Source organism: Neltuma alba, unplaced genomic scaffold, assembly GCF_004799145.2.
Source record: "Neltuma alba isolate B1F8T4 unplaced genomic scaffold, ASM479914v2 tig00002446_pilon, whole genome shotgun sequence".
Taxonomy (NCBI): domain Eukaryota; kingdom Viridiplantae; phylum Streptophyta; class Magnoliopsida; order Fabales; family Fabaceae; genus Neltuma; species Neltuma alba.
In genome coordinates, this window is record NW_021632864.1 from 490173 (window position 1) to 634351 (window position 144179).

A 144179-nucleotide genomic window follows, 5' to 3' on the forward strand; every position below is an offset into this window, starting at 1 on the left:
ACTACTTTAAAAAAATATAAAAAATAAATTAAAATTTTATATTTAAAACTAAATAAAAAGTTACACTAATATTTATATTAAAATCGCAGTTAATATTATGAAACTGTCCTGTCATATTTGTCGTCTATGAAAAGACATCCGCAATTTCGCACGTCGTTTTTGCTTCCTCCGAATATAACACTTCTATCGTCTTTATCTTAGTTCTCGACACAAATAATTAAAATGTATTTTGAAAAATTAATATGTATTTTTATAAATAATTAATTCAAGTAATATCTTTAATATCTATAAATTTTTTGGCGAACATTATTTTTTTACGCCAACCATCCAACTCTCATATCTATAATACAAGGACTACATTTTCAAAAGTTCAAAATTGTTCTCCAAAACTTCAAAGTTGGCACTTGGCATAGGCAGTGCTCCTAGCTGCATCATTGGCACCCACACGTCTATTGGCAGTCCAACTCTAAGGGCCTGTTTGGAGGAGGGGAGGGAGGGGAGGGAGGGAAAGGTTCATCCTCACCTTGTTTGGTTTGATAAAAAGGAGGGGGAGGGGAGGGTATTTACTGATCCCTGTTTGGTTCAAGGAGGGGAGGGGAGGGATAGTAATAATCAATTACATTTTACCCTTATATATTAGTTTATGTTTTTTATTGATATATTATATAAATAATTTCATCTTAATTTAAATTATATAATTTAATCAAAATCAGTCTTATCATGTTAATGGTGTATTAAAAAAAATGGTTATAGTAATTTTTCATTCTAATTAATATAATAATATATTTTAAAAGAATCACTAAATTACCAAATTTTATATGCTCTAAGAAAAATGGAAATTTATTTTCTTTAGGCTATCTTTTTGCCAACGAAAATATATTGAATAAAAATACATTTATAAAAAACAATTAAGGGTATAATATTAGAATTTTTTATTTAAGAATTTTTAAATAGATTTTTATTATAATAATGTATATATTTTTTATTTTTTTACTTAGGATAATATATTTTTATTTGAAATAAATATTATAATAATATATTTTATGGGTAGAAGTGAAATTTAAAAAAATCATAAAGGCATAATGGTCCAAAATTTTGGCTCCCCTCCAAAAACCCTAATTTGGAGGAGCCAAAATGGAGGGAGGGAGGGGAGGGGAGGGACATTTAGCTCCCTCCCCTCTAAAATTTTAACCAAATGAGGGGAGGGGCTCCCCTCCCCTCCCCTCCAACCAAACACACCCAAACAGGAAGCTTAATCATAGCTTTTTAAGCTTTAGTTACCACGCACAACACCGATTTTAAAAACTAAGCAAAATCACATTATCCACAAGTTTGCTATGTTGAGCATTTATAAATTACATTACTTATTATATTTCATAAAAATAATTAATAAGGTATTATCATATCTTTAATACAAAATTTATTTAACTAATTTACCGAGATTAAAGAAGTAGGTAAATTAGTTAATTATAAGAAATATGGCATTTTTTTTCTAAAACACCAAATCATTTTCTTTAATATCTTCTCTCCTTATTTATTGATTATGATTGAAATAGTATCTATAAGAGTAATTTAGGAAAAAATAATAATATGAAAAATTGATATTATATTTAGGACCAAAATCAACTTAATAATTAGGTTCTATATTAAGGACCGGAAGAGTATTTTGAAGTATTTTTATTACCATCTCAAACAACATGAATACAAATATCAAATATAGCCGCAGGGGATTCTCATTCTCAGTTTTTAAACTGGGCCCCACTCGCCCAATATATTTCTAGCCCTTTCTCAAGGAAGGGGAATATGGACCTTCAATATGCAGCCCGAGAAAAAAATATGCCTTTGGAACTACCATTCGGCCCAGTCTTGTCTGTGAATCCCAGCCCCCTATTTTTTTTTTCCCGATAGAGCCACCTCTCAAAATTAAAATATAAGGACTAACCAATAAGAGTTGGTCTAGTTGTAAAGAGTCAGCTCATAACTCATAAGGTCATGAGGTTGAATTCTACTGCCAATGTGAGGATCTTGTTGGTGGGCAATCTGAAGTACATTTGTAAGTGCTCTTGAACCTGGAGGCATACATTGGCCCTGATGAGTTGTCGGGATCCAACTCATCTAACTTTTCTGTAACAAAAAAAAATTATGGACTAAATTAAAATTATAGTAAAATTAAAAAAACTCAATACTCTTCCAGTCCTAAATATAAGACCTTTATACACATTAGTCTAAGGATCTTATATTTATAAGTGCATATATATATAGCTTTTTTTTATGCAATGTATTAGCTTTTTCATTAGCGAGTTATGGATGAGTCCTCATATAGCACGGCCCCTGGATTATCATGTGATGAGGGATGGGAGAAAGAAAAATGTCAGGAGGGAAATTAGGGAAATCAATTTTTGCATCACTTACAAGTAAAGCCTTTGAAGACAATCAAACATTCGATCGCCACTCATTTGATCATATCAAAAAGTATTCCATATTGTTGAAACTCTGTCTTCTGTTTTTTTTTTTTTGGCCAGTAGTCTTCTGTTATTAAAACTAGTCTAAATCTAATACTACTATATTAACAATCTTTTATTCCTCTTCCCATTAATTTTTTACATTGTCTGTTTATTTTGAACTTTTACTTATCTATAGTACTCGTCTGGTTCTTAACATAGAATCTAATTGTTGAGTTGATCTTAATCATAAATGTAAGACTTATTCTCATGTTATCAATTTTCTTTTCTAAATTACCCATGTTATACTCCTTAACCATAATAAAATAGGATAGGGATGAAGGACATCAATGAAGATGATTATAGTATTTTTAAAAAATATATTATATTTATTAAAATTAACTAACTTACCTAACTTTTTAATCTAATCAAATTAGTTAAATATGTTTTATGTTAAGGACTAGAGGAGTGTTTGTCCAGCTATGAGATTATATTTAATTATTCAAGCATTATTGTGAACTTACAACCTTATTTAAAAAAGTGACCAGCCAATAAGAGTTAATCAATTGGTAAGAATTGGTTTATAACTTACAATGTTATAACTTCAAATTACACTGTTGATATAAAGACTTGTTGGTGAGCAATATATAAATATCTTTGTGCTATTTGAGTCCAAAAATATGGCCTGATCCTGGTAAGCTTTTGAGATTTAACTTGCTTAAACTTTTTTTACCCAGGAAAAAAGTCATAAGTCCATTTTATTTGACTTAACTACCATTTTATGCTACTAATTTAATACTTTCTTTGTAAATATACGCTCAGAGGAAGCTGCATTTTTTGGCTGCATGAAGGGTTTGATAACTCTGCCTTTTGTCCCTTGTTTAAACGCAAAAGGAAAGTGTAGTACATAAGGTCTCCATATGCTTTCAAGCATATCAACAGATCAAGGGAAAAAAAAATTATTATTATTATTATTATTGTTGTTTATCATCGTCGTCGTCAATGTTAAGACTGGTAAGAGATAACGTAAAATAATAAATAGTCATTACTCTTGAATATTTTAAAAGGCCAGCCCAGGGCTTTTTTTTAAATGAATTGTGTTGAGTGTGGCATGATGGATAACGGATTCAATTCACTCATAAATATAAGATTTTAATTCATTTTATTAATTATATTTCTTATTTTTTATTAAACTAATTTACCTAATTTATAAAGTAGAGTATTTTAGGAAGATCATATTATATTAGCTATAAAGTACTACGCTTATACTCCTCCGGTCCTTTATATAGTATCCAATTATTGAGTTAGTTTTGGTCATAAATATAAGACTCATTTTTATATTTATCAATTTTCTCTAAATTATCCCTATAGATACTCCCTCAACCATAATTAAATAGAAGAGAGAGGGGTATTAAAAAAGATGATTATGGAGTTTTAGGAAAAACATGTCACATTTCTTATAATTAACTAACTTACCTATCTTTTTTAATATGATCAAATTAATTAAATAGGTATTATATTAAGGACCGGAAGAGTAGTAAGTATCCGATCCGGTATAATTTAAAGTTATTAGATGTGGCATTTTAATTAAATTCAATAAAATAATTTAACCTGCGTTCACATGTGGTATTGTATTTTTTTTACCCAAGTTTTTGTTTTTGCCCAGACATGTGGTATTATTGTAAAGTGTAATGGCAAAAAATTTGTAAATAAGATATTTTCATTAATAATCCATTTATTCCTTGAAATGGAGTGCGGTATAAAAGTGACAAAAAAAGAAAAGAAAAGAAGAGAGAAGTGGTTATATATGTAATTTAAGAATACACTCATTATTCACTGTTTTCTTCCGATCTCCTCCAAATATTCACTTTTATAATTACATGCAAAGGATTCCTACCGAGTTTAATTTTGCTGACGTGCAAATTTTTTTCCTAGGTTATGTTCCACCCTTCAATCATTTTTGTAAGGAATAATAAATAACAAGATCACTAAAATTAAAAATATACTCCTCCTGTTCTCAATATAGGATCTAATTATTAAGTTAATTTTGATCTTAAATATAAGATCTATTTCTCATATTTATCAATTTTTCTAAATTATCCCTATGAATACTTGTTCAACTATAATCAAGTAAGCGAAGGAGAGAGAATATTAAAAAAAATGATTATGGTGTTTTGAGAAAAACATGTCATATTTCTTATAATTAACTAACTTACTTAATTTCTTTAATCTAATTAAAGTAGTTAAATAGGTTTATATTACGGACCAGATGAGTAACTAAAAACAATTAAACCTGTCAAAAATTTATGTAACACATTTAGATTTCTTTTTTTTAAATGACCATATTAAATGTTTGACGTATGGCTTATTAATTTGATAGCAATTTAATTGTTCTATATATAATCAATGGGCTTATAATGAGAATAATTTAATAAACACACAAGACAAAGGTGAAATATTTCTTATATTTATAAATTAAAAAAACACTTACCTTTCCTTCTATCATATAAAAAGAACATGGTCAGCGGGTATACTACCTCCGATCCTAAATATAAGAGATAATTAACTAATTTGAGTAAATTAAATAAGTAAGTTTAGTTAGTTATATGTAATAAATAGGTGTTGTCTTTCCCAAAATATCCTTACTAATCAAGTTTGTTGGTTAAAATTATCATTATTAGAAGGACTATCTTGGGAAAAAATAAATAAATATGAGAAACAAAATAGATTGAGTTTTTATATTTAGAATCAAAATAAAAATAAAATAAAATATTATATTAAGGACCGGACATAGTATTATCATGGGATATTGCACAAACATCATTAATTATTTGCGGAAATCACTGAGTGAACTTCCAAACGATCACAAAAAAGTTTTATGACGATTACGTGATGGATATATTATCATTTTCTGTAATAGAACTTGTCATTATTTAAGATTCCCAAAAAAGAATGTAATTATTGGATAGTCTACAACAAGCGAGCAGTATAATATTGGCGACAACATCTAAATTCTCAAACAATTCAGCTGACCTTCCAACTCCTTTATAATGGTATGCAAATCTTGTTTATAACAGCATCTGGAGAAAAACAGTTAATCCGAGTCATGTCTAACAGATACTGTTTTTTTAGAGTTATTTCACAATTACCAGCAACGTAAGACACAACAATTTTTAGGATTAAATGGATTCTTTCTTCAAAAATAGGATGAGTAGAATAACAAAAAATAATAATAAATTCAGCAGGCATAAAAACACACAAGAGGAAGAAGAGATGAGTTCGAAAACTCTAGAGTTGGGTATCTAACCAATGACTAGAAGCATCCTTATATAAACCTCATAGACTTGAATGTTGGCAGCTTGTGAACAATATTATAGCATCATTTTCAAATGTTGAATACAATCAAAATAGTTTAATTGCATTATTTAAAACATTGCAAGTAAATACTTCAGCTTTGATCCTCCAAGACATTCAAAGATCCGTTTATGAATTTAAATGATCCAACATTCGGTTTCGGTGTCAGTTATAATAATAAGAGATTTATTCTAATACTCTTCTGATCCTAAATATAAGACCGTTATATACACTAGTATAAGGGTTTTATATTTAGGCCCAGAAGAGTAGGTTTTTTTAATTCCAAAATGATATTTGAATTTCCACAAAAACCCTATATAAAATGGTCTTAGTTCGTGTTTGATTCATGCACAAGGGATGAGGAAAATTTGCGAGATTTGTCTCCTGTGACCCGTTATTCATGCAAGCTCACTTTTCCTCTTGGTTCATTTAGTAGCTTAATAACACAAATTAATATTTATACTCATACGATTTCACTCTCTTGAGCAACGTTGAACTAGTTTATTTTGACACATGCACACTATAACTCCAACACATGGATTTGTTGTCATTTTTTGTAGAAGAACTTGCCATAATGTTCCATTTTGAGAAATGAATATAACCACTAAAAAACTCCATAACGAATGAGTAGCATCTACTGCTTCCGGTTTTTAATATACGGTCTTGTTTGACTTTTATTTTGATTTTAAATATAAGATCTCAATCCACTTTTTCTTTTATATTTATGCATTTTTCTCCAAGATTGTTCTTCTAATAATGGTAGTTCTAGCCAATATAGTTGATTAGCAAGGATATTTTAGGAAAAACAACATATATTTATTATAAATAACTAACTTAACTTATTTCCAATCTCCTCGAATTGGTCAACTAGGTCTTATAATTAGGACCGAAGATAATATTATCATATTTTGTAATGAAACTTATCAATACTTTTTGGCGATTTTATTATTTTTAGATTTTACAGTGATTTTGTCTATTTATTTTAGCATACACCCCCCCTGGTTTTGTGTGTCTTTGTGCTTATTAGCCAACGACAGTTGCACACTTTGAAATTGCATAATCGTTCGTCAGCAACCCATAATACCAATAAAATGATATTCCTTCAACAATAACTAAATAGGAGAGTGAGCTAGAGAGAAAATTAAAAAAGATAATTAAGGTATTTTAAACAAATATATTATACTTCTCTAGCTTTTGAGATAAGACCTAATTGTTGAATTGGTTTTGATCCTAAATATAAAACCTATTTCTCATATTTATCAAGTTTTTTTAAATTACCCCTATGGATACTCCCTCAATTATAATCAAGTAGAAGAGGGAATGAGGATATTAATAAAGATCATTATGGTGTTTTAGGAAAAACATGTCATATTTTTTTCTAATTAACTAACTTACCTAGCTTTCTTAATCTAATCAAATTAGTTAAATATGTCTTATATTAAGGACCGGAAGAGTATTAACTAATTTAAGTAACATTTTTAATTTATTCATATTAGTTAATCAAATCATAATAAGATGCTGCAATTAAAAAATCAATAACAAAAATTACTAATGCATGATTGAAGCTTGACTGTTAATATCGTGACATGATTGATGAAAACTAAAAGGATATTTGAATGAAAACTAAACCATGGTTTCAGAAGTGTTTTTACGATTTACAAAGTAAATATGTGAAGGAATTTGTCTCGTTTTGCGAAAAAGTGTTTGTGATAAGCACTTTTGAGGGTTGCCTTAAGGGGTGTTTGGATGAGGCCAAACCATGGTTTGTAGAATAACTTCTGGTGAATAGATTCTGGAGAAAATAGATTTTGAAAGAATAAATTTTCTGAAAAAGTGATTTTGAGTGAGAGTGTTTAGAAGCACTTTTCCGCAAAACGAGACAAACTCCTCTACATATTTATCTTGTATACCGTAAAAGCACTTTTAAAACCATGATTTGGTTTCCATCCAAACACCCCCTAGATAATTGTTGTCAGAAATGTTTTTTATATGTAGAAATTACTAAAAAAGACATAAGTTTAAATGATAATTACATATAAGATATATTTCATAATATATGTTTATTTGAAGTAATAAATTTGTTAATAATATATATTTTGGCAACATAATAAATAAGACATAAATAATATAAATAATAAAAAGTTAATGTGTATTTTTAGGAAAATGATTTATTTTGCCAAAAAAATATTATTATTTCTTAAAGATTTTAAAAATGAAATCCCATAATTTTTTTTTCACAAAATTAAATAACCACACAAAAAAATTTCATATTAATTGTCTTGATAATAGAGGTTGCAAAGAAATATATTTGTCCAAATAGTTTTTTTTTTAAAAACACATTACATTATCTGAAAAGAAAAAAAGAAATAAAAAGGACATGACTATTCTTGTATATAGTGAACAATTTGACTTTTACCTTAACTAAATTTTACAAAAGCCAGATAGAATAAAAGTTAGTTTTGTTACCGCTAATCTAAATACACCTTACAAAATTTGGCTTTTGCTCCAACCTAACTTTTTCTCAAAAGCCCATTTGCTCAAAAGTTAATCCAAACAATATTTCACCCTTAAATAAGCCACCAACTGAAGTTTCACTCTCCCAATGCTCATTTTCCCTTTCTAACAGCATTCCAAACATGCCTCAAACCAGTTTTTAAGAATGGATGAAATATCGAACCTATTCTTTTACATATTTATCAAAATATTTTTTAAGATAGTCCACATATAGATAGCAAAGATATAGATATTAAATAAAAGAATCTATTGGCCTATGATTCATTAGGCTTCTCCATCCCTTTTTCTCCCCGGTGGCTTGCTTAAATATTCGATCATGTTTTGTGGTTTCAATATTTTTAATTAAAAAAAAAACTCATGGTTGAAATAAACCAGCTGCAAGCCGCGCAATGATTCGAGTGGCATCAAAGGCGTTCTTGTGATATTAAAAAATGCAATGCAATCTACGCTTTATAAAATTATATCTATAACTTATTAATTTTTTTATCTAATTTATTAGTTATACTACGGCTTATTGTTCTACCAAAACAAATACTATAATTACAATTATAATCGTCACTTCTTTTTACCAATAAAACTATAAGCATGCTTTATATTTTATAAATTATAATTAAAAATTACTCTTCTGATCTTAAATATAAGATTTTTATACATATAAAATTTTTATACCTACTAATATAAAAATTTTATATTTAAAAGTGGAGGAGGATTATTGTAAATAGAATCATAACATGCTTTGCTTTTGTGTGTGGCCAAAAGTAGCACTCCCACTTCGTAAAATATTGATGTGACTTTGTTACTTTATGGCCATATAAAAATAAAATATTGATATGATTCCCATGCCGCCAATCAAAATGTCCACACGAAACGCAAAGAGCAGGAGTGGGAAAAAATGTCTTAAAAATATATGATCAAATTTAACTTTTCATCCTGACCGAAGAAGAGAGAGAGCGGGTTTGAATTGGTGAAGGGGGCCACAGCTTCGTCCACAGCCACAGCTGGTCGCGGAGAGGGAAGAACCCTAATCTCTCCCTTTCTCTCCGGCTCGCTGATCAGACTCAGAGCAGAAGATTCAGTCTGTGGGAAGATGAGTAGTCAAATTCCTCATCCTGGTTCCAGAAGGAGCAGTTCGAGCCAGAAGCGTCCACCATCTACGGCTTCTAGGAAGTCTGTGCCGCTTGAAAATGGAAGCAATGGAAATGGCACTGCCACCAAACCCTCTTCTCCGCCTCCGCAACCGTAGGTTTCTGAGCTTCTATTATCAATTCTTCATTAATGTTCTTGTTCTGTTACAATCTTTATAATTCTTCAGTATGGTGGATGTATATGTTGTGAGGCTTGGGCTGGTCTTTTTTTTGGAACAATATACTCATTGATCACGCGGGACTGATGAACTTCTCTATTAACTGATGCAATTCAAGAGCGATGCCATTGCCCTGCTCCGGTTTGCCCGCAGAAGGGACTGACTTCATATACTGCTGATAGGGCTATTGTTGTACTGGTTTTCTTGTATAATTTGGGTTTATTGATGAAATTTTTTAGGGCTACTGGGGGCGAAAGGACTGTGAAGAAGCTTCGGTTGTCAAAAGCACTAACAATTCCTGAAGGGACGACAGTCTCTGAAGCATGTAGAAGAATGGCAGCTCGCCGAGTTGATGCTGTTTTGTTAACTGACTCCAATGCGTTGCTTTCAGGAATTATTACTGATAAGGTTTAGAGGACCTACTGTCTGCCTCTTGCTCTGTCCATTGAGATTAGTGCTCGTAAGCATTTTCCTTATGAAATATGTCAAGTTTGTGGTTCTTTTGGCCAGGATATTGCTGCTAGAGTCATTGCTGAGGGGTTACGACCAGAGCAGACAATAGTGTCAAAGATAATGACCCGGAATCCCATATTTGTCACTTCGGATTCACTAGCTCTTGAAGCCCTTCAGAAGATGGTTCAGGGTTAGCTTCATTTTACTGTTACCTTTTGTTGTTATGTATATGGTTAATTGCATGAAAATCGTGCATAAATAAAGGGATTGTGGCAGTAGTGATGATAATTGGAAATAAAGACTTTGCTGGCAAATTCCTAGGTCTGTCATGGCCCAAGTTTGGCAGTAAAGTATCTTTAATTGTTTCTCACATTAGGCGTTGGCATTGCGATGAGAAATTTACTTAACAAGGACTTTGTAGGTGATTTTATTGTCGCATTTTTTGACTCAAAATTGTTCAGTCCTGTTCCTTTACTTTTAGACTTTCCTATTTGTTCATGAAGTCCATGGCCTGTTGTCCTCTCTGCTTCGTGTTATTTTTCATCCTCTCAATGGGCCCAAGATGATCTCAATTGAAGTTATGGCATTTATTCTTCTCAGAGGACAATATAATATTTAATGACCATGTTACTGCACAGTTAGGGCTCATTTCTTTCTGTAAAAGGATTCTTTCTTTGCTCTATTATTTCTTTTTCTTTACTTGGTTTATGTTGCAAGAATTGAGTCAATGTTTATGTCTTGTTGATTCTCTTGATGTTTAAATTTTAAATCAATAAAGATATGAACGATAAAGTGATTCTTTACTTGAGATACAATTAACTTTTTTGCCCCAACTAATAGGTAGATTCAGGCATCTACCTGTTGTGGAAAATGGTGAAGTCATTGCCTTGCTGGATATTACCAAATGCCTATATGATGCCATATCTAGGATGGAGAAGGCTGCTGAGCAGGGTAGTGCCATTGCTGCTGCAGTTGAAGGGGTGGAAAGGCAGAAAGGAGGAGGTTTATCTGGTTGGTTAATGGTTGTTTTATTTATATACACATCTTACGGGACTGATTGTATGTAATCTGTGAACTTCCTTTATCTGTATATGGGGTCTATGAAAGCATTAAATGTTTATAACTGCCACTGTTGAATTGAGGGGCTGATGTCGGAGTTTTGCGTGGGAAAGGTTTTTCTTAATCTTTCTGGCAACAAAGTTAGACATAGGAGCCAGTAGTAAATAAATACTTGAATTAGCCTGTAAAGAGGGGTGGAAATCTCTTTTTTTTGCTTGCATTTTTTTCTGTGCAATTGATTCTAGTCAAATTTCAAATAAATTAAAGATATGGGTTAATGGGTTATGTATTCTTGATATATGATAGTCAAGATGAATGTGAAATTCCAATGCTTTTCCTGAACTCCTGTGTACTTAAAGAAATTTTCTTATTGCTTTTTGCGACTAAAATTCACTTTTTATATTGTAAATGGGTTTCTGTTGATTTTAGGTGCGTGGTTTTTGGGTGTTCATTTTGCTCGTCTGCATCCTATTTCAACCATTTTCTAGTATTTGTTTTACCGGCATGTTTACTTCCTTAAAAGTTAGAACTGAAAAAGGAATATTTTGACTGCTCCATTATATGCTTTAACTTGAGGGGTTGTTAGAATATAGCGTTAGGTTGCCTTTTAGTTTGTTTGCTTAGAGTTGTATCTCATACTATATTGCCTTTCCTCTACTCTAAATGTTTTTAACAGAAGCATCTCTTACTATCAAAGCTTTCCACAACATCGTCTCTCTAGTCTTTATGGTTGTTGCCTCACATTCTACCAATTTTTTGTGTATTTAGAAGTGTTGAAAATTTGCCAACATTGTTTTATTGGTTCAAAAATGATGAGATCAGAATGAAGTTTACATCTGTTGGTATCATCTCTTATGTTGGAATGATGCTAATGCTCTGTTTTGATTTTAATCTTAACCAGCTTCAAATGCTTTCATAGAAACATTGAGGGAGCGCATGTTCAAGCCTTCACTGTCAACTATTATTGGTGACCATACAAAGTAATTTCCACATCGTATTTATCCTTTCTTTTATGTGTTTTGCCAAGCTATGCCTTACCAAGTTTTATAGCTTTATGTATTTTCAGGGTTGCTATTTCATCAGCATCAGATCCTGTCTATGTAGCTGCTAAAAAGATGCGGGATTTGCGTGTTAATTCAACTGTTATTGTTGCAGGAAACAAGATTCATGGGATACTAACGTAATCATGAACATTTTCCTTCTGAATTTCTTAATTCTGAATAACATTCCTGACCGCATGTTTTTAAGGCTAGAAATCTCCTTGTAAGATAAGCGATTGTGAACTGGAGTTTGGGCTTCTTGTATAATATATTTTTACGTAAATCCTTCATGCAGTTCAAAGGATATCCTTATGCGGGTTGTGGCTCAAAATCTATCTCCTGAGTTGACTCTAGTGGAAAAGGTCTTTTCTCAATTTTTATCCTTCTATGAAGCAACTTTAGTTGATAAAAGATTTATTCTGAGATAATTTCTATCATACTGGCTCTGATTTCTGCAGTTTTCTTCTTTCTTTTTCCTTTCCCTTACTCTATATCTCATTCTATCAGGTAATGACTCCAAACCCAGAATGTGCATCATTGGAGACAACAATTCTCGATGCACTGCATACGATGCATGATGGAAAGTTCTTACATCTTCCTGTGGTGGACAGAGGTGAGCTTTGCTTTATTCGTGTCATAGGCTGTTTTTCATGTTGTAGGTATTACTTATCATTTGTGATATCATTTGCGGTGCAGATGGATATGTCGCAGCTTGTGTGGATGTTTTGCATATAACTCATGCTGCAATTTCAATGGTAACTTTTGTTTAAAGTATCTGTAAATAATAACGGAGAGAGTACGGGAAATGAATTTGTTTTACAGTCAATATAAAAGATAGCATCTGGCATGAGTTGCTCGAGAGTTTGTATGCCTGCCTCTTACTGGGGGCTGCGCATTGCTGAAGGAGGAACTCTCTTCATCTGGCGTCGATGTGCCTTTCAAAGTGTTTTTAGGAACTCTTTTAATGGGCATTCTTGCAATATCCTATATTACTGCCTGGCCAGAGAATATTTGGTGTATTCTGTTGCAATTAGATGTAGGCCCTGTGTAACACAGTCTGAGAAATGAGTTGTATCATGTGGCAAGCTATAGATTTTGTGTTTAATATTGAATATTGAATATTGATGCTTGATACAATTATACACGTGAAGTTATCTTATCACCTATTCTGTATGGCTTTATAGGTGGAAAGTAGCTCTGGAGCTGTCAATGATGTGGCAAACACAATAATGCAAACATTTTGGGACTCTGCGCTCGCTTTAGACCCACCGGATGATTATGACACTCATAGGTACCCTGTGGTACTGTAAATGCTGTTCTGATATGAGATATGGTTTGTTCTTTAAAGCAACATGTCATATGTTTCAATGCAGTGATGTCTCTGGGTTCATGGCTTCAGAAGCAGCAGAGACTGCAAAGTCAACATATCCATCTGTTGGCTTTGGGAATTCCTTTGTCTTTAAATTTGAGGACCCGAAGGGCCGTGTACATCGATTAAGCTGTGGTGAGTGACTATTTTGCTTGAAGAAAGCATAACAATAGCTTGGGGACTAAGAAGTTTTGTTTTCTTCAATGAATATTTCCAGTCAACGTCCTCTTGGATTGATATGTGGATCCTGTTCATGTAATTCTGTAACTTTATTCCCGCTCCCTTTGATTTGTGTGTTCATCTGTTTTCAGGGGCTGAACACCTAGAGGAACTTGTGTCTGTTATCATGCAAAGACTTGGTAATGTTAACGATGGAGAACGTCCTCTGATTATGGTGTGTAATGCATATTTAATTTCCTCTTCTTTTTTTTTTGGTTGGTATATGCATTGGTTATGGTATCCTTTTATTTTCTGGGTGTCTAGTATGAGGATGATGAAGGTGATAAAATTCTTCTTGAAACTGATGGTGATTTCATTGCTGCCGTTAACTATGCTAGATCTATTGGAGTGAAGGTAATGATGTGGCTGCTTTTGTTAGCTCTTTCATTTGGTGATTAGCCTTCTGTGAATTGATTATTGAGGTAATCTTGTAACAGGCACTAAGGTTGCATCTGGAGTTTGCCGATTCCAATAAATCAAAAACACCGGAATCTGCTACTGCTACATTACAAAAGAGCAATGGATTGTCTATAAGCTCGGGTATTCTCGCGGGTGCTGTTGTTCTAACAGGCATTGGCGTGTTGGTCTACTTGAAGCGCTCCAAGCAATGATCAGTTGCTAGTTTCAGAAGCGATACATGCCATGGGTATGAATTCAAGAGCACTGTGGGATTCAATTTAATTAAAATGATATACACCGAAATAGTAGGCTTTTTTCTTTTTTGGGCTATATTAAATTAAACACCATGGTTAAAGCTGTGGGAGAAACCGAGGTAGTGAAGAGATGTACTCTTCTCTCGTCTTTTTATCTTTTTGGATGTAGTTGCAATCAGTAACCCTATCTCAATGTAAAGATAAAATCTTGGCATTTAATTTAATACTTGCAAATGTCAAGCCTTTATGCATGACTGACATGATTTTGTGTCCTGAAATATCCATTGCCATGTTATGCCGCTGGTTCCTGTTTGGGAAAATTAATCATTCAAGTTAGACTCAATCTACATTTACATGTTCAAAATTTTAGTTCCTAATGTCAACGAGTAATTTGATGTGGCACAAAAGGTCCTTAACAGAGTCAAATTGCTCCATCTCAGGCCTATGTCAAGCTCCCCATCATGTATTACTCCTCCGGTCCTAATTATAAGACCCAATTGACTTATTTGAGGAGATTAAGGAAGTAAGTTAAGTTGGTTATTTATAATAAATAAGTGTTGTCATTCCTAAAATATCCTTGCTAATTAAGTATATTGACTAAAACTATCATTATTAGAAGGATTATCTTGGAAAAAAATGTATAAATATAAGAGAGAAAATGGATTGGGTCTTATAATTAGGACCAAATAAAAAGTCAAATTGAGTCTTATAATAAGGACCGGAGGAGTATTTAAAAAGAAACAAATAGAACACTGAAGGTCACGGACAAGGAGGGAAAAAAACTAGATTAGGGCCCTCTGCTCTGTTGTTCATTCGGTTTTGGGTTTAATCGTTGTTTTTGTCCGCTACAGCAGGCATGAAGGAAGGCGAGTCTGCAGATTGTGTTGCTAGGGCATCAATTTTGTAATCAGGTGTTCTTGTCATGATTGCTAGGGCATTAATTTTGTAATCAGGTATATTTGTCATGACTAACTTATTTTGCTTCTAGTTTAAAAAATTGATGTATTTATTTTTAATACTAATGAATTTGTAAAAGTGTGTTGATTTATTTTTGAAAGAAAAAAAAATCTTCTCTTAATCACTTGCTTGTCTTAGAACTACTTAATAAAAATTTCTTTTAATATGTAAAATCACGAAGTATAGTTTAAGAAAAATATTACAAATTTAAATAATAAGATACATTAATATTTTAGATTTATAATTAAAATAAATCTCTTTACTCTCTCCTATGTCACGGGCACAAGTTCTTAAATTTTTTCCCTGGCCAAATACAAATTTAAGTTTCTTTCTGGGTTAATATAATTTGTCTCCTTAAATTTGTTTTTATTTTGGTTTTGGTTCTTTAACTTTTAAACCATAAGTTTTGGTCTCTTAAATTTCTTGTCATTAAAAAATTTGTCCTTATAATTTAATAAAAATTTTGACTATTTTGTCCTTTAAGAGCCAAAACTTAGTTTGAAATTTAAGGGATTCAAACCAAAATTAGGACAAATTTAAATGATTAAAAATTATATTAACCCTTTCTTTGTTAACTAAGCTATGGAAAAGGTTCACAATAAAGAGATAAGACTGGTGTTATTCATTAAGCAAGTTATTGAACAAAAGATTGGCAAAAAAAAAAGAGTTATTGAACAAAAAGAAAATTAAAAGAACTTAGATTAAATGATATTTATTGAAGAAGATCTAAAAAAAAATTCAAATATTAAAGTATAAATTTGAAAATATTAACTTGTTCTCAAACAAATATACTACATTCAATTTTTATTTTTATTTTTTTTTATAAAAAGGCTAAATGAAAATTAAAACCGTCCGTCTTTGCATGACCATGTTCTGCGCGTTTTAGAACCAAAATCTATATGCATATAATCAATATATCACCGTTTAATTATTAGTTTTGGTATTTATCTATTTATATCATTATTCATTGAGTTTTTTTTGCCTGATTTATCCATCATCAACATTGATATTAATTAAACACTTTTTAATCAATTTAAAAAATTAAACTCATTTCATATTTCATCATGCTAGTTACCTAAACTCAAATGAAAAAAATAAATAAATATTACCTGTCAAAAAGTTTCAACAGGATATTGCTACCAGCTTGGTTTTGAAGGGGTAGGAATGAGCTTGGCGAGTTGCTGTTTTGAAACGAGATTGGCAACTTGGCATAATTGAAATAAAAAAAGTAGAAAATATCTCCACTTCCTTCCCTCTTTTCTCTAATCGAATAGTAGATTCGGCAATTTCATGTATCATTCTATTCCTCTATACACTACACTTTGTCTTCACCCCCCAAACCAGCGCCATGCATGACAGCTTCATTATTTGCATTTGACAACCATAGAATTAATATCCCAATTCATCTGTATAGTTTTTTCTCCTTCATTCCCAAGTCATAGGCACCGCCATTATCTGAAGTAGTAGAATGACACTCTGTTCAAGTCTAAAATTAGACATAACATAGAGAAATAAGAAAAATTTAGACCAATTGTAAAGTCTGTATCACCAATTGATTAGTGTTGTTATTGGAGATTGTGTAGTCAAGAGGAAAATGCTAGTTTTACAAATTCAGGAGAAGTTAAATATCATTATGGTATCAGAACCTGATATTATACTTTCTTACATGTTTAAAATTTTTTTTTGCCTTTGCCAAACACAGCTTTCTCCTTTAGAATCTTTATAACCACCGCTGCTTGCCTCCATTAAGATGTAGTCATATTTATTTAATATTTTAATAGTTTTCATTTTTAGAATTATTTAGTTTTTTATCTTTTATTTATTATTTTTAGGATATTAGCTATTATTATTACTATTTATTAGTTCCTAGGATTTACAATTAGGGACTTAGTGTAGATTTTGGTTTAACTGAATTACTCATATAACAGTTTTCCACAATTCTCCTTCCCATCTATTTGTTTTTTTTTTTTTTATCGATCTCTTCTCCTTTCTCTTATTGAAGGAGAAAGGCGTGTTTATCAAACACATAAAGAATTTTTAGCAGGTAAGAAAGCATAATATCATGCTTTGATACCACAATGATAATAAACTTCATGAATTCGTAAAACTAGCATGTTCTCCTTAACTACACAGTCTCCATCAACATCACTAATCAACTAGCGACACTCAAAGTACTAAAAACTGGACTGGTAATTGAATCGGTCAAGACAATAGATGAAGGATCAGTGGGTTAGACCAGAGTCAAACCAGGAGTCAAACCAGTGAGAAATAAAAAATAAAAAATAATTTAAAATTTCACTAAGAACTAGATATCAATTTAATATCTTGAATCACTAGTAAAATAATCACATCCTTACAATTTCTTATAATATCATACTACTAAAATCACTAAATATTCAACCCATCAAAATAGATATATGATAACAAAATATTCCTCCCTATAATTATTTAATCACTAAGTCCTAATTATCAACAGCTGTTTAAAAAAATCATCAAAAAAATTTTTTTTTAAAAGGGGGACTTGGGTTAACCCACCAAACCGAGCGGGTTACCCGAGTCGTTACCAGGTCGCACCGAGTCAAAGTGACCCTAATTCATAGGCTCAATCAGACCAATTTTCTGGCCGGTTTGTCGATTTTCGGATCGGTTTTCCATACCATGGCAACGTCATAATTGGACTAAAGTTTTCTTATTCCTTTATGTTGTGTCTAATTTTAGACTTAATAGAGTATTATTTTGCTGTAGTTTTCATTTTTAGGATTATTTAGTTTTATCTTTTATTTATTATTTTCAGGATATTAGTTATTATTATTACTATTTATTAGTTCCTAGGATTTACAGTTAGGGACTTGGGATACATTTTGGATATTGATTGAATTACTCAGATTGCGGTTTCTCTTAATTCTCCCTCCCCATCTATCTGCCTTCTTTAATTACTTAGATTGCGGTTTCTCTTAATTCTCCTTCCCCATCTATCTGCCTTCTTTAATCGATCTCCTCTCCTTTGTCTCTTCTGATATTTATCTCATCCCGTTTGTTATTTTTGTTTTACATCAATATGGTGGAATATGAATAACAATGCAATAATATTTATTTAATATTTTAATAGTTTTCATTTTTAGGATTATTTAATTTTATGTTTAATTTATTATTTTCAGAATATTAGTTATTATTATTACTAATGATTAGTTTATGGAATTTATTGTTAGGATAGGTTTTGGATGCCCATTAAATTGTTCAGAATACGGTTTTTGTTCTCCTTCTTTTCGCGCTTGCCAAACACGCCTTTTTCCTTCAAAACCTTCATAGGGTATGTTTGGATGAAACCAAACCGTGGTTTGGAAAAGTGATTCTGGAGAATAGATTCTGGAAAAAATAGATTCTGTGAAGAATAGATTTTGTAAAAAAGTGATTCTGAGAAGTGAGAGTGTTTGGATAGTTGTTATCAGAAGCGCTTTTTATATATATAAATTACTAAAAAAAAGACATAAGTTAATATGATAATTACAGAAAAAATAGATTTTATGATATATTTTAATTTGAAGGAATAAAATTGTTAATAATATGTTTTTTACCAACATAATTAATAATACATAAGATAATATAATTAATAAATAATTAATGTGTATATATATTTATAAAACATAAGATTAAATATATTTATAAAAAAATATGTTTATAAAAAAATAACAAGATACATATCATATAGGGCCTCACACTCTCCCTTTTTTCTCCAAAAGCAAAAAAAATTTGCTTTTTCCAAAACCATGGTTTTGACCCAAAACCATGGTTATGGTTTTTGGAGGGGGTGTTTGGGTGATCTATTTCCCAAACCATGGTTTTGGTCTCCAAACCATGGTTTGGGGTGTTACCCAAACACACCCATAGTCATGAGGAATTCTTACATTCACTGGTAGTGCCATGTAACTTATGCTCTGACAAATAGAAATCTTCCAAATCACATGGCGGGACCCATACTTATTGTAGCTTTTCTATTAGTATATCCCTTTTTTCTTCTGCACGCGCTCTCTCTTTTGACTCTCAACTCTCCCTCTTTTTTTTTTTTATTTAATTGTCTCTCTCTCCCTAATAAAAGTTTTATCTGTCTATTTTATTTTCGCATGCCCTCACACGTTCTCCCTCCGTCCCTCTCTTTATCTCTTTATTTTTAATTTTATTTAATCTCTCATTTAAATAATAGTGTTGCTTTTGCGAATCAAAAGTTCTAGAATACTTATATAAAAATTTAAATTTTAAAATATTTTGGATACATAATTCATACTACCTCTGGTATTGTTTGTTTGATTTTTATTTTGTTCGTAAATATAAAACCCTAATTCACTTTATTTTTTATATTTATTCATTTTTCTAAGGTAGTTATTATAATAATGATAATTCTAGTCGATATAATTGATTAGTAATGATATTTTAAGAAAGACAATACATATTTATTACAAATAATAACTTAACTAGTTTTTTTAATCTACTCAAATTAGTTAACTAATTCTTATATTAAGGATTGGGGTAATGTTTTACAACCAACCTTTAAATTCTTTCTCAACTTTTTAAAATTCCCTTCTTTTTGATGGGTTAATTCATGTTGACATGTGAAATTATGGGCAGACTTTGATAAAGAGAATCAAACTAAATAAAATATCTAGTTAGGTCTTTCTTTATCTTCAATGACATACAATTGCTTATAATAAGTTGTGTTTATACAAGTATTTTTGCTTTTCTTCATTTTTTTATGAGATTGCTGGTGCATTGATGTTTTAATAATAATAAAAAAAGTAATCCTTCTTGTAGTAAAAAAGTGAATTTTCAAACCTTGTCTTGCAGCTTCATTGATATTTACGAATGATAGCTTATGTTTATAAAAGTATTTTATTTTTTCTTATTTTTTGATTAAATTGCTGAAACAGTTATATTTTTGATGAAAATGGAAACCTTCTTCATTTCAATGTTTTAGTAATGCTACTTTATAATTCCAGTTGAAGCTTAAAACGTAGTGCTGTTACTTAAATTATAGAGTAAATAAAATTAAAAATGAAGAGAGAATGTGAGTGTATGCAAAAATAAGATGTAGAGATAAAACTTAAAGTGAGTAGAAGAAGTTTTATTAGAAAAAGAGAGAAAATTAAATATGAAAAAAAGACGGAAAGTTGAGAGACAGAAAAAAGAGAGCACGTGCAAGAAAAAAAATATATATATGTGTGTGTGTGTGTAAGCCGGCAACAAGTATGGGTCCCACCGTATGATTTGGAGAATTTTTATTTGTCAGAGCAAGTTATGTGGTACTCCAAGTACATGTAAGAATTCCTCCCATAACCATAACCACCCCGTTAACCGCCATCTCTGCATCTAACGGCCACCCGGCCTCCACACGCGCTCTTCATTTATCACAATACACATATTCAGTCTAGCCACCATCGTCCTCCATTCACCCTCCTCCCTGTGTCTCTTGTCTCACCGCCACACCCATCAGAACCGCCGCAAGGAAGGCGGCTAATCCCACTGTTCGGAAAGCCACGCGCCGTTGAAAGCACCTGCGTGTGGATTCACGTACCCCTCCATCACTGTTGTACAGAAGGCCTTTTTTGAAGACTTGGATATTGAATTTACAGGCGGTATTTCCCTTTTCTCTAATCTCATCCCTTCCCCTTTCTCTTGTTCGTTTCATATCACGTTGCTTTTAACTAATGATAAAGAAAAACGAGGGCACTGTCATGGGTAATTTGCTTAGCGTTGTGTCTTTGCTTAAATAACAGGAAGAGAGGGTCACAGTCAATGTAAGATAAGGTTTTTGATGTAGTGTTACTGTTTGTATGATTTATTGCATATAAGTAAACCTGTTATTCCCCATAATTCTGTGTCATACTAGACTTTAAAGAGTGTTCTACGTACGACAGTATCAGGGTCTTAATGAAGAAAGATGGAACTTGAGGAAGCAGAAAATAATCTCCGTGCTATGAGACTGTTGTATAGGCTCTTAGAACATAATAGCCTTGGCCTTCAGAATACAACTTCAGAGGATGTAAGTGTTCTCTTCCTTTACTGAGCTTTTCCCGGAGATTTTTAATTATGCCTCCTTTCAAAGTACATTTCCTCGCGCTTGCTAACTCCTCCATTTACACATACTAGATAGAATGCCAATTGATTATAAATTCTTATTTTCACAATGTGCTTCATTTTATGGGAGAGATTTGATAGGAAAACTCGATCAAAGTGATGTGTTTCCTAACTTTGTTTTCCTCTATGAATCTCTTGGGGCTCATTTATCTGGTTTGTTTGGCCATTACGTCACTACTGTCTGCGCATGATAATTTCTTGGGGTTGATTTCTTTCTATCTTTTACAATAGTGTTTGAGTGCTCTAAAACTAAATTCTGCGTGACAGTTTATGAGAGCTTAAAGTATGCTATGCTATTCTTCTATTAAAGCACAGCTGGATTCTGTATTAAAATTTATTGCTTATTAAAGCACTTTAAGGACCAGCTCCTTCAATATTCTATTCTTTTGTCTTTGGGCAGTTGGTAGAGAGAGCTCAAGAATTACTGAAAAATATGCTGGAAGTAGCATCTGAAAGGGTTTTCGAGACTATTTTAAAGGTTCAGACGGATCATCATCTTTTATTTGCAGAAAAGATCTTTCGCTACTCTTTTCATGTTTTATTTTATTATCCCTTCAAAAAAGGAGGCACATTTTCTTTTTGGTGATAAGGAAACAACTTGCTCTATAGTAATTTCACTTGCACGAACCTGAACATAAAGGCAGGATGCGGGAATACGAATAGCAGTTCTATTGTTTGATTTATTTTTCTCTGTGCTCACTTGACAGATCATAGCAACAGAAACTGGTATCTCCAAGACACCCTTCACTTCTCAACCTGTGGCTGATCTCCAGTTAAGGCCTTTGTTGGCAGCCAACAGTTCTCACTGCTCTCTAAAATATCCAACACGCGGTAGATTTCCTTCGCAAAAGGATGAACAACCCCAATCAAAGTCACCAGCAAAGAAAGCAGGTCCAAGACTATGTAAGCGTAGCATCTCTGATAAAGGAAAAGCAATGAGAAAAGCACTCTTTAATGATGGTGAAGAAAGCAGTATAATGCAGCAGAACTTAGTAAAGGCAGCAAATCTATTTAACAAGAAGCCCATTAATCCTATTAAAGAGAGCAGTCATCATGAACAGAAGTACAGTGTGAGCACTTTTCGCGAGGGTGAACACTCAAAATCTGGTGAGCTTAGAGAAGTCAGTGAAACATCATTACCATGTAGAGTTTCTGAAATTGAAAGCAATCCAAGTACTTCTAGCAGGCTTGAAGCTCAGGATGAGGAGGGAGACATCTCTAGTGACTTGTTTAATGCAATAAAAAGAATTGAATCTCGTATATTGGCTTTGCAGCTTTACTCAAGTTTAGTATATTCCAAAAAGAATGGTGCAGCTGACAAGATTATGCATAAAATAACAAATTCAGAGAGCCATAAAAGACAGAAAAATGAAGGAATACCAGGAAACCGGCCTTGTTATCGAAGGTTGCTGTTAGAAGGAAATGGATTAATGAGTCAGCAGGCGCATAAACTAGCTAGTAAGTGTGAAGATTCAACCACAGCAAATGTCGAGCCCATCTTCTCCAGAAACAAGTCACTGAGTAAGGTAGAAAATCAGATTTTTGACCCAGAAAAGGAGAACAGCATCTCAGCATGGAGAAGCCGCCAAAAAGGTGAGGCATGCAGAGCTACACTGTTGGCTTCAAGAGGAGAGAAGTTGCTAAGCCAGAATGGACGTCGACCTCCAGTGCAGAGCATGGACATAGTAGACAGATTTCAGTCATTAAATTGGTCAGTGAGTGGGAATGACCACTTGGTGAATCATGCTAATGAGTGTATACAGGGGATTAGGATTCCTCTGAATTCCATAACAGCAGGTTCACCAAATAAAGACAAGCCAACGAGAAGAAACCCAGTGGCTCAGTCAGAGACTCACAGGAGAGAGAAACAGCCCCTTCATCCTATGGTACCAAGACGAGCTCTACCTCACTGGAGATCCAGTGAGTCTAAAATGCCCGCTCATGGTTACAGAGACAGAAAAGTTTCAGAGAATAGAGGGGCTCACAAGATGAGGGCTTCATCACCACATCATCCGGAATCATCAGAAGAGTTCAGTTCAAGCTCCTGCTCTCGTGCTCGCTTGACATCTAATCAAAGCAGTGCCATATATAGTAGTGAATCTGAGGACATTGGTGATTCGCCAGGAGATATGGTCAGCAAGACATATGAGGATAGCTCAAGAGAGAATAGTGATTCAGATTATCAAAATGATGCTGGCTCTTCACATAGAACGGAAAGTTCCAGTTCTGGCAGATCTTGGCATAGGAGAGGACCTGAGAAAACAATTGGACGCTTGAGGAGGCTGAAAAATAAGCTTAGACTTATCTTTCACCATCACCACCATCTTCACCATCATCACCATCACGATGAAGATGATAATAAAACAAGTAAGGCGGATCACAATCATTCTATATGGCAGAGGATCTTCCATGGCAAAAACAAGCACAAGTTGCTAGCAAGAGGAAAATCTGAGAAGACAAGGGGAGGCACCATTGTTAAAGTGTCACGTGGAAAACAGGTTGGGCAGTTTCATGGACTTGTGGAGGGGATTCTGAGACACGTCAGACATTCTAAGAAACGAAAGCCTTCTAAGTTTGTTAGGATCAAAGGGTCAAGGAATCCCAAACTTGGCAATAGGAAGAAGTTGCATTGGTGGCAGATGCTTCGACATCACCGGGGGGTGAGGGTGAACAAGGGAGGCCGTCTCAGAGTGGGGTTCAAAAGCCAAAAATGGCTCAAGAACTAAGCAAAAGCTAGTGAAAAGCATGCAGCACGATTTCCATGGTTAATCCAGAAAATTTGACGAGATGGCATGCAAAAAGTTCCACTTCTGGTGTAATAGAATGTTTCTGCTTGCCTAATCTTAATTATTATTCTTCATTGCTTCATTATCTCTTGCCCATTTTTGCAATCAAACTCGGCTTTTTAGTTCACCTGATCATTCTATGCGAAGAATATGATTCAGAAAGAGACAGCAAATATCAATAATAGTCATTTCTCTTTATTTGTGAACAGGGGCCGAATTCTGACTTCCCCATCTTTAAGCAGGGGAAGCAGCAACCCTCAAAATGTACTCCACAATCCACAATAGGAAACTAATTTTCGACAAACTTTTCCTGTGTTAAATTTGTCTATATTGGCAGCAAGCATTCGCTTTCTGTTCATGCTTACAATTATAACCCCAGTATTAGACCTACTCATCGTATGAGATCGATTACAAAACATCTAAAATGCTTTCTTTTTAGTGTAGCTGTTAAGTAAACTGGTACTACAGTAAAGAATTTGATTTTTCTATTTGATAAATTTTCCCTGGTTAAATTTATGTTAAAAATTCTTATTAGAGTTTGTAATAAAATACTAAAACGATCAATCAAAGATTAATAAGTTGTTTGTTAGCTAATGAAATGAAACAAAAAAAAAATTTCGTCTTCTTTTGTTAAAGTAAGAAATATCGCCTTTTTCATAAGAAATATCATCTTTCTTTTACTTAAAAAGTAAAAAAAAGTGACATAAATTAAAAACAACGACAACAAAATGATAACTATTGTAAAAAATTACGGTCATAGATTTGTTCTCCGTCACTCGACCAAAAGAGACATGAATTTTTCCTTCAAATTTGATAACAAAACCTTACAATACCTAACAATGACAAACTTCTCTCTTTTGCTTTTTGTTAAAATTTTCTTTCGATCTACTTGGGCCAAGACCGGCCCACAGTGAGCACGCTCTGCTGGTGCCTTCGTTTTGTTACCGTTATCGACGGATGGCTTCTTGTTCCCTTGCGAAGTTTCCATTATAAAATGGAAGCGTCTCGGGACTGAACTAACCAACTCACATACACAAACGATGATCGCTTTCGGCGATATGCTCGAGGGATGTCAAGGACTTCACTGTCTTCCTACATCAGACCCTGTTTGATTTTTATTTTGATCCTAAATATAAGACCTCAATCCACTTTGTCTCTCATATTTACTCAATTTTTTCCAAGACAATTTACTAATAATTATAGTTCTAGTTAATACACTTGATTAGTAGGATATTTTAGAAAGACAACACCTATTTAGGACAAATAACTAACTCAACTTACTTCCTTAATCTCCTCAAATTAGTCAACTGGCTCTTATAATTAGGAGCGAAGGTAGTAGTTTGTTAAATATCTTTGTTTTCGGCCCACTCTTTTGAGAATCATTAGATTTTCTACTCGCTCTCGATCCCTCTGTGTTACGGTGAACCAACTGGATTTATACAATCGTAACGTTGTATACAAATACAAGAGATTAAAATCAACTGGACTATCACCATTGAAAGGCTTTTGATTCACCTATGAACTCCTCCAGAGTCCTCCATATAGTTGTATGAAAATAAATCAAATGAATTTGGCGTCCCTCAAATAGCATTATCATCCAAAAAGATATTTGCCCAATAAGAAATTTTGGTCGCATAGGTGAGATTTGTGCCTGCAGACATTATCGAAATAGCCTTAGATTAAAAATAAAATTAAAAAAAAACCCAAAATTTTGTGCCCATGTTATAAAAGGTTGACACGCGAATGGATGGCAAGCAAAAAAGTAACTACCTCTTATCCTATAATATATGAGTTAAACAAAAAGTTCACTTTCATTTCAAGTTACTTTGCTTTCCAAATTTATAATATTTTGTCAAGACTAAAGCATATATTTGATCCTTTAACTTTGAATAAAGTTTCAATTTCGTCTCTTAACTTTAAAAAGTATACTTTTAGTTCTTTAACCCTAAAATTTTTTTTAAAAATGATAACATTAAGATATTAAATATTGATAAAATATTCTCAAATACTAACAAATTTAGTTTAATTTTTACAACATTCATGATTGTTATGAAAAATCATCATTAAAGCCTAATACTTTTATGGTTAAAGAACCTAGTGTATGCTTTTTAAAGTTAAGGGACAAAATAAACTTTGTATAAAGTTAAAGGACCAAATGTATACTTTAGTCTTTTGTCAAAATATTTTTATTGATTACAGATATTAAAAGCTTATAATTAAGAGAGAGTTTTAATGTACATGATTAAAGAGGGTGACTGACAATGCCTCTGTTGCTATTACTCAATTAAACTAGGACCAACTACAAATGCAATATAGTGGCAACCTAAGCTACTCTCCCAAGCGTAATTTATGGGTTTTCAATATGAATTTAAGTGACAAAAAGCAATGCAAAAATCCTAAAATCTATATGAAAGTGAAATTAAACTAAATGTACATGCAAACGTAATTTTGGGGGGTATTTTTAGAAGGAAAATTAAAACGCTAAATAATAAATTAAGGAAAACGCAAAGAAAATTAAGAACACACAAAATGAGAGGTTTCTTCAAGTATAGTCAAGGGACACTCAAATTTACATCGAGTTAACTTTCATAGGCCAAATCAATAAATTGGACCAAAGAGAGGTGACGAGAGAATGGAAATAATAAGTTTAATTACTTATTTGAAATATGAAAAGCCAACAAGTTCAAAATACTTAAACCATTAGAAAACTCAAAATGGTATAAGGGCAGTTGATTAAACTTGTCAAAACAGGTAAAATTAATTCAAATAATTCTAAAAATTATGTTCATAATTATCTAATTAAACAATTAAATAAATTACCAACTCAATCAAACAATCAAGAGGTAAAGAACCCAAATTTGCAAGTCAAATCATATTGACAATTAAATCCATAATGAGAACTCAATTATAAATTTAATTAACAATGTAAATGTTCATAAACATGAATTCCAGCAAAATTAAGCAAAAACAAACCCAAATATCAATCTAATTCAAAGACAATCTATAACTAAATTGTCTCATAAAAATACAACTCAAAATTATTTAAAACTAAATAATCTCAAGCTTTTGAGCTAAAACGACAAATGGAATCACTCTCTTATGATCTTCAAGCATTAGCCCAAGACTTTAACTTTCTCCATGCTTCTCTCAAATTGTCTCCCAAGCAAGCTCAAGCTCCCATGAATGGTGTGAAATTGATGGAATAATGAAGGATGAGTGATAAGTGAATAAATAGAATTAAGATTAATATGTAGAGATGAAGGTGATGTCTCTTCTCATGAGATAATGCTTCTTTTATAGTAGGAGCAAGAATGGACTTTTAGGTGTAAAGGTTAAATCCATTTAAACTTAATCATTAGATTGTACTTGAACTCCAAAAAATAATTCTACACCATTGGATGTTCTCTTTTGCTTTTTCTTGACCTACAAGAATTTAAGTACATCTATTAATATAGATTATATTCAAATATAATATAATCTATATCAAAATTAAAGACTAGATATGGATTGAAAATAAGGTAAGAAGTTGAAAAACTTTTTAAAAATCAACTTTTCAAAAATATGAGAATTGACTTCAAAAAAATAGAAAATATTAAATTCAAGTCAAGAATAAAACATCACACAATATTCATATTTTCAATCTAAAATTCTAATTTTTATGAAAAATCCTAAAATCAATCAATTAATGCAATAACACATAAAAAAAACCACTTAAGGACAAATTTATCATTTAAACCTTGAACAAGAGTAGAAAGTTCTTTTTTCACTAGCTTTATAGATATTGATAAAATGCATATAAATGTATGGGCGAAAGGACAAAAATACCCATGAACAATTACCATATGTGCAGCTAGCACCATAAACAAACTGTGAGTCCAAATATGCTCATGATGATTTAAAAGGGTTTTGTTTTACCACAGCCATTAGACTCAGAAAACGTCCGTGGATTTTGAGTTGTGGGTCCTATTTTCCTATCCATATGTCATCTAGGCTGGCTTGTAACATTGTGTGGTTGAAAGGTTTGACCAAAATGAAAGGGTAATGTGGCAAAGCTGAGTGTACCCATGGCAGGAAGTCATATTATTTTTATTTGACCAGAAGGCATCCACGGGAGGGTTTAGCTTTACCTGCAATGTGTCCCTCCAGCTCGCGGCTTGTGAACTGCACAAATCTATGTTTGATATGAAGTTCACATCGGTCGTCGGCACCTTATGGTACAGTTGCGCCTTGATCTCTGTCGGTTGTTCGTGGAACGCCTTGATGGAGGAGATTGTGCGGTCGAGGACTTCCAAGGGGATGCCGTGGTTGATGATCTGAAAGAAGCCGACTGTGGAGGCGATGGAGAGTATTTGGTCCACAACAGTAGAGCGGTGATCAGGGGAGTCGTTGTTGACAATGTCGCTGAGGTTGATGGTTGGGATTTAGGACTCGCTTCCAGGATTCGTCGAACTCCTTGACCACTTTGGCTCGATCATAAGGCTGAGAAGAATGGCCGCCAGTGGCAGTGATCGGAGATGATGCCGTTGCCATGGAAATTGAAGAAGGTGAAGATACAAGCTTCGCAAAAATTGAAGGTAGGTTGACAATGTCAATGCGGTTTTGGACCGTTGAAGTGATGAACTTGAACAGTGAATTTGTGTATTCAATTAAGAAAAGACAATGAGTTGATTGTATTTTTTTAATAATTAAGAGTATTTTAAGAGTAATTTTTATTGAGTTGGGAGCATAAAAATAATACGACTTCCGTGCCACGCGTACACTCAACTTTGCCACCTTACCCTTTCATTTTGGTCAAACCTTTCAACCACACAGTGTTACAAGCCGGCTTGGATGACACATAGATGGGAAAATGGGACCCACAGCTCAAAATCGACAGACGTTTTCTAGGTCTAATGACTGTGATAAAACAAGGCCCTTTTGAAATCATCATGAGCATATTTAGACCCACGGTTTGTTTATGGTGCCATCTATACATATGGTAATTGTTCATGGGTATTTATGCCCTTTCGCCCTAAATGTATTACCTCAATCATCAATCATCATCATATCAATATATCAATAAGCTGTCTGTTCATTCCAAACGGCTTATTTTACTGTTCATGGCTACATGTAGATGTATTGCCTTAATCAACACTAGTTGGCCTTTTTTTTGGGGGGGGGGGGTTGGTTTACTCTGTCCATGGTTAATGGGTAGAATTTTTTGTATGCGTTACAATTTTTTGTTTGGATGCACCTCACTCATATAACAAGTCAAGATATGTGTAAAGCATCACTTGCAACCACGTCTACTCAATTTGATCATAGTAATGAATGAATAACTGGCTTCCATTATTGTTGTGAAACATTGTTCTAATTTGTTTAAGCAAATGCTTTTGGTTTCGCGCATAATTCTCAGAGTGAATTGAATGATGGAGTTTGAATTCAAAGTGTTAATTCATACGTAGAGAGAAATCCACGGTTTCTCCTCAGTGATTATCCTGATAATCACTCTAACGGGGAGTTTGGCAGTCTTTCAGAATCACTCAAAAAGAAAAAAATTTTATGCTACTTTCACATGTTTATCTCATACATTATAAAATCACTTCTTCAGAGTTAATCCAAAGCCTTTACCGTTAAACGAGTCAGATACTGGGAGGACAGGGCGAATTCAAATGAAATATAAAGGAAATCATCATTTTAATGTTATTAATCTTACTTCTTACACATTGAAAAAACTAAAGATTTGACCTCTCTATACAAGTGACTTGATGGGGAGATAAGATTGGTGAGATAGCTTTGCAGCTTTTTGGTATGATGAAGATAAAGGATTGCATGCATAGCAAATTTACGAGTGCGCTACTTACAATACCATAATCTTTTGTACTTAATAAACACAAAAAATAAAATAAAAGTTGCATTACTTTAATTCTTCAGCACCTAAGGGTTCAAAATTCTAATTAAGATATCCTTATATCAGGTTTAAAAAAAAAAAGCTATTAATTTGTCATTGTAGTACATTTTCTGTCATTGCTACTTTACAATTTATTAATAAATAACTTATCATTACCAATATATTTTTTGTCATTTGTTATTCAACACTTATCATTACTAGTTTACAACGTGTTAATAATTTTTTTGATACAAGGACATTTTTGTTATTTAACTATATTTGCAAAATACCTAATCAGACATCATTTTCTTTCTTGAAATTTTGAAGTTTTAGGTATTTAAATTAGAATATTGTAATTTTCAACTTCTTTTTATGTTATTTTCCTTTGATTAAAGAGATTAATACAACAGAATTAAGCAGAGGTGCAATCAAGGATGGTGAATTCTCATTCTTTTCACTAAACGTACTATAGAGGAGATCCTAATATTTGGCTACCATTTTATTTTCAGATGTGTGCTCTCGCTAGGAGATCCTAATATTTCGCTACCATTTTATCTTCAGATGTGGATGGCCCATTAGTAGCTTTGATGCCTAGGCTATTCATTTATGTTGCAACTCAAAAAAAAAGTTATTAGATGCATAAAAATAGATATTAATTTTTTTTTCTAAATAACTTTGACAGCATTATTTAGTTAAGTGGGTGAAAGACTTAAGCTACATTATTATGCTTAAAAAAAGTGCAGATCACCGGTTTTGTGGGAGTAGTCTTTATTAAAACCAAGGATTCTGACGGTGACAAATTCGGGTGAATAATACTTGCCTTGAGCCGTGTAATGAATGATGAGACTTTTAGAACTTCTTATATGAAGCTACCGTCTTTCTGGTAGCTCAGTTTCTAACTCTGGTCCATAGTTCAAATAGACATATGATTATCCAAAATTTGTCAGAATATATGTCGAAGAGATTATAATTTGATATGCATGCTCCTTGATGGTTTGAAGTAAACTTCGCTTAGTATTTTCTCCATCATTTTGGCATACCAACTCAGTTCCATGACAGCAATCGTGCACGAGGAAGCAGCTTATCCAATGGATGGGAAATCTGTGAAGTTTGTAGCAGAAAATGGCTGCTGCAGAAGTTCAATATCCTCAACTGTAGCAAGTTAATCATTTAGTTCATCAGTTCCTTGTTCATCTGTAACTCCAACTCGAGAGAGAAGTATGCTTCATTTCCATTTAACTTTAGTTGTGCAGTTTATCGAGAAGCGATTTAGATAACCCATATGAAGGAAAATAATTCGACATTGTGGTTATAATTTTTTTTTTTTTTGGGGATAATATGATGTAGCTCAAGATACAAACAGTATATTAAGCAATGTTTATGTTGAAGATAACCACAATCAGTACCAGCCTCTAAAAGCAGGTGAGACTCAAAGAAGTTGGTCAAATTTACCATCTGGTGACAAGGGTTGCATGATGAATACACAAGCAGAATCAGTACTGGGTGACAAAAAAGTGTGGGATTTAAACGTTGAGCAAGAGCGAGTGCATTAGAGAACACTACTAATGTGGCAACTAACCTGGACACCAAGTTTGGGACCTATCTACCAGATGGTATTATATTCAGTAGCCCCTTACAGTAGAAGTTTTAAATCACATGATTGTCTTCATTTGGGCGGTTTATTGGATTTACTGAATGTTTTTTTTAGGAGAATGGCCTTCAAAATAGTGTTTTTAGGCGCAGAAGTAGAAGATTCTGTGCCTTTGAGAATTATAATCCAGAAGTACAGCCACGGAGGGGAATATCAGCAACCAGAGGCAAGAAGCTTATGCATTAAGAGGATTCTGTAGCAATGACTGGTACCCAAGGCGTGATATCTCCAGTTGGTACTGACCTAAATGACAAAGAAGATGTGTTAAGTGTTACAGAATAGTTCATTAGTTTTTCATCGAAAGTTAATTTGCTTCTTTTATAGTTGTCGAAGTTGAAGGCATAAAGTCAGATTTAGGATTACTCAATCCTAATGGTAAGATGAAGGGGCAATCCGACAAACATAGAAGGGAAGGTCATTTCCAAGTTGGTGAACAGGTTTATGCCAAACTCAGACCTTATAGACTGCGAACTTTGGCTCGAAGAATCAATGAAAAATTGAGCCCTCGCTTTTATGGTCCCTTTAAGATCTCAGAAAAGGTTGGGGCTGTAGCATCCGGGCTCGAACTCCCTCCCACAGCCCGAATTCATCCGGTTTTCATGTCTCAAATCTGAAAAAGTCAGTACACTCAGCAATTGTGACACCTACATTTCCCTCTACACTATCTGAGGAGTTGGAATTACAAGTACAGCCCCAAGACATTGGCAAAGTCCGAAAGCTTCTCAATGGTGAATTAGAAGTTCTTGTGAAATGGAAAGATCTGCCTGAATTTGAAAATTCATGGGAAAATGCTGCAACTATAATTAAACAATTTCCGAATTTTCCTTTGAGGACAAGGTGAAACTTGTAGGAGTGGGAAATGATACAGCAGCTGATATAGCTGTTGGTTTTAAGAAGACATATAAGAGGAAATTGAGGAAGCAACCAAGGGTAGATGAAGGGAAGCCCACTGGTCAAAGCAATTGTCCTAGAGCTCCAGAAAATGAGGAGCAACTCTAATTTACAGCCAGCTACCACCTTTTGGGTCTGACACCTTGTAGGGGTTGTAGGACTGCTTTTGGGGACGTATAAGGCTTGTAATGAAATGGTAATGCCCTTGGGACAGATTTGAGAAGAGAGTTGGTGAGGGGGAGATCTGGCCTCTCGAATCCTGTGTTGTAGAAGTTGTTATCGTTGTTGTGATTTTCTTTTGTTTAGAGGGAAATATGGCTTTGGCTTGAATCATTGAAGCTTGTTGTATCTTTGATTCAGTTCTTGAATATTAATATCAAAGCCTCAGGATTTTTTCCATTTATTGTTTGCACTGTTACATTCTTGGCTGGTTATTTCTGGTTTACTAAGTAATTGCAGCAGGGACACAATAGAGACGTCAACCATATTACATGCAGGGAGATTATTACAACAATTCATAGTTGATGGCTATACAATGATTGAGTCTCAAGAGCTACTTGGGTGAGAAAACATCAAAAAGAGCTTAGAGTTGATTTATACCAAGGGTTGTCCGATGTGTAACACCTCACATAATTATATCAATATACGCAATAAAATATTAATTTAAAAGTCTATACATATTTTTAATACTGCAATTAAGTTAAAATTTCAAAACATTTCTAACATAACTTAACAACATAAACTATTAAAGTCTTATAGTCATGGCAAATAAAAATATAACATAGCATGTGCTTGAGGAGCACAAAAGCTTTCACGGCTCACTCCATTGGTGCCTTCCCTTGATTCCTACTAGATCCTTCGCCTGAAAAAATTGTTAATATAGGGGGTGAGATCTAACGTCTCAGTAACTACTGAAATTCTAACCTATACAAGCAAATCATATATGATAAACCAAAAATCCGTTTATATGTGTGTATAAATATATTAAAAATCACGGATTTGAGACATCCAATTCAATTTCATTTTTCCCAACAATATACCAATATCATTTTTCTAATATATCCAAAAATAATGCAATATGATGCCTCCCTTATATCACCGTCCACCCTTATACCGCTGACTGGAGCCATAGGCTAACACATAGTCCGATAGGAACTAATCCATTTTACTGAATTATTCCAAGCTCACCGATACAAGAGATATATCCGGCCAAAGATATAGAGCTCAAGCTCGGACTATGGCTCCCCTCCTTTGTGAATAGGGAGGTGTCACATGTCCCACAGCTCCAATGAATTCCCGGCCAAAGGAAAACATGGAAGAAGGGGCCCTGACAAGTGCCACACTGTGCACCGAGTGATGGCATACCACGTGGTAATTTTATATCCATGCAATCTCCTTCTATCCTTAGCCCAACAATGCATGTCAGATGCCAATAATAGTACATCATGAATACGTCCTCAAATATTAAAAATAAGATAGCAATAAACTTATATACCATTTAATAACCACTCATAACAATTCCATATCCATCAATATATTTAATTATTCATCATAATTAATAGCAATAAATCTTAACAAAATCAAATAACATACCAAAACATTCATTTGAAAAATCACAATATTGTATTTCAATATATAAAAATATAGTAAATTCATAATATAATCATACACAATTCACATGTACAAGAAAGAATTTTCAGAGTTACCTGGTACTCTTTAGCTTACAAAAATTCACACAAAGATTACTCCAAAATTCTCAAGTCTACAAAATTGCACACAAATATTTATTAATATAAACTCAAAACTACTCCAAAGCTACTCTAAAATTCTAAGACTACTCTCTAAACCAAAATTACATAAATATATTAACTCTCCCAAATCTAGGCATTTATAATAGATATTATTTTGAAACATAATTTACATATAAGGCTATTTAAATTTAACAAAAGTATATATATATTTTTAATTATAAACAAACTGTAGCTTTATTTAATTTTACAAAATTCTCAATTTATAATTTTTCAAGCCTTCAAAAATTATTTCAAAAATATATATTTGACTTATTCAATATTTACACCGATTAAAACCTCCATAATATATTAAATAACTCAAATAAATTATTTAACTCAAATTTAATCGGTAAAAACATATTACAAGTCTAAATAATAAACTTTTCAACTAAAATCTTAGTTTAAAATTCTCAAAATAATCATTCAACAAAAATAAACCGATTAAAATTCCTTAATAATGTATCTTTAAATTTCTACGGTCATATATTGTCAAAACTCTATATTTACTCTATACCCACAGTAAAATTTTCTCTAAACATTATAATGATACTAATAATATAAAGCTATAAATATATAGGAAATATTTATAAAGGAAATTTGATAAAGAGAAGTATATTTGTGTACCTAAATGATCCCCAAAACTTGTCCCGACTATCAGATCACGTATTTCAGCTCAACTTCTCGCTCTCTTCTTCTCTTCTCTTCTCTCTCTCTCTCTTTTTCTTGTCTTTCGCTCTCTCTCTCTCTATCTCTTTTCTTCTGGCTTGAAAATATAACTGGTGAGAACGTTTAACACCCCCCTCATTTATATCCCTCCATCGCTCCCTTCTCATTTTTCCACTTCCATCCGCTTCTTCCTCCCTTTTCCTTCTTCATTTAATACCCTTCCATTGTTTTTCAACCTTACCCCATGTTTTTCTTTGTTCATTAAATCTTCTTCCAAAATTCTTTCCTCATTAATGCAACCACTCCCCCTCCCTATCTTTTCCACCGAATTCGGTGGAAAAGATGACTTTTATTTTTTTATTTTTTAATAATAATATATTATTATATAGATTTAATTACAGTTTTTTTTTTTTTGAAAAAAAAATCGTATGTACACGATGCATTGCTGAGTGGAGAGAGAAGTGCATCTTCAACTAGGAAATGTATAATTTTGCCCTCTTCTTTTATAGGAGGTGCATGTTATATGATTCAAAATTACAAGGATGCTACGGCCATATGTAGATTTGTAGGATATCCAGATATATTTATCACTTTCACATGTAATCCAGCTTGGCTTGAGATAACAAGATATTGTGAAAGATATTCAGTGTCTTCACCACATAGACCAGAAATCTTGAGTAGGGCATTCCAAATAAAACTCAAATCATTGATGTCAACCATTAAAAAGAAGAAGATATTTGGTGTTATGTGCAGGTATGAATGAATTTTTCTTTCATTACAATTAATTTCTTGTAATCAGTGTAACATATGAATATAGAGGTGTATACTATAGAGTTTCAAAAAAGAGGTCTTCTTCATGCTTATATACTATTGTGGCTTGAAGAGTGTGATAAATTAAAAGATCAAAACAATATGGACAATATCATATCTGCAGCAATCCCTGATAGGCACTCAAGTCCCAAACTAATGAATTGGTGAAGAGATATATGGTACATGGGCCTTGTGGTCGAATGAATCCTAAATCACCTTGCATGAAGGATAACAAGTGTAGAAAATATTTTTCTAAGAAGTTTGTTAATGAGACAATTATTGATGAGGATGGATATCCCACATATATAAGAAGATATGATGGTAGAACAATAGAAGTGAGAGGCCATCATTTGGACAATCGATTTGTTGTTCCTTACAACCCTGCATTGTTGTTGAATATTGAAGCTCATATTAATATTGAGAAGTGCAATCAATCTACTGCTATCAAGTACTTATTTAAGCATATTACTAAAGTGACTAATCGGGTGGTTGCCTTAATGTATGATAGCAAACAAGATGAAATTGCTAAGCAACTAATTGATGAGATTCAACAATATTACAACTTCATGTGTGTGTGTGTGTGTGAAGCAGCTTGGCGAATCTTTGCTTTTGATATACACTATCGGTATCTTGCTATTAAAAGGTTGAGTTTTCATCTCTCCAATCAGCAAAATGTTATTTATTCAAATACTGATGATGTTGCTGAACTCTTGGATAAGCCCAAAGTGTGTGAATCAATGTTCCTTGCTTGGATGAAGAAAATGAGGAGGATGATTTTGCCAAACACGTTCTGAGTTTCCACTTCATTATGTTTATCAAGGAGTAAGCGATTATGGAAACATAGAAAAAAAAAGATTTGCAGTTGGCAGAATTATCCATGCACCATCATCATCTGGAGAACTTTACTACCTTCCTATTCTTTTGACAAAAGTTAAAGGTCCTTCTTCATTTGAAGATATTGGAACTGTTGATGGTATTATTTATCCCACTTTTAGATATGCATGTTTTGCACTTGGATTACTTGATAATGACAATGAATACATATCTGCTATAAAAGAGGCTTCCATTGGACACTTGGTAGGCTATTAAGGAAGATGTTTGTAAGCATGCTTCTTTGTTCTTACTTAAGTCGACTTGACTTTGTTTGGAAAGAGATTTCAGGAATACTTTTAGAAGATTTATTGTACACATCACAAATTGATCATTTGTCCTCAAGTAAGTTTGCATTTTATATTTTCTTACACAAGTTCTAATATTATATATGTTGAATGGATTTATACTTATTCATTAGTTTTACTGTTATGCTTATAAAATGAATCTTTTTTGCTACAATGTTGTAGGTGTTGAAACTTTAGATTTTAAGAGAAAGCAAGATGCCCTTAAAGAGATTGAATTATCTCTGCAAGAAAATGGAAAGAGTTTTCAAGATTTTCCTTCCCTCCCACTCCTTGTCATGTCCAATAATTGATGTTTCAAACTATCTCATATTGCAAGAACTAAGTTATGAGACCGTTTTGCCTTCACTGACTTCTTCAACTGGAGCTTTTTTCTTTGTAAACGGGTATGGAGGCACAGGGAGACATTTTTGTGGAATGGGTTAACATCAACTCTTCATGCCAAAGGAAATAGTGTTCTTACAGTTGCTTCAAGCGGAATTGCTGCCACACTATTACCCTCTGGTAGCACATCACATTCAAAGTTTGCAATTCCCATTTATGTGAATGAAGAGTCTGTGCAATATCAAGAAAAATTCTCCATTAGCAAATTTAATTCAATGCACAAAGTTAATTATATAGGATGAAGCTCCCATGGTTCAGCGTTACTGCATTGAAGCATTTGATCGATCATTAAGGGATATTATGCATGTTAATTATCCATTTGGTGGCAAGTGCATTTTGATGGGTGGTGATTTTCATCATATACTTCCAATAATCCCAAATGGTACAAGAGCAGATATTGTTAATGCATGTATTAATTCATCTTACCTTTGGGATCATTGCCTCATCTTCCAACTGACTAAGAATATGCGACTATCTTCAACTTCATCTGACAATGACTATAGTCAATTGCAAAAATTCTCACAGTGGCTTTTAGATGTGGGGGATGGTAAGTTAGGAACGCCACATGATGGTATAGTAGAGATTGAAATACCTCATGAATTGCTAATAGGTGATTGTACAGATCCAGTGGCTACAATTGTGTCATCGACGTATCCAAATCTACTAAATAATTTAACAAATACCATTTATTTCAATGATAGGGCAATTTTAGCATCAACGATTGAATTTGTTAATCAAGTGAATGATTACATGTGTTCCTTGTCGCCAAGGGAATCAATCGAGTATCTTAGTTGTGATACAATTTGCAGATCATCTCAAGACAGTGATGGTTTTGATGATCTCCATACAACTGAATTTTTTAATACAATCAGTAGATCTGGGATGCCTTTGCATGAGTTGACTTTAAAGGTAGGAGCAACTGTGATGTTTTTAAGAAATATTGACCAAGCTGCAGGATTATGTAATGGAACCAGATTGTGTATTAGTCATCTTAGTAAATTTGTGATTGAAGCCATAACATTAAATGGTTCAAAACCTAATCAAAAGTTCTAATTCACCGAATGGATATGAATCCATTAAAATGTTGTTTGCCTTCCTGATGAAAAGAAGACATTTCCAATCACACTTTCATTTGCAATGACCATAATAAAAGTCAAGGTTTATCATTATGTCATGTGGGCTTATATCTATGTAAGCTTGTTTTTACACATGGCCAATTATATTTTGCTCTTTCAAGGGTAAGAAGAATAGATGGATTTTAAAGATTTTTTTTTTTGTTATGATACTGACTCCAAAAAAAAGTCATCAGCTATATATGTTGTTTACAGAGAGGTTTTTCGAAACTTGTAAGGATGGAATGGATTAAATTTTTTCTGTGCATTTGGGTATGTTTGTAAGGAAGTTGGGTAATAATGATTGTATGCAATAAGTACTGCAAATATATTTACTGCCTATGATTCCCCCAGTACTGCATTTAGAATTGAGATTTATTGTTGTGTTTAATTTCAATCAGTCAATCACAGGACATTGAGGTTGCTAATTGAGCCATAATAATATCTTTGTGCATTTTGTTCAGGTGAGTTATATTTTGCTCGCGTCTTGCATTGTTGAGATTTTATTTTGTTGCGTTTTTGTTTATGCGTTAAAGTGAAATAGTCAATGCATGTTGCACCAAGAAGCCAAAAGTCTGAGAATGGGTCATTGATTTCTTGCTTTCATGAATATCAAAGTGGGTGGAAACAAACGCGCGCACGTCATTGCTACAAGTAAGGCCATCCCAATTTAGAGGGGCTTCAAACGGTGTGCAGTTACGAGCTTTCGTCTTTGCAACCACGAAGCCACTCAAATTTAGCATGTATTGCAAATGGATGTCACTACAATAACATCGTTTACCCATACACTCACTTCAAAGCCAAAACCACCATGTTACTGATAGCGAGCAAAAAGCTACCCTTACAGCCAAATCATATAAAAATAAAAATAATTATAATAATGCGATACAACTATTTCAAGTAAACGAAGAATGAACCGCGTGGACTCTGGCAGCAAAGCTATGGGTTTGCAAGTTGTCCCCCAGACCACAAGAGCTCAATAGTGGCTTCTACAAATACTTCCGTGCCAGGGCTCGTACTTTTGTGTCGAAATGTGATGATGTGATTCGAGAGCCAGGCAAATATAAGGGATTAAGAAGAATCTGCAAATTCCCAGACATACAAATTACTTCACGAGTCTCGTAAATCATGAAATGAAAGTTTCTAACGAAGAGAGCTTAGCTGGAGACATTTTTGCAATTTTAATTTCTTTTAACTGATAAAATTATCGTCAACCAAATATACACATAGAACGAATGAAATAGCTGAAGAAAAACCAGCTAGCAAAACATTAGGAACCTATTTTGGATTCATTCTCACAGGTAAAGTAGACAATAGAGTCCTTGAATAATAAACCAAACCAGTTGAACGGAAATTTTTTTAAAACTATTAATGGAATTCAGCTTTCATCTGAATCCCTGGCAAAATAAAATTCATGATATCTATCGAGGCTGTCTAAAATAACAAAAACAGTGAAACGAAAAGTAGGATGATATGCTCTTTTGGGCCATCAAGTAGACTATGCTCAATTGAATGTCAAGAAATTCAAGAAAATCATGTATAGGATGGTATTGAGCATACTTTTTACTATAAAAAATTGAAAACTAGTAGTCCATGCAAGGTCCTGCACAATATCAAGAGCAGCATGCAGTATAAATTGATGCAGCTGAGCAGCATCTTCTCTCTGTCATTAAATAGTTAAAAGTTACACAATTACCCCAAAGAAAAACAGAGGATACATTCACATATTTAGCCAATTAAAATTAAAATATCACATTGGCATAATACCCAAAAAAAAAAAACCATTGTACTGGCAGAATCCCCACACACCTCCGAGGAAAGAGTAGAAGAAAAGTAAATCGAAAAGATTCAGCAATTAAGTTCTTTGCATACAAAGTATTCACTTTTCTCTCACCAAAAAAAAAAGTATTCACTTTTCTTGTTTGCAGAGCCAAATAGTCAGAGAGTGCAATGAAGTGCAAAAAAAAAAAAGTATTCACTTTTCTTGTTTGCAGAGCCAAAATAGTCAGAGAGTGCAATGAAGTGCAAACTGAATTCCTCATTACATTTTCATTCAACTGTTATCTTCTAAAGATCTATAACTTCATTGAGGCACAACCTCACAAATGATCCGTCAACCTCAGCAATTAGACGAAAGGGATTAAATTTAAATCAAAAGCCATACTTTAGTAGCAGTCCCAACTTCAGATTCGTATATAGGAATATCATTTCTGCTAACAATGATGAAACAAGCAGTGGTCGCCATTGCTGAGTCCCTGGAGTACAGATATGCATAAGTGACAAACAAAAGGAGAGAAAAAGAAGTCACAGCATTCAAACATTCCAAATAATATGCATAGGCAGACCTATATAACGCAAATGACCACACCGAAATCTTTCAAATATGCACAGTTGATATCATACCGTTTTAACTTCTGTTCCAGATAGTTTAACGAAGATGCCTTAGCAAGCCAATTGATTCAGGGAACTCCTCCAAGCCACTGAAGGATAAGAAATGATGACAATGTTGCAATTTATCATCTTCCAATTTCATCTTGAAGTTTATGATCATGAAATGTGTTGGCTAGAGTGAGTAAGGTGAGCAATTGATTGTTTCTGTCAATAGCTTCTAAATTCACAGACCAATGAGCAGCAGGAAATGATCTAAACTCAAGCTTCTAAATTGCCAGACACAAATCGAGCCAAGTATCAGTCCAAAAAAAAAAAAATCGAGCCAAGTACTTTTTAACTGATCATGTATCACAGATACCTTGAGAATTTTCCAAGTTGATGATCATATAATGAGACTAACAAGCAGAATGCCAACGCACAACAAATCCAACATTGCACATCAACACGATCCAGACCATATAAGTCGCTAGGAATCATAATGAAGAGGGGCAGAAGCAAGATAACCAATCACACACCAATTCAAGCAAAAACTAGTAATCAAAGTAAAAAAAATCCAAACTCAATCTGTAAATATTCCCAGCGTCAACAGCGTCATCATTCCCAGATTCAAAAGCGTCAGCATTCAAACGACTACACTAGAAGCCCTAGGGTCCGAACCTTCTTCAATACTTGCCGGAGAGCAACCACGCCTGGCTGACAACGGTGGACGGCGTCCGATAGTGAGCTTGACCAAGTGGGGAATGCTTGTTCGTCGACGAAGAAAAAAATTGGATCTGCTTCGTCTCGGGGACGAGATTGCGTTTAGTTTGGGGTTATAACTAATTTTATAATTTTTTTTTTTTTTTTTTGGGTTTCTCTCCATACTCCCGTACTCACGGTTACATGCTCATGACTCATGAGAGATAAAAACAAAATTATTTTTTTTTGGCCAACACGATGACTACTAAATAAAAGTGATTGAAAATACTGGCTAGGACGAAATCCCACTTCTTGATGTCCTCAATTATATATTCTTTGAAGGTTTAGGGGTGTTTGGAATAGAAACAAAACCATGTTCAGAAGGTTTTTCGGATTACAAAGTAAATATGTGGAGGAGGTTACTTCGTTTACGGAAAAGTGATTCTGAAACCGTGGTTTTAGTTTTGCCAAACACCCCTTAGCATCATTGACCACCGGTCCTTAATTGAGATAGCGGGGGTTTAGATTATGTGACCTAAATATGCTTTTATTTTTTTTTCCTATCTTTTCTTAAAATATTCTTATTTTATTAATTGTAATAGATTTTTACTAAGAATCATTCAATGTACGTTATTAAAATGATAATTTAAAACACAACACACATTCGTGACAAATAACCAATTTTTAATATTTTTAAATTAATTATCAAGCTTTTTATTAATAAATAGAGGTGGTGTATAATTCAATTGAATAATATGTTATATAAGTATGATATATATATATATAGATTTTTAGAAAATCCAAAAATCCTCAAAAAATTTCTTCTTCGAGACAACACGTTAGGTATGCGTTTGGCTAAAATTTTCATGAATTATTGATATTTAATTAAGTACAAAGTCACTAAATTCATTGATGAGAAAATAGTCTTCTAAAACTTATTTTGATAAAAAGTACAATACTATTTGTAGTGCTTGATATAAGGATAGATAACTAATTTACGAATATTAAAAAAACTAATCAAATTATTTATTTGTAATAAATAAATGTTGTTATCCCCAAAATTAATTATATGTATTTGAACTATCACTTAATAAAAGATGTTTAATATGTGCAATCACAGAAAGAATTACTTAGCAAATAAATAAATAAATATTAGAGATAAAGTGAACTGAAGTCTGATATTTAATATTGAATTAAATTTTGAACAAGTTCTTATATTAAAAACCAGAGATAGTATTTCACTAATAGTTTTAATAGCAAATCTTCTAATCCTCCTCCAAAATCCCCCCCCCCCCAAATCATATGTTCTTTTTTGCCATTTACTTTTAAAAGAAATTAAACATACGTATATTTAAAACTATATTCTATTAAATTAAAATAATTACACAAAACTTATAAAACATGCTATCTCCTTCGTTAATATAAAAGCTCGATAACTAATTTTAAACTATTAAGAAAATTAATTAAGTTATTTATTTGTTACAAATATATGTTCGTATACCTATGCTATTCTCTTCAATCATATGCATTAGATTATTGAAATTATCCTTTAATAGAAATCCTTACAATCAATAGGAATATTTTGAAAAAAGACAAAAAGACAAAATAAATTAAAATCTTATATTTAAATACAATCCCTAACTAACTTTCATATTAGGAGCAGAAGCAGTATTATAATAGCATCGTAGGAAGCTATTGAGTTTGGGAGATTTAACTTACAATTTAATATAGCTAGATTTTATCCGCCCGATACATAGGAAACACTTGGTCGCACAGAGAACATTCATTTTACTTTAAAAGGGATACTATAAGCACCTGATATAAAGAGTATTTTATCAAGTGAGTTTGCTTCAAATCTTCTAACGATATGATTATGAAATTATTTTTGTACTTAAATTCCATTGTGTTTTGTATTCATTCTAATAAGATTTCATATGCACTAATAAACCACATTACACTTTATGCTATTCTCATATAACAGTGATAATATTTTGCACTTGAAATATATATATATATATATATATATATATATCGGTAGAAACAAAATAAAAATACTCTGGTCATCAATCAGGCAAGAGGCAAGAAATAAAACTCTAAAAAATAATCACGACAAGCAACTTCTCAATAATAAAGCCATGTAATGTTTCATATTCATTTAAACTTGCAACTACATTACAAAAATATATCACAGGTTGGAATCAATCCTTTCAAACATCCATTTGCGGAGTTGAAACCTGATTTGTGAAATAAAATGCCATCATTTGCAATTACCTCCTCTTCTTTTTTGCCCCTCGTTTTGATACAAACCACTTGCAATTACTTCCCTCAACTCTCAACCCCAAAGTGACCAAATCAGAACATAAAAAGAAAAAAGGGAGGAAAATTACAAGTAGAACCATGAAATCGTAAAAGAGAAGCATCAGTAAAGCGATATTTATTCTACCCAGTTTATGTCCATATGTTTTAGCTTTGAAAGCCACTTATGTGTATCTTGAGAAATACATGGTTTTGATGGGGTGTTGTTCTCACTGTATACATGAGGTGACGATGATTCTCCATGATCAGTTCTCTTGTCCTTGGCAACTATATCTTGTCTGCTTCTATGTCTCACCTTAAGAGATAGAAGGCGAGACACTTCAAGTAGACCACCCCACTTTTCTAGTGCGCGAGCAATATCATAGCGCCCTGTGATAAATTCCATGTCTTGTCAGTTGAAATGATAAATGGAGAAGCTTATAACCAATGGCAACAGTTTCGATATAACCATGATAAAAATCTGCTAGGGATTAATCTTTCTTCTTTAGACTGAAAAGGGAGCAAAACAGAGTTATGCTAAGTGGTGAAGTCAATATTGGACCTACCTGCACGCTCAAATGTTTTTCTACTGGGCATGAAAGAAGGATCCATTCCCCAGTTCCTTTGGAATCGACTAATCTGTACAAAGACATGGGGTACATTCTGATCAGAGGCGTCAATAATGTCATAACTACAAGAAATGAATGTAATAAAAAAACTGTAATGTCGTTGTCTCATGGTTGCAATATATTGATGACTTATTATGCTGTTTTAGCTTGAGGTAAAATAGTGGGAAAAGCTAAGTAGAGAATCAAGTAAGAACATTTGAGTTCAGAAAAGTCAAGGGCATCCAGTAACTAAATTGGAAATTCCGCACCCCACCTCCTCCTGCAAATTTTCAAAATTGTCCCAGTAACCCTTTGGTTTGCGGTGTTTATAAGCCAGAGATAGGTTCATCATCACGGCTATCTTTCGGAAACCACCCATGCGGGTTATAGCCTTCTCAATATCCACCCTTCCCTGCAGACGCAGTTGCTTCCTCATTGGCATAAATCCCTCCTGCCCATGTTCTGAAATAAATTTCAAGATTTCAGATTTTAGAACTTCAATGTCCCTCTGTAAGCCAGGAACCCTAGGCCTTTGTTGATATGATGAACTTTCAACATCATCATTAGAACTCTCCTCAGCTGAACTATATCCATCATCAGCTTCAAAGTCAGATGAAACAACTTGATACGCTGAATCGCTTTCCTGGTCGCTCTCTTCCGATGAATTGGATGCCTCTCTGTTCTCTATGTAATCTCTTATTGCACATAAGTTTGATGGGAGATCTTCATAAATAACCTTAAATGATAAGCGATGAATGTATCAGTAACAACAATTCATATATTCAAATCATACCTTACAACTCAGAATTTACCTAATACTAGTAGAGGGGTAGAAGGCTTAAAAAGAACAAAGATACATGCAAAATAATATCACCCACCTCCTCAATAGGTCAAATATAATATAGTAAAAGTAATGTATTTTTTGATAATTGAGCTTCTTTCCAGTTCCTATCAGAACGTTGATCTAGGTTGGACTGCATTGTGTATGAGCATCTTTTCCAGTGCTAGACTAATTAACATATTGGAAATAACCTAGGCAGATTACCAAAAAACCTTGTATGTGCCAAATTAATTGACAAACCTCCTCCATGATTGCTTCAGAAAGGAATGTATCTTTGCGCATTTTTGACTCCACAGAGTACTTCAGCAAAGTGTGATGATTCCCTAGTTGCTCAAAAATCCATTTTCCCCGGAATGAATCAAAGTCCCCTTCAACCTGTTCAAAACTGATCTCCTGCTCAAGATGTTCACACAAGTCTAGCACCACACGAGCATGAAGTACCATATAAAGCAGACCCTTACACCCCTCCTGCATATTGATTAAACCCAGAAGTTACATCAATTGGACATTTTATAGATAAAAGTGGAATCAAGTTCAACTTGTGCCAAGGGGGCTAAATAGATCAAGTGTTTCATTAACAATAGATGGTAAGGGTAAAAAATTGGTCGGTAAGGTTAATGGAGTGCTCACAAACAAACTAGAACCAATGAGCACAGTTATTATTCTCACTCCTACAACAGTACTTCATTCACATTGCCACGTACCTGAAGAATACGAACTTTATTGTTGTCTCGGGATAAAATTCTGCTGATTGCTAAATTTGGAACTATCCTACACAGTGATATCATGTAAAATCAAGTTAGAAATATGAAACATCAGATGTGTTCACATTTTACTACACACTTTTCAACAGAATTTGGTAAACTCTAGAATAAAGTAATTAGATAAATTGCTTACTCAGGGAGACTCTCATAGGCAGTCACAATATTCCATGCTTCACGGACAGGAGCTTTAACAGTGATACTTGCAACAACACAGCGATGAACACCTCCATTTTCCTTCACATCAAAATAATTTTATTACTGACAGGCAAAAGGGAAAGCACGTCATCAGAATAATGCCACTCGTACCAATTCTAAATCTTTACCAAAAGCCCATCAAATCTGCGGAGATGAACTTCATCCACCACACAAGGCTTGTCAAGCCTGCATACTTTTCCAAACACACCCCAGTTGCTGTTGACTTCACTGGAAGCTACAGGCAAGGAGCCAGAAATTGAGCTGGCAAGACTGTCTTTGCTCTCTCCGGAAGACAATTGCTCACTTTCATGCAAAATTCCATTTATCTTTTTGCCAGTTGACCCATTTACAGCCACAGAAGCTTTATTAGGGTAATCTTCTGGCACTGAAGGTCTCTGATTTCCAAACAAGTTCCTTTCAACTCTATAAGCCAAGGCTCGGAGGTTGACAGGAAGATCTGACCTGATTATCCTTTCCAAGAAAATAGCTGGGAAATTGAGTCTTGGTATCACATTAACTTCATAGGACAAAATAGTTGTTGATGACCTACAAGAGATAGAATTGGAGTGAAAAAGAAAAAAGAAAAAAAGAAGAAGTAGAAATGTAACCCCACAATGTTATTCGATAATTCTGTGTTATAGCCAATAAAGGAGGGAGGACTCAATGAGCAGACCTACATTCATTATCAGACAATTATTACACAACGTAAATTATTTAATTTGTTTTTCGTTCTCATGCTCCTTGATCCCCACATCCCCATCTTAATATTCATGTTGTGAATTCATTGGAAATGGAATACTGCATACCGCTGCTTCAAGGTCTGACAAAAACAAAATCCTTCACTGCATTTTGGTCCATATTAAAGCAAGATGTACTACCCAAAACATTCAATGAAAATATTCAAATTATATTTGAATGCCCTTGTATTACACATGGAATCAGCAGATATCAATATTCCGTATCTATCATAAAGGTCTCCTGATAAAACCCTGAAGGAAAAGCCTTGCCAATGACTAGAGCTTCATTTGACCTTTCAATATGAGCTTCATTAGACTGAAAAGCCACACTCAAAAATCCCTTTTGATCAAAGCAATCTTACCACGTCCAAGGAGTTCAGAAATAATAATTAGAAAATCTTATGTTAAGATTGAGGCGAGGCTGTTTCTTAAGTATTGGACTCTAGAAGTAAATTCTACCTTGTTCCAGATTTTAAGTACCATTTGCCCTCAAACTTCTTAAAGTCTCCATCAACCATGGAAAAGTGAAGTTCTCGATCACATGCCTGAAGCATTAAAACAAAAGTATATGTAATATTAGAAGTTTCTTTCACGTGGATATTCTATCCTTATCCCCTATCTAATCATGAAACCCGAGAAACATTGAAAGAAATATCAAAACCACCTTAATCAATAAAATACTACAAACAATTTTAAGAAGCAGAAGGAGGAATTATAATGCAGTAATTCTTGGCAAAACCCATTCAAATTTAGATACACTTAACAGACAGATGGCTACCGGTCCCATAAGTCACAGGGCAATTACAAGAATAAAGCTTCCAAGGAGGGAACTACAGGTTTCCTTTCAGTAAAGCATTAGAGCGGCTTAAGTAACCACTGGTCCATTACCATTATTAAGCTTCATAAGTAAATAATTAATTGCTTGTACTCAATAGAGGGGCTTACTGAATTGATGAATTCTCGAAGATCCAATACAACGCGGGCTTCTATATGCCAATACATTGCCCTTTGGAAGCCCCTTTGCTCTAACCATATCCTTCCTGGATAAGGGCAAGGAATTCGCCCACTAACCCAAAAAATAATAATTATAATCAATGAAAAAACCACCGACATAGTACCATACAATATACAAGAGTTAGAATTTTTCACCCTCGATACCTCCAGACAAGATTTGGGATGAAATCAGCGAGATGCTCATAATCTGTAAGAGCATTCCAAACTGATTCGATATCTGCATCGATGGAAATTTCTGCTTTAACACTCCGTTCCCTCCATGATATCACTTCGACCTCACAGACCACCTCACGCTCACCCTCCTCGTCTTGCCTAACATTGCCTTCCTTCCCGGGGTTTCTGTTATAGCGATTGCTGTTGACAGAGAAGTCGCTTCTGGGTTTCCACTGGACCCTTCTAGTCGAGGAAAACACAAAACCCTTCTTAAGCTGAGAAGATTTGCCTGGGAAAGGGCTTTTCAGAAACCGTGGGTTTGCTTTTGATGGTAACCATGGAGGGCATTGAGCTCCAAGATTGGTACTTGAAGCTCTGTAAGTGATCATGAGCTCATGTGGGAAGCTAAGCCAACCAGAGTTCCACCGAGAAGCATTGCAGAATGAAAGAAGTAGAAGCGAGAAGAGGGGGATTCGTCTTCTTCATGAATTGCAATGACCGTTATTCGCAGCCACGAGTTTGGGTTCTGTCGTTGGTGAGGATAAGTTGGCGGTCGATATTGCCCAATGACTGCGCGGTGTTGGCGTTGTTTTGGTCATTTCAAATGTGGATGCGGTGAACATGCGCCTGTGACGTGCCTAGCGTGACGGGTGGGTAATGACTGTTTATTTAAAAAGAAGCGCCACACGGGTTAAGAATTGTACTCCAACAAGGGAAAAAAGAAAAGAAGTGCCAAACCAAAAGCAAAAAGGAAAATTGCAAAGAGGTCCCACTCAAGGGAATTAAATACAAAAAAATCTCTTGAAATTATAAAATTATTCTGAAGTCTTAAGAGATTTTTTGTAATAAATTTTATTTGTTTAATTATCAAATTATCCTTCTTTTTTTCCTTAAATTTGTATTGACAACTGAAAAAGCAGTAGTTGACAACTCAGGATGCAAGATTGACAACTATCGCGGCTGGTTTGACAACACATTTTCTCAGCATATCACGCCATAAGTTGTCAAACCAGCCGCGATAGTTGTCAATCCTTGCATCCTGAGTTGTCAACATTACTCTTTCAGTTGTCAATACAAACTTTAAAACAAAAAAAAAGAAGGGTAATTTGGTAAGTAAACAAATAAAATTTAATGCAAAAATTTTTTGGGACTTTAAAATAATTTCATGATTTCAAGGGACCTTTTTGCATTTAATTCCCTTGAGTGGGACCTAATTGATATTTTCCCAAAGCAAAATCACATGGAGGTATAAATTTCAGTGTTTAGAATTATTTCTAAGAAAAAATATATATGTTTATAAAAAAATTATGAGGTAAAAATGAAATTAAAAATTAAAAATTATTTTTTACCAAAAAAATTAATATGTTTTTGATACATCAAAAGTTAATACAATTATGCACATGAAAATTTTATTTTAATTCAAATAACGTTTAGTCTTGGAGTTATATATTTTTACGTTAAAATTATAATTTATTGACTAAAAATATTTTATGTGGTGTGGCTTATTATGATTTGATTATATATTGATGTTGATATTTATATAATTTTGTTTTTGCTTGAAGATATTTATATAAACTATTAGTGATGAACTGATATAACAGACTTATGCTATTGAAAACATAAGGTTGGGATATTTTTAATACCAAGAAAATGACTTGAAGCGTTTGCTGGTCATGAATAATTTTATAAAATTGTGTAATTAAGTCTTAGAAAGGAAACCAAAAAATCTTATAAACAGTGGTGCTGGGGGAGCACTCCTTTGTCCGTCGAGATATCGTGAACAGTTAGATCAAAAAAATCTTGTCTCTATGTAACTATGTAAGCAGTTAAATTCACACAGATAATTGTGAATTATTAATTAAAAAAACAGACAAAGAATATTATTTATTATGTCATCGTACATACATTCTTGTGTCACAAAGCTTTTTTTCCCCTGAACTATTTCACGAGCGGCGCTAAATATCATGAACTATTCATTTGAGTAATGTTACTTTTAAAAAAAAAAAGTCTCAACCATAGTAATGTTTTAAAGTATTTATAAAGTACTAACTAACTTTATGTTCAATAGTAGTTATGATACATGGGATGGTGATGAGCTTGTCACAACCAGTTCAATAAATGAATGTTTTAATAATTTTATGATATTTTCGGCTTATGGTTGGTTATAATTTAGGTCTCAAATTGTCCATAATCCAATTGTGTTGTATACTTTGTTTTGGAATCCAATGATTTATATTTGAAATTGTCGAGTATACAAGTTTTGTGAAATTGATACATTAGTTTGTGTTTATAGGCTTTTTTATTGAGGGATCTTATTTGGCAAACCATGCAATATTATAAACATAATGATATATATTCCAATAAGAAGAAAAATGATTGTGCCAATTGTTGAACACTATTAAATTTTATGGTGCCAATTGTCATTATTTTAATATTTTAGAAACAAAAATACCCTAAAACTATTAATTTTTATGGAGTTAGCTATCGATGTTAAGAATGTTACCACTTAAATGGCAATAGTCCTCCAACTAATAATTTAGAATACGAGTGCTTCTCACAAAATAGTTTAAAAGCAAAAATAATATTTAACCCTAAATAATTCCTTCTAAGACGTTTAAGCAGCCCCCCTCTCTTCCCTTATTATGTTTCCCTGGTTGATAAAAAAAGCTCTCTTGTCACCACAAAAAAGAAAAAAAAATCTCTCTCTCTCTCTCTCTCTCTCTCTCTCTCTCTATAAAATGCAATCCCCACATGTTAAAGATGGTCATTTCCCACTTCCTAGTGTGCCAAAAACGAAAGGTCAAACTAAAGACCTACAAACTAATTACCTCCCATTGGCAAATTACGTACATATATGTCAACCTAGGAAGGCAACAAATATCTTTTCTTACCCCATCCAACAGCGATAAAGTATAATCCAACACAGCCTCCTAGTGTTCCCAACGCTGTTTCCCAGAATTGTCTGTTTGTTCCATCATACAAGCTGATACGAATATTCATCCCAAACAAACCCACCACCACGATACCGGCATTTAGTATCAAGTTTGCTGTATTAAGCATTACTCCTACCTGCAACAGCTGATTCTGCTTATCGTCCAACATTATGTTGATGCAGTCCTCTGTGTCGTCCACGTATTCACTCATCTTTATCCAGTAGCAGATATATCAGTCAGTCAGTGTACAAAATCTTCTATATGGAGTTCTGAGAATTGGAAGTGAGATAGAAAAAGAGAGTTTCAGAGATACGTACATCGGACAGTTTTTGCAATATGCCGTCTATCTGAGCAAAGTATGCTTCTATGAGCATCTCCAATTCCTCAACGTCGGGCTTAACAGTAGTAGAAATGTTAGTGTGCTCTGAATTGGAATCTTCAGCTCTGCACGCAGAATAAAATTTGAGTCAAACATTATTTATTATTTTATTATGCTTCAGGTTTGTGCAGGATAATACAATACTTGGGTATTTTCTGACGGAAAACGATTGTTTTCTAAATTGAAAAAGCAAAAAAGAAAAAAAAAATCCGGCTGTTAGTTCGCACCTGTGATCATCTTCTTCAACAGGAGAAACTTCTCTTGGCGATGATTGATCTGGGGAGCGAGAAGCAAGTTTACGCGTCAGGTACATTTCAGCCATGTCATTGTCATCGTCTAACAAATGCTCCAGTTCGTCTCGTACCTGCAAAATCCAAGATGAGAGTAGAAATAAACAACTGCATAATCGAAGGCTAGGAAACTTTAAGAAGACATGAACCAGCACAAGTGACAGGAAGAATTAAGAAAAGGCAACATATCCACAATGCTCCTGTAAATGGTTAATATTTCTTAGTCAAAATCCGTAAGTGATCAGCGTTGTCTGAGAGTGCATGATTATTTACCTTCTGCACACGACCAGAAAGTGTTACCAGACGACTCTTGATCTGTCTCACGCGTTCAAGATTGAGTGTGCTAATTTGAGAAGTCAATTCATCTAGAGCTGGGTAAGCCTCTTCTTCCAATGTGTGAGTCTGATACAGGTCCAAGAAGTTAAGTACAGTACCAGCTTTCGAGCTTATTATATACAGTACATTGTATAAAGCCAAAGCCAAAAAGGAAACCGGAAAACTGAACCAAAAACAATAAGAACGCAAATACAAATGGAATTTGTAGAGTACAGTCCCCATATTTACGACTGAACCACATTTACGGCTGAACTTCAAAGATTATAAGGTTTGGGCAAAAAGGGAGAGACGACACCTCCGATGAGGCACTCCCTAAGCAAAAAAATATGCATCTATTATCTTCGCCTACGCACCCTCTTGAATTTCAAAAGATAAGCATTCCACTCACCACGGAAAAGTAAATAGACAATTCTGAAATCACAAAATTTCAAATCCTAGCCCATCTTTTGACTAGTTATAAGTGGGAATTGGTAATTGTCCTTCGTGTTCATTATTCCCATTTAAAGTATACCTCGACTCGAGAATAGAATCTCTAAAGATATTTACACCAATACCATTCAGCCGTTTTGTTTAATGATAAATCTATGTAAGAAATAATAACAAAATGTGCCTTTAGGCACGATGAACGACAACACCACCAACCCCCCCCCCCAAAAAAAAAGCACCATGAACAGCATCATTAGAGATATGGAAGTGCCAAATGAACAAATAATTATAATACACACCTCAGATTCAAGGCACCTGCATGCAGATTCAAGGCAAGCTTCAAGTGCCCTAAATTCGAAAGGCAGCTGCTTAGGAGCTGCAGTCACTGGCTCGTCATCTGAACTCTTATGACTATCCTCTTTACTGTTAATGTTCTCAGACGTTTCTTTGGTTGAATTCGAATGATGACGACTGCGCAAGGAAGGAAGCTGGTGATTGGTTGCGAACTCAGGATCCTTTTCTTTACTCATCTGCACAATGCAGTTCAGAATTCATAAATTCTCACTATAATTAATCAGTTTTATTAGATGGTAAAAAATGATATGTGCAATGCCATAAGTGGTTTGAGACAGCAGGGGACTTAAGATTAAACCTGTTCGAAAAGCAGAATTTTATAAATTTAGAAGTGCTTTTGATAAGAAAGAAAAGATCATAAACGTTAAAAATAAATATGTTTTCAACCCGGGGGTTTCGATTTCCTTTTTTGCTTCTTGAAAGAACACAAGCTTATCTAAACAATTCTATCCTAGCATAAATTCAGTTTACCGAACAACGGTATTCGATTTCCAGCAGTTGCTGTGATGAGGTATAATTATATTAACAGAAAATGAATACAAATTTACGGCGAAAGCTCCATGGAGGGAGAACATAGATGAAAATTGAAAGAAATGACTTAGAATTACTTGAAGAGGCGCTCCACTGTAAGTAGAAACGCGAGCCTGAAGATCTTGAACAAATTGAGCAAACAATGCATTAGAGCAATTGATCAAAAGGACCTCCTTGGCCGTAATCACAGCTTTAATGTGCTCCAAATTGATGACGATGGCTCTCTCGCGTCCCAGAATGGAGGACGGGTACGACAATATTGGATCGAGAGCACGAAGATCACGCGCCGGTAAGCCAGTGCGCCTCATGATGGAATGCTTGTCAACCTCCTCGAGGTGCGACTGCCCAGTCTCCGACACGACAAGCCACACCTTCACTCCGATGCCCTTCCGGCGAGCCTGCGCTTGAGCGTAAGCATTAGTGCTCGATTGCAACATTGTGGCTTTTCCGATTTCTTCGTCGCCCATGGCAGTTCGCCTTGCAGCCGGGGATTCTAACGTGAGCGTATATATTGTTGCTCGTTCTTATTTATTCTAAATGGGAGATTTTTATATTTTAAGGTGAGTATCAGGCAGCTTATATTTTTCTGATGCATTGGAAGAAATCAGGTAGTTATAATGAGGAGATTTGCACGCGCCAAATTCGGAGATCAGGGGCATTAGGCCAAACTAACTTTCTCGGAAATTAGGAGTTTTGCACCCAGTTGCGGTGCTTTACCAAGCAAATCATATGGGACCATTCAAATATGATTTTGGTGGTCTAGATTTATTTTTTTTATTTTTTAAAATAATTATTTTAATAGGTATATAATCTAAAATGAAGATAACCTTTTAATTATAATTTTTTTAAAAATAATTTTTATTTAAAAATAAAAATAAAAAATTAAATCTAAACCATCCAAATTAAATTTGAATAATCTAGATATGATGAGTTTTTAGTGCTTATTACTTTGACAAGCACCAAAACTTATTCCGTTTTACACCATATTACTCAATACCCATTCCCTCATAGGCATATAGGCATATATATATATATATATAGTTAATTAATTTGAATAAATTGAAAAAACTAAATAAATTAGTTATGTTTGTCAAAAATATATGTTAATTTTTTTAAAATACCTTCTTGAATTATTTGCCTTAAAATTAAAAATAATTCTTGATACAAATTCTCTCAACATGTATACAGGTCTTATATTTAAAATCAAACTTAACCCCTAATTATTTCCTATATTAAGAATGGGAGGTTATTGATATTTTTGGAAAAATAGTAAGTCTATTGTTTTTACACGATAACTATTGCAACCTTTTTGTTGTAAACTGTAATTTACCGAGACAAATATATATATATATCATCAAAAAAAATTTATGGAATAAGTATCTTTTAAGAAAATTATGTTGTTTCAGCATCTTGACTTGTTTGAATTAGTGTTGGTAAAAGTAATTTTTATTTTGATTAGCTTTTGCAAACTGAAATTAAAATAAAATATCATTAATATAATGAAATTTATATTTTGATTTTTTCCGACAAAATTAGTTTAATAAACTAAAAATTATTTGACTAATTAATTGAAAGACAAGTTTAAAGGTAAAATGACAAAAAAAAAAGCATAAATTGTATGAGATGAATACGCATATATATATATATATATAATATATAATGTGACAATTTTAGGGAAAATATTAAAAATAAAATTATAAAAACAAAATTAGTCTATCTGTTATTGGAAAAATTTGAAAACACTAAAATACCAAATTCAATATATTTAGTGGATAAAAATCTATAAATTAGAAATCATACAAATATAAATTTTTTAACTAAATTCAAAATTAATGATAATTATATTATGTACAAAAAATTGATATCTATCCAATAAAATTTTGTATTCAACTTTCAAATTGGAGAAACTTTGTTATCTGAGACAAAAAAATTTGCCTTTATTATCCCTTTCATCTTCAAGATTCGTCATCCTTTCTGCTCTCCCTACTCAAAAATCAAAATCCCTTACTCCAACAGAGTTCACTGCCGTCCTCAAAGGAAATCACACCAAAAAAACTCATCTCCTTTTGGCATTGAATTATGTTATTTCCTCCCAATTGATTGTGTTTTATTAATTGATTTTTTTTAGGTATAGAAATTTTCTTATTAGAAGCAATCCTATTTGAAACACTATTTAGCACTAAATATAAGCATATCTCCCAGCAGGAATTTGAACCCTGATTCACCTTGTATGAAACTAACTAGATCCAATCTTATTGGTTGTTAATTGATTGTTAATTAAGGTAGAGGAAAGATAGGAAATAGAAAGGCGGAGGTGAGAAGCCCAGCACAGAATAAAGAAAGACCTCACCAATTCCATCATCATAGGTAAAATTGTGAATATTTTGATTGGATTTTAGAAAATAGAATTTGAAAAAAAATATTTTGAGAATAGATTTTGAATATAGGGGTTCATCTGGTCGCCCTTATAAATTTTATTTAAATTTATGTTTTTTGTTTTTGGTGAAAACCAAAACATGCCCCTAACTGATGCTTTTTAATCTTATATATAAGCATTTTGCTTAAAAAAACATGTTTAGCCATAATAAAAAATTAATTGTTATTAACTTTGCCTTAAAATTTAATAACCTTTTAATTTTACTCCTAATTAAAATGTACACTTTTTAAAACATACTTCATCCAGTCCTTAATATAAGAGTTAGTTTGACTTTCAATTTAATTCTAAATATAAAAATCTAATCTACTTTGTCTCTCATATTTATCGATTTTTTCAAAGTAGTTCTTATAGTAGTTGCACATGTTAAAAATTCAATTAAATGGTAGTTTTAACTAATACATGATTAGCAATGGCATTTTAAAAAAAAACATTAATTATTATAAATAACTAACTCAACAAACTTTTTAAATTTATTTAAATTAATCAACTAGCTCTTATATTAAAGATTGGAAGTAGTAACAATATATGTAAAAGGTAAACTAATATATTCATGGTAGAAATTTAATTAAGCTTCTTATAAATAAGACAAAATATTTTCTTGAGTTAAGAGTCAAAATACCTATAAAAATATATCAAAAGTTCACCCAACACTATGATTTTTTTTTTGTTTAAATCTACCAATTAAAGTTTAAAAAGAACTCAAAAATACTAGTACCATTAAAATGCAATAACATCCATTAAAATTGGTTGTGGGATCTACAATTTTTTAATAAATTACCAAAATATCCCAAATTAAAATAGAAAAGTTAAGGGTCCAAAATACTGATAAACTTATACCAAAAGTTCATTAAACACCATATAATTTTTAATAAAAATATCAAAATACCCCAATTTTGAATGGTTATTGTATTTTTTGTGTTAGAAACTATTAATTATAATAAATTTTTATAATTAAAATAACTCATATAAAAAAATTTGAGCTTAAATTGAATTGCCCTTTAACAATAGGTTGTTTATATCCCCAGTCTCTTTTTTTTAAGTAGACATTATAGGTATGTTGTTGGAAAATAAGCTTATTTTTAATAAATTTTTTCCTCATCATCCAATTTTTTAGTAAAAACCAGTCAATTGTTGTAACTATTATGGTTGAAAATATTTTAATAGCATAGATATTATATATAATAATTAAATATTTTTCTAACTTATCATATTTTATATTTTAACATCATTAGAAAATTGTTAAATAAAGGCAAAAAAATAAATATTTACATTTTAATTCTTTGGTTAGAATTTATTAGATATTTTCATACTTTTAATTTAATTTAAAAATTCATAATTATATCTATAATAAAATTATATGAAAATATTCTAAAGTTTGATTGAAATAAAGAATTTGAATCCATCTTGTAAGAAAGTGAGTTTTTTTCTTGGAATGGAGATTAATCGAAAAAATCATTGAAAGGTTGGAGAGATATGGTGGTTTCTTTTGTTTTTTTTTTTTTAATTGGGACTATTTAGGTGCTTTCATTAAAAATATTGGGGTTTCACTACCAAAAGTGTTTTAAATTCTTTCAAAAAATTGAACATAAACATAAAAGAAATTTCATGTTTATTGTTAAATTTGATAACATATACTAAAAGATAAATATATATATAAATGTAAAAGAATTTTGTTGCCTTTATTTTCAAAAGATAACCATAATGTCTACTAATAAAAAGATTGGGAATATAAACAACTTATCGTTGAAGAGAAATTCAATTCAAACTCAAACTATTTTATATGAGTTATTTTAATTATAAAAATGTATTATAATCAATAATCTCTAACACATCCTAATGCAACAGTCTTTTGAGATTGGGGTATTTTGATACTTTTATTAAAAATTATATGGTGTTTGGCAAATTTTTGATATAAGTTCATGCGTATTTTTTATCTTTAACTTTATCAGTTTTAATTGGGGGCATTTTAGTAATTTTATTTAAAAAAGTGGGTCTCACAAACAATTTTAATGGACGTTATTGCATTTTAATGGCTAGTATCTTTGAGTTGTTTTTAAACTTTAATCGGTAGATTTGAACTTAAAAAAGATCATGATGTTGGGTGACTTTTGATATATTTTTATGAGTATTTTTTACTCTTAATCCTACTTTCTCCCTATCTTACAAAAAGTAAATAACCGTTAGTTACAAATGTCATCTTGTCCAATACTATTATCTATATTTAAATTAAGATTTTTTTCATCAACGTTATTAAAATTAGGAGTTACTTGTTCCATTTCTATTTGTACCAATTAAACTAACTTAACTAATTTATATATTAAGCGTGCTTCCATTTTTCCAATTTCACCATAAGCTCACCCTATTTGCTAACCTTTAAAAAGAAAAAACAGACAACATCTACAATAAGTCAGTAAGTCAATTCATATATTCAACAGATATATTTTGAAAAAGATACTATTTCCGGTCCTCAATATAAGAGTTCATTTGACTTTTATTTTGGTCATAAATATAAGACCCCAATCCATTTTCAAAGAAATCCTTCTAATAATGATAGTTCTAACTAACACACTTAATTAGTAAAAATATTTTAGGAAAGACAATATCTATTCATTACAAATAACTAACTTAACTTATTTCTTTAATTTTTTCAAATTAGTCAATTAGCTCTTATAATTAAGATCGGTAGTATTAATAATACGTCCACCCCCTCCCTTGATTATTTTCTTTTATTTTTAGGTTCAATTTTTACTCTCCCCTTTTTTGTCATTTTCAAGTCTCCAACAACCTCATGCTTCTTTAAAAACACCAAAAGAAAAACAAATACAGAGGAAATAATCTGCATCGAAAACAATTAAAATTAAAAATAATTAATAAATTGTTATAAATAAAGAAGAAATAGAGAGAAGAATCATACAGAGAAAGAGAGGATCAACAAGAGAGAGTATTTCTCATTCCATTCAAGTGTACTCAATACATTATATATGGCCTCTATTTATAGGCACAGCTTTATACCTTTGATTAGAATCTACAGATTATATAGTAATAGGAGATAATTGTGGGATATAGAAATAATGGGAGATATTATATATTATAGGGAATATAGGAGATAATGGGAGATATATGGACATCCACAAAGATATTATTATATTCATAATACTCCCCCTTGGATGTCCAATATATATGAATGTGCCTCGTTAAAAAACTTCAACTAGAAAAAACCTTGTGGGATAAAAACCTAGCGAAAGAAAAAAGTACATCATTCATTGATACACTATGCAATGCTGCCTCATTAAAAACCTTGCTAAGAAAACCCAGTGGGACAAAACCAAAGACAAAGAAAAAAAAGTACAGCGTGTATCAACTCCCCCTCTTGGCAACATCAGTTGACATCTTGGAGCCTGCAAAGTCTAATATAACGAACAATTCTTCCAAATATTGTAATGAGATAAAAATGTCAAATATGAATTTCATAATCTTCTAAAAATTATGAGACAAATAGTCCTTTTATAGTTTACTCACACGTAGATCATACTATGATCTCTTGACATGAGGATCAAACAAGAATACTTTATCTATATAGCCATTAAGATTAGTTTTGGATACTTTCAGATAAAATAATATTACCTCCATATCATCCTTAAAGTAAAGAAGAATATTTTTAATTTCATTCCAACATCTTCATGTTGATAAAAAAACTATATCATGCTAATCAGCAAATGATAGCTCAAATTCTGTATAGCTAGATAGATATATAAATGTTTCAGTGACACTAAGATATGGTACTTCTGGACCAAGTGTTTACTCATGACCTTCTGGAGGTCTAAATCGATTTTTAGTCCATATCTAAAGATCTTGCAACTACCGAAACATATAATGGATATTGCTTATCCACATAATATATGTGACTTATCTATATGTATTCTTCTGAAAGCTTTCATTTCAAACTTTTTCTTTAAGTAATTCGCAACTTTTGAAAACTCATCAGGAGTTTTGATACTATCATCATAAATAATACTGATAACAAACTCATTTTGAATCTTTTCACAAACAGACAAGTTGGAATATGTTTACATCATTTCTTTAGTCGATATTAACCACATATGTCTCATATAGATACTTACTTGAATAGTATCCTTGAGAACATAATTGTATGCTTCTAGAAACTTAAATTCTTCAAGAATTTTCATACATTATGATCTATATCTATTTATATATTGGAACATTTGAATTTAATAATTTATACAAGGATTTGAATCTTTCAGAGATTCATATAAAATTTCACTATAAAGTGAGTCATACGTTATAGTTATATATTTCTAGGACGCACATGAAAAAATTTCATTTATTACCAGACTGCCAGATTGATAAAACATGTAATTTAATCTACTACAAGATTTTATTTCTCTTTATATTTTACAAATGCCTATTTACATAATACTAGCATTACACTTCAAGTGTATAGGCCAGGGATACACAAATCCCTGTTACATTGCATCTTTTCTTTTTTGTTGGCCAACCATTTTTCTGTCTGTATCTCATGATAGATTTATATATAAGATCCTCACTTGATCATGTGATATCATCAATCAAATTATTGTCGACAATTTTATTCCTTTATCGATTCTATTTTCTTTTATGACATAATATATCGAGATCTCTTTATTGCTTTTAGACACTTAAACCTCTTCAGGGGTCAAAGAGTTATGTCTTAACCTCTTTTGCAATTCATACCTTCTTAGTATGATCATCATGATCATTTGCTCCTTTTTCTTTTCTTTTGGAACCGATCATAATTTCATGCTTTTAGCATGTCTTCAAGAATGGGGGCATTTTAGCTGCAATATAAGAATTAAAAAATTCTCATTTGGGTCAGTAATTGCATCTGGCAGACATTAGTAATGTTTTATAAATGCAATACTTTATGAACTTCTAGTTCATACTACTATATTTGAGGATCTACATTTAATAGTGAAAGTGCATTATATGTGCTCTCTTTTCTAACTATACATTTTCTCCCCCTTATATTGGAAATATGCAATGCAAGTCTCCCAAATCCGTAAATCACCTTTAGAAATATTATTTTGTTTCATTTAGAGACAAACAAGAATAAGGAGGTTCTTATCTAACATTGATCCCAACTTACTTTTAATATTTATCTATGTGCATTATTACTGTGGAATAATAAATATTGCACATTCTAAGATGAAAAATGTCTGCCCTGACCAAAAGCCAATTATAATGGGAGAATTTACAATACATTGTTGGCTTGATGTATTTATATGCAAAAATATATAAAATCAATCATCCCAATACTCAAATAGGAATTCTGTTCTCATAAACTCTGATCTAGCTACTTATGGAGGCTTTTACTAAGCATATAATCATCAGCAACGTGAGGAACAATTACTAGCAATCTCAACAAGAATCATATTGATTTCATAATCAAGAACTTATGTACTTAATGTAATTATTTGAACATATTTGCAAACTTTAGGTTGCAAGTTGATCATAAATACTTGTGACCATTTTATAGATGCATCTTTTACTTATAGAGTATTACTTTGGTCCACATGGTGTCTAAATAGACCCATATATAAAGTCGATACATTATAAATCTGTACGGATCCTATTTTGAGCATAGCTAGTGATGTTCTCTTTGAGCACAATCAACACATAAAAATTCTTGAATCATATATCATTTTTAAAGAATCTTCTAGTTCTTTAATAAATGACAATACACATTTTTCATGACATTTTGCATCATTATGATTCAGGATGATTTGACCGGTCATGCCAAACTATGAATGCATAAACTTCTGGTTTATTGTAAAATTATTCTCAATTATTGGTAAACTTCTTGTTACCATGTTATATTAATTATTTTTCTCCTTAATATTCCATTATGAATTTTATCTTTAGGATAATAAATTATGATATAGGTCTTCTAGAGCATTAGTTTTTATCTTTTACCCAAATTGTAGAAACCTGTGCACTCATGGAAGGTTGAGCGCTACTGGCTCTTCTGGAGCTTTTTTTTTTTCAAAAGGAACATGAGATATAAGGATTGACATTAATATTAATAATAACAAATTCCATCCAACATGATTTACACTTGTATTTCAAAAATCTCCTCCTCAAGTGTGAGTCGTATAAATATATTTTTCTTATTTCTGTATTTCAAATACAGTGAATAATATATAGTAAGCTAATAACATATCTTTAACTTGAAATTCAAATGCTTCCTGATTCATATATAATAATATATTTCAATCCAATTGAGCTATCATCTTAAGACTCTTTGATAAGCAAATATTCTAATATAAATGTTTGTGGGTCATAATTTTTCATTATCAATTTCTTTTCTACCCACAAAAATAATGGGAAAATTGCATTAGTTATTCAAGAACTATATCGATTTGTTACTAGTTCTTCAGGAACTATATTAATATTTTGCTATTAGTTCTTCTGGAACTATATCAATCTTTTGTTATTAGTCCTTCTGGAACTATATCAATTTTTTGATTACATATAGTTCTTAAAAAAAAAGCTATATATAGTTCTTCAAGAACTAAAATATATTATTATTTCACTATATGATATACTTCACTTTTTGTTATACTTTGTTTTTTCAAAATATGAAGTATTTTTTTTGAACAAAATATATATATTTCTCGATATTTCGTTATTCAAAAACTTTATTTCTTTGTATATATATTATGTAATGCTTCAAAACTTATTCATAAATTTATAAATTTAACAAAAAAAATCTATAAGGACTAAAATCAAACTATATAGTTAGGAAGATTTGAATCATAAGCCTTTAGGGCTATTTATAAGTCATTAGTCTTCAAGATTCTATATTGGAAATTATATATATTTTTAAAGATCATTTGTGTCACTTCATATTTAAACCATAAGCCTTCAGGGCTTTAAAAACATCATAAGTTATTATTTTCATGTTATTCAATAACATGAGTGTAATGGCTGCTGGCCATTTAGTAATAAGAAAATTATAATATTAATAAATATCAAATTGAATGTCAAAAATATATGAGAATAAGATAAAAATAAAACTTGAATTTCAAATTAATTAAATGTAACATGAAATAAAGAGAAAAGATAAACTCTTCTACCAATACATCATTCACTATATAGTCATTAGTTTTCTGGGTCACATTATTTATAATTCTAATTGTCATAATTTTTCTTTTATAAACAAACCATATAATGATCCTTCTCATAATCAACACTATATGGCTTTAGGCCATTTAATAAAGAAAATAAAGATACATGGCATCTAGCTATTTAATTTCAAAATAAAAAATTAAAGATATATGGATTCTGACCATAAGATAAAACTTTGATGTTATATGGCTTCAAGCCAATTAATAAAATAACAAAATTAAATATTTATGACTTCTAGTCATAAGATAAAAAATCAAAATTATATGAATGCGAACCATTTAATCGAGAATTATATCGTGCTGATAACGTGTTATAAATAAAGAAGAAATAGAGAGAAGAATCATACAGAGAAAGAGAGGATCAACAAGAGAGAGTATTTCTCATTCCATTTAAATGTACTAAATACATTATACATGTCCTTTATTTATAGGCACAACTTTACACCTTTGATAGAATCTATAGATTATATAATAATAGGAAATAATTATGAGATACAGAAATAATGAGAGATATTAGAAATTATAAAAAATATAAGAGTTAATGAGAGATATATGAATATCCACAAAGATATTATTATATTCATCACGTAAATATAATATAGATATAACTGCATAAGCTTCCTCGCATTCATTTTCATTTCGAAAACGCTGAAGGACATATCGGTAAATTAAGAACTTTTAGCTGGGCAAACGGTAAATTGAGATTAAACGCGTTGGTAGAGCCGGGAATCAGGGCCGACCCGGCCCTCCAGGGCCGGCCCTTCAGGGCTGGCGGGCTTAAAAGGGCCGGCCCTCCATGGCTGAAATTTTAAAAATACCCCAATTTGCTAAGCCCGGCCCTTAAGCTACAGGGCCAGGGCCGGCCTGCGGGCTTTTGGCCCGTTTAAGAAAAAATACTATTTTTTATATTTATCATATATTTTTATAAAAATATAAAAATAAACCAATGAAATTATTAATAAAAGACATAAATATGAATAAAATTAAGCCATAAATATAAAATATTATCATATATAAATATTCATCAATATCTAAGAACATCTAAAACATTCATTAACAAAATAATAACATCTAAAAGTTTTATCTATAATGCAATTGTGTAATAAATAAACATTATCATTAATCTTTTGAAACTTCATCATCACTATAATTAATTATTTTTCTTCATAAGTATGCTTTTCTTTCGTAACAAAAATATCAAGTTTTTCTTCTTTATAAGAATTTTATTTTTACATTTTGCAATATAACTATTATTTTACTTTAATGTGAGAAACATTGTTGTTAAAACTCATGAATTTCTAATTTAAATTATAGAATCACAAGTTATATAAGTATAAAAATATTCTATTATCAAATATATATATAGTTTAAAAATATCGATGCATATAATATAAATCAAATCATTATTAAAGTCCAAATTAACCCATTTTTTAAAAATTTAATTGGATAAATTATTGTCTAAAACTAAATTTAATTTTAAAATGATAATAATAACTAAATATTTGAAATATTATTAACAATGTAAAAAATTAATAACATTAATATTATATAAAAAAATTTTAAAAAATAAAAAATTATAAGATTAATAACATTAATATTATGTAAAAAGGGCCGGCCCTTTTAAGCCCTCGGAATCACCCGCGCAACCCAAGGCCAGCCCTCCAGGCTTATTTCTCATTTTAAGAGAAAAATATCAAACCCGACCCTCATAATTTCAGGGCCTAAAAGGGCCGGCCCGACGGGCTCGGCCCGTTTTCCCGGCTCTACGCGTTGGCCTTGGGTTGCGCGGGTGATTCCGAAGGAGCATCCGTGTGTTGTGCAACGGAAATCCCGCCTTTTTATTCCCCCTCTCTCTTACTTTTCAATTAAGTAAAGTAAATGCCGAATGAAAATGTTCCAAGATCTTCTTCTAGCCATTCCCTTTCCTCCCCATGCCCACAATAATGTGTATAGTAAACATGTATACATTAATATATTAGTCTTTAATTCGCATCTGCATCTCCGGCGTTTCGTTCATTCGGATAGGAATCTCCATATTCTCTCTCGCGCGCTAAACTCCAGTCTTTGATCCTTTTCTTCAACGTTCGTTCAGGTATTAGTTCTGTTCTTTGATCTTTCTTTTTCTAATTACTTCCAATTGGCTTCCAGTCTATTTAGATTGAGCTGCATAGATCGAATGCCCCTCATCTGACCTAAATTCTATGTATTGGGTTTGGAGTTATTATATGATTTGATCACGACGTTGTTTGGTCTCAGATTTGTTTCTAATGTTTATACTCGGTCTATTCTTAGGAGGTAGAATTTTCGATTAAGTTTGAACGCATATAGCAATCCTTATTTTGTGAGCCTTATGATTTTAACTTCACCATAATGGCCTCATCTGGCTTGGTTTTCTTCCTACATTGTTTTCTGTTTTCATAGGATCACGATTTATTAATAGTCAATCAATAATCAATGGTACTTTGTTTCTAACTTAGTAGTGTTAGGTAATGTTCAACCTATTAAATTCCGTATAGGTGAATGGTAGACTCACCTGCCAATAAATTTTCTGCCATGCACAATACGGCAGCACCTTTTGTGTTATTCTGTCTTATAATGATCCCCTGCTGTCGACTATAGTAATGAAGGCTAAGGTTTAAGTTCATATACCTTTTGGTGCCCATTTATTGCTGTCAGCTAACTTTTGTGCTTATAAGTCTGAGTGACAAGCTATTCTTTGCAGGTTATATGCATATAATCTTTTGGGAGCTCAGTCGAGTTAAATAGCCATGAGTTTTACCACAATGTCTCTGGCTATCTCATTTACGAGGTTGTTTACGAGCCATGATGGTTCTGGTCCATCTTTATTTGGATGGCTGATCACTGGATCATTTGGACTCCTAGCCATCATTTATGCCATTCTCAAGTGGCAGAGAAGGACTTCTCTAAATTGGGTGAAGGCTGCTGCCAGAGCCAAGAAAAAAGCTTGGAAAAAGCTGAAAGTACCTTTATCAAATCATATATGGTTTGAAGATTTTACTTATGCGGAACAACCATCAACTTGCTGTGTCTGCTTGACTTCACTTGGGCCTTCTCATAACTTAGGTACTACAGCCTCACCACGTACTCCTCTCCATCGCTGCTCTGTTTGCGGGGTAGCTGCTCATTTCTATTGTTCTCAGTTTGCTGCAAAGGATTGCAAATGTGTGGCACAGGCTGCTTTTAGCCATGTGCGACACCATTGGTCAGAGAGATGGGTTAATGTGGATGATAATCAGGAGATGTCTGGCTTCTGTTTTTACTGTGATGAAATATGTGGTGTTCCATTTGTCAACGCCTCTCCTTCTTGGCATTGCCGCTGGTGTCAGCGCCTCATTCATGTAAAATGTCACGCCAAATTGGCTAGAGATTTTGGTGATGTTTGTGATTTGGGCTCTTTGAGACGAGTTATCCTCTCTCCTCTGCTTGTCAAAGAAGTTGATGAAGATCAAAAGGGAGAGAGAGTAAGTTCTATTACACAAGAAATCATAACCTCTTCAGTTCGTGGTCAGATTAAAAAGCGGCGCAATCGTAATAAGAATGGAGGTAGTTACTCCACTCATTGTTTATCAAGGAATTCCTCTGCTACTGAGGCAACTTTGGGATATGTATTGAATGGCTTGTCAGATATGAAGAAATCCAGTTGTGAGGGGAAGTTCGATCACATGAACAATGGTGGAGTGCTGGAAATGAGGGACACTAATTTTTTTATGCAAGAAAAGGGTAAAACTGCCACACATAGTCTAATTAAGAAGTACACGTTATTTGAGTTGCCTCCTGATGCAAGACCGCTCTTGGTTTTCATAAATGCCAGGAGTGGTGGACAGCTTGGGTCTTCTCTTCGCAGGAGATTGAACATGCTACTAAATCCTGTTCAGGTATCCCCTAAACTGGGCTTGAACTTCTTACCTTATGAAACTAACCATGTTTTGCATGTGAGCACGCACGCGCACATTTTATTTTTGTTAATATTAGATTGTATCATATGATTTGGAAGTGTGATTGATAAGTAGTTGGATTTAATTGGTGATCTTATATAAAGGATTTCAATATTTTACTCTTGCCCTTTCTTCATATTGTCATGGAAATAGTGGTTTATGAAATGAAAGAGTAGTAATTTAACTTGTCAGACTCAAGTGCAATTTGACTTCTTTCTAAAATTCCATGCAATGTTTTCCTACCACAAATTTTTGAAAAATGGTATGCTGTTTTTACTCTTTCCTAATGCAAGATTTGAATTACTACCCCATTGTGCATACCTTTGCCATAGCCTTACGTGATTTGGACCCACGGTCCTGAAAATGTAAATAATTTGTTGAGATGTGATTGAATAATATTGAAATTTCCTTTTCTTTGTTTGAAGATAAAGGGAGAATAAAATACTGGAATTTCCTAAATTCCTTAATAATAGCCTAATAGGTCAATAATGTAAAATTAGAATAAAATACTGGTGCCCTTTTTTTGTCTTGATTTGTATCACATAGACTTGACATGTATTTTTCTTTGTTTCTTTTTTTTTTTTTTGGGCATAAGACTTGACACGTATTTTATCTCAACATTCTGCTCATTATTCTGGAAGTTTTTAGTTGAGCATATATACTGGCATTGTATTATGTTATGTAAAAGAATTTAGATAGGTCTGAAAGAAGATAGATAGATAGTGGACTTTCAGAGAGAGGGTTGTAGAAGAGAGAATGAAGAGAAACTTCAGGTATTCATTAACATCAGAAAAGCCAAAAAATATAGAGAACTCCCCTTCCTTTTATACGCTGGGATAGCAACTATATTACTCACAACTGACAGCCCAGCTAGCTAGCTAGCTAACTTTCCTATAACATTATTAATTACCGTGTCATAAATTAAGTCGTAATCTTCTACTCATGAGTTACCAAAATGAAGAGACACTAAATTTCATTATTGTATAAGTTTAAGCATAGGTGATCCGTGATAGATTTGCTCTACTTCTAAGACAGTGGAACCTGAGAAACACCATATATTGCATTTCTTTCGCCCATCAAATTTAATTTGTCTTAAAATGGAAATTTCCTTCATTTTTAACATTTTCTTCTTTTGGTCTAGATGATCCTATGGCTTAATGTTTCTCTAAATTCCAATAAATATCTTATTTTAAGCAAATAATCTGTGGAAATACTTAACTTGCAATGCTTGTCTTTATATATAGTGGATATATTTATTTCATACCATGGTCTTTATGAGCCTGAGCTAATTTTTCCTCTTTGACTGCAGATATTTGAGTTAAGTGCTTCCCAGGGTCCTGAGGTGGGGTTGGAATTTTTCAAGAGTGTACAATATTTTAGAGTATTGGTATGTGGCGGAGATGGCACTGTTGCATGGGTCCTTGATGCAATAGAAAAACACAATTTTGAGTCACCTCCACCTGTTGCAATTCTCCCCCTAGGTACTGGAAACGATTTATCAAGGGTACTGAATTGGGGAGGAGGCTTCTCTGCCCTTGATGGACGAGGTGGCTTGACCACGATTTTGCAAGACGTTAGCAATGCGGCAGTTACAATGTTGGATCGCTGGGCTGTAAATATTACAGAAGAAAACTCAAAAGGAAAAGGAAAAAAAGTGAAATCTAAATCCATGATGAACTACCTAGGTGCTTCTCTGAAACAATCGTCAACTTTTGTTTCTTGAGAACTATTGACATATCTAAATTACTTTAACAGGAATTGGATGTGATGCGAAGGTTGCATATGAATTTCATGTCACTCGAGAAGTATATCCTGAGAAATTTTGCAGTCAGGTACAAGTTGTTCTTTCTTGGTGTTTTATAGCTTAAGATATTTGTTCATACTACACCCTGTCAATGTAAGGCAGCTTTAAAGCACATGGTGTTAAGTACAAAATCTCCGAGCCTGAAAAATATTTGAAAGTACTGCTACTTATAGTAAATAATAGAAGGCTGTGATTATTTCATATAGCCCAACTTTTTGGACGTCAGACTGCTTGATGGAACTAACTGAAAAGAGGGCCTCCTGACACTTATTTGAAGTTCTCTCTCACGCGTCTTAGCTACAAACTGCAATCAAAAGACCTTGTTGAAAAATTAATGGGTGGTTGCTGTATTATTTTTGACATTTCAACAAGTAACATGCTTGCACCCTCATTCTGCCCTTGTTTATTGAAGTCAACGCATCTTTCTCTATTCATTTGTTCTCTTATCCTAGGGTATTCAAGTCCCGCTATGCAGGAGAGGCTTTTTGTTGCATCTATTTTGTGCAAGTAGTGCTTTCTGATTACATTTCCATTCGCAGTTTTTAAATAAACTTCGGTATGCCAAAGAAGGAGCTAAAGATATAATGGACAGAACGTGTGCAGACTTGCCGTGGCAAGTATGGCTTGAAGTTGATGGGAAAGACGTCGATATTCCCAAAGTAAACATCTTCCAGTACTTAAAAATATGCGTCTTGAATATTATACTTTTTAAAGTTCTCTCTAAGGAATAATTTCTTAATTCTTCCATGCAGGATTCCGAGGGCTTAATTGTGCTTAATATCGGGAGCTATATGGGTGGAGTAAATCTTTGGCAAAATGACTATGAGCATGATGATGATTTTAGTCTTCAATCAGCGCACGATAAAATGCTTGAGGTGGTATGTGTATGTGGAGCATGGCACCTAGGCAAACTTCAGGTATGAAATCTTTCTTTAGACTTGGCCTAATGAGCATTAGCTCTTTATATATGATTTAAAACCACCTATTTTAGAATGTTCCATTGGACAAACTCTCAGATTACTATGTTTTGATACGTTTGCATGAAACATCAGTGCAGAAAGAAATGTAGTGGGATGATATTTAAAAGTTTTACATGTCCTTTTTTCATTATGAATTGTTTTAGTATCCTTTAAAGTATATATTTATGTAATTAGTTTGACATATTACTCAAAAATGAACAAAATACTGACATTTTCATGAAGGTATTATGATAATTTCCAGCATGCATATATGTCTAGTAAAAAATGACTTTGTAAATTCTTGCTAATGTGATAACGCTTGATTTTTGGATAGGTTGGTCTTTCTCAAGCAAGAAGGCTAGCCCAAGGTAAAGTCATTAAAATACACTCATCAAGTCCTTTCCCTGTTCAAATTGACGGGGAGCCATTTATCCAACAACCCGGCTGCATAGAGATATCTCATCGTGGGCAGGTATGACATACTTTCAAGTGATAGTAACAATTTTATTCTAATATTCTTTAACCTTGTGTGTGCATTTGTTCGGTGTGATATATACATATATATATATTATTTTTTTCAGTATAAGTTCAATAAGCACTAATACTGACTGCTGCCACATCAATCAGATTTAGTGCACATTCATATGTTGGGTTGGAAATCGTGAACTTCATCCAGTATTGTTTTAACATTTTTTTTAAAAAAAAAATTGCATGATCACTTGCATGTGTGATTGATCTGATTTACAGGGGGATTCTTTTTGTTCCTCCTGCATTGTGTTAATGCTGAGATTGGAGCTGTTGCAACCGTGCTCACACACTTGTCTTTATTTAATATCAAAGCTTGATGTAAAAGTAAGCAATTAAAAAATGCACATTATACTGGCATATGCTAAGTTGCTAACTGGGTCGTATGTGTCTGATCTACTAATGACACGAGTTCTGCATTCCTCAATACCTTCATCATTTGCCTACCCTTCCTTTTCCCAATCCCTTCTGCCAGAGAAATCATGCATAAAAATATATTGTTGGCTTTCAGGTAATAACATATCGTAGGCTTTACCAGGCCGGAAACTGTTTTTTTTTTTTTTTTTTTTTGGGGGGGGGGGGGGTTTGGTTTTCATTGTTCAAAAATATCACCAAATGCAGAGGCTTGATCATGTGTTGTTTTGACTTGTCATGTTTAGGTGTTCATGTTGAGGAGGACTTCAGAAGACGAGCCTAGAGGGCATGCTGCCGCAATTATGACAGACGTCATACTGGATGCTGAGAGCAAGGGCACTATTAATGCATCTCAGAAGAAAGTTCTCCTTCAGCAGATGGCCATCCATCTTTCTGAAAGATAGGTCTTACCACTCTGATAATAGCCCCCTATAGTAATCCTCTCCTTCAGCCTGCTTATAGACCTGCCCATATTATGGGTTTTTGTCCCCTCTAAACCCTTTTTGTAGGAGAATCCTCGGTAAATAGTAATTTGCAATTTACTGAGAGAGAGAGAGAGTTCAACAATGCACGTAGCTGCTTACAGATGAGTGATTGTAATACACACACACACACACACACACACACACACACACATGTATATAGGCAATGAGTTTGCTTTGCGTTTGTTGTCCTATTTACTAGCAACTATCAACCACAAGCTCTGTAAATTGTAAGGCAATGTAACACATTGTGACAGAACCACGTTGTGATTTCTTGCACGCTTCTTGGTAGAAGCTCATGCAAGTTATGTGGAGGTTTTATTATACAAGTTCTGAGGAAATTTCCATGCTAGTTGAATCATGATGTGTCCGTACGACAGTGGAATCCGCTTCGGGCATTTGTGTTGTATGGGTTATACGCAATGAAAGAGCAACCGCAACTTGCTGCAGTTATTATTTTGAGGTTCATTATTTAGAGACCTTTGTTTGAGGCCTCAGTGAAAACCTCCTCCTTCTAGCCTTTTCTTGACGCATTGGCTTATGTCCCAATTATTACTGGTCCAACCTTTGTCCTTTCATGCTTTCCCCCCCCCCCTTTTTTTTTTTTTTTTTTTTTTATTTTTTGGCTCACGAATTAAAACATAGTCAGTTTACTCTCGGGATTAGCTCCATTTTTTCATCTACCACTCTAGTTCTTTACATGAGACACTTCTTAACAACGTCACAAAGATTAAGAAAAATAATTTGTATCATTCTAAGGGTAAAAAAAATATTATTACATTCGATCATGATCGGCCAATTAAAATCAATGTATCTTGATTATCTTTAATTTTTTTCCTTACATAATCTCTCTTTACAATACAGATTTATGAGGAAAAAAATTAACGCTTTTGGCTTTTTGTAAAATGACTGATATTTAGAACAATAGAAACCTTCCAGAGGACGGGGGTGTTTGGATGTCTCTTGAAATCATGGTTTTAAAGAAAACTATCCAAAATCATGATTTTTTGTAAAACTGTTTTAAAGAAAACCATAGTTTGGCAGGACAAAACTATGGCTTTCCATAAGTGAATATTTTTTTGGTTTTTGGAGGCATAAAACCGTGGTTTGAGACTTTGAGGTTATAAAAATATATTTATTCTTGTATTGTTTTATAAATATATATACATATTAATTATAAATTAATTATATAAATACTATTTCCGATTCTTAATAGAAGAACTAGCTGAAGATTCAATTTAGTCTTAAATAGAAGAACCCAATTCATTTTGCTTTCCATGTTTATTCATTTTTTCCTTAAGTAGTCCCATAGTAATTGCACATGATAAAATGTTTAATATCAAATGATAGTTTCGATGCACATGATTGATAAGGATATTTTAGAAAAGATAATACTCATTTATATAAATAACTATCTTAAGTAATTTTTTTGATATCTGTAAATTAGTTATCTAATTCTTATATAGTAAAAAATTGGTCTTACGTATGATTATTCAGCTTTTCTGAAATTCTTATGACACATGATGTTCAAAATTTGAGATGGAATTATCATTTTTGAAATATATTTAATCTGATATTTTATAAATTTATATACATATTAATTAGGCGTAAATTTTATTTTTTATATATGGCAAAAAAAATAATATTTACTAATTTATTACTTTAGATAAAGAATAAATTAAAACTAGTTTTTTTTATGTGACTCTCATATTAACTTATGTTCTTTTTAGTAATTTGCACATGAACATCCAAATATTCTCACTTTATCAAAATTATTTTTCTCACAAAATCTATCCTTTCAAAATCTACTCTTAAAATAATTTTTTTCTAAAAGTTATTTTTTAAACCATGATTTGATTTCACCTAAACACCCCTTAAGAACTGAACCAATATTCATAACATCTTGTTTGCTCTTTATATAAAAATGCTTTAAGGCACTTATCAACATGACAGACGTATTATTTTGAAGAATCGAAACTATTAAAAAAAAATCCTCACTGAAAAAGGTATCTATATTTAGTACTTGGTAATATTTTGAATATAATTGCCTCCAATTAAAAAAATACATGTGTCTACAAAAAAGAAAAAGAAATTATTAATAGCAATTGTAGACCCTTAACATTCAACCACCTCTATACATAGATCACACAGTGGACTGGAAATTATCAAAAGCCCCTTAGCATTGAAAATATATTGTTTTCACTTTTAAAATATTAATGATATTTTTTGAAAACAAATTACAAAATACTCCTCTGATTCTAAATATAAAATTCACTTTATAGTATAAATTATACTATATAGTGGGTTTTATATTTAGGACTGGAAGAGTACTTACTAATAGTCTTCTTTCTATCAAGTTTGACTTGCCACTATTACTTCAAGTAGAAAAATTTGCCTGGGTTTGCTTTTATTATTCAAAAATCAATATATGTAGCTATGAACTCATACTATGTAAGATTGTGGAAGTCAGCTAATCGCTTAGATGATGTATAATTACAAGGAGATCATATGTATTTAATTATCGTAAATTTAGCAAGAGAGAAAAATGGAAACAAAAAAAATACTAGAACTTTCAATTCCAACGAAATCATTAGCTGGTTGCGATGTTTGTATCCACAAATCTTCCCTTAAACTACTTGGGGAAAAAAGGTATATGGTAATCACAATACTTAGTCATACAAGTAGTGTGGGTCTTATATTTAGGACCGAAAATGTACTTACTAATAGTCTTCTTTCTATCAAGTTTGACTTGCCACTATTACTTCAAGCAGAAAAATTTGCCCTGTTCTCGTGACAAGCCACTCCTGAGTTTGCTTTTATTATTCATAAATCAATATATGTAGCTATGAACTCATACAATGTAAGATTGTGGAAGTCAGCTAATTGCTTATATGATGTATAATTACAAGGAGATCATATGTATTTAATTATCGTAAATTTAGCAAGAGAGAAAAATGGGGGGGGTGGGAACCAGAACCTGCAATTCCAACGAAATCATTAGCTAGTTAGTTGCTATGTTTGTATCCACAAATCTTCCGTTAAACTACTTGGGAAAAAAGGTGTATGGTAATGACAATACTTAGTCATACAAGTATCACCATAGATGATCAACTGACCTTGAAGTTACCAATTCTTTTAGACATGTATCATAAGGCAGATAAATAATCGTATTTCTGTCGTATTTGTCATATTTACAGGTCATATTATTAAAGTTTTATTTTAACTTGGAATTAAAATGTTTTAATTCCTGTTAAATATATCAGAAATAATATTATAGGAATACGCATGTATGTATATATATAATATAGGATAATATGTACTCAATTTTTTTTCTATTTATTAAGTTAAGTTCTTCAATCACGTATGATCATATGTCATATTTTTTAAATATTATTGTTAAACTATGAATTTACATTTAAAAAAAAGGACGTATAGTATATGTAATCAAAAAACTTAATATAGATATAAAAAACTTTTCATGTAATATATACATACATACATATATATATATATATATGTAAAAGGGGCCGGGGGCTGTTTGTCTGGGCAGAAATAAACAGAGTTCATGGGTGTCACTGAACTGAGCCAGCCATAATGTAGTGTCAAATGTCAATACATTCGATGCAATAACCCTAAACCCATACCTGCAGATATTATTATTGCCCGCTGGACATTCATACCACACAAACGCAGCTTACTGTGCGAAAACAGTGAGAGAGATGAGGACAGCGAAAGAGCAGATGGGGAGATCGACTTTGAACGTTAGACGAAAAGGTGCAAGTAACAGGAAGACTTATGAGCACATAAATATAGTAGTAAAATGATTTTTTTTTTTTTAAAAAAAGGTAGAGGTAAGACTGATTGTATAGCAAATAGCATTAATGCTGAGAATAAAAATAAAAATAAAAATATATGCATGAAAAGACATGAACCGAGTCAACATTTTTTTTAAAAAAAATTTATACTGTATCTTTTACCCAAAACCACAGTAGTAGCAAAGCAAGTAAATAAGAAGGAGGGGTTAAACAAGTGATAATAATTGCTTATAATAACGCTCATGTAAACCAAGACAAAATATTCCTTACATATTTACTTTGCATTTAGTAAATTACAATTAAAAATATATCTCTTAAAAAATCCTACCACTGTTTCAAATAAACACTTAAAGTATATAGAATTGTATTAAATTTAAAACTTATAAATAGGACTGAAAAGAAAGCAATTGTTAGAAGCTTGTTGTCGGTAAAAACTCTATTCGATTTAATTTGGATTAGTCACGGTTCAAAAAATTTATAGTATTGAGTATTACAGAATATAGCTTTGCCTTCTTTTCTTTTCACCTTTTGTTTATGATGGTAAAATTAAAAAATTTCTAATAATTAACAATAACATCATGAAATTTCATTAAAAAAGTGGGCTATAGCGGACGTAACAAGCATGGTGGCGCCTCCGATCCGCCGGGGCTTCAATTTCAGTGACAAATTAAGAAATGAAAAAAAGAGGGGGAGTAACCTAACACTACTAATAGGCTGCTACTAGGAACACATCACCATTAACTCAGTTTTTAGCAGTGTCGTGCTTCTCCCTACCATCTGACATTACCTTTTTGCTTTTTTCACATCCTCTTTTTAACTTTGACTCAATCCATCTCTCATAACGACTTCAAATATTATATATATATATATATATATATATATATATATATATCAACTATTATAATTTCCCTTGCCATTTACTTTCCAAGCCAGACGTTCAGTTCTATACTTTGACTTTGAGGAGAGTAGACTAGGAAAAAAAATTGAATGATTTATAAGTAGCTTTTCAATTATAATTTATAAAATATAAAATAAGTATATAAGATGAGTTTTATCTCGACTTATATAAAACATATTTAAGTAATTTCAAACATACTGACAAAGTGAAGAGTGAAATATCAAATATGCATAATCCTTGGTTTTGGTTTGGATCATTTATAAACATGTCCATGTATGTATTAACCTCTGAGAAATGTACTCCCTCCTCTCTAACAAGTAAGTTTATGTTTCAGTAATGAAATGAATTATACATCTCTCACTCTCAGTTGAAGCCAGAGTGAAGCAGGAATTATAGAAATCATTTATATCTTTGCCAAAAACAATTACTTTTATGAAAGAAACAAGATCACAACAAGTCCACCAAATATAAGAAAGGTGGTGACCCAAATAACTTGAAACCCTAATTTTAAATTATGCAAATTAAAGGAAAGACAACAAAGCCAACATAAACCCTAATCAAAATAAGCAAATAGGAAACCAACCACATTGGCACTAGAATAGACAAGAAATTACTTTCGTACACACGCTGAAAATAAACGAAGAAACTCCAGTAAACACGCGTGAAAACAATGGATATAAGGATTCAATGAACCATCCCATTGGTTTTGTCTCTTTTAGTAGTGACATAACTGCTAATCCTCAAAAGAACCACACGACCATTGACACGAGGTGAAGGGCCCCAGGGGTGGTAACAATAGCATGTCGGCTACCAGCTAGATCGAGAACGATTGGGAGAAGTCTTCAAACTTGAGATTCACTTTCACTGGCAATCTTTCATGCATAGCATTATTGAAGCTTTCAAACTTGCCTTTCTAAATCCTCCCATTTTCCCCTTAATTGCCGACCCACAGATCCATCCACGCCACAAATTCACATATCCAAAAAGAAAACCTAACCCCCAACAACACACACACACCGGAGAGATAACAGGGATGAAGCCTAGAAACCTAGTCGATGAAGGTGCCAAAAATTTCTACCAACAAAAATAAATTATTCTCACCGAGAGAGAGAGAGAGAGAGAGGGGGGGGGACAGCGCCCCAAAATTGAACGATATAAATAAAAATCATTTATAGGGTGAACGTTGACCAACATCTAAACATGACTTATATTTTGAATTAGGATAGGTTTTTTAAAACATGACTAGATATTTCCTTTCCAAGAACTAGTATGCTTTTCCATATCAAAAGCTAAAAAACACTGCCCCAAAGGGAACTAACTGTCTAGGTTTTGAAAAGGGGACTCGGCTTCTTTTTACTGCCTTTTCAACCCATTTCATCCCACTTTTCATCGCATTGTCAGATTCAATTTGAAAAAGTTGATATTGCATATTAGTAGCTTACTCGAAACTGAAAGAAAGTTCTTTTTTTTCCCCAAAAAAAAATCACATCTTAATCAACAAAATTGGTGGAAAATTAATTGGATGGATAAATACAAATGTGTGAAATAATATAATAATTTAAATAATTAAGAATTTTAAAAATTAAATTTTTTAAGGACAAAACTAAATAACTAAAATATACATTATAATCTTTTAACTATTATGGAACGTTTTCATTTGGTAATAATAAATTTAAATTACTATTATACCACAGTTGTAAAATTATAATTACCATTTAAATAACATAAATGATATATAGTTTGATTAAATACTAATGATAACTTCATTTTATGATTTTTAAAAAGGTTAATTTTTAACATTTTAAGTTTTTTGGGCTTCATAACATTTTAAGTTAACGGTTAGGATTTTCTCATCAACATATTAGTTGAAAATAATTAAATATTTTTACCATTAAAGTTTGAAAATTTATTTTTATTTTTATGCCATTTTACTTTTTATTGATGAAAATAAGGACAGTTGAAGTCCAAATATTTGCTTAGAGATAACAAAACGATAACATACTAATAAAGGGATGTTTAAGTTAAATACTATTAGGAGTTTGCGTGTTATATGACGACTTTTTAAATCTATGTACATAACTTTAATCTACTGTCTTTTACGACTCATATAATAGGGACACTTCAGAACATAATCAATCCGAATTAAAAAAATAATTAATTTATTTTAAATATTATGAAATAGCTATTGTTGCTTATATATGAGATAAGAGTTAAACAGTACGATTTGTTCAAGAACTTTTTTTTTATAAAAAAAATAGAAGACAAATCTTATTAAAAGAAAGTAGTAAAAAGGTACACATTTTGTTCAAGAACTCTGATTCTAATTTCACAATATAGAGATTTATTACTAGTGTTAGGGTACGTGTACTTGTATGATGCAGAAAAGTTGAGTGGCTAGCAAGCCAGTGGAAATTGAAAACCTGTTTTTAGAGAGAGAGAGAGAGATATTGGTTGAATGGAAATTGAGGAAGAAGCTGTCAACGCACATAAAGGCAATATTGTTTGCTTTGCCTTCTTTAATAGTAATACACCCTTTTCTCTTTCTTCTTCGTTTCATTTCCCAAGACGCGTCAGACGCTCGTCATTAATTTACTCACTCACTACTCCTCATTCTGTCATGTTTTCCCTTTTCAAAACCTCTCTAAAAAAACACACCTTTCTCTGCATACAAACTATGACTCCACGGTAACGAAGAAGAAAAAGAAAGAAGAAAGAAGAAGCTGCTATTGCTGATACCAGCCTTTTCCAAACATGGCTTCTGATTTTTCAACAACTTTGAAAGCCTCATAAATATGTTACACTAAAACACACAACTTTTTTTTGTTCTTATTTCTTTCTCAGTTTTCCAGGTTTAGTTTGCATCAGCTTGTGTTGCAGATATATATGCGGGTCGTAATGATAATGGAAGCTGCATGGTGTAAGAGAATCCCTAGCTAGCTTCTCCAGTTTTATACATTTCTCGCTAACTGTTCCAGCACATCTCTTTCCATGGCATCTTCACTCCTTTTTAGTTTATTGATCATTCATTCACAGAGATCTCAGCAGCTTCTCAGTTCTCACCAACCCTTGGGATTGGGATTCCCAAGTATCACTTAATTACAATACTTTTTCGTTTTTATTCTCTGGTAAAAATAATATACTAACATTATTTTTATTTAATAACACCCTTCTATTTTTTTAATATAAATGAACAATTGAAAGGCATTAGTATATCAGATCAGAACACTATTTTTTCTTGGGTAGACACATCAGAATACTATTTTTGGTCTAGTTTACATGAAGAAGATTTGAATTTGAAATTGCTTGTGGCCAGCATATATGGAACATTTTATTATTTGTCGCTTTTGGGACCTTTAAATTACATCTGATTGAAGGGAAAAAAAAAGAAGAAGAAACAATATGATACAATTATAGAGAGTGATAATGTAGTATGTGATTCATCTTTATTCACTCCTGTTGATTGAGATATACATGTGCCTTATCATGCCTCAGAATACAGCAGCTTCTTCACCGACTAGCGTCTTCAATAATGAAGGGCATCTCACTACAAAACAAAAAAGGCAATAAATTCAGCAGCAAGCAAAGCAAGCAACATTTAAAAGTTGATTATAAAGCAGATTACGTCAAAATAATATGAACAGTAATAAGTGTTCCACGGAAAATTATGGGATATTAAAAGCCCAGGTGAGAGTGAAGCTTCCTAATAAGGTTATTACTGCCTTTACAGGGAAACTGTAGATTTACCTGTAGGATATTCAGATTCATGAAATTGATGCTTCATTTCAGGGTGATTTGCGAGGTTTCTGCAAATATTTACATTTTTGGCTAAAAGGGGGGTTACTTCCAAAAAGCTGAAAGAGATTCAGAAAGAAGGAGGATAATATATTTCGAAACCCTAGAAGGCAACTGAGCTATAATAGTAGTAGAACCTAGTTAGCTAAGTAGACTTAAGTAAAGAATTTCACATCCATCCATCCATCTGATGATAGATTTACACAGCACATTATTTCACCTATCTTGTCCACGTGAAGTGAACATTCGATGGTGATTAATTTTGCCAATAAATTAATAACAACACATTAATACATTCACTGTGTCCATTAAATATTTGGTTTGATATATTAACAACAGAATCCTAGACTTTTTAGTGGTGGCTCTTGCGGGTGACCATATCTTTGTCTTTGTGTGTGATCGTGTGTGAGAGAGAGAGCTGAGGGAGGGGAAAGCAGTTCTATTCTACTCTCACTTTCTTAAACTGTGCGTGAGTTTGTTAAAATTTGCTTACATTTTAAAAACCGAGGCAGCAATTCACAAACTGAAGCTGGTCAAGTGAAAATCTTCAAAAACATGAATATCTAATCACACCAAGCAAGTTTATAACATGCATCTATAACTGATGTGAGTGATGGTTGTGCATATAATTCTGACCTTGCAATCCACAGCCAGGAGTAGGAGAGCCTTGTTGTTTGGCATGATCTGATGTTTTAATTAAGCAGTATGCAAAACTAGAATGGTTAACTGTATCAACATAGCAAATACTCGTATATAACACACGGGAACTGTGGGAAAAAGCCTTACCAGGACGAATATACATGTGAAGAAGATGAAGAGGAATGAGCGTTGAGAAGTAGAATTAAGCAGTGAAGATGGCAAAAGAAGCAAAAGTTGGCTGGGGGGAATGAAGCCTGGTCCGAGAATCACTTTAGGGTTACTAAATTTGCAGAGAACCCTTAAGAGAGTGATCTAAGAGCAATCACTGCAAGAGAATCAACTCCTGTTCATGACCTCGAGCCAGACAACATTCCTCTCAACCTAACCTTTGCGATGGATCGGAGAGCCATTAATCCATAGCTAGCATGTGTTAGTATTCAAACTCAGAAATCGCTCTGGAGGAGAACGAGGGGTGAAGAAACCCAGAAAGGGAGAGCAAAAATTTGAGGGGAATGAAGCCTGGTCCGAAGCCTTAATAGTTCTTCTGAGAGAGAACCTCCTTTGTGGAAAAGCCTCGAGCCAGCCAACATTCCCCTCAACCACACAAACAAGAACACACCTATTTTCTCTACTCAGAATAGTTTACACAATAACCCTAACCCACAATGTACCTTCTTATATATAGCTAGGGTGAGAGAGAGAGAGAGAGAGAGAGAGAGAGCACTGACTCACTCACTACTAATGGTGGGCTTCTTTCTTGTAGGCTTTTACCGTTCAGATGTTCCTAAAATTAGCTTATGCAAAACGGCATTTTAACCAAGAACATAAACCCAAAGCATCGTACTTGATGACCTGACCTCAGTGAGAGTTGAGTTTTAAGAGACCCCACTAATATCAATATATAAATACTTATTATGCACACAATGTAACAAATGCGGTGATTTGTTTATTTGAATTCCGGAAAGCTTTGTGCTGCTGCTGACCTGGTGGTGCCGGTAACCCTACGACCTGTGACCTGCTAGCAACAGCCAAAAAGAAGGAAGAGGAAGAAGGAGACAAAAAGGGTATTTTCAAGGGAAAAAAATATAAAAAGGAAACTTGACACGAGACAAAACTCTGTCACGGCTTTGAATGCGATTCTATCATCATTACCTTATTATTTTGAGCTTTTTGCAATTCCTACTTTCAAATTCCTCTGTACCACTCCTTGCCCGCACGGCCAACGTCCTCAATCACGTTCCTCTCTCTCTCTCTCTCTATTTATTGGTCCTTGCTTATTTATTAGCCTATTTTTTAATTAAAAACTTACTGTAATTCTTTAGATAGCATTATAAAATCATAACCTCATTTTGTCACTTCCTCTGTTGTGATTATTATATAAGCTTATAACAATCGATTTGCACGTATGGTGTGATATCAATTAAAATTAGTTAAAAATAATAAATAAGTATATTTCTAATTTTAAATGTCTTTATAATAAATAAGAAAATAATGAATATATATATAAATGTAGTTAAAGAGAGTGAGACGAAAAAGAGAGAAAATAAAAAATTAAAGACAGAATTAGAAAAATATATTATTATATTAAATGTTGACATAAATTCAAATTAAAATTTATAAAATGAATCATATATTTATTTAAATTTAAAGCTTATAAATAAAACTGGATGTAGGATGATAGTAACAAGTTGATGTTAAATTAAGAATAATTTATTTAGAAAATAAGTAAAAAATGGACTTTATCAAGTGCATAAATTGAATATGACTGGACTGTAGGTTTCAAAATAAGAGATTTGAGAAAAATTCAATTAATTTCAAAAAAATTATACTCCAATAATTTATTCTGTTCCGGATAGACAGTGTAAGCATTGCTTTTAAATAACAATTACAATTACTTTTTCCTTTTCAGTTCATGCACACAGCATACTCCTGTTTCTTCTTCTTCTTCTTTTTTTTTTTAATTTTTTTGTCCAAAAAAAACCTCCTGTTTCTTCTGCTTTTTTACCCGTTATAACTCATCAGCCCTCAACCACCCACAATTCATGAAATAATGTAGAATGTTTGTTACAACAATAAATATATGATGTATAGTAAACATTGATTTTTCAATTTCCATAATGTCCGTCAATAAATGCATGGAGTACACTCGTCCGTTCTGAAATTTTTTTTGACGTGTTTAATCTCAAGCCTTAAGCGAAAGCTTGTATAAAAATACTGTTCAACAGTTAAGTTTAGAAAAAATATTCAAATTAAAACTAAAACTCCCAGGGTAGTAAAACATAATCCTTTTTTTTTTTTAAACCAAAAGTAAGATATAATCTTGATTCTAAGAGTAAAACATTTTTTCGGAGAGTTTGTTCAGAGTTCCCTCATTTTCAATAATTAATAATATTAATAATTTGGAGGAAAATGGGAGGGTCCCACTGTGTCGTTTTTTTTTTTTTGGTACAAGGTTTTTTGGTTTTTGGTTTTGGTTTCGGGATGGATTTGGCTTGGCCCCCCCCCCGTCAATCTATGCATCTATCCATGGTAATAGCTGTGACCATCAACAGTGTCTTCCGTGAAACACGTCATGCGAAAGACGGCGAATAGGGAATCATGAGATCGCAACCGTCCAGAGGGAGTGATCGGACGGTGGTGATGCGAGGATGATGTAGACCCCGGACATGTCGGTGTCAGCGGGAGCGTAGGATCGGGGACCGAGAAACACAGCCCGATTAACGAGGAGCAGAAATTACCAATTACCAATACACACTCCATTACTCCTCTTCCAACCAACCCCCTCACATATTTCACAATCTCACATTTAATTTCTTTTTCTTTTCTCATAGCCAGCCAGTACCCAGTTAGCCAGTAGTACCACTCCCCCTCTCTTTGCCCATAAATAATAAATATAAAATAAATATTACACCTATGCCCATTAACTTCAGAGTCAAACCCCCAGACGAACATCCGACGGCTCAGATCCTCCTTGCATCGTACGCTGCAGGCCTTGCCACGTGATCCCATTTAATGCTCTTTGGTACGATGGATTCATTGTGGGGCCAATCCCCGCAGAGACAACAGCACGTGGACTCCAGGGTTGTCTTCACAGGTGGGGTACGTGGGGGACCACCATTGGTTCCAGATGGAGTTTCCCCTGTTCATGTAGGGACCACCCTCCACCACCCCCCCGCCAGCCTACTCCAATTATGAGTTAATCATAATGCAATTCCCACCAACCATACGAATACGAATCTACTACGATACGATATAACGCAATTCCCTTGCGCGATATATCGTGCCTCTCCATTCATGATCTGCTACTACAGATTATCAATATTCCATACAATTAAAGATAAGGGGTGTTTGACTAACCTCAAAAATACTTCTTAAAAGCATTTTTTCACGAATTGAAACAAACTCCTCCACATATTTATTTTATATGCTATAGAAAAACTTTTGAAATCATGATTTTATTCTTATCCAAACACCTCCGTAAACTAGAACACAGGGAAAGCCAAGGCATCGGCAATAATCAAGAGGAAGGGTGTTGAGATGGTCTCAGAATCTCAATTCTCGAGGCATAGACTTAACAGGAAAGCTATGTCCCAATGTTTTGACTTATCACTGCAGGCATTTATTATGCTTTTCTTTTATGTATGAAGATGTGTGCATGTCTCCATCTATGGAATCCAAAGATGTTTTTAGACAACTTTAATGCAGCGTCTGAACTGCACTCCTCACATAAAACTCATGATCCCCCCGCCGAGCTTTATGTTTTTAAAGAACATTTGTGTTGTGATTGCATAATCACAACATCCACAACGAAGTAGTAAGTAAATTCCTTTGACGAAAGGAAAATGAATTTATAGGGGAGACAGAGTTGTCACTGCTATGCTATTACGCAATTAAAACCAGATGATACCGAAATAAAGTAGTAATAAACTCAAACTGAATACTGTAAGATATGCCCACTGTTCGAGGTTATACCCATATGCTTAACCTAACATGAGCAGAAAGATCCATCCAAAACATAAAAACGGAAAAGAGGGTACCTTTTCAAACCGAGTGCTAGAAAGCATCTGCACGTAGCGTGACCATTAGCAACGCATGGGCTCCTCTAATTGCTTCATCATGAGTAATTAGAATGGCGCCCACTCAACCGTCATTCTATTTTGAGGGGTTAGAGTCCAGATCCCAAATATCAAACCAGGGAAAAAAAAGTAAAAGACGGATAAACCATAAAACTGAAAATAAAATTATTACACAACGGAAGAATAATATGAGCTATCCGTCTTTTTTTTATTAATTATTATTATTTCCAGCACTGATCTACACAACTCGAACATCATCGAACCTTTATTTACATATACATTGCATGTTCTTGTCTTCCTGTGAAACAAAAATAAATACAATATATGGGTATGCCCCACTTAAGTTAAGCCGCCACTTCCTAGAGCCTGTCGTGTGTGTAAGAAGGATCCTGTGTTCATCTGGTGAGATTTATGAAAGATACATGGTAACATAAATAAAATGAACAAATGCATGGCATCACTGCTGTGTTCATGTTTGTTTAATTTTGTTGACTATTGGCAAGGAAGCATATATAATTGGGGCAGCCAAACCTAGGTGTATTCAATTATAGCACCTGTATGATTGAATCCACATGAAACTTGCACTGCTTTCATATTCTCCTCAATAGAAACCTTTGTTGGATTTATGTAGTCCACGTCACTTCCGTGACCCTGAACGGAAAGCATAAGAAGTCAAATCATATTGGCAGACAATAGCATACATACAAAACCAAACAAAAAAAAAATTAACTGAAGAAAGAAAAGTGTTAGTCTCACTGTAATCCGATTAGACATTCCCTACATATTACAATGTTTAGAATGTCGAAAGCTTCCCTGCATGCTTATTGGTGTGGTGTATATTTGGTAATTACAAAGAATTGTTTATTTGGAGAGTGACACAAGGAAATTCTTGAATATGTCTTGTGACCCATGTCTTAGTAGCATCCATAATGTGTGCGCACGGGCATTCTTCTCAAGAAATATCTAATAAGAAAAGGCATTTAATTATGGCATGAAGAGACAAACCAGTTGTCCACCCGAAGAATGTCCATCCTCGGAGAAAGTCCCATGAGAACCTCCCCAGCCCCACGTAAAGATTTTTCCTTCTGAAAAGACAACAAGGAATTCAAGATGAGTAACAAAAAAAATTTAGTTCTCTCCAACAACAATAAAACTTAAACATCAAAAGCACGTGAATCAACCATCAAGAGAGCACAAGGAACAAAATATCAAGTTTTAATGATAACAAATAAGAAGTTAGATCGGAAGAGAGTTGTCTCTTCAGTTGGGCGCTCAAACAGATGGCTAGCTATAACGTGAGGTCCACCGAAAGGCCACTCCTCTAAGCAGAACTCGACAAAACTGACAAAACCCAGGGTTTAGCATCTTTTACACCTTTTCTTTAAAAAGATTAATTACTTTCGCAAATAACCCAGAGAAAATGATTTTGAGTTTCACCACTAGGTAGGAAACTTTGAGTGATGACTAACTCCAAGTCTTCTCCAATTTATTGTTGGGGAAAAAAAACAAAAGAAAACTTCCATTCCTAGCACGTCAAGGGGGATCATGAGTATTCATGGATATAACACAGAAAACTAAACTGCCTAAAATACGAAATCATTTTTTTTTTATTGCATGAACTTATTCCTTAATTTTCAAATTTTTCGGGCACTCAGGAATTCCAAATTCCCAGCATGAACGACAGGAGGACTTAATGGCACTTTGAGAACGTAAATATAATCTTGACTTCTCGTTTCTTGTTGCCAATGGTTTTAGGCATTAATCTTCACCTGTGGATACTGTTGGAGTCCGGAAAAGCACAAGACATTAGAGAAATCATAAGTGAGCTTTCCTCAGGAAACTATATAAGTGGGATTGACGCTGTTGTTTGACCCAAGATCTCAAGGAATTAAATTGAGTCCTTTTTACTTGTACAACTTTCGTCTAGTCCATTTTAACTCAGTTTAGGACTTGTTCCACTTACACTTGAACCCAACCTATACCAGGTTTGATCTCTTAAAGTTTTCAATATTTCAATTCCAAAATATGCTTAGAAAGTCTTGACCTCTAAATTTTTTGCACTTTTCCTGAGAAAAAATTAATTTATCCTTACAGTTGTTTGTCTCGTTTGTCTCCAAACTCTTTCAACAAATCAAACTGCTTTCATCAATGATTTGTTAATGCTACTATTTCCCATCGTATCTACAGAAGTCCTTTTATATTTTTCATGAGTATTTTGGTGCCTTAAAACTCACTATTTGTTTCAATTTGATCCCTTAACTTTGCTTTGTTTAAATTAAATACTTTAACTTCTAATTTACATCATCTCTGTCATATTCTGTAAGATACTTAACATTCCTACTTGACATAGGCACATAGCTTACATGGCACCCACATGTCTGTTAAAATCTGATATAGCACTAATAATCTCCTAGGCAGCCAAGTCAAACATTTTTCTCTTCCTCTTTCTCATTTTTCCTTATCTCCCATCTCCATCCTTCCATTTTCAGGTCATGGTGGGAGAGCAGAGGCGAAATGGCCAGAGGAGATCTGGGAGTTAACCACCGTAAGGCCACTACATCAACAGTCTCAAATGGTTAATTTCAATTTACTTAAGTTTAAAAGGTCAACGCCCTCGTTGGAGAAGCATATTGAGTTAAAATTTAAATTTACATTAAATAAAAAGACTCACAGAGACTTTATACATGTTCAATTAAACATCCATTAAAACCAGGAAAGAAGGGGGGAAAAACGGATTAACATAGTAACTTCACTTGGTCTTTAAACATATCCTAATGGTACTCTATCAAAACTTCTAAGCATAAACATAATTAATCCAAGACTTCAAAATCCTCACACCTGCCATTGAATTTTTTTCCTTAAATTTTTATTTTGACAGCATTTTGGACATGATTCATCTAGAACTGAACTAAGCTCAAAAGAATCGCCCCAAATCCTATGATGAGGCTTTGATTCCAGATTATTCAACTACTATGAATTAAAATAACTGAATATGAACATAAAAAAGGAAATACATACAAAAGGGAGAATCAGCTAGAGATGAAAACGAAGACAGAGATGGTGGCTTACCATAATCTCTAGACAGCACATTAATTCAACTTAAATTGTAGGAATTGCCACCATGACCACAGAAAGTTAAAATGGAAGAACCAATATAGAGAGAATGAAAAAGGAGGCAAGAGACAACAAAAAAGAGATGGAGAAAGTTTGACCCCTTGAGTTGTCTAAACCGGAGTTATTTGTGCCACATTAGATTTTGACAGACATGTGGATGCCATGTAATCTTTCTCAACTAGATCTAAGTACCTGATGGAATAGAGAAGATGTGAAAATAATTAAATTTTTTTTTGGTCCAAGTAAATTAGACGTTAAAAGATCAAATTGAAACAAAACAAAATTAATGGCCAAAATATTAATTGAGCCTTTCCCCTCTTAATTAATATATCATTGTATGTAATAAAATATATCACAAGTTGCACGATAAACCTTAAATGATAAAATTGAGTCACATTATTCATAAGTCTGAACATTATGTTTCAGTTGCATGGGAGAATGTGTCTACTTTCATAATAGGTCAATTACAATGCACCACAAGATCTATAAAAACAACTTGATTTTATTTCCTATGTGTTGCATGAAAAGATTTTTGTTCATAATATATATATTGAGTTTATATACAAGTAGTGATAAAAGAATTATAAGTATTGCAAATTACACAGTAAAAATTATTATGGGCAGAAGTAACATGCATATTACCAAAGGATACACTAATAGCAATAATGAAACATCAAAATGATAATGTAACATACCAAGATAAGAGGGAATAAAGATGATGTCAATATATTCTCATACAAAATTCTGTAACTTTGATTTCTATGAAATTATCTTTCCAAGAGGAAGTGGCGGAGGGGTCTTACCAGAAATTGCTGCCGTATGTTTCCAACCACAGGATACTGAAATACGAAATGGATAAAGAGTCGGCAAGTTAAAGACATGAGTTCGATACTGATTCGATTATCACATGTCAAACATTTTTATTTACAGTTTATGCAGCAATTGCACCCACTGCCATTTCACGTAGATAACTCAAAGATTTTGAAGGGTAGTTAAGTGTTGAATCAATGCGCATCCTATACTTTGTTTGCATTACAAATGAAGTAACATAAGATCATCAATGGTGCCGGAAAAAAATGCATCAAGGAAGTCATTAATATTTGATTATTTACATGCATTTATCTGGCACACAAACAGGTTAACTAAAAATGCATCTGCTTCACTGATAAATGCAGTCATAACACCAATGTACAAAGCAGATATGGAAAAAGATAATGCAAATTCAAATGGCAAGTTCGTTCTGAAAGGCCCAGCTACTCTATGTGCTGATTATTAAATATAGCATAAAAGATCAGCAGTTACACAAGAGTATCCCAAGTTTTACTTCCCCTTGAATTTAGCACCAGATCATTCGTAAGAAAATAACAAATTCTATCAACCAATGCAAGCTAGCTATATTAAAATAACAAATTCTATCAACCAATGCAAGCTAACTATATTAGAAAACGAAGTTCAACATTAATATTAAGACCTAGTGCCCAAAATCTTCTCTGATCTATCATATTGCATACCACTATCTTTGCAACTTTCTTAACCATATTCTTGCTCTTCCAAACAAAATCTCCATGAAATCAACCGTGAGGATGAATAACAGTACAAACCTGGCTAACAGGGGACTTCAGGAACGGACCTAGAACCCTTTCAGGTTGATGAATAACATCTGAGGAACTAGAAATTACAAAAAAAAAAAATGAAGACAAGCATAAGATACAAAAATAGAATTTAGAAAAAGGAATTGTTCAAGTAATCAATTCAAAAATTCAAGTGGTTACCCAATGCCAAGGCAACCATTTTCATTTGAACCCCAAGTGTAAAGCTCTCCAGAATCTATAGGGAAACAAAGAATTAAAATGAAACCATAAACATGATCACTATTTTAGCACATGCTTAATCTGAGAAACTAATGAATTACCTGTAAGCACACAGGTGTGATAGCCACCACATGCAACTTCTTCTGAGCATGGAAGTTCACTAACCAATGATGGCTTCGTTGCATTATCATCCCTCCAAAGCGCTAAATATTTTGTATAAAACATCAATACTCATTACAGGTATGTATGGCAAAATATATGATAAAAAGATGCAAGCAAAAAAAAAAAAAAAAAGACTTGTCAAACATACCAACTTGTCAATCCCTTTTTCACCAAATATGAAAACAGAACCATTCTCTGCATAAAATTACATGAATGAGATACGATCAAAGGATAAATGGAGGATAGAACCAAGGTTAGCACAGATTAGAGAAAATATGTTTTCTAAATAATGGGGGAAAAACATCATCATCAGATACCATCTGTACAAGCCGAAGTTTGCAATCCAGCAGCTACATATGTAACCTAGGCATACACAAAGATAGAGGCCAAAATAAGAGAGATAACAATTAATATCTTCAAGCTAATACATCCATCTTGGAAGCAAACAACATTAAAATATTAAATTCAACAGCACACCTTGACTCCTGCAAGATCCTTTATAAGCCTTGGTGTATACTCACTGCATTATTCAAAACATGCCATAAAACAAAAATAATTATTGACATAGCCATTTCAATGGAGATGTTTCTTGTGATACCAACGGTAGTTATACTAACTCTCATCTTTTCTTTGACTTAAGTCTTGTTTGGTATGAGGAAAATGGAGGGGAGGGGAGGGGAGGGGAAGTAAAATTTTAATTAGTTCCATTTTAGAAAATTGGAGAAGTGGAGTTAAAAGCTTTTAATTAATTTTTCCTTACTCTTTTATCTCACATCTTCTCTTTATTAAAATTTTATAACCCCACTTCTTGAATTTTCTAAAAATCGAACTCATTAAAATTTTCTCCTCTCTTCTCCTCCTTCCATTTACCTCATACAGACTATTAGTTGAATAAAATAGAAACTAAAAAAGAAAAAATATTTTAATTAATACAACAAAAAAGAAAGTTATCCTTTTAAAAATAAAGAAGAAGATGTAACCTGTTACTTCTTAAGAATCCCAAAATGCTGGACTCGTGGCCATGACCAAGTTTACCAGATCCTCCCATCCCCCAACTTAGGGCCTCTCCTCCATCTAAGAAAACAAAATTTAAAGATATGAAGGATCATTATAAGGCAATATGAGGACTCAAACACGCTATATGAAGTGAGTAAGAACAGATTTAGTACAATTAGAATTAGAATTAAAATCAAAACATGTGATATAATAGCACTATGAAGGAAAAAAAAGCCAGCACAGATCAAGAAAGAATTAAGAGTACCCATCAATCATTTTGAATTTGCAGCCTATACTAGACAGTATCTTGATGCAGTCTTCACCAAATCTAAGGTAAACATAAAAATTTTTTGTTGGTCTTGGCTCAATGTCTATTTTAGGACCCAAGTACATTAGCATTAAGATTTTCTCTGTGAGGTCAACGATTTAAGTGAGTAGTCAATCATGGCGGCATCATGTTGTAGCTTCATACATCTAAATAAGAAGAACGAAAGCGATGTTCAAATGCAGCCCTCTAACCCCTCTTTTGTTTCCAGAATGAAATCCAAAACATAACTAAGTCCAACAGTGTGCAAGATTTGCATGGCATTATTTGTATTATTTTGTGTAAATCTACGTCACAGTAGTCATGTGAATATGACAGCTTACAACTTACTGTTTGCATCAGGAATATGGCTCACGGGAACACAATAGTACATTGCCATATCCATGCCACTATAAAATCATTTGATACTCCCTCTAAGTCCTTAATATAGAAGCTAGTAGAGAGGTTGGATTCGGTCCCAAGCATAAAACCTCAGTCTACTTTGTTTCCTATATTTATCATTTTTCTCCAAACTAATTTACTTAACTGATAATTTGATATATATAATCTAATATTACACAAGGATATTGTAGGAAAATCAGGTCAGGTCACATTTATTATAGTTAACTAATTTATTTAGCATTCTTGATCTACTCAAATTAGTTAAGTAGCTCTTATATTAAAAACTAGAAGTAGTAACTTTTTAGTTCCTACTAGAGAAAGGTTTTGGCTTAGACAGGTTGAACCAAAAACCAAAACTCCAAATCCATTTCTACGTAAAATTTCAGAACTCTGATCTATAAATTTTAAACTTCTTCACGTGACAACTTGAGACTGACACTGCAATCTCATCTACAACATTACCGAAGTGAAAAAATAAATAGAGAAAACAACCTCAACAACAAACAAACCAAGGATGTTGAATTGCGTACCACTAATAGCCAACGAATGCTCCGAACCCAAAGCTGCCATTTTAATCTTGATTCCGTCCAAGAATTCCACTTTAGTTGGCAGAGGAACTACAGATTCAGCTCCTGCGTTTCACAAGAGGAATTACATATTCAAATCAATCTGTTGTCTTCAGCTCTTTTCTTATGAGTGCCTAAATAGCTACTGCTAGTAGCAGTTTCAAGTTTAAGAAATTACAAATAAGATGACCAAAGATAAGGTTCTGTTCATACTTTTTCCAAGTCCAAGCTGTCCGCTCGTGTTCCTTCCCCACATGTACAGTTCTCCATCCACTGAAAAAAGAAAGGTCATATTCTGATATAAAAATCATTATGGGTTTCGAAAAACATTCGTTAGTTATCCTTCCATTGCAAGATTATATTGGTTAATTTCAGTGTTTGAAATATTGAATTTCTAAGTCATTACATTTTTCTATCTTTTATTGCTATTCTACAGCAGTTTTTCAATTGCCTTTGAAAACTGCCAACCAGTTTCAAATATTAGTGGTTGACCCTAGTTATTAATGGTATGGTTGATAATAGCATCTCTAGAAATCTGATAGCACAGACCTGTAATTGCACATGAGTGACTATAACCAGCAGAGATTTTCACAATTTCCTTCTTCAATCCAAAAACCTGAATTGGTTCCTGCATCAACATGAACAATTAAGGAATTTATTTCCAATAAGTCAGATTGGGGCAGGTATGCCAATATAAACTAGGGGTGTGTGTGTGCTGTGTGAGTGGTGAAGACAGAAATAGAACAAACATCAAATTGGCAAGAGAAATGAAAACACATGAAATCAGCAAAATCTAGCAGACTAAGCTCTGAAAGTTGAGAAAATATGATAGTTTTACCATGCATCCACAATTATATAAATTCTGAGAATAGCAATGGTAATAGCGAAAGTGTCACGTGCAAAGTTCATAGCATTTTTTTTCTTTCACCAAAAAAAGGGTTCATAGCATTTTCTTATCTTTTAATTATAAAGTTGGAATTACTGAAAGAAGAGGTGATTAAGAGGAAAAAGTCTTAAGAAAAGCTGAACAACAGCACAACCTGTTACGAATGTGAAAAGTACACTAAAAATTTACAGGTATGAGATCTAGAAGTTCTACCACTGAGTACTGTTTACTTTCAGATATGCCGAGCTGTCCGAAATCATTAAGACCAGTGGCATAAACACGTCCATCATCTGTGACAGGAGGATAATAGTGAGCCTCTCTCCGACAATTACATTGAATCTTCAAAAGTCATCAACAATTAAAAGACTGTTATATTCTAGCCATTTGACATAAGTACATTTGTTCTAAAGGTTCTAGTATTCAACAAACGGAATACGTCATGGAATTCTTCAACCATTTGGTATAGTAGACGGCCTGTTGTTTGCAATTGCAAAAAGAAAGTTACAGCAGAACATCCAATGATAATGTGACATTCAAGAAAATTTTGGGCTAAAAAGCACTTCTGAAGGAGCAAATTACCGGTGCCAAATATCTGCCCATGACATCAAGAGGACAGCCGTTTTCTCAATTAGAAAGGATAATAATATTATTGAAATTACTTCTATCACAGAGAATGAAGTTGGTTTACTAGCGAGAGAGTAATGAAAGGAGAACCTGTTAAGAAGAGAGTATGTGCACCACCACAAGCAATGGCTCTAAGGCTTTGATTATGAAACGCAGAGCAAATCGCAGGTCTCCACCGAGAATCTAAGCTTCCAAGACCCAATCTCCCATAATCGCCATTGCCCCACAGCACGGCTGACCTCTTTCCTTGGTCACTAGCAAACGATCTTCTCAAAAGCCCTAAACCTAACTCCAGTCCAGTTTTGAGTTTAAATTTCGCAAAATGGAATCCAATTCGATGCCTCATTTCGTTATCTTTTTATTTTTCGCTCGTAATTCAGAAGCAGTTCATGGAGAATCAAGAAGAATAGAAGACAGATGATTTTTCTAAGTTTCAAGAAAGATCACAAAGAGAGTAGATCTCAGATGATCGCGAAGTGATTAAAGTTAAAGAAACAAAACTGAACAGAGAATACGAGAAGTAACAGAAACTGATGGCTTACACCTGTGCAACGTCTTCAAGTTATGGCGGTAAGTGCAGAAGAACGCAGAGATGCTTCCATTTGACCATTTTAGCCCTCAGCATCGAATTCCCTCGGTCTCTCTCGTTTTTTCTTTACAGTCAAGGTAAATAAGGAGGATCCTTGCGTTTTTACTCATTGGTCATTTTCTTTCTGACCGTTATTCATTGGTCATTGCGATTTGCGAACTTAAAAAAAATAGTTTTTAAAATAAAATCCAAGGATTAAAGAAAAGCAAGGGAAAGATAGCTTGTTCTTGAGATAAAAGTAAGACAATACAGTTATCATCAGAGCCTATAGAATTGAATTTTCCCTATTTATCACATGATTATTTCTTATTTAGCCGGGATTTTTCAACTTTTATTTGCGCCCATCAATTACTTGTAGAACCTTCTGGTAAAAAAAATTGACTTGTAGAACCTTCAGAATTGAAATTTACGTTGTTTTTTGTCATGATTATCTTACATATTGATGTAATTGATAATTGATAATTATGCAAAAAAAAAAAAACAGATAACTGCTAATTCGATGCCGAATGATGTGATAGCTAGAAGCAATAACCGTCAATTTGGAGGCTCGTAGCTCTGTTTTTTTTTTCAAGCACTTTTTTTTTTATTAGAGATAATTTTATTTGAGACATATCGAACACTGAACGTGGACACCTCTTTTTCTATCTGCTAGGCATAAGTAGCATCATTATTTTAGTTATAGGCTAGAATTCATCTTTTTTAGCCCCAATGAGAAATAGAAACTTTCATTTAGAAAATGAAAAACGTGAAATGATAGTCATATAAGCCAACCTAATCTTTCATCACTAACCACCACTGAATTCAAAAGGGGTGGATGATCAAAGATCCAAAAATGAGATGCTATGTCATTTCTTAATCTAGCTAAACGAAATTCATTACTATAATAATACATCTTTTCTGTTATATTATTCATTTTTTTGGCTCTAGGTACTTATTACTATGAAGATTCAGGTCTTTCTTTGAATTTAAATCAATTTATAGGACTTTGTTTGTCAATTGACGGGGAAAAATAATAATTAATGATTCATGTGTGAAAAAAAAAACTCAATACCACGTAATTAAGCACAATAAAATATAACGTATACATGATAATTTTGTTTAGCAACCCCTCCCACCAATTTAAAATATATTTTTAATGTTTTTCCAACATTTTATTTAGTTTAAATTTTATCTTCTATCTTCTAAAATAGTGCTAACGCTAATTTCTCTTAAGCAAAGTACATGCGCCAAATGAAAATAATCAAAATATTCACTATAATCTTGAACATATGACAGTAGATATATTTCAGGCTACGGTCCCTTTTTTTGGTTGAAAAGCTGGAATTATGTTAAAACAAGGGTGTAACCCCATATGCAGCTATAACCTCAAGTACTAACTAAAGCTAACAGCTAGCAAAATAAAACCGAAGACCGCTAACCAAAGTACTAAATAAGAGTTTCAAGAGAATAGAATTCCCCGGCAGAACAAAACGGGAAGGATCTCACTTGAAGCAACCGCAAGAAATGTGAAGTCTTCGTCTTGGTTATGCGCTATACGTTAAGAGGGATAATTAGTGGCGTAATTAACGTCCTTGCAGGAGTGCTTGAGGCTATTTCGACCAAACTTTCTCGTGCAGAACCTGCGAGCGTGGATTGGAGAAGTATAATGGTGGACATCCATATATGTGATTACCTTGCGTTCTTTCACCTTAGTATATATTTTTTAAGACTCGTACGCGGAATTAGGAGAGACATAAGTGAGGAGGCAGTCCAACCTTTCATCACAATTTTGATCCTCTAGAAATGAGGATCTCCCCATAAGGCATCTTTTGCTCCACTCTCAGGGCATCACGGGAAGCAAGAACTATATATCCACAACATAGTGACAATCGATAATCTATCGGAACATGATGCTAAGAAATACCAAAATATCAAAACGCGAATGTGAAGCAATATGTATGAATATACCACAAGTCTGGTAGAAAAGTAGGGCGGCTGATTTCCGAGTCATTCCAGCTGCGAGGACGTCGAGGGATTCCACTTGAGGAGCTCCTGGCGTATCAAAATGAGCTTTTATATGCCTGTTTTGTATTCAATTATTGTAGGAAGTATTCGTTAATTATTTATTCTACCGAAAATTACTTTTATTATGGGCAAACAAATTCCTAAAATAGAATCATACGTTCTAATAGAATCAGTCATGTTGTCCATAGGATTCTTGAAGTTCACTTGCGCTTGCGTTTGCGTTTGCGTCCGTCCCGTTTCCACTAATAGTTCTGCAAGTAAAACTCGTGAGGCTGCCGAATGCACCAAGTGGACCCTCGCTATATAACATTTTTAAATCATTAATTAGAAAATCTTTAACGAAATAACATACCTGGATCAGGCGTAAGACCATAATCAGACAACCTAGCAAACTTGAAATTCGCATTCTCAGCCACTGGCTCGAGGCCTTTGCTGCTGTATCTAGATGGTGAACGCCTTTTCTTCTTTAAACTGTTAACAGTTTAATTAACCCCAAGATTTTGAACAAGATCAATTCTTTAACTCTAAATGGCCATCAGATATCAAAAGATAGAATGATTACTCATTTTTCTGGCTAAAGAATGACCAACCCTTGAAAAATAATCAACGGTTTACGCGGTATCTATTTATCATTTTAGTTACACAACCGTTGGTTCATTAGCCATTCGATAATCTCATTACCTGCCCATAAATAAGTCTGAATCTGAGGAGAGACCATGTTCGGATACCGATCTTGGAAAGTACTCTGCACTATCTCCTAAAATAATACCGGAAAGAACAAATTAACTAATTATACGGCATGTCCTCGAATCATAAACGAGACAATTCAAGACCTAATTTAGAGTAATGGACGACCGAATAACTGAACCAGACGTAATAGATATACCAGAATTTCTCGACGCAACCTTAGGAGTAGCGGCTTTAGGCGCTCTTGAACCATTGTCAAGATTAGCCCTCAGTTCATCCATGAATATTCCAGTATCAAGAACAGTGTCCCGTTGCTTCTCTACGGAAGCTAATAGACCGTCTGAACCGCTGTGAAAGTCTTCAACGGGCTTCCCATTACAACATACAACAGAAATAAGTGAAATTATATTTCTAAAATGAATAAATAGAAAGTTGATAGATGTAGCTTACAATTCCAACAAAATCGTCTTGATGTAATCCTGGAGGTGACGAAAATGAGGGCTCTGGAGGCTGGGGTATTGAAGTCCTTTCTACATTGAATTATGATGGTAAGGTTGTGCAAGTTGTTGGTGACAACTGATTTAAAACGCTCCCTCGCCCGCCCCAAACCCCCGCCCTCAAGCACACGCATGGAGACACCAATAAAAAAAATTAAAAATTACACTGACCTGATGGTGAGTCTTGGGAAGGTTGAGTGCTCTTATACCATAACTCTAGAATAGGAGGCGGATAATATACATCTCTACTTCCACTTGTAAATAAATTACCGATTAGCACAACCGGTGGCAGCTCCATGAGGTTAGCTATCTTTCTTTTAGATATGATATCAGAGCGCTGCAACAGAGAAAGGAAACAGGATTGTATTGCATAAGTAAGTAATTAGTTAATTATTCACGCCATCCCTTCATTTCATCTCCAATGTTTACGATGTTAGACTCTCCGCTCCTCATGAGAGATTTTTCTAATAAAATAATGCAATAACAAGTTATCCAATTCTTCATCTGTGAATCTCGACTGTTTGGTTGAAACTAAGAAACTATACATGATCCCAACGCAAAACATATGGAAAGATAGCATACTGCTGTATATTAAATTATGAACCTTTCTCTTCCTTCCTCTTGAGACAATATCGGAAGCATTTTGCAGCCATGACTGATATAAATGAACAGGAATGATGGTTTGTTCATAATCCATTGCATTTCTTACTGGTTGTCTTCTTTTCCTTTTCATAAGGCCCCGTCTTCCCTGTTCCTGTTTCATTTTCACCCAACGAGTTGGTCATTTTTCCTTTGCCTCAGGTAGGGAGATCACGAATGGATAAGTGGTCATGCTACCTGTCTTTCTTCCATGCATTGATTAGATTGCTGATTGACCTGGGATCCTGGATGTTGGTCTTGAATTATGTCTGTTGCAGAAAAGTTAGATGGACAAAGCATTTTTTTCAAAGTTGGCAATGGTTATTTAATCTAAGCAACATATGTCTGGAAGTGAATAATTAACAGAGTTGGGAAATGAGTCTCCAGCAGGAATACCAGTAACAGAAAAGAATGCGTGCATGACTAGAAACAAATAGTACCATGGAACAAAATCTTTGGTTCAAGTTCATCAAGAAAGGGCATCCTGATCAGACGAGAGGAAGGAACGAGACTATATTACATTCATATAATAGTATCTTCGATATTTCGGGAAAAAAAATCTATACTTTCTTGCCACAAGCTATTCCGTGGGTAATAATACAGCCACAGTGCTTTCCCAGAAACACATTCAAAATAACAAGAATTGACTACTCACTCCACCCCGGGGGGCAATAACATAATTCCTACAGAAAGATGTCACTTTTGAAGCCGGAACTCATCAATTCGGAGCTGAATTTCTTACAAAAATTACACTACCAGTTGAAGAAAATTAGCACTATTTATTTTACCTCACTTTTGGTTAATTGTTATTCAACTCCTACAGGAAAGAGACACGGCGAGATGTAGGATTGCTTAGATAGTACAGGCCAGGTATTTTGGTCTAAAATTTCTTGCAATCCTAATGCTACAGGTGACTATTAGTTCAAATAAAATTTCTTTTAATTCCCAAGCATATGATTTTACAATTTCATACAGGCAGACAGAACCAATGGAAGGAAGAGACAACGGCATAAGAAGGTGAGCATGGTAAACATATTTACAGAATTCGGGTTTTGCTGAGATTAGATAGCACAGATGTCCTTCACAGCAAGCAGAAGCAATTTTGTAGTGATGTGACAAGAAATTTTGCTTGAATAAATTAAATTTAATCCTGTTACTATTATAACCTTTTTGGCTTAGATGGCGGTATTTTGCATGAGTTTGGTTGATGTTGCCTGGGCATATAAAATAGAAATTGCGAGAAGAAATATCACGTGTAGATAACATAAATATGTTATCTACACGTGATATTTCTTCTCGCAATTTCTATTTTATATAGTTTACGTTCCTTACATATCAATGATTTCAACAAAGCAGGAAAACTGCCTTATGGAAGATTTTATTGTTTATAAGCAGACAGCAGTTGTTTCAATCACCTCCTGTTGGATCAGCTTGATGGGGAGGAGAGGGTATAAGGGTTGGAATTTGAGTGTTCTCTCCATAAGTAAAGTTTACTTGCGTTTCCTCATCTCCTTCAATATCAAACCTGCCGCAGCATTCACAAAGAGTAACGCATGAGGTGATAATATTACAAATTATCTTAATGCTGGGTTCATCTAACTAGACAATAGATAACAGTGTCCCAATTGTAACGAACATATATAGTACAATCTTTCGCCTCAAAATGACAAGATGGAAAGGTGCTACAAAGAAGAATACATGTAAACAAAATAAGGACAGCAAAACGAAATAACCTTTCAAAGCGATCGTATGGATCCGCAGCTTGGAATGATTCAAAACGTTCAGTTAAGGTAATATTCTCTGCGTCAGCTGAGAATGATGAGAGTCAGGATACGTGCACATGAACGAATTGCACGGTACGTAAATGCTAAGAAGATTGAAGTAGAAAAACCTTGATGAAAATGTTGGGATGGATCTTGCTCCTTTGCTTCACTAGAAACGTAGGGTTCGTCCACACTATCAAGTCGCTGCAAAAACATGAAAAGAAATTTCGTCAATCAGCTCCGAGTTGTGTGGGGGATTTCAATCAGTGTTTTAGAAAAACTCCTTCACCAATCACCATATTGTGACTACCCTTAAAATCACTTTTCTCCCGCGGAGTTCATCTTTGGAGGTCTCAGTTAGTCCCTCGGGTAGCAATTTCTATTTTTATTGAAAGAAAATTCCCAATTAAGTCGTCTAAGTCCGTTTCCCAGAGAGATTGTTACTCGCATGCTTATTAAATAACGCAATAAGTTACGACGATAAGGCGATTATCATAAAAATGATTTTCATCTTCTTTTACATGATAGGGTAAAACCATCCAATATAAAACTCCCAAGTAAATAAGTGATATAGGCACCATGGTAATGTAGGCCGCATGTTGAAACTCCATTGTGTTCACCGTATTAGAAAATCGAAGGGATTGCTCAATGTCTCCAACATTTGTCTCTTCATTCTCAGGTAAAGTAATAGACTCTCTCCTGCATAGGAGACAAGGCGGACAAAAAATATAGGAATGAATATTCTACAAGCTGACCGTCTCCAAGCCTTCCGTTCCATTAGTTCCATCTGAAACGTGTAATTATCTCAAAAGCACATGCTTTAGCAAAATCTCAAAAGCACATGCTATTGATTAAGTTGTGCCGTTATTTTCCATACTCTAATCTACAATTTTAGAAAGAAAAACGAAAAATAATTTGGAGAAAGAATGACTGACTTGGCCTTGGATTTTCCTTTAGGTAGTATTGTAGGATCTGGGACTGTCTTCAATTTCCAAGCTGAATTTATTTCAAGCTAAGACAATCGAAATGGAGAACGTTTTAGTTAAGAAAAGGATTAAAGGGTAAAGCAACTGGAAATATGCGAGTTGAACTTCGTACCAGAAGACGGGTAACATCATCTGCGAACATATTTAGACAAGTTAAAACAGAGAAAAATTAATAAAAAGAGAAAAACAGATCAAATATTATTATGATTGAGTAGTGATCCTCCGAATTGATAAACAGCTAAAAGGGATTCACAGGTTACCGTAAAGAAGCTTCACTTTCCTTTCATAAACAATCACAATTCCTCCTGAGCACAACGGCAATGAGAAGAGATTTCCTATCAATTGATACGGAAACGAAAATTATCGCAGACAGAAATTTAGAGAGACAGTGTGTGCGCGTTACCCATGAGAATTCCAGAGAGTCTAAGAGCCATGGGAACTGATGGATTCAAAATCTCTTCGCTGTACGAAAAACAGAGGAAATAAGTTCAGAGAATCAGTCCCATAAAAAATACGTCAGTACAAGAAGAGGGAAGCTCAGATAACTGATTTTTACCAGATCTTAATAATATTAAGCTTGCTAAGCCCTTTTCGGTTTATCTTTGCGTGCATAGTCGCGGCCATCCTTAATCAAGAACACAAGGACAAAGAAGTTACGATCGTATTTACTCACTTGCCAGAGAACCCGGAGTTAAAATACACTTGAAACACAGACGCACAGTGACTCGCGTAGGAGAAAGCAGCATAATCACAATCGACATTCCACATTGTTTCATGAAAACAGCAATAATCGAAAACTGACAAGCTTAAATGTCAAACTATATAGTAGAGAACGCATACAACAGTAGCAGCAGCAAGGTCGAAGTTCAAATAGGAGCAAGAGACAGAGTGAAAGGTATACCAAATTTGACCGAGCGGAGCCTTGCGAGCCAGAAGCTGGTGAGAGTAAAACATGGCGAGAGACAGAGAGAGCCAGCGAGATATGTCTCGAAAGGAGTTTGGAAGAGTTGAGCTAAGGCTATGTTCAAATGAAGAAGGCAAACAGAAAAAAGGGGAAATCGAGAGCATGCAAAAACTCACTCCTGTTGCGACCCGCCAATGCAAGCAGCGCCAGCGAGCAATACACAGAGCTACACACGAGTGCACAAAACTTTCGTTCCTACCATACATAAAAGCGGAATCCACCTGGAATTTCCCAACGTTCTGAGGGGAAAGGAGCACGACTTGTTGGCGCGACGTTGGTCGTTATGGTGGGGCCCACAATAATCGACGACGTTCTCCCCTCGCTCACGCAAATGGGCACAGTGGATCCGTTGGGAAAAATAATTGCATATCTTCACATGCTTATGACACCTTTTTCAGTTTTATACATAATACAATAATGTGTGTGTGTGTCTGCATATATATAAATATATGTATATATGCATGAATCATGTAAGCATGTAAATAATAATACCTTAATATAAGAATTATTGCCTTCGGTCCTGATTTATAAGACCTTGTTTGTAGACTACAAATAAGATGTTATAATTAAAACCGAAGGTAATAATTAGGAGTTGAATTTGGTTATAAATATAACAACTCAATTCACTTTGTCTTTTATATTTTCTCATAATACCCATATTGATTGCAATGAGTTTTCACCAAGAGATAATTTCAATTATTCAATGCATATGATTGAAAATAATAGTTTGGAGAGACCAATATACATTTGTGACTATTAAGAATTGGAGATAGTGCCAAATAGCTAGTCTATTTAAGTATTTTCTAGTACTTTCGACCTTTAATATAAGATCTAGTTGACTAATTTGAATAGATTAAGAAAATTAGTTTAATTATTTGTAATAAATAGATATTGTCTTTCCTAGGATATCCTTATTAATCAAGTATATTGGTTAGAAGTACTATTATTACAAAAACTACCTTAGAAAAAAATACATAAATATGAGAGATAAAATGGATTGAGGTCTTATATTTAGAATCAAAATAAAAATTAAATGAGCTCTTATATTAAGAAGCGGAGGTAGTAATTTAGAGACACCAATAGATATTTGTGACTATTCAGAATTGGAGAGGTAGTACCAAATAGCTAGCCATTTTAATTAGGACTCATTTGCATAGTCGACCAAGGTTTGTGTATTAGCCCCAACGATATATGGGATATTTCTCTTTTTAACAGAAGTTCAAGTTATTTACCATGCGTTTGTAAAATCTTGCCTGTCCATCATATTTGCAAACGTCAAATTTCAAATAAACCTAACGTAACTTTTGTTTTTTGTCTTTTTGGGAAAAAAATTACGTATAATTCTAAGAAAGAAAAGTAAATACGGATAAATTTTCTGAATTTTATTTATATTAATTTATATTAATTTCTTTAATATCTGTTAATTAAATTAGTTAACTAACCTGTAGATGAGAGGATCGGCTCAAACTGTCCGTACCTTTTTTCCAATGTCGGATTGTCGGCTAACAACGCAAACAAAACAAGGGCAACAATATCTTGTTTTGGGGGGAAAAAAAAATCCCACATAGCATCAGGCCTGCTCTTATGTTCTTCAAACCCGCCTTCAACATGCTTTTCGGCCCATTCATTCGTGGCCTTTGCCCGTGATGGATTGAGTTCGAATCTCATTATTGATAGAAAAATTTTGTTGATAAGTAATATATAAATACTTCTGTAAGTACTCTTTAAGTGTGAAGGCCATGACCTTAATGAGCCCTCTGGACCCAATTCATATAAACTTTATTGTATAAAAAAAATCCAATATCTCATAACGTGATAAATTAAAATTCAAATCCTTATTAGGAAATGTGTCTAAGCTTAGTTTCCAGCAATATCTTAATTAAACATGATTGTTTTCAACGGGCAGATACATGTGCTTATAAAAAAAAAAGCTCCAAAAATATGGAAAGCCAAGACAAATATGAAAGATCTATTTCCTTGTTGATATTTATTCATAGGATATCAAACACACAGATCAATGCGTATTACATAAATATTTCATGAAGATAATAATTAATTGATAATCCAAGTATCACAGTAATATGTAATCTGGGAATTGTTTGGATCAACCCTACAAGGACGGTCTTGCTTGATACTCCAAGTACACTCAGTGAGACAATAGGGATTATCCCTCAAATCCGAGTATATTGGGAAGAAATGGTCAGAAGCACCTTCCCATTTAAACGTACAATTAATGGTAGGAGTAACTTTGGGATCCAGACTGAACTCTTTGACCTGGTTGCTACCAAGAACGCCGGCCACCGTCACGATCTTGGTTTTATTTGCTGCATAATATGTGCAACTTAGGGTTAGGGTTTGACCCTTATCTAAATTGTTCTCCACCCTCGATTTAGTTGCGTCGGAATAATCTGATGCTATCAGAAGCACTGAAACTGCCAGCAGGATGGTTTTCATGAGATTTATAGACATTCTTCTTCTTCTTCTCCTCCTCTCTTGATGCTTCTCAGAATATTACTGTCTCTTTCTTGTAGGGAATTAGGTTTATGTTTAAGGTTTTGCAGAATTTATACTATGGCAAAAGATCCCGTTTATGGTAAATGCTTTATTACATATTAATTTGTAATCATTTTGAGTAATGGAAACTTGGGAAAACACAATCAAAAAATCACGGTGAATGAGGGATTGTGTTGGATATATATCCACATGCAATTGCTTGTATTTTAATTTGTCTCAATTTTTTTTTCAAAAGCAAGCATTAAACACCGTAATAATTTTAATCACGGATTATTATTTTCATTTCTTCTAAAAGTCTCATGTACATTTCCCTTTTCCACATAAAATAGTTCAACTTTAAAATTCTTTCTCTAAATAGTCTCTGACTCTTTTCCTTTTTATGCTCTTTTAACTCTTTTCGTAATTGTCAATGATCGTAAATATATCCTACTATCTCACTTGTGCTAGGCAGGAAAATAAAATCTCATTTTGTGTTTTAATCCTTATTATTTCGTATCAATTTATAGCCGCCAGATCCGTACGCACAAATAAATAATAGATGCATTTTGACCATATAGAGGGAAAAAAAACTTAAATCAAGATTCTTATATCTATTAAGTTTTGTAATCACATATAATCATATGTTATTCTATTTGTTGATATGAATTCATAATTAAATGATAATAATTTTAAAACAAGATACATATGAGTAGGACTGTTCAAAAACCCAGTGGTTTGGTATGTTCCAATACAACCCGAACAAATCTGATCCAGTTTGGTCCAGAAAAAATTGGTCTGAAACCAGACTGGACATTGAACTGGTCTCATCGAGCTGGACTACACTAGGAATTGACCTTTTAGACCAGTTGGTCCAGTCCAGTCTAGCCCGATTTTTTTAATTATTATTTATATAATTTTAATTTGTTTTAATTTTTCTATATAAGTTTTTTATCTATTCAAATAATCAAGATTTATCTATTAACTTCTTAAGTAATAAGCATGCGTATATATTTTTTATAATATTTTAATCAAATCTATCCAACTTATCATGAAGGCCTACTCGGTTTGAAGAAGAACAAGATAATTTCTAAGGGAGAATTGCAATGAGGTCCTAAGCAAGAAAAACAATTGAAAAACAAGTCCCAAAAGTTGTCATTCTCACTATAGGACTTATCATTATAGGGTGTTGAGATTGTTATTATGGCCTTTTGATAATTATTTCTCTTCTGTGGGACTTAATTATAATTCCCCCAATTTCTAATGATGCCCTCACAAATCTTAAATTTGCAGTAATGAAGTACTTGGCTTGTCATCTCATGTAAATCTTGAATAACAGCCACTTTCCATTTAAAATCAGGGTCTTTCTATAAAATGTGCTCAAGTCACAGAAATCCTTCACGCCTCATACATTTACTCTACCTAAAAAATTGGTCAGATGTTTGTGAATGAAGAAAATTTGGTGGATGAACAATACTTGAGACACTTGGACATTCTTTTCATAAATATTTCTTAACAATTGGTCACATGTCTGTGAATGAAAAAAATTTGGTGGACGAACAATATTACAGACACTTGGACATTCTTTTCTTAAATATGTTGTTGGCTAGTTAACATCCAATACCATAATTTTCATCTCCAACAGAAACAACATTGTGGTGAATGAACCGTATAACAACGAGCAACCTCATTATGTCCCATCTGAATTGGTTAACTGCTTTTCACACAATGGCAATATGTCTGCGGCGAATGAACATTACAAGTATATGAGTTTATAATATTTCATGTTAAGTAGTTATGGGTTATGCCAAAAGTAATTTAAAATTTAGGAAGAATTTCCATAAACCCCCACTAAACAAATTAATTTCATCGCAATAAATTTCAGAATATTTTGAGAGGTAACTAATATTAATTCATCTAGTGTGTTCGGTGTTAAAATGAAACTTTCCTCGTAAACAGCATTCTGGTCCCAACAATAGGTGATTTCTCGTTTTGATAGAAGTTCAAGTTATTTATCATGCGTTTGTAAAAATAAAAAAGAAAATCTTAGGTAAAGTAGAGATTTGAGAACTTGAGGTAATATCAAGAATTAGGTTCATGTGAATATATTACTGTGCTGAGATCAATTTTTCTACATGATCATATACATTAAATATATTTTATTTTATATTATATGAAATTTAAAATGATTTGTGTATTATATATAAAATCAAGATCAAATGTTATCAAATTTATTTTTTTAATTTTTTTATAAAAAATATGACTACTTTTGGTACTTAATATAAAAGCTAATTTAACATTTAATTTAGCTCTGCATATAAGAACTTAATTTTTTTTATCTCTCATATTTATCTATTTTTTTTAAAGTAATTCTTATAGTAGTTGCACATGTTAAATGGTAGTTCTACTTAATACACATGATTAGTAAGGATATTCTAGAAAGAATAACACATATTTATTACAAATAACTAACTTAACAAATTTTCTTAACCTACTCAAATTAATCCGTTGGCGCTTACATTAATGATAGTAGGTAGTAATATGTCTTGTCCCTAATATAAGAACCAGTTTCACTTTTATTTTAGTCCCAAATATAAAACTCTAATCTATTTTGTTTATTATATTTATCTTTTTTTTTTTTATCAAAGTAGTCATTGTAATAATGGTAGTTCCAACTAATACACTTGATTAATAAGGATATTCTAAGAAATATAATACCTATTTATTATGAATAACTAACTTAAACTAGTTTTCTTAATCTACTTAAATTAGTTAACTAGCTCTTATATTAAAAATAGACGGTAGTATTAAATATAAAATTATTATAATATGACTAGAACAACTTCCGCCACCAGCACGCACGACACACAATATATTAAGAAAACAGGCAAACAGAGAGCATCATATTTGGCATATAAGCACATTAACCCTAACCGAATCTTTTTTTTTTTGGGCAAATAACCCAATCTGATTTTAAGAGGAACGAATATATATCAAGATAGATCAGACTCGAATTCAGGAAAGGGCCGTAGAACAAATTCGGTATTTGTTCAGAGAAAATAAAATTGTTTTATTATATATACACAAAATAAATTTTAATACAAATTTTAGATCGTTTTGTGAATGCTTGTGAACTAACAACAAGAAAGATACGAGAGAAAAAGAAGACAAATATGAAGGCCTTATTTGATTTTTTTTTTGAAATAATTTTTTATTTTTGAAAACAAAAAATAAAAAAAAAAACTTGTTTGATGGTTAATTTTTAATTAAGGTTTTCCTAATACAAAAAATAGAAATATATTTTTGAAATTAAAAACTCAAAACAATTTTAACATGTTTTCTTTTTTTCCTAACTCGCAGTAGTCGGCCCTCCACCCTATCTCTGCCGATTTGCCAACTTCGTCTATTGTTGCTGCATGCACTCTCCACTCCACTCCACTCCACTCCATATATCTTTTGTTTTTTTAAAAAAAAAATTCGTTTTTTTATTTCCAAAAATTATCTTGAAAAAATTATATATAAAACTAATATAAATTAGTTAAAAACGTAATAAAAACAGAAAAATGAAAAGAAAAAAAAGTCAGACGAAATATCTATTTCTTTACTGATTTTTATTCATAGCATCGATCATCAAACACAGATCATGATCGTATTATAAACATTTCATTGTGGATTAATTAGTTGATCCAAGAATCACAATAATATATAATCTGAGAATTGTTTGGATCAACCCTACATGGCTTATCTTGCTTGATGCTCCAAGTGCACTCAGGTTGGCAGTAGGGGTTATCTCTATAATCCACGTATATTGGGAACCCGTGAGATTTCCCATCCCATTTAAACGTACAATCAATGGACGGAGTGGCGCTCGGATCCAAACTGAACTCTTTCACCTGGCTGCTACCAAGAACTTCGGCCGCCGTCGCCGTCTTCGTGCCGCCGTTTGCTCCATACACTGTGCAATTTAGGGTTAGGGTTTTCCCCCCATCTAAATTGTTCTTCACTCTCGTTTTAGATGCTGCGTCGGAATAATCTGATGCTATCAGAAGCAGCGAAAGGGCCAGCAGGATGGCTTTCATAATGAGATTTACAGACATTCTTCTTCTTCTTCTTCTTGATGCTTTTCTCAGAATATACTATTCTTATCAGAAGCAACGAGGTTTTGCAGAATTTATATTACGGTACAAGGTCCCTGTGTTTTGAAATATGTTTCCCCATTTATGGTAATGCTTTATTACATATTAATTTGTATTCATTGTGAGTATTAGAAACTTGGGAAAACAGAATCAAAAATCACGGTGAATGAGGGATTGTGTTGGATGTATGCGTGTGTGTGTAATATACACAGACACTTGCTTTTTGTTTCATTTTTTTTAAAAAAAAACAGAGCAAGCATTTAAGCCTACTAAAGTCTAATTTATATTCCTTTTTTTTTTTTTGATAAACCTAATTTATATTCCTTTTTCCACGTAAATAGTTGGATTTCAAATTTAATACTCCTCCCGTCCTTAATTTAGTACCTAATTCTTGAGTTGGTTTTAGTCATAAATATAAGACTCATTTCTCATATTTATCAATTTTTTCTAAATTACCCATATGGATATTCTCTTAACCATAATCAAGTAGAAGAGGGAGATGATGTATTAAGAAATATGATTATAGTGTTTTAGGAAAAATGTGTCACTTTTCTTATAATTAACTAACTTACTTAACTTCCTTAATCTAATCAAATTAGTTAAATGGGTCTTATATTAAGAACCAGAGGAATATTAAATTAAAATTCTTTCTATAAGCTGTAGTCTCTGACTCTTTTCCTTTTTAAGCTTATTTTATCATTTTTCGTAATTACCCATTGTCAATATCTCATTCTGGCAACAAAAAAAAAAATCTCATTTGTGCTTGGCGGGGAAAAATTAAGTCTCATTTGGGGTGTTAATCCTTATTATTTCGTAATAATTCATCCTCCGCAAGATCGGTAGGCAAAAAGAAGAGGAAGTTTGGCAAACCTCGAAAACATTTAAAAAAATTTACTTTCATACATATCAAAACAAAACCTCTCAACATATTTATTAATTATTTCTAAAAAGTTAATCCAAACATATTTTCTAAATAATAAGTAGTACATCTTGACCAGGCAGATAAGAAAGAGAAAATCACCAAAAAAAAGATCATGAAAATTGCAAAATTGCTAATTAAGTATTTTGTCAAAAATATGTTGTCATTTACAATCCAATTATTGTCAAAATCTATGAAAATATTGTAACAGGTCTCAATTTGTGATTTCGCAATTTTCATGGTCTCTTTTTATGACTTTAATTTCCCATAAAAAATGGAATTCTCAAACAAATCATACTATTTTCAGCCTAAAAAGAAAGAAGAAGGAAGATCGCTTAATTCCAAGCTCCCTGTACAAACAAAACGTGCGTTCAATTTTTTTTTGGTTTTTTTGCCAACAAGTTATCATACGTTCATTCTTTTTTTTTGACCTTGTATCATACGTTCATTCGAAAAGTAAGAATCCTTATAATTATCCTTACAAATCATAAGGTCATTATTTTCTTCTATATGCTATAGTATCCGCTGCAAATCTATATTCTGATTGGTGGTTACGTGTCTTGCAATCGCAACTCAGTAAATTTATACCTTTTAAGTTCTGAAACCACTTTTGGACCGTTGGATGTGGTACCCGAACGTTTTGTGGGATGTGTTGAGTGAAACTAAGAGTGTTCAATTTATCCTGCTCCGATCCTAATGAGTTCGGGATGGGACAAAAAAAATTCAAGACGAGACAATAACTGGGACGGGACGCGTCCGTTCGTCATGGAGTATTTTTTTTTAAAGAATTATTTATTAATGAGAATTATTATATTGTTCAATTTACTTATTAATAATAATTATAATTTTTATAGTGATTTTTAGCTCTTAAATTATAGCATTATCTTAACAAAATCTCCTCCCTCAATAAAACAATTCATAAAGCCATTATATAGTGTTTCTTTTACAGTATTGTTTTTACATTTTTTTTATACTATATAATTGAGTTTTCTATATAATTTTTTATAATGTTTTTATTTTTAGAAACCTAATGAAAAATAAGCATTATAACATAAACAAATTTATACATAAAAATAAAATATTTTTTAAAAAAAAAGGGAAAACGGTACATAAGACAAAAATCCCATCCTATCATTGTTCACCGGATGAGCTTATCCCGGTCTTGTCTTGTCCCGTCCCGTGAACACCCTGTAAAAGTGCTGTTTGTGAGCAAAATAACAGGTGTTTGGTTTTCTGTTCTTTTTTTGAGCTGAATAGTGTGATATTTTTATTTCAGAATTAAGCAAACTTACAAACATCAGCAGAACTGACAAAGCAGAAAGGAAAGCAAAGCAAGGGCAACACAACCAACCAAAGAAACGTGTGTCTAAATGACGCACGATCAGATTCAGATACACGGCATGAATAAACTTTTCTTCCCAATGCATCAAAATTTAGCTTCAGATACGACGCACGATCAGATTCAGAAGTCCATTTGAAAGAATACTATACCAAACGATTGCTTATCTCCTAATAACCTACCAACGCACCACGTCCAATTTTCTAGGCACGTTTGGGTCTCCCAAACTCAAACAGGCGCAATGATTGCAAAGCAAAATGGAGCAAATTTAGTTAGAAGAGATTTTCCTATTAACCAAATTAAAAGATCTTAGCTTCTACTCCTGGCCAATTATGATTCTGTATTCCACCAGAATAAATAAATGAATAATCACACACACACACACACGTGGATGGTTAACTCAAATTTTATTGAAGGCATGAGACCCAGATCGATAAAATTAAAAGAAATTTAGCGGGATTTATATGTGAATCTTGATTCAAAGCTTGATGGAGATATTCATCGATTGAAGAAAAAGAAAGGAGATGAACCTTCTCCCATGACATCAATAAAATTTGCGACTACATAAAAAATTTCATAAATGAGGGTGATGATATATTTGAGGAGTACGACTTGCGTGGTTAGAAATTAATGATACAGGTTAGTCATATATGTCATGTCTTATTCCTACTTTTCTTGACAGCCTTCATGACCAGAATGCCTCAAATGAGAGTGATTAATTTAACCATGGACTAATTTTGAGTTATAAACTAAAAAATTATTTCAAATGAAGTTTCATCAGTGGCAACAAACAATTTACCTTTTCAATAGCATTTTTAGCCTATTTTAATATGAAATATATTTCAATTTTAACATATTTATTTATAATTTGTGAGATATTATAATAGTACTTGTCAAAACTAAAATGTTTCTTGCCTTACTAATTAATGAGATATTTAAGTGGAAACCAAATCATATTTTTAAAAGTGATTTTATAATATACGAAATAAGCATGTAAGAGAAATTTTATTTTTACTTATATGAAAATAATTTTTAGGTAATTTTGGATATCCCAAACACCCGGCAAGTACGCATATTTTGATCATGGTTTTCTAAATTAAATTTTTTTAAAATTATACCACTAGAAAGAGCCGTCTTGCGAGTTGCGACAAAACAGCGTTTGCATAGCGGAAAGGGGGAAGCCAAGGCGCGTCAGTTCAAAGTTCTGTCATTTTGGCGCCGCCATCCTTGCCTCGCCATCTGCGGCTTCTTCTCCCTTCTTCTATTATCTCAGGTGTGTTTTCGCCCTCTCTTTCCTCCCTTTTTTTGTCTTCTGTACCGCTCCAAAAACCCTTACCTGGTGGCTGGTTATTCTAGTATGTGTACCTTCCGGTCCTAACTAAGGTTCGTTTCACTGTCCGTTCTGCAATTTCTCGTAGCTTCATTCCACCCCCTCCACCCTCGAATATGTATAAATGGGGACTGCTCATTTTGTTTGTTTTTACCCCTAGACTTGTCCTGCAATAAATTGAAACTTGCACTTGAATGTTTAATCTAAACTTCGCTGTGTTTGGATTATCAATTTGACAGTATTGCTGCAACTTTGTTTGCCCTATCAGACTCTGTCGACTACGTCGGAAAGGGTAGCTAAATACCTTTGAGATTTGCAGAGTCACTCTTTGGCTAACCATGGTAAGATGAGCCACTTCCTCTTGTTCTCTCTTAATATTCTTGCTTTCTTTTTACCACCTTGGTAATGATCCTTGAATTAGTCAGATGGAGAGGAGATCGGAAGGTAACACTGTTAGTTTAAAACTTTTTTTTATCTTTATACGGTATTTGTCTTTTTACTGAATTGGGCGTTACTTTCTTCAAGTTTCTGGGCCATCCAACAAAAATCCCCTCCCCTTCTGGTTCTTCTCTTTTATGGGCTTTAGTTTTGGCTTAACCGTTTGTTGTTGCTCGTTATCCTTTTGAATTGGAACAGAGGAAAAAGAAGAGCTTCTTCAGGAAGCCTGTGGTCATCAAGAATCAGAAGCAGCAACAGCAGCCATCTGTGGATCCTATTACGGGAAAGAAGATCCCTAAGAGTTTTGTGTTTTCAAGAGGGAAGTTGCCTGGTCCTCTCAGGCAACTTCAGATGGACCTGAGAAAGTTGATGCTGCCTTATACCGCTCTCAACCTCAAGGTGGATGTTTCTGGATTCCCCCCCCCCCCCCCATTCATATTCTGCTGTACTTGTTATCTAGAGAAGATTAATTAAACTATTATAAGAATAAATTTAGTTTTAATTGTGAAGTACTATTTGTGCGCTTGCAACAAGTCTAACAAATGGCCAAATCCCTATGAACGTTTTAGAATGAATTATGTACTTATGTGGAAGTCAATTAATAAACTCTGCATTCTTGGAATTTACTGTCATGAAGTGTCTGCTTGATTGCGAAATAAACCATTGGAGGGTAGGAAATGACAGCCATACTATGAAGAGTTTAAACTACAAAGAAAATTGCTTCTTGACATAAGCTCACGAATCTAGCCACTGTTTCGAAGTTAAACTAGATTATTGGTAGCTTGAAGCTCGCAAGTGTTAATATTTCTCAGCCTGATTATTGATTTGCACCAAGATCTATTTCATTAGAACATTCTGCATGTATTTGCCCATATAGCATTGGTTAAATCCTTTTTTGTTGACAATACATTTTTTCTTCTGTTTGTAGGAAAAGAAACGAAATAATCTGAAAGACTTTCTGAATGTTGCTGGGCCTATGGGTGTTACACATTTCCTGATACTCTCGAAAACTGCCACTGCACCTTATTTGAGGGTTGCAACGACCCCTCAAGGACCTACTCTTACTTTTAAAATAAACGAATACTCATTGGCAGCTGACATTGCTCAGTCTCAGTTGCATCCTCGGTGCCCTAAAGATCTTTTCAAAAATTCAGCTTTGGTAAAATATCTTATCCACAGCTGTTCATTGAAAGTCACTTGCTTTTGTGTTCTATTTCCAGATTTTATAGTTTGCCAGTAGAGTGTTGAGAAATGGTTATTTGATATGCTGGTTGATTATTTTGGTAGATTGTGCTTTCTGGTTTCGTGAGTGGAGACCTTCCTCTACAGCTTACAACTAACATGTTTCAGAACATATTCCCAACAATTGATGTTAAAACTGTAAGTTTTAAACCCAACAGCATATTTAATGAATAGCTTGACATTCAATTCCTTCATTTTTTTTTTTAATCGTTACTTAATGTTTTGCTTCAGGTTAAACTCTCCTCTTGCCAGAGAATTGTGCTGCTTAATTACAACAAAGACACAAAGCTCATTGATTTTCGGCATTATTCCATAAGATTGCAACCTGTAGGTGTTTCCCGTAAAATAAGAAAATTTGTGCAAAACCATCAAGTCCCTGATTTAAGGAATCTTCATGACGTGAGTGATTTTATCACAAAGTAAGATACTTGCTTTCTATCTTTTTGTTTTTAATATTTACAAGATAGTTGGGGAGCGAGTTAATAGAATTTATTCGTGTCCTTTATAGTTGGGTTTTCCTGAACTTTGGCAACCTTTATAACTTGATGTATATTTTATCTAGGGAAAGTGATAAAAAATACCTGTTGAACTTCAAAAGGAGAAATAGGAGATTGTAGCATGTCAAAACCTTTACAAGAATAGTCATAATCACCTATTTGTCATTTTGAAATTTAATAGGTATTTTATTGTCATTTTCCCTTTTATTCGTTGCTTGAACTACAAATTTATGATAGAGCCCTCAACTCTAATAAGCTTATAACCACAAAATTCAGAAATAAACCACAAACAATGTGGGAGTGATAGCACTATTTCTGAATAATAAAATTGAATTACAAGGGAAATGATGATTCAAGCTAATCCCATCTCCCTCATGCACCCATTGATAAAAATTACAATCAGATAACAGTTACGCAGAGTACAAGGATAAAAACAAAAAAGTCACTACGCACACTGCCTGCACTCTAGCTACACCTAAAACCTACTTATTCGCCCCTTCTTTACCCTCATGGTAACGATCCTTCTTTGTAATCCTCATGACGGCTGGTATTTCCGTTTTTTGCATCATTTCCCTTAATCTTCTGATTTAGGTCCTAGGAAATGATTTATAAATCTTCTATGAATCTCCAGCTTTCTCCAGCTATATGAGAACTTGATATTGGCATCTTGGTCAGTAATATATATGAATTAACCAAATGGTTTTTCAAGGATTCTTCTCTTGTGAGATATTTCGTGAACAGTACTCTTGCATATGCATACATACATACATATATATATATATATATATATATATATATATATTAACGAGAACCTTTTATATTCTGATAAAGAACTGGAATTGGGAAATGAGCCAAAAATTTAGTATGGAAAATAATTAATCATATTGAATATTCCTCTTTGCTTGTGTTCTTGTTCTAAGAATTATTATTATTATTATTTTTTTGGGGTGCTTTGAAGGGCTGGCTATGGATCAGAGAGTGAAGCAGACGATGAAGCAGCAACAGTGACTTTGGCAAGTGATCTTGGTAGAGTTAATCGTGCTTCTACAAAAAGTGCTGTGAAGCTCCAAGAGGTCGGGCCCAGGATGACACTTAAGCTAATCAAGGTTGAGAAAGGGCTGTGTTCGGGGGAAGTCCTCTTCAGTGAATATGGTACTAGACATGATAAATTGATAAATAGGGGCATTGGCATTCAGACCTTAACTATTTTTTATTAGCCATTAGTATATTTTCTCTCTTAAATCTTAAGAATCCAACCATAATGCTTTTATTAAACATTTATTATTGATGTTGAAAGAAATCACTGCTAGAGAAGTGATGATGCTTGTGAGATCTCTTGTTTGTAGATTAGAGGTTGCTATTTGCATCAGATGATTGCGTTTTGCGTGCCTATTTTGCACGTGCACGAGACAACACACAATTCCTCTAACAGTTTCCTTTCAACTTTCCTCTTAGTCATGACTTTTTTAAATGTGTCTTTTGTTAATAAAATATGTGTTCTTTAATTGGTTACCCCTCTCTTTTTAGGAAACGAAGGTGGCAGAGGAAAACATGATGACAAGACACAAGAGAATCAAGATAGAGAAGAATCCGAAGATAGTGAGGGTGAGGATGAAGGCGGAAATGGAGAAGATTCGGAGGACATTGAAGATGAAGATGGAAATGGAGAAGATTCGGAAGACATGGAAGACGAGTAGCATTAAATGAACGGTGTTGTATATTGAGAAATGGAGTGTTTTATGTAAAAGATGTTGGGTATTTGTGTGAGCGGCATCATTACTATACAGAAGTTGCTACCAGAAAATTTTTCATTGAGCATTCTGGTTCCTCAGAGCTCAAGGACAGGTACCGGCCTTCAGAACAGAACAGATCCTGTTCGGGTAAGGTCGTGAGCGTTCTGGTTCTTTAAGATCTATGAAGATCATAACTATACAGAAGTTGCTACCAGAAGATTTTTCATCGAGCATTCTGGTTCCTTAAGATTTATGAAGATCACAAGAACACCAGGGATAAAATTATAACCATGATTAGTTCTTTACTTTGAGAACCATCCCATCGTCTGCATTAATGATTTCGCATGACGGAGCTTAATTTCAAAAGGGCATATCTTTACTGATGGGGTATATCTTTACTGATGTACTAACATAAGTGGATAATTTGAAATGTGTGTGTGTGTGTATAGATGGAAAAAAATTATATGAGAAGAATTATTTCTATTTGAGATTTATAATGTTTGAATCTAGATTAAGTTGTGCGCGTGCGTGTATATATATGGTTTTTTTTATCCAAATATGATAAACAATAAAAAAAATTTACTCAGATATGATAAGATCAAAATGTTCACTGAGATTATACCTGAAATCATTCAGACTGTAATTGAGTTTAAATTTGTATGGAACTCATTTAGATTAAGAACGAGTTTAGTAGAACCTACATCACAAAATAATAAAACTCGTTCAGACTAAAAATGAGTTTAGTGGGACCCATCACAAAATAATAGAACTTGTTCAGATCAAGAACGAGATCAGTAGAACTTATCACAAAATGAAAGTTGTTTTTGGTCTCAACAACTTCAGTGGGACCCACAATTTGTTCTACATTCCACATGAAATTCCTTCCTTCCATGCTTTTTCAACTTTCTTATTTGACTAGACCTTATGCTTTTGCTTTTTCCAGCCACACGCGCAAAGTGCTCTTGCTTAAATTCCTTCCCCAAATATCCCCATCAGTAGAGGACTCAGGGAGTAGTCATTCATATCTTCAGCTCAACTCACACGTAAGTGTTTTGTTTTGACATGTGAATGCATAGTGTAAATTCTGCCTATATAATGCATCCAGTGGCATTGGGCATTCCCACTCAAATATGCCTTCTTGCCACTTCTCAAATTCTTCTTAAACTTCTCTAGCTCCTTCTATTCTTCTTTCTCCTTCCACACTTTCGTGTGAAATAGGTGATGTGTGTGGTCTTGCAAATATTGTATATGTTTTATCTCAACTTGAAATTTGATTTTTCTTCTAACTAAGGTACATTCTCTTGATTATTTTTTTTTTAAAATTTTGGTATGTATTTGGCTAAATGATGGATAAGAATTTTATATTTAGTCATTTTTACATGTTGAGTTTGTTTTACTTAAAAAAATGTAGACATATAATTAATTGTCATATAAAATAAATTGTAGTTTATTTTTTTATAATGTAATTAAATATATATCTTTTTTTTAGTAGATAGTGTTTGAGTAAATATGTAGTCAGATTAAATATATATCTAGTTAGATGATATTTGGTTGTGAGCTTAGTCTAGTCTTGTATCTGGCTAATGAAAACTAGCACTAGATGGTGCCAAAATTTTCCTGATAAAAAGAGTACTGATGGTGGGGTTAATAATAATGAAAGAAATGAGTTTTTTTTTAATTTTTTTGGAAAATTAGAGAGGAGAACCTAGAAAAAGCAATATTTATTAAAGAGGATCTTAAAAATTATAATTATTTAGGAAGACTAAATAATAAAATATAAATTTAAAAAAATTACTCAACAGCAATGGCTAATTGTTTTGTCATATTAAGTAATTATAATTTTTAAATAACTAGTGTGAAATAGTTATTAACATTTATTTTTTTTTCAATCATAAGGATGCTTTTTCGGTTCACTTAAACAGTACCTAATATAAAATTACACAAGTGTGTTCGTTATAAGCTTATCATTATTCAATGTAAATTTACCAAAGTATATATCTCATCAAAAACTTTTATTCACAATATAGAAATTAGAGGCTGAAAGAAATATAATTATTCTTTAATAATAGAAATAAATTAAAATTGAACACTTGAAGTATGGAGTTGGGACCGAGAGAAAAATGAAGCAGAGGCAATTTTTTTTGAATAAAAAACTCACATTTCCAAATTAACTTATTTAATCAAATATTTATCTAATTTAATCATTAAAAATATCCAATAATGGAGCATAAGTTAGAGAAAATTTAAGGATGTAGTTGTGGGATAATTTAATATTTTTAAATATATTTAATCTTTTTAAATACTTATAATTTTTAAGATCCTTTCTAATAATGAAGCAGAGGCAATTATTTTAGCTCATATTTTTTTATAGTATTTAATTATAATATTTTTTGAATAAAATGGAATGAATAGAAAGTTATTTATTTAATATATTTAAAATATGTAATTTATATTATTAATTTTATATTTATATATTAGAATTTATAATACATTTTTAATATATAACGTTTATTTTAAATTTAAATTAATTTTTTAAATTTATTAAATTTAATATATTAATTTTTTTATTCTAAATATTTTTTTATGATAGATATTCCACAGTCATTGTTCATTTAAAGATGTTACAGGTTACTATCTTACTTAAAAATGTATGCCGAAATCACACAGCAAATATTTGATAAATATTTATTATCAAAATTTTACAAATTTTAAAACTACCTTTTTTTTTGTTGATAATGCTGGATGGAAAAATGTAGGACAAAATCCCTGTCCTAGTGCCACGTCCTTAAGTCAACATAGTAGTCTCCTTGATAGAATGACCGATGACAATATAATTTAGCAGCCATATGAATCTTCTGAAGTGTGCCAATTTATTCTAGAATATTGCTTGGCAACACCTGAAATTTGACTTGCTTTAGTTCCTCTAATATGTTTTCATATTATAGAATGGTATCACCCTAATCATGTACTAAGACAATTTAGTCATCAACAACCTATTCCTATCATGTCTGTTCATTTAGGAAATTACTATACAATACAACTACGTAGCAGAATAACGACAGATTGGACTCAACAATATTCAAACTTTATTGAAGCATGGAATGGATGGCCACATGCTGTTGTTGATCCTCCTCTGGCACTTGGTGAACTTGATCGAGCATCTGAATACATGCAATGGCATGGGAGACATATAAGACGATGGATTCAACGTGTTAGTAGTGATACTGGCTATATGGTAAGATTTTTTTAGTTTTTTCTTCGATCAATATTATCATTTTCTTTTATACGAAAACTTTTTCAATCTAATGTTTTATTTATTCCATACTAACATAGCAGAACAATTATATAGGCTAACAATTAATTCTCGTTCAACATTGTCGCATCTGAATCCTTGTTATCTCGTAAAAGGAAAAGAAAGAGGAGTCGTCACCAAAATTTTAAAAGGGTAATTTTGGAAACCTAAAAAAATATGGTCTACGGAAACCGGATAGGGTTCGGGAGTTGATTGTGTGTGGGGAAGGTGGTAGGCACCCCACAACACCCATTCAAAAGAACGGTTATCCTAAATCAACTAGTCAAAGTTAATATGGCCTTTTTATTATATTTTAATTATCTTAAAAAAGGATAGAAACAAAAAACATGTTATATACAAAAAATAAAAAATAAATTATTTATAAAACTAGATTTGATATAGGATAAAAATCTAGGACCTACGTACTTTTTAGAGGGATCAAAATCTATGTAGTTCGAGAGTAAAAATACATGTCACTTAGTTGATATTTTTTTAAAACTATTTATTCAATTAAAAAAGGTATTTTTTTTGGTAGGTTTGTATTTTTTAATATATGAAAACAAATTTTTTATTTTTATTTAGAAAATATTTTTTGAAAGAAATTTTGGATTATCCTCAATGTGGAGGTTCCCATAACCTCACATGGAAGAATAATCATTTGAGCCTATGGAGATTCTAAAAATCTCACATGGCCTTAACAAAAACATTTTGAGATTACGCGTACATGTTTTAAATATATTTTCTATTCTATTATTTATTTATAAACATGGTGCCAAAATTATTTTCTTTCTTTTTATTTCAAAGGGGAAATTTGTGCAACCATATTGGTATTCCTGTGGAGGCTCCCATAGTCTCACATGATTTACTAATGAATCTAGATACCTGCAGAGGTTTGAAAACCTCATACGGTATGGATTGTAAAAAGAAAAGCACTTTCGAAAACAAAAAGAAAGAACACCCAAAAATAAGTCAACATGAAACTCAAGTTAAACATAATAGATAGGGATAAAAAGTTCATACTTGATGCTCCACTTATCAATTGGCTAAAAAAAAGAATACGTTATATAATAAACCAATAATAAAAAACTATATACACATATTAGTAAAAAGACATGAACCAAAAACAGAATAAATAAAATGAAAATGAAAAAAAGAAAGAAAGTATATATCAAAGTGAGTACATATGGAAGATAAATAGATAAAGGCATATTTCGAACAAATCAAAAGAAGGGGAATAGTGAGAATTAACTAAAATCATGTTGGATTCAACACTTTAGTCATCACTGCTCAAGCTTAAATGTGATAACAATCACAAAAGTACAGGCTTTTGTTGGGTAGAAGAAAGAAGATGAACAAAAGATTTTGCTCTAGTTAAGCCTCCTCTCTCTTTTCCCAACCCAACCCATTGCCATGAAATGAGACGATAGAAAAGCTCTCTACCTTGCCTCTTTTTTTACTGGGAAATTCCCAGTCCTCTCTTCTAACCCTTACTCTCTTATTTATGAGCTCTACCTAGAGTTTTTTTTTCAATTTTTCTCTAATTTCTGTTTTTTAATTTTTCTTAATTATGACTCATAATGTAATTTACATATTTAAGTACCAAATCATCATCAAATTATGATTTTTTTTATTTTTTTTAATTATGATTCCAAAATATATTTCTAAATTGAGGAGCCAATCATCTTAAATAAAAAAATTTTATTTTTATTTTTTGATTTTTTTATTTACCTCCTTAATGTGTCCACTTTACATTTTTTAAATTGGCTTTTAATTCTTATCTTTTATTTTATTATCATTTATTGTAAGAGGGATATTCTTATTTAATTTTTCTTTTTTGATTTGATATATGGGGGACTTCTCAAACTTAGCCTCCAAGAAAGAATCAAGAAGGATATTAATCTATTATTATTTTTTTTCTTTTTCTTTAATTTCATTTACATTTAATAATTTTTTGGGGCCCGGACAAAGTTTCAAGAAAGAGTTGCTCGAGACCAGTGTAACATCTTACTTGTAGTTAGAGAACAGCAATTTAATATGAATTATGAACCAGCTCCACCAACAGTTGAGCTGTCCTGTCCACAAATTTCTTGAGATAGATCAAGCAAACGGCGAGGCGGTTACTTGTCTACCCAACCACTAATTGTAAATGAAAATTTTAAGTGAACAAGAGCCTCAAAATTTTAGTCACTTTGATAACATACCAGTCTCGTCATCAGGTCCTATCACCTCTTCTGATCCAACTCATTTTTATCCTCATCACATGCCATCATCATTGACATTATCCCATTATGACTCACCCGGTCCTCCTTAATTTCAGTCGTTCATGTCCTAATTTGATGATTCTGCATTATTTATCGATCAATATAATACTTCTCTTTTTGAGAAAGGTGGTCCATCAAATGAGGCATTTGTCACCCCTCGGTAATCAATTTCTTTGGTTGAATCACCTTAGTTTGATTTAAAACGCCAATTGCGCAGACAAATGAGACATTAGATCAAACTCAAGAAGTAAATATACAACAACGACCACAACGTACACGAAGGAGATGAAGATGTGGGACCGGGAGTCATTATTTGCGAGATAAATTAATTCTTATTTTTGTTCATGTCGATTTAACTATTATTTATTATTAATTTTATAAAATTTAATCATTGCTTATTTTCATTAATCACTTTTTAATTAATGTCATATTAATTATTACTATTATCATTATACAATGATTAACTCATTATTCTAATGATATGATCATTATTAAAATCCTTGTAGGAATATTTGTGTGGTGAGAGAATGTGAAAAAGTTGTTCAAATACTGATGAAGTTTAAAAGTTGTTCACACCAAGATAAAGTTCAGCTACACAAAAAATAATGTTTATTGAAGAAATTGTTCTTACTAAGATGAACTTTAAAAGTTGTTCAAGCCAAGATGAAGTTCAACTGCACGGGAAACAATGTTTATTGAAGAAATTGCTCTTATTAAGATGAATTTTAAAAGTTGTTCAAGCCAGGAACAACTTTGAACGTAGTATTTGGGGAAATAATTCCCACTATATAGCATTTGAAGAATTTTTTTTTCTGTTTACAACCTCTTGATAAAAATTCCATGTATATATATATCAAATAAAATTATGGGATAATTGCAATAAGATCCCATCTGAGGAATTAAACACAAAAAAGTATTTTGAAATCATCAAATTATTCCAAGTCTCAAGAGACCTCATTGTAATAAATTTTATTTGTTCAATTACCAAGTTACTCTTATTTTTTTATTAAGTTTGTATTGACAATTAAAAGAGCAATCATTGACAATTTAAGATGTAAGAATTAACAACTATCGCGGCAGGTATTGATAACTCATGCATTATATTTTGTGATGTGCTGAGAAAATATGTTGTCAATACCTGCCGCGATAGTTGTTAATCCTTACATCTTAAGTTGTTAACGACTGCTCTTTCAGTTGTCAATGCAAACTTAAAAAAAAGGACAATTCGGTAATTAAACAAATAAAACTTTTTGTAATTAGATCTCTTAGGACTTGAGAATAATTTGATGATTTCAAGAAACTTTTTTAATATTTAATTCCCTTGAGTGGGACCTTATGACAATTTTTCCTAAAATTATTTATTTCGAGTACGTAGGAAACCAATTACGGAATGTCTTTTGAAGTGATGTTGGAATCTTATTCTCGAAGTTTGTATTGGGGCCCTATTCATTATCAGAGCTAATGGGAAACTTTGACCGGCTGGCCCTCGGTATAATTGGAAACTTTACCAATCAAAAGGAAGATTCGAATCTTTGCAGATGCTTTCGTGTTTGTTTAAAGGAAAAATTACACACAGGTTTCATAAAAGACAATTTATTCAGAAAAAGTCTCTTGAAATCCTGAAATCCTTCCTAAGTCCTCAGAAACTTGTGTGTAATAAATTACAATTGTGAAAAGTCTGTTTTGCTCTCATTGATTGAAAAAGAAAAAAAAACAAAGGAATGCTTTCTCCTGGTGCGTTGGGTGCTCTACATACATGAGAAGGAGAAGCTTTAAAAAGAAGGAACAGAGGTCTACAACAGTTGCCATTATGTCAATTATTCTAGGCAAGCTATTTTTTTTTTTTTCATCTTTTTTATAGGTGTCATCATTACGAACATTGTCTTCTTCGTCCACAACCATTAAAAGTGTAATGTTGGTTTGAAAAGTTGATTTGCTGTAGGTGTGGGGTATTAAGAATGTGATTGAATTTACTTGAACTATCAAAGGAGGCTCATTTTAATCATATGTAGTCTTAATCATTTTAGGTGTGATTTTGTTATGTGTGGTTAGAGTTATAAGGTGATGTTCTGTTTTTTTGTGATTGATGCTCTATGTTTTCAGTAACTGATGCTGTGTTGCAGATGAAAATGAATAAAAATAAGAGGTTTTTATTATTATAAGCCCTGTGATGCGATTGTTAAATGTCTTCTTAATGGGTACATTGAAGGTTGTTAATATAACTATATGACCTGTGATTAACAAGTCATTGTGATAGGTTGATATAAAAGATGGCGACTTCAAATGGGAAGCATTTGTTCTGTTACCTCCATATAGGAGGACAATTTATTAATGATGTAAAAGGTGAAATGTAATATGTTGAAGGTGGTGTAAGAACAAGAATGATAAAGGAAGGCACACCAATCACTAAAAGACCCTTAGAGAGGCCAAAAAAAAAAGAAGGGTTGAATCTCAATTTCAAAACAAAAAACTTCACCACCGTAGAAGATGTTATGAGCCAAGCTACATTGTGAAGACTTACCAGAACCCCAATCCAAGTTGAGCTTTGTTAGTGGCTTGTTTATATTTCTTTTTGTGAATACTTGTGACAGAATTATTTTGTAAATGTCATAACCCACACCTCAAGTTATCCATCATTATCTACACATGCAACCCATATGTTTTTTTGAATGGGTTGTAAATTTGGTGTAGTTACACAGTACATATATATACCAAGTGGTAAATAATATCTTGTTGTAATCTGATATAATATCATATCTGTATATTGATGTATTTGTCAATAGATTGTAATGGACTTGTTATGAGACACCGTGGAAGTTATCATTAGCAGGCTGAATTATGTTACTAATATAAAATGATAATTTCTCCTACTTGTAGTGTTCAATGATTTCTTAATACATGATGACTGTGTTAAAGTTGTAACATGATATGATTTGGCTATAATTTGATGTTATGTAGAGGCTGTGATATCGTACAGCATGAATTGTTAGGGGCACTGCTGAGGGTGTTAACAACTTCTTCTTGGGTTGTCAATAGCCGCTGTTGAGATTATAAATGAATCTCTACAATAAAAATCTACTGCGATTCTATTGGGTTCAGTTACAGCTATTAATGACTTCAAAATGCCTCACATTATATTGTTAAGGTTGTTATATGTGCTGATAATATAATTTTTTTAAAAGATGTGGTATCTGACAGAGTGAGTTGTTAGGAGTACTGCCGAGGTTGTTAACCACTTCTCCTCAAGTTGTCAACATTCACCGTTGAAGTTGTAAATGAATATCTATAATAAAAATGTGTTGTAATCCTGCTAGGTTTACTTAAAGCTGTTAATGACTTCTAAATGCCTCCTATTATATTTTTAAAGTTATTATATGTGCTAATAATGCAATTTTTTAAGAAACTGTGGTATCTCACAGAGTGAGTTGTTAGGGGGCACTACCAAGATTGTTAAGCACTTCTCCTCAGGTTGTCAATAGACGTCGTTGAGGTTGTAAATGGATCTGACAGAAAGGACTGTGATATATATCTATTATGTCATCATGATTAGCATTTATTTATCCAGTTTTATTAAGTCTTTATTTTTGGACATGATTCGGGTTTGAAATAAGGAATTTTGTGGTTATCAAAACACATGAATGCCATTACAACAACTTCATAACCAGCAAACGATACCAATCATATTAATATAATTTAACATTCAGTTGTCATTATGCTATTAAATGAAAAAACAAAATGTGAACTTTACAGTCAACTGTTATTATACTATCAAATGAAAAAATTAAATACAATATGTGTTGGTTGTTTATTTCTTCCTCTTGTTTTAGGGGTTTCCTCATAGTAAAGACAGCAATTGATTACCATACAGGTTGTTCCTATAAGTTACAAGCCACCACAAGCATCCAATCTTCAAGTTATGTCACTTCCTTATCAATTTTGTCATTTTCATCAAATAGTGCTGGCTTCACTCTACGAAAAACTTGGTAGAAATAATCTCTGTGCAAAAAAAAACCAAAAAAAAAGAACAACTTTGATACTAGTGAATGACAAGTAATCAGTAAGCATTAAAAACCTTGACAGTATTGAATGACAAGTAATCAGCAGGCATTAATTGAAAATTTATCAAAACCTATTTTTTTAGCCTTTCCATCATATCATGTATTAAGAAATCATTAAACACTACAAGTAGGAGAAATTGACACTTTATATCAATAATTTAATTCAGAGTGCTAATAACAACCTTCACAGCATCTGATAACAAATCCGTGACAACTTATTGATAAGTACAGTAAAATACAGATATGATATTATATCATATTACAACCAGATATCATTTACCATTATATATATATATGTACAATATAACTATATCAAATTTATATTTTATCTACAACGTCCATAAATTTATACTCATCAAAGATTACTGTGAATTTCATAACTATTTCATTACTTTCTTTTTTCATAATTGATGCTACCATTGTTCTAAATTCTCCATATGATGTGCCTTCCTTTATCATTTTTGTTCTCACACCACCTCCACCATATTGCATTTCACTTTCTACACCATTAATAAATTGTCTCCCTATATGAAGGTAACAAACAAATGCTTCCCACTTGAAATTGTCATCCTCGTATCAATCTGTCACAATCACTTGTTAATAACAAGTCATACAGTTACATTTACAACCTTCGATACATCCATGAACAAGACATTTAACCATCACATTATAGGGATTATAATAAAAACCTGTCATTTTCATTCATTTTTATCAGAAACACAACATCAATTGCAAAAAAACAGAGCATCACTCACCAAAACAGAGCATCACTCACCAAAAACAAGTATCACTTACCAAAAACATAGCATCACTTTATAACCCTAACCATACATAACGAAACTACATCTAAGATGATTCAAACCACATATGATTAAAATGAGCCTCCCTTGATAGTTCAAGTGAGTTGAATCATATACATAATACTTACACACCCACAGCCAATCAACTTTTCAAACCAACATTAAACTTTTAATAGTTGTGTACAAAAAAAAAAGAAATGTTATTAATGATGAAACCTACAAAGAAGATGAAGAAAAAACTAGTTTGCCTAGAATAATGAAGCACCAGCGCAGACCTTTATTCCTTCCTCCAGAAGCTTCTCTTCCTCATTCATACAGCACCAGCGCACCAAATGAAGGCTTTCCTTCTTTTTCTTTTTCTTTTTTCTTTTTCAATCAATGAGAACAAAACAGACTTTTCACAAATATTTTGCTTTCGGGTCTCTAGGGACTTAAGAAGCATTTTAGGATTTTAAGAAACTTTTTTTGAATAAATTGTTTTTTGTGAGACCTGTGTGTAATTTTTCCTTATTTAAAATGGTGGTAGAATTTTTTTTAACCATGATTTACAGAGCACAAAATAAACATGTGAAAAAAACTTCTTTTTTTTTTTTCCGATTATGTGTTTAGAAGTACTTTATATAAAGCAGCTCCAACCAGAGCCTTCAACGACAAAATGATGAGGGAGAATCCAAAAGGAATTGCCATTATGTGCAGGCATCAACATCATTCCAAAAAATAAACTACCAGTTCTTGTTCAAGAGGTGTTTAGATGGCATGAGAAGTGCTTTTAGAAAGCATTTTTTTACAAATTGTTCACTTCGTATACTATAAAATCACTTTTGAAACCATAGTTTGGTTTCCATTCAGGAGTGTTTGGACAACCCTAGAAGTACTTTTTAGAAACATTTTTCCGCAAATTGAGACAAACTCCTCCACATTTATTTCGAATATCATAAAAATCTTTTTAAAACTATGATTTTGTTCTTTCCCAAACAACCCTTTAGTCTTGTTCAAAGTACACACAGAATTATCGGAGCAAAGAATCAATAGTTTTAGCCACTATATCCATATGCGGTATGCTTTTTTGAGGGAGAAAAGAAAAAATAAGGGCATCGAGAGATTACAAAACAACATTTATAGTTTTTAATGATACCCACTCATGGTGATTATGATGGAACATTTTGGAAAAATAAATTCCCCATCTTTCATCAATTAACTAACACATTCTGAAATCAGCAACTGAACATTCTTTTTATATATTCAAATTTTCAGTTGACTGATTTCTCTCTAGCTTCTTGGGTGCCCATCACATTTGGTAACATAATTTTCAAATTAAGATAACACAATTTTTATTAATTTCATAAGTTAAATTGGTAAGTTGTAATGTTGTGTATATTCTAATTTTGGAGGGGATTAGCGCAATTGACGAAAGAGACCTCGCGAGTTTCTTTTCCCCCCTATTTGTTTTTTTTTTTTCTTTTTCCATTTCCTAAATGCAAGCTTCCATATTATCTAAAGAACATCCCTCAACTGATGAGGCTTTGAAGCGCTACGCGTTTACTGTATCATAAGACTGCAAGTTATAACTTCACCCATAATCATAAAAATACTCAAATTTTTAAGACGTATGTCTCTAAGATTTTGAAAGGAACTAGTATTACTGTTACAAGAAACCAATCTCTCAGATGAAAAATGAAAACTTTCATGGTCCAACTATTTAAGTGAGATTTTGAAGTTTAGCAAAATAATTAGACTAAATCACCTCTAAAATTTCATGATCCATCAAGTTAATCCCAACAGGGAATCATTTAATGGCACAATTAAAATAACTGTAAAATTAATCTTTTTAAATTATCCGATCTAAAGGCACTCAATGGAGTGCTTGAATTACCCAAAAACAGATCAAAGGCAGGAGACTACTGCCCTTCTGTTTCTGGCTCTGGTACGAAATTTCTATGATTTAGATGCTAGAGGTCAAAAAATTTACCTGATAGAGAATTGGTTGCTGTATGATTCTCAGTCTTTCATGTGAAAGAAAGATTTCCAGAACTTCAGCTTCCAATGTTTAGATGCTAGTCAACATCTTCATCACTCTGTAATACCGCTGCCTTTTGTTAGTCAAGCAAGGAGAGGCTTGAGGATTAGTGGTCTACCTGTGAATTCTTTAGTGACTTTAATCTTAATCAGTCAAGAGCACTGTACATGCAAGAAACAACGAGAGGCCAGGAAAGGAAATTTATCGCTTCTGTGCATGTGAACTGGATGGTCCTCCTTGATACAGGTTATTACTAACTAGAGGATAGTGTGAATGAATGGGTCCAAGAGATGGATTTGGATGTACAGCTTGGTGATGAAATGCCCCAGGATAACCAATGGGATTCAGAACGGGGACAAGCTTCGGTCGTTGGTGGGAGTTAAAAGACCCTCCAAAACCTAGTTGATTTTGGGCAGACGCAGGAGTTGTCCCAGGACCATAACCATGAGGCAACCTATTATAGGAACTAGAAATAGCAGGAGGTTGGAAGGTCCCACCCTGAAGGACATGTGCCTGATGGGCTAGTGCAGAACCTTTCCATGGCTCTGCCCTTTGATTACCCTGGACAAAATAGTTTCCTTCACTAGGTTTCTGAATCTGCTTTACTTCTAAATCTTCCACAAATCTCTGCCTTTTTAGTGGACGCTGATTTTCTGAAATAGGAAGATTCTTCATACTTTTGTCTATGTCCCCAGCACCCACAAGGCCAGTGGTAGAAGGAGTATCTCCTCCAAACAAAAGATCAACCAACTTAGTTCCCAACATCTTGCCATTAAGATAATCCGAAAAGTGGCTGAGAGACTCCCGGATACATCTGTAGATTGTTTTTACCTCTTCAGTTCCAACTGCTCTTGCAATATTTTGAGACCGATCCGTGAAATCCTCAACCTAGTAGACAGAAATAATCAGTAAAAATTAACTCCATTAACCAGAGCAGGGTTCTCAATACCCAGAGAAGGAGGGAATTACACTTATTGGATAAGAACGAGAACCCCATGATTTAAAAATCCATGATCCTTGATACAAGCTTGCACATAGGCCTTTCTCCCAAAGCTTTTCAACTGATGCTAGCTACAGTAGGAATGACGATGTCAAATAATTACTTCACGGAATTGAGACAACCTACCTATGGTATAACTTAAATACATTATGGCATAACTCATAATACAATTTTACTTGTAGAAATTAGGATTAATCTGGTATGTGTTACAACTAGGAAACCACATACAAAAGAGTACAGTAACTACCATGACAAAAAGTGTAACAAAAAGCTCAGCCAATGACTCTACGTTCTTTTGCCCAAAGGATACATAATTGTCAACAACCTTCTTCACTGCTGCTGGGTCAGATCCATCTGCAACATGAAATATACAAGACAATCAAACTGAATTTCGAAAATCAATTGTGAAAAACTTAAACTCTAAAACCATCAAAATAGCAATTGTAGAAATTGATGTTAATGTTTCAAATAGAGAGCCAAGAACACATTTTAAGTTTCAAGATTTTGGTATCCTTTGTGTAATATAGTACACATTTGATTAACTCGTTAAGGATTTCTGTCAGTTGTTCATTGTTGCATCTCGCACATTCTTCCCTGTCCTTATTTCTTGGTTGAAATCCTTTTATTTTAGATTTTGGTTTAACAGTGTAAGGGGTCATAAGGTCTTCCATGCAAACAAAAGACTATAATTCCTGACATTTCGTGACAGACTTAGGCAGAATCAGTCGTTATCAAATATTTAAAAGACCAAAATTAAAAATATATATAATAAAAAATAAGATTTTGCAAGGTGACAGAAAGAGATTCAATGCCTAACCGATCAGCCAATTTAAGTTATTTATCAGAAATACTCAAATAGCTAAGTCCAACAGAGCAATCACTAAACAAGAAAAGAGTAATTCCAGTAGTATATCCTTAGTCTTTTCAAATAATGCGACTGCTCTTTATAGATAATAAAGGCTAACGTTTACCAAGGATGTAATTAGACAAATCAAACCTCAAGAAAGTGTTCTGATACTACAAGCAGAACTTTCACCTTTAAGCAAAGCAGAGAATGGAGGTAATATAGGAGGGTTGCGAGTCTGCATCAAAAATAAGGATAAACAAAGTATCAGATTTAAATAAAAAGAAAATTAGTTATATATATATTTATAGACCATGCATCACTAAGGAACTGTCCGTCATATATGCCAGGCATCAACAAGGAACCATTTTAGGAATCAAGTGGCATTTCAATATTACCTAGAGATGCTATTTCACATATATCCTTTTTTAACCGGGGAATATTTAACTTCGAAAAACAGAAGATGTCAGCTGAATTCTCAAACATCTTTTTCACTAGGTATTTATATAAGCCATTAACAAACTTGGAAATAATGTTTTAATTGTTTACCAATCACATTGATCAATATTGGTATCCTCGAAAACTACATCAAGATAGTTATAACACGAATGCAAATGTCTCCTTGCCATAAGCGGAAATCATTGTACCATTCTACCAACAAGAAAAGTCTGCCGAATGTCCTTATTTACTTAACAGCTCAAGAAAGGATATTCCAAACCAAAATATAGTCCTCGGGAAATAGAGCCAAAAATCACCAAATCCAACTCTAATATTGAAGGTTTATAATTGGATAAAAATGTCTACAGTACCTGTAAATGAAGAGCAACCAAAGAGACAATAGATAAGGAGTTTAGAGTCCGGTCTTTGGAACTGTTGATGTTATGTGATTTTGCCCAGCATTTCATCTGCCACATTCTAAAAACCGTCACAAAACATTGCCAAAGTAGGCCCAAGTGCACTGCTAACAAGCCCGCAAGTGAGAAAGATCAAGGAAACTAAGATTACTAAATCATTTAGTGCTTATGTTCCCGGCTTTTCATTCTAAAAGGTATGGTTAACAAGGGTATATTCAATTACCAAAAAGCTTAACTTCTGAAATCTTTCGTCTATAAGAGAAATTGCATGGATAATATGAGATTTCTCAATGCCATCCCTGTTGTCCACTGACAAATCACATTCAATGCCAGTACCACAATCAATAACTTTTACAATTGGCACCCTCGCAGTCAGGATGGTCTGTACACCTCTAACAATTCCTTTTCCTACAATGCACAAGTCATCTGTGTCAATATTTTGAACTTTATCATCAAAGATGATAGAATTTTTAATGTACAAATGTGTTGCAAAGAAAAGGAAATAAGATCTACTCATCCACAATCACTTTCAATGAGATTAAATGTGTCAACTATCCAGTTTAGATTCAAAATCCAGGATATATAAATATCTTCAATTAGTAAACAATGAATGATATTTTTCTAGCCTCAATTTAATTAGGGTTCTAAATACAACACAGGCCAACCAGTTCATTGTTCACAGAGATTGGAATCTTCACAAGGACTATAGAAAATGACAAGTATTGTTGAAAATTGTCAGAAAACACATGATCTTCATAGGGAGTTCATATAAGATATAGCCCCAGGGGCAAGTTACTAAATAATGACAAATGAATTCAGTTCTTGTGTGGGTTCCCTTTTTACTCCCAGAACATTAAAGCAGATGATAACTACAGTCCTAAAATATAGTGCAATAATAAATATTTATACTGCACAACTTCCTAAGCAACTAAACTCAACAAGTAACTAAATTTATGTTGTGGAAACTTTACTTTGAAATTTATGAAACTTCTTAGCAAACTTTCGAAGGGTTTCAATTTTCTTCTGCCGAGGGACTTCATTTGAATTGTTTCCAAAATTTATGGACAAATCCAAATCACTTCCATCACAGAACATATCCATAACAAAAGAGCCATATCCCTCCACAACCGGGTAGCTAGTATTATTGCCTGAAAAGAAAAGGATAAACAGTGTTCAAAGCAGAGAGAATCTACAAGGAAAGAAGGTTCACATCTCAAGACAATTGAAGTTGAGGTAAAGGGGTCTGAAATGGAATCTGGTGATAATCACACTATAATAATTGTGTTTGTAATGTTTCAAATGACACCTTTAGTGTCTGAGAGAATTGCTGCAACAATGTTCACCCAAAAAAAAAAAAAAATTACTGCAACAATGCCAATATCAGATTATATCTGATACTGTAAAATATAAAATGCCACCATGAAGACTATTCCCTCACAACAAATACTTCCTTTGGAAGGGGGAAAAAAATGCAACAAAGGTATCTCAATCAAGATAACAGAAATAACATGATAATTTGATTAAATAGTCCATGAGAAGACTCATAAGATATATATGTAGTTTCTTATTGGGCTACTGATATGGCAAAAGTCAGCGTGGAAAAAAAATACCAGATTATAATAACCAGTCTTTACCATGGAGTGCATGTTTAAAATCCTACTTAGAAGAAAAACAAGCAATACATTTATGCTGTGTTTTGAAGTCTCGTAGATGACATATTTACTATTTAGTATTGTGCTAAACTACATCATATATGCAACAATATAGAAACGGGAAAATGATATGACTTCAAAAATTACTATATCTGTAAATGTACGATCAGAATGAAATTTAATGAGCTTTGTAATAGAAGGTTACCATATATTTCCTTGGTTATAATATTGAAGATACGAATTAAATCCTTCCTGTTGAAATAATCAACAGGTTTTGGGCATCGTATAGCATAAGCATCCTTAAGCAGCTTATCAAGACCACCAGAAACATGTGCAGGATTTAACTTGATAGTAGATAATACCTCAGACTCGAGTTTCTTTGCCTCTGTCAGCAAGTCTAGCATAACAATTGAAAGATACAAATCACTACTTCAAATATCAATAGAGTGATATTTAAATCATCAAGAAAGTTAAAACGAAAGAACTTAAAAATCATCACAGATATCCATGTGGTCAGGCTCAATTTCATTTTGCCACCTAGTGTTTTCAACAGTGTCATTTCCCATTGTAATTTTCTAGAATTCCTTCCATTCCCCAAATTCCTAGACCTGGTGAACTTAAAAATGCTAACAGGAATGCCCAAGGCACTGACTCGCTTGATGAGAGGGTAATGTCTCTTCAGCCAAGTAGATGTCTTCGTTGGTCATTTAACGACGGCATGGCTGCAGATGCCATCAGGCTGAAAGCTCGAATCTTATCATCCTCCTCTCAATTTGCATTTTTAATTAATGTATTCAAAAGTGCTGATGATGAGCTCATGAATTTATTTCAAGCAGACCCACTACTAATTGCTTGCTATCTCACTAGGAACATATCAAGAGTTTGACATTTGTTCAAGCCAACTAGGTTAGATTGAAGACATGTTATCTCTTAAGTGCTAGTTTGTGCTAGAGCGATGACCACTCAAAGCAAGCTGATTTAGCATATTCTAAATTTCAATTATAATCTACATAAAACCGATCAATCGACGATTCAAATAGGCACCAGAAGCAGGAAGTGAAAATAAATAAATAGATTCAAAACTTGAGTCTGCATAGATGCATTATTCTGTATCTCAAAATAGTTTTAGGCTGCCACATCTGTTGTAGTGCTGAACTTTTCTTTTTTGTAGACACCAAAAATATCCTTCAAGAGGAACTAATTCTCCTTAGGATTGGCCAAGAATAAACCTCTTCGGTAACATTAGCTTTTTCATATGAATATTACGCTTGAGCAGTTAATGCAAATTATAGATAGTTGTCTATTGCAATGGTTAGGAATATTTGCAATTAAATAGAAAGATGGATTTAGGTTTTCCAACACAATCTTGGTATTTAAAGCGGTAGTGTTGCCAAGCGTAGTTAATTAGTTAACAGTACAAGAGAACAAATATTACATCGTTGAATCCCAAATTTCATTCGGGCATAGTAAATTGCTCACCTAAACTGGCAGGTTCCATATCCTTGAGATCTGGACTTTCATCCAATTATAAAAAAAGAACAGCAAAGTCAGTTTAGACTGAAGCACCAAAAAGAGGAATGATAATCAGCAATATCTTCATATGCAAAATAAGGAAGGAAAATCTAGGTCGCTAGAAAACTCGGACTAGATTTAGGAGAATATAGATTACGTATAGTAATATATCTAGGGAAGAAGAGAAGCTTACTGATAGAGGAATAAATCAGGAACGGCGCGCAGATGGATTCGGCTTCGAGGTCCCTCCCAAGTTTGGAACCTTGATGACGTTTGACCGTGAAATTTTATATGGATGAGTTCCTCTCTGTTTCGTCGTCCAAACACGGCCACGTTGGCATCCCCGTGCAATACATTGGAGTCTCATATGCCACACAAATGCTCCTCTGGTACCGGGAAAGAGAAGATATTTTTTTTTAATCTAAAATAGTGAGAGAAATTTTTCATGTGGATATATAATTTTATCTTTTATTTATTATTATGGTGACTTTATTTATATAAGATATAATATATATTAAATAGAGATAAAATTGAAAAGTTATTGAATTTTAAATGAGAGTTAATGAAGTTTAAGGTTTTTCTTAATTTGTGTAAAACATATTAGAAGTGAATTATAAATAAGAGCAGAGGAGTATGTAATTGTTATCATTAGAATTATAATAATAAATAATATTTCTTCTAATCTTAAATGTAAAACTCATTTTATAGTGTAATTTACACCACAAAATATGTCTTATATTTAGGATCGGAGGAGTAATTTTTTTTATTTCAGGATTATTATTTTGAGTACATGGGTTGAAGAAGTACAAGTATAAACTAATACAAAACATAAAAAATAAAATAATGAAAATAAAACAAATTACTATAATGCAAGGTATTGAAAACTGGACTGGTACATAAACCGGTCAAAACAGTTGGTCAAGGGTCAGTGAGTTAGATCGGAGTTAACCCATAGTCAGACCGATAATAATTAAAATAATATATTTTTAAATATATTAATTATTTTAAATGAAGATTAAAATAAACATAAAAGATATCATGATAAATGTTAAATATGCCGGCCAAAAAGATGTCATAACTTAGTCCTATCACCTTTAAGCCATTTAGCGTGCTCAGGAACCTCAAAGCTAGAGGGTAGATACGTTAATTTGTTCCTCAAATACCTAGATATCCATTGGATATTAAAATTAAAGAGATTAGATACATTAATTTGTCCCTCAAATGCCCAAATGTCCGTTGGGTATTTAAGTTAACCCAATTCTTTTATTGCTTTTTTCTTTTTTCTTTTTAATAAGAAGGCAAGCCGAGGCTTGAGTGTTGCAAAACGGGGATTCCCCACCCAACAAAAACGACAAAAGTTACTGGGTTACTTGACCTTGGCCTGAATTATACCATCCTACGCAATAGTTTGGGATATCCTGTAAGAAAATACAGTCTTGCTCCATAAAGTGGGCCATCCTGGCTAGTCTATCGGAACATCCCAGATTTTCTCTAAAGGAGTGCAAGATCTCAATATCCCAATTATCAAAGATCAAATGTCTCAATTCCTATACCATCTCCCTCCATGGGTGTGAGGGGTCACAGTCCGTCATCAATAAATGGAGAGCATCTGCCGAGTCTGTGTAGAGTTTCACCTTGCTATATCCCAATTGCTTGCAGAGCTGTAGTCCTGTCAGAATGGCATGTAATTCCTCAGCAATTGAGGGAATACTGCCCAATTTCTGTTGAAAACCTCCCTTCCAATGATTGAGAGAGTCGCTAATGAAGCCACCGCACATTGCTGCCCCTTCTCTCGATCTAGATCCATCCACATCTACTCTAACATAATCCGGAGGTGGGGGTTCACGCTATGTGATGCTTCTTTGTGGTGTCTTGTATATCTGATGATGGAATCTTTCATGTTGTACTTCCTCAATTAGGTGATTTAGAATCATGTAGGTCAGGTCTCTTAGTTTTGTAGCTTCCTCGCCAAAGGCTTTCTTGCATCTATTCTTCCAAATCATCCAGCATATTGTTCCAAAGATCCAGTTCCACGACCATCTGGACAATCTTCTGTTTGTTGGGTTATTCTCGATGTTCCACTTTAGCCACACCCGAAAGTCACAAAAGAAAAAAATGGCATAGAATAAAGGGTCAATACAACGCAGCCACACTCTTTTGGTGGCCTCACAATCTCTCAGTGCATGTAGTATTGATTCCTTACAACCACACTCAAAAGGACACTCATCATTTTCATTGTTTAGGAATTGCGCTCTAGTTGCATTAGTAGGGATTCTCTCATGAAAAACTTGCCACATAAAGAATTTAGCTCTTTTAGAAATTCCCCAGTGCCAGATTTGTCTCCAAAGAGGGTTCATGGGTCTACTCTGGTGATCGCAGACCTATAGGCAGTCTATACATTGAAGTTTCCATCAGTGGCTTTCCTCCAACAGATCTTATCTTCAGCGTTCCCTGTTAGTGGTTTAACCATTTTAATTTTTTCCAGCACCCAATGAGGAAGACATTCTCCCCACTTGTTAAGATCCCATTGGCTGTTTCTTGTCACAAAATTCCTTACTGGTTCATCCTCATTGATGTGGTGAAAGTTCCTATTTGCGCAAAATTTTAGCGGTAACTCCAAGGGGCTCCAGAGATCACTCCAGGCTTTTGTTGTCACTCCGCTCTTAACCTGAGAACCAACACCTTTCAAGAAATTTTTCCAGAATGAGGTTATCACCCTCTAAACTTCCGATTGACTACACTTTTGAGTGACTTCAGCTAACCTATTTTCTCAACATTCATACTTGGCTTTCAAACATTTAACCCACAAGGCATGAGGTTTTGTAAGGATACCCCAACAAAGTTTCATGATGAACGCCACATTCTAGTTGTGTAGGTCTTTGATTCCAAGTCCTCCTTCTTCTTTACTCTTTTTTATTACGTCCCATGCCAATAAGTGTAGTTTCCTACTCTCATTTGCATGATTCCAAAAAAACGTTTCTGCTGACTTTTTCCAATTCTACTAATATGCCTTTTGGGAGTAGCATAGTTTGCATCTGGTAAGGTGGGAGGGCTGAGAGCACCAAATTTATAAGTACCGTTCTACCTACTAAGCTTGTGAATCTCCCCTTGCACTTTGCTAGTCTAGATTTCATCTTTTGAATCAGTAGAGCAAACAACGTCTTGGACTCTTGGTTGTTCTTTTATGCAGTAGTGGTACTCCTAAGTGCTTCCCTAGGTTTGGGGTAAGATCGATTCCTACCACCTGGCTTAGTTCGTAGGCTCTATTGAAGTTCACATTTCAAGAGACAAAAGCCTTTGACTTGCTCAAGTTAATCCTGTGGCTTGAGACCTGGCAGAAGAAACTCATGATGTCCCTAATTTTCTGCATCTGATCCGTTGAAGCTTCACCAAAAAGAACCAAGTCATCAGTAAAGAAGAGATGTGAAATGGCTGGCCCTCGGGTACTCAACCTTATTGGTTTCCAATTTCCCAGCTCTACCTCATGATGAATCAACTGTCCCAGTCTTTCCATGCATAACACGAAGAGATAAGGGCTTAGGGGATCTCCTTATCTCACCCCTCTGGATGGTTGAAAACTCTCTATTTCCTCCCCATTCCATAAGACTCTCATCGAGGTCGTGGAGATGCATTTCATTATGATATGGACAAACTGATCTGATAAGCCTAGACTTCTTATTGTAAATTCAAGAAATTTCCAATCTAGCCTGTCATAGGCCTTTTCCATAGCCACTTTTACATCAATAAAACCCGTCTTACCTCTCTTTGATCTCATAGTGTGGATTGCCTCTTATGCCAGTATGATGTTATCACAACTTTGACGTCCGCTTATGAAGCTACACTGATTTTCTTTTACCAGATAGGCCATAACGCCCTTGAATCTGTTTGCCAAAACCTTACTTAAGATCTTAAAACTCATATTACAAAGCAATATGGGTCTAAAATCTTTTAGTGATGTAGGTTGTTCCACTTTAGGGATTAGAACGATATAAGTTTGATTTAAATCCCTCAAAGAATTCATATTAGCCTAGGCTGCAGTGAGCACCTCACAAATCTTTGTTCCTACTTTATCCCACTGCGTTTGAAAGAAGCGAGGTTGAAGGCCATCCAGTCCCAGGGCCTTAAAAGCCCCCATTTCAAAAGCTGCATTCTTTATCTCAACTGTCGTGATCTCCCTTTGAATGAGATTCAATTGCTGGAGCTGAAGTGGGGGGAAAAGCACCAGCCAGTTATCAATTGACCTACATCTATTATCTGTTGTGAAAAGATTTTTATAGAAGTCAAGCATCATTCCTTTCATGATGTCTTGGTCATAGGTCCAGATTCCATTCATATCCTGCAGCCTTCAATGGTGCTCTTCTTCCTTTTCATTACTGTTGAGGCATGGAAAAATCGTGTATTCTTGTCACCCCATTTGAGCCCTTTACATCTAGATTTATGGAATCAGATTAGCTCTTCTTGTGCTGCTAGCCTATTGTCTTCCATCCAGATTTTCTTTTCTAACCTTTGGAGCCCATTTGATCTGCCAATTTGTCTTGCCTTATCTATACCTTCCAATCTTCTCAACAGTTCTTTTTTCTTAACAGCCACACTTCCTACTACCTTATCATTCCACTCTATAGCTGAATTCTTGAAAGATTCACATCCCTGAAGCCAATTTTTGTTTTCCCACGAGGCATTTACAATATCTGGAAAATCCTGCTTAAGGCACCATGCTGCTTGATATTTAAAGAACCTGCTTATGCTATTTCTCCTACTTTCACCACAGTCAGACACCACTATAACTCTATGATCACACTTAAAACACAAATTGTAGTGTACCTTCATATGGGGGTGACTCACTTCCCAATCAAAATTTCTGAAGACCCAGTCTAGCCTTTCCTTAATTTCATTTCTTTCCCAGGTGAATCTGTCTCCCACCACAGGTACTTCCAAAAGGCCACAGTCATCAATACAGGATCTGAATGGTACCATCATGTTATTTTCTGGTCGAGCTCCTCCTACTTTGTCGTCCGGGTTGAGAAAGGCGTTGAAGTCACTAAGGACCATCCAAGTAGAATCAATTATACCGGCCATACCTCTTAAGGATTCCCAAAGCTCCCGTCTTCTTAGATAGTTTGTGTCTCCAGAGACAAAGGTAACTAGCATGCCATCTGAGGAAGTTTTGCTAGAGATTTTGCAGTGAAGCAGCTGGGTAGTCGAGGAAATATATTCAACTGAAACTTCCCAATCTTTCCATAGTACCCAGATCCCCCCTGCATAACCTGTAACTCCACCCTGATCCAGTTACTAAAATCCATCTTCTTTACTACTTTATCTACTCTGTTTCCACTTATATGGGGCTCCATGATCCCCATAGTGTTAATTCTATACTTCTCAACGATTTCATTTATTGACCGTGGGAACATTTTCAAACCTACTCCCTGGCAGTTCCATGAAGCAACAATCATTTAAAATATAGCAAGAGGTAAAAAGGAGAAAGGAGCCCTTACAGGTCTAGGGGTTTATCTTCCTGCTTTGACTCATCTTCAATGAGATATAACGTATCTCTATAACTCCTATTTTTCCCATTACTAACAGAGAGTGGTTGCGGTGGAATTTCTCCACAAATCTCTAGCTCCTGTTCTCCCGTTTTTGTTGGTTCGTAAAGGGTAATAGCATTTAAGGTTGGTGTTTCTTCTTCCCGCTCAGTTCTCTGACTAGAGTCATTTTTGGATTTTACAAGTCCTTCCTGCTTTAGATATTCGGACTCTCTCAGGTCCAGGTTTCCTCTCACCACATTATGGGTTCTCTAGCCCATGACCTTTTTTCCCACTAAAATCTTTGCTTGGTCCAAGTTTCTCCCAGCCTTCATTTTCCCCTCTCCTACACTTTAGGCCTGTCTCAAGCTTTTGCCCCATTTGGGCTTTAAATTTTCCTTTCCGTGGACACATGTACTTTCTTTCCTAAAGCTGCCTCCTTTCTCTTGCTTTTATTTAAATTTTTAGGCCCCTCTATTCTTTTTCTCAACACCACGTCTCTTCCTTCCCCGGATATGGTAGCCCTATCCCTGACAGCCGACCTATATGCCTCCGCTCTTTCGATTTCCTCCTCACGTAGCCCCTGCATGAGTCAGTTCCCATGTTAGAGAAGACCGCAAATCGAGTTTCTTCTTCCCTACCGCCATTCTTGCAATCTGTTCTGGTATAGCCCCCTTTTCCATCTAATCTGTCTCTTCGATTTTCATGTCTGAGGCCACACACCTTGCTTGCACGTTGTATAATCATCCATGGGCCAAACTGGTCTTCTTTAGATAGGATGGCTTCGTCGGCGCGTCTTGGGCGGGGGAACTGAAGAGCTCGCTTCCTGGTGGTGATCTGTTTTTCCAGCCGTTTTCTTCCACGGCATGCTTCTTTTCTATGCCCATACCTCCCGCATTGAAAACATATGAGCCCCAAGCCTTCATACTCTACATTAAACAATGCTGAAGCCGATATAATTCTGGGGATTAGCTTTTTTTGTAGATCGATCTCAACGCATATTCTAGCAAATCTACCCCTTTCCACTTTTGCTTCCTCGTCTTCAAGGCTAGCTATTGTGTTCATGTCAACCTTCAAAGTTTTTCCAATCATATCGCCCAGCCTCTAAATAAAATTTTTCGTGTAGCATAACAGAGGGATATGTGGTATCCTGACCCATGTCGCTACCCTTCCCAGTGGGTTGTTAAAAGGGTCAAAATAAGGTGACCATCTCTATACCAGCACCGAATGTTGTCCCACAATCCATGGCCCTTCAAAGAGAACTCTTTTGTATTGTTCCCCCCATGTTTCTGAATTTTTAAACCTCACCACATTTTAGTTGTTCGGAAGGTCAATCACTTCAAAATTATCAAATTTCCCAGCTCTACTCAGATACTCTTTCAACCTGTAAACATTGAATCTTGCTCCCATCACTGTTATTATGAGTGATCTGTTCCATGGTTTACACCATTCATTGTACTCCTCTGGTGTGATCGAAACCACAAGGTAAATTTTCATCAGGCTTTTGAGTTCCTCTAATGGTTCGGGAATCGTCCATTCTTGATCGATGAGATCCGACAATAGAGGATCTTCATCCATATATGAGTTTCCATGAGCTACTCTATTAAAATCCTCCCCTTTGAAGCCCAGCAAGGATTCTTTGTACGATAAAGGGGGAGAGGATGGCATCTTTGTCACATTTGTTTCTTCAGTAGCATCTTCGACGTCAACCATTCTATCCGACATGAGAGAGTCTTCTTTGATTTCCTTCTTCGATTTTTTAGCACGGTCCTCTTGATCCTTTTCATCCGAAGCCCTGTCCGGAGGCATTTTTTGAACACCGGGGTCATCCATTCCTAAGCTAAGAGAAAGCGTGGCATGAATTTCAAGAGAGAGCGTCTTTTCTTTTTTCCGGGACGTCTAATGATAATTCCAAACAGTCTTTATTGCTTTTTTCTTTGAATGTATTTTCAATGGTAATCTACTTTACTTCAAACTCCTCGATTGCCCTTTTTTTAATTGTTTCTCTCGCCTTTCAATGTACCCAAAGGGTGGATCCAGCTGGAGTTTTTATTGCTAGGTTCAAAGACATTCATCCACTCTCAAGTTGATCAGTTGTCTGCTTTTTCTTCCTCCTCGTTTTCGTCTCTCTTCTCGTCTGTGTTTCAGCTATGTATTCCACTCTCATGCTCTGATTCATCTTCTTTAACTATGTCTTTTATTCCATTTATGGCTTTTTTTCCCTTCTATTTCTGCTTCATCTTTCTTTTATTCTTGTTTTTCTTCTTCATTTTCTAAGTTCTCCTTCTTGTCATTATTTCTTTTCCTGGCATGGGAAGCAGGCAGTGTCATTTTCTTCTTAACTCAGTAACTCGACCAACCCAGCGGGTTATCCAAGTCATGTCGAGGTTATCCCGGCTTAGGATGGGTCACGCTGGGTTGAATCTTGTCCGATTTGCAGAGGGATCAGACCGGACTGGTAACTGGTTTGCCAGTTTCCGATCTGAACCGACTGGTCCGATCCGGTTTTCCATTCCATGCTATAATGATAAAGAGTAGAGATAATTCAAGTTCCACCGATTTGTTTGTTTTCGTTTGGGTAGGATATATCTCTTTTAAAGGATAGACCATGTTCATGGATTGGTGGTGCCGTTTTTACTCCTGATAGAATGGATTCACGATGCTTCTAAATTTTATGTACAAAATTAGGCGGTAATCTTATGCTTTATTTAAAAATTTGAAGTAGTTTGAATTGTTTAAGATTTATGAACAATATAATTCTCTTATAAATTTTATGTGTGCGTATCATCATTATGTATGAGAAAAATTGAAATTAATTCATGACTTGTCAATCATTTTAGAAATACGTTTTCTTATGCTACTTCTAATTCTTAATATAAAACCTAGTTGACAAATTTTAGTAGATTAAAAACTTTTGTTAAGTTATTCATTTGTAATAAATATGTGTTGTCTTATCTAAAATATCATTACTAATCATGTGTATTAATTAGAGCTATCATTTAACAAAACATTTAACGTATGTAACTATTACAAAGATTATTTTGAAAAAATAAATAAATATAAAAGATAAAGTAGATTGAAGTCTTATATTTAAGACCAAATTAAAAATCAAACTAATTCTTATATCAAGAATATGAGGTAGTACATGCTTATCATTCAACGTCACAGTAACTCTGTGAGTGGAGGGGAAAAAACATTTGCATTTGGCTATAAAAGTAGCATTAAAGATTTAGATTAATTTATTTATAACATATAAATAGTGAATAGTTTATAAATTTTGTATTATATTTTTTTTTATACACATAAATTTTGTATTATATATAACTGTATGCATTTACTGTACTTAGGGGTGCTTTGGTTTACCCAAAAAATACTTTAAAAATATTTTATATAAATTAAAATAAAATTATTTTTAAAATCATGATTTAGTTTTTATCTAAATATTACTTGCATTTAAATTTAAGCAGGAGGTTAAACATCATAAGTGCTTATTATTTAAAATGAAAAGTTGATCCATGGCCCCAATAAGGGGCAAAAAAATCCATGGCCAAGTAAAACAAGATAACGGTAGTGGCAGTCTGACTCTGGCCCATACCGGCAACCTTGAACAGCAAAACATCATAGACTACTACTACAGGATTTGTGTGCCGTGTACCACATAACATAAAACGACACCAAACAGCTAAACCTGCCACTTGCCATTCTGTCATATTTCTTCTTTCCATTCTCTATCTCCCTCCCTGCACACTCACCTGTCTCCACTCACAGTTACCTTTTCCATCTCTTCTATTTCTTTCCAAGAACTTAATGGGATAACACACGACTTTCTACTTATAAGGAAAGCTTAAATGCCCAAGACTATAAGATGATTTGTCATGTCTTCTTCTTCTGAATTAGAAAAGACTGCATTAACATCATAAGATTATGAATCCAACCCGTGAGGGCTTGCATACTACCGAATTAAAGAGACAAACACTTGATATTACGAGTGGGATTGGACACACGACCTCGACCTTGACCTCCTCCTTATAAGAAGATAGTTTACATAACCTGAACTACGAGATGATTGCCATCTCTTCTTCCCTTTCTTTTCCCTTTTGAATTAAAGGGACAGCATTAGCAACCTAAGCTTATTATAGCTAGATTGAAGCTGTGAAAGAGCTTACATGCCATAGGAATTGGCATCTCTCAATTTTCCTAATATTATTCTAAAAGGAACAAAGAAAACAGGGGTAAATACGGTAAATTTAAATTCATGTACATGGCATACATATATATATATATATATGGACCATCTGATCTCTGATCTTTCAGATTAATTTCAATCAAAACTTGAACCACCTATGAAATTAACCAGAATCAAGAAGAGAAGCACGCTGCTGCAGGATACAAAATTTCTGCTTCCATGGAGTCAAAGGGCAACCAGAAAAAAGTCAGTTCTCTTTTTGTGTGTAAGTTCAACAGTGAAAGAACAAGGCGTGGGGAAGGTGATGTTGGCTATGGTGGTGGTTGTGGTGGTGGTTGGGTTCTTTCTCGATCCGCCACCGGAGATGGAGGAAGTCGTCGACGGAGCAGGGAAGCTTGAGAGGCCCATCGGAGTGGTAACCATAGACTTCGTAAGCTTTATCAAGAAGACGACGGAAGAGGGGGTGGTACAGATAGGAGATGGGGATAACAAACCGGCGAGTGCCGCCATGATCGCCGTCGTCTTCCTCCGCCAA

At 33.5% G+C, this 144179-nt stretch overlaps 14 protein-coding genes and 1 long non-coding RNA gene across 19 annotated transcripts in view; 4 read left to right on the top strand and 11 right to left on the bottom strand.

Annotated features, from left to right (window-relative positions):
* The first annotated feature begins 9294 nt into the window (after window positions 1-9294).
* On the top strand, window positions 9295-14683 carry LOC114728706 (CBS domain-containing protein CBSCBSPB3-like). Its single transcript, XM_028915642.1, has 14 exons — window positions 9295-9548; window positions 9852-10020; window positions 10123-10255; window positions 10906-11076; window positions 12026-12104; window positions 12191-12304; window positions 12460-12526; window positions 12672-12777; window positions 12861-12919; window positions 13349-13455; window positions 13538-13668; window positions 13845-13927; window positions 14017-14106; window positions 14190-14683. Exons 1-14 carry the CDS (start codon window positions 9397-9399, stop codon window positions 14361-14363), a joined length of 1635 nt encoding a protein of 544 aa, XP_028771475.1. The 5' UTR covers window positions 9295-9396; the 3' UTR covers window positions 14364-14683.
* A 5863-nt stretch (window positions 14684-20546) lies between these two features.
* LOC114727810 (uncharacterized) lies at window positions 20547-24431 on the top strand. 2 transcript variants are annotated; one of them, XM_028914569.1, is made up of 4 exons: window positions 20547-20989; window positions 21272-21396; window positions 21892-21969; window positions 22199-24431. In XM_028914569.1, the coding sequence occupies exons 2-4, from the start codon at window positions 21295-21297 to the stop codon at window positions 24215-24217; spliced, it is 2199 nt and encodes a 732-aa protein (XP_028770402.1). In that variant the 5' UTR covers window positions 20547-20989; window positions 21272-21294; the 3' UTR covers window positions 24218-24431. The 2 variants fall into 2 exon arrangements, with proteins under 2 accessions (XP_028770402.1, XP_028770410.1); XM_028914577.1 differs by lacking the exon at window positions 21892-21969.
* Window positions 24432-39294: 14863 nt separating this feature from the next.
* On the bottom strand, window positions 39295-41279 carry LOC114728379 (transport protein particle 20 kDa subunit). The gene is made up of 4 exons (XM_028915284.1): window positions 41029-41279; window positions 40790-40880; window positions 40210-40288; window positions 39295-39781 (listed from the first exon to the last, which is right to left on the bottom strand). Exons 2-4 carry the CDS (start codon window positions 40868-40870, stop codon window positions 39615-39617), a joined length of 327 nt encoding a protein of 108 aa, XP_028771117.1. The 5' UTR covers window positions 40871-40880; window positions 41029-41279; the 3' UTR covers window positions 39295-39614.
* Window positions 41280-43812: 2533 nt separating this feature from the next.
* On the bottom strand, window positions 43813-48768 carry LOC114727950 (uncharacterized). The gene is made up of 10 exons (XM_028914742.1): window positions 48293-48768; window positions 48080-48200; window positions 47594-47679; window positions 46526-46943; window positions 46336-46436; window positions 46143-46209; window positions 45679-45906; window positions 44872-45333; window positions 44556-44628; window positions 43813-44379 (listed from the first exon to the last, which is right to left on the bottom strand). Exons 1-10 carry the CDS (start codon window positions 48688-48690, stop codon window positions 44129-44131), a joined length of 2205 nt encoding a protein of 734 aa, XP_028770575.1. The 5' UTR covers window positions 48691-48768; the 3' UTR covers window positions 43813-44128.
* Window positions 48769-51163: 2395 nt separating this feature from the next.
* Window positions 51164-54017, bottom strand: LOC114728387 (magnesium transporter MRS2-F-like). Its single transcript, XM_028915295.1, has 6 exons — window positions 53628-54017; window positions 52965-53195; window positions 52177-52305; window positions 51841-51977; window positions 51552-51678; window positions 51164-51445 (listed from the first exon to the last, which is right to left on the bottom strand). The coding sequence occupies exons 1-6, from the start codon at window positions 54015-54017 to the stop codon at window positions 51164-51166; spliced, it is 1296 nt and encodes a 431-aa protein (XP_028771128.1).
* Window positions 54018-65078: 11061 nt separating this feature from the next.
* LOC114727717 (diacylglycerol kinase 2) lies at window positions 65079-71767 on the top strand. The gene is made up of 8 exons (XM_028914432.1): window positions 65079-65263; window positions 65894-67067; window positions 68437-68812; window positions 68883-68959; window positions 69471-69590; window positions 69684-69848; window positions 70225-70362; window positions 71075-71767. Exons 2-8 carry the CDS (start codon window positions 65940-65942, stop codon window positions 71231-71233), a joined length of 2163 nt encoding a protein of 720 aa, XP_028770265.1. The 5' UTR covers window positions 65079-65263; window positions 65894-65939; the 3' UTR covers window positions 71234-71767.
* Window positions 71768-79252: 7485 nt separating this feature from the next.
* LOC114727585 (uncharacterized) lies at window positions 79253-80415 on the bottom strand. Its single transcript, XR_003738592.1, has 2 exons — window positions 79769-80415; window positions 79253-79568 (listed from the first exon to the last, which is right to left on the bottom strand). It is a non-coding gene; the product is annotated as an uncharacterized LOC114727585 (long non-coding RNA).
* Window positions 80416-84715: 4300 nt separating this feature from the next.
* On the bottom strand, window positions 84716-93953 carry LOC114727576 (ultraviolet-B receptor UVR8). Its single transcript, XM_028914275.1, is given in 16 exon segments — window positions 84716-85182; window positions 85537-85616; window positions 88449-88484; window positions 89243-89313; window positions 89418-89472; window positions 89558-89644; window positions 89647-89659; window positions 89767-89813; window positions 89936-89981; window positions 90096-90138; window positions 90599-90692; window positions 91851-91952; window positions 92100-92159; window positions 92436-92514; window positions 92986-93062; window positions 93487-93953. Coding segments are annotated over 16 exon segments (1266 nt in total). The 5' UTR covers window positions 93743-93953; the 3' UTR covers window positions 84716-85062.
* A 1792-nt stretch (window positions 93954-95745) lies between these two features.
* LOC114728396 (sister chromatid cohesion 1 protein 1-like) lies at window positions 95746-101515 on the bottom strand. The gene is made up of 20 exons (XM_028915308.1): window positions 101463-101515; window positions 101118-101186; window positions 100965-101023; window positions 100822-100866; window positions 100674-100693; window positions 100511-100587; window positions 100154-100274; window positions 99704-99779; window positions 99546-99621; window positions 99228-99337; window positions 98011-98081; window positions 97778-97933; window positions 97345-97510; window positions 97127-97206; window positions 96876-97044; window positions 96671-96746; window positions 96342-96460; window positions 96147-96240; window positions 95933-96045; window positions 95746-95828 (listed from the first exon to the last, which is right to left on the bottom strand). Exons 1-20 carry the CDS (start codon window positions 101513-101515, stop codon window positions 95746-95748), a joined length of 1833 nt encoding a protein of 610 aa, XP_028771141.1.
* A 2062-nt stretch (window positions 101516-103577) lies between these two features.
* LOC114728406 (uncharacterized) lies at window positions 103578-103994 on the bottom strand. The gene has a single exon (XM_028915318.1). The coding sequence runs from the start codon at window positions 103992-103994 to the stop codon at window positions 103578-103580; it is 417 nt and encodes a 138-aa protein (XP_028771151.1).
* A 3698-nt stretch (window positions 103995-107692) lies between these two features.
* On the bottom strand, window positions 107693-108112 carry LOC114728415 (S-protein homolog 5-like). Its single transcript, XM_028915330.1, has one exon. The coding sequence runs from the start codon at window positions 108110-108112 to the stop codon at window positions 107693-107695; it is 420 nt and encodes a 139-aa protein (XP_028771163.1).
* A 3893-nt stretch (window positions 108113-112005) lies between these two features.
* Window positions 112006-116130, top strand: LOC114727736 (peter Pan-like protein). The gene is made up of 7 exons (XM_028914454.1): window positions 112006-112080; window positions 112376-112576; window positions 113106-113336; window positions 113465-113557; window positions 113651-113838; window positions 114875-115068; window positions 115444-116130. Exons 1-7 carry the CDS (start codon window positions 112078-112080, stop codon window positions 115611-115613), a joined length of 1080 nt encoding a protein of 359 aa, XP_028770287.1. The 5' UTR covers window positions 112006-112077; the 3' UTR covers window positions 115614-116130.
* Window positions 116131-127672: 11542 nt separating this feature from the next.
* On the bottom strand, window positions 127673-134284 carry LOC114728119 (protein HESO1). 4 transcript variants are annotated; one of them, XM_028914988.1, is made up of 10 exons: window positions 134133-134279; window positions 133907-133984; window positions 132790-132824; window positions 131747-131923; window positions 130999-131183; window positions 130731-130826; window positions 130114-130159; window positions 129325-129431; window positions 129047-129148; window positions 127673-128965 (listed from the first exon to the last, which is right to left on the bottom strand). In XM_028914988.1, the coding sequence occupies exons 4-10, from the start codon at window positions 131874-131876 to the stop codon at window positions 128279-128281; spliced, it is 1353 nt and encodes a 450-aa protein (XP_028770821.1). In that variant the 5' UTR covers window positions 131877-131923; window positions 132790-132824; window positions 133907-133984; window positions 134133-134279; the 3' UTR covers window positions 127673-128278. The 4 variants fall into 4 exon arrangements, with proteins under 4 accessions (XP_028770821.1, XP_028770804.1, XP_028770798.1 ...); XM_028914971.1 differs by having other exon boundaries at window positions 132633-132824; window positions 133907-133936; window positions 134133-134278; XM_028914965.1 differs by having other exon boundaries at window positions 132633-132824; window positions 134133-134278.
* A 4098-nt stretch (window positions 134285-138382) lies between these two features.
* Window positions 138383-139015, bottom strand: LOC114728426 (uncharacterized). Its single transcript, XM_028915340.1, has one exon. It carries the CDS (start codon window positions 139013-139015, stop codon window positions 138383-138385), a length of 633 nt encoding a protein of 210 aa, XP_028771173.1.
* Window positions 139016-142929: 3914 nt separating this feature from the next.
* The window catches only part of LOC114728524 (auxin-induced protein 6B), a 1413-nt gene continuing 163 nt past the window's right edge, over window positions 142930-144179 (bottom strand). Inside the window, exon 1 of the mRNA XM_028915439.1 lies at window positions 142930-144179. This exon is cut by the window's right edge and continues 163 nt beyond it. Coding sequence (XP_028771272.1) covers window positions 143916-144179 — 264 coding nt within the window. The 3' untranslated portion in view covers window positions 142930-143915.

Coding starts and splice junctions, on each gene's coding strand:
- LOC114728706 (XM_028915642.1), top strand. CDS start 9,397: ATGAGTAGTCAAATTCCTCATCCTGGTTCCAGAAGGAGCAGTTCGAGC. Junction 9,549..9,851: donor TCTTCTCCGCCTCCGCAACC/GTAGGTTTCTGA, acceptor GAAATTTTTTAG/GGCTACTGGGGGCGAAAGGA. Junction 12,920..13,348: donor CTCATGCTGCAATTTCAATG/GTAACTTTTGTT, acceptor ATGGCTTTATAG/GTGGAAAGTAGCTCTGGAGC.
- LOC114727810 (XM_028914569.1), top strand. CDS start 21,295: ATGGAACTTGAGGAAGCAGAAAATAATCTCCGTGCTATGAGACTGTTG. Junction 21,397..21,891: donor AGAATACAACTTCAGAGGAT/GTAAGTGTTCTC, acceptor GTCTTTGGGCAG/TTGGTAGAGAGAGCTCAAGA. Junction 21,970..22,198: donor TTTTCGAGACTATTTTAAAG/GTTCAGACGGAT, acceptor CTCACTTGACAG/ATCATAGCAACAGAAACTGG.
- LOC114728379 (XM_028915284.1), bottom strand. CDS start 40,870: ATGGCGACCACTGCTTGTTTCATCATTGTTAGCAGAAATGATATTCCT. Junction 40,289..40,789: donor AAGTTGGGACTGCTACTAAA/GTATGGCTTTTG, acceptor ATTTAATGACAG/AGAGAAGATGCTGCTCAGCT. Junction 39,782..40,209: donor GGACCTTGCATGGACTACTA/GTTTTCAATTTT, acceptor TCTCCAGCTAAG/CTCTCTTCGTTAGAAACTTT.
- LOC114727950 (XM_028914742.1), bottom strand. CDS start 48,690: ATGATCACTTACAGAGCTTCAAGTACCAATCTTGGAGCTCAATGCCCT. Junction 46,944..47,593: donor TACTTAAAATCTGGAACAAG/GTAGAATTTACT, acceptor TATCTCTTGTAG/GTCATCAACAACTATTTTGT. Junction 44,629..44,871: donor TTGAAAATTTGCAGGAGGAG/GTGGGGTGCGGA, acceptor GTCTTTGTACAG/ATTAGTCGATTCCAAAGGAA.
- LOC114728387 (XM_028915295.1), bottom strand. CDS start 54,017: ATGGGCGACGAAGAAATCGGAAAAGCCACAATGTTGCAATCGAGCACT. Junction 52,306..52,964: donor GCAGGTGCCTTGAATCTGAG/GTGTGTATTATA, acceptor GACCTGTATCAG/ACTCACACATTGGAAGAAGA. Junction 51,679..51,840: donor GTTGAAGAAGATGATCACAG/GTGCGAACTAAC, acceptor TTCTGCGTGCAG/AGCTGAAGATTCCAATTCAG.
- LOC114727717 (XM_028914432.1), top strand. CDS start 65,940: ATGAGTTTTACCACAATGTCTCTGGCTATCTCATTTACGAGGTTGTTT. Junction 68,813..68,882: donor ATCCATGATGAACTACCTAG/GTGCTTCTCTGA, acceptor TTACTTTAACAG/GAATTGGATGTGATGCGAAG. Junction 68,960..69,470: donor CTGAGAAATTTTGCAGTCAG/GTACAAGTTGTT, acceptor TTCCATTCGCAG/TTTTTAAATAAACTTCGGTA.
- LOC114728396 (XM_028915308.1), bottom strand. CDS start 101,515: ATGTTTTACTCTCACCAGCTTCTGGCTCGCAAGGCTCCGCTCGGTCAA. Junction 99,338..99,545: donor CCATACGATCGCTTTGAAAG/GTTATTTCGTTT, acceptor ATGCTGCGGCAG/GTTTGATATTGAAGGAGATG. Junction 97,934..98,010: donor AATGCATGGAAGAAAGACAG/GTAGCATGACCA, acceptor TGGGTGAAAATG/AAACAGGAACAGGGAAGACG.
- LOC114728406 (XM_028915318.1), bottom strand. CDS start 103,994: ATGTCTATAAATCTCATGAAAACCATCCTGCTGGCAGTTTCAGTGCTT.
- LOC114728415 (XM_028915330.1), bottom strand. CDS start 108,112: ATGTCTGTAAATCTCATTATGAAAGCCATCCTGCTGGCCCTTTCGCTG.
- LOC114727736 (XM_028914454.1), top strand. Junction 112,577..113,105: donor ATACCGCTCTCAACCTCAAG/GTGGATGTTTCT, acceptor TTCTGTTTGTAG/GAAAAGAAACGAAATAATCT. Junction 113,337..113,464: donor TTTTCAAAAATTCAGCTTTG/GTAAAATATCTT, acceptor TTATTTTGGTAG/ATTGTGCTTTCTGGTTTCGT.
- LOC114728119 (XM_028914971.1), bottom strand. Junction 130,160..130,730: donor TGGTTGCTCTTCATTTACAG/GTACTGTAGACA, acceptor TTTTTGATGCAG/ACTCGCAACCCTCCTATATT. Junction 129,149..129,324: donor TTGTTACACTTTTTGTCATG/GTAGTTACTGTA, acceptor TTCCTACTGTAG/CTAGCATCAGTTGAAAAGCT.
- LOC114728426 (XM_028915340.1), bottom strand. CDS start 139,015: ATGGCCGGTATAATTGATTCTACTTGGATGGTCCTTAGTGACTTCAAC.